The sequence below is a fragment of the Elephas maximus genome, chromosome 7, assembly GCF_024166365.1.
Source record: "Elephas maximus indicus isolate mEleMax1 chromosome 7, mEleMax1 primary haplotype, whole genome shotgun sequence".
Lineage (NCBI taxonomy): Eukaryota > Metazoa > Chordata > Mammalia > Proboscidea > Elephantidae > Elephas > Elephas maximus.
Window position 1 is genome coordinate 26,852,497 of NC_064825.1, and position 144,179 is coordinate 26,996,675.

At 40.6% G+C, this 144,179-nt stretch overlaps 1 protein-coding gene across 1 annotated transcript; it reads right to left on the reverse strand.

Moving 5' to 3' along the window:
* Positions 1-4,577: 4,577 nt before the first annotated feature.
* Positions 4,578-112,647, reverse strand: HEPHL1 (hephaestin like 1). The gene is made up of 20 exons (XM_049889508.1): positions 112,481-112,647; positions 95,027-95,271; positions 63,645-63,857; positions 62,600-62,779; positions 59,263-59,517; positions 53,232-53,400; positions 50,783-50,922; positions 50,323-50,454; positions 47,646-47,857; positions 42,566-42,716; positions 41,036-41,248; positions 37,105-37,318; positions 32,530-32,669; positions 29,304-29,444; positions 24,084-24,190; positions 21,748-21,970; positions 19,406-19,545; positions 6,132-6,294; positions 5,616-5,687; positions 4,578-5,351 (listed from the first exon to the last, which is right to left on the reverse strand). Exons 1-20 carry the CDS (start codon positions 112,645-112,647, stop codon positions 5,149-5,151), a joined length of 3,480 nt encoding a protein of 1,159 aa, XP_049745465.1. The 3' UTR covers positions 4,578-5,148.
* Between the last annotated feature and the right edge of the window lie 31,532 nt (positions 112,648-144,179).

The window sequence follows — 144,179 nt, forward strand, 5'->3', positions numbered from 1 at the left end:
ATTAGCAGGGCTCCGGTCCTTGCTTCTCCTTACCCGGCCTACTCAAGTGGAGCCTAGGCCCAAGGCCCGGCAGAGGAATGTCTCTGGGTGGGTAGATGCTGGGGGGTGCTGGGAGCTGATTCTGAGCCACTTACAGGAAGTGGCTGATGATAAATAAGTGGCAACATTTGATCAGACATGAAGGCTCCTTGGAGCCTTGGTAGCATAGTGGTTAAGAGCTCAGCTGCTAACCAAAAGGTTGGCAGTTTGAATCCACCAGCTGCTTCTTGAAAACCCTATAGGGCAGTTCTACTCTGTCCTGTAGGGTCACCATGAGTTGGAATTGACTCAGCAGCAATGGGTTTGGTTTTCTGGCATTGAGGGCTCCTTGGGGCTGAGCTGGGCTGCCTTCTCTGCTCCTTGTAGAGGGGATTGGGGCTAGTGCATTGCAGCACCCTGGCCTTTTGTCCCAGCACACATCCAAGGGCCTACCCAGCTCTCCACGTGCGTGTCTCACAGGACATAGAACTCATAATAGCCAGGACTGCAATCCTCACCTTCCTTTCAAACCTCAGCTCCAGTTCTTCCCCTGCTCATTAGACGCACCCTTTCTCACTAAGACCCTGGGTTCAACCCCTGGATCTGTCACTTACTTGTGGAACCAAGGATTTGTCACTGGAAATCTCTGAGCCTCGATTTCCTCATTTGCCAAATAGAAATGACACTACCTCCCTCACATCAGGTTGTCCTGAGGAATAAATGTGATGTCCACAGTGCCTGGCACATTGTAAGCACTCAGTATTTGATAGCTGACATTATAAACCTCAGGAGTTTAAGGTATCAATGACAGCGTATGTGACATTGCTTTTTTAAAAGAACTTTATTTTTTAAACCAGTTTTAGATTCACAGAAAAATTGGACAGATAGTACAGGGAGCCCCCATATACCCTACACCCAGTTTCTTCTATTATTAACATCTTACATTAGTGTGGTGCATTTGCTACAGTTAATGAACCCATATTAATACATTATTGTTAATTAAAGACCATAGGTCAGCAGTTCGAATCCACCTGCCACTCCTTAGAAACCCTATGGGGCAGTTCTACCCTGTCCTATAGGGTCACTATGAGTTGACTTACCAGAAACAGGTATTTTTAGTTTATTCGTATTTCCTTAGTTTTTACCTAACGTCTTTTTCTGTTCCAGGATACCACGTTACATTTAGTCATCGCGTTTCCTTAGGCTCCTCTTAGCTGTGCCAGTTTCTCAGCTATTTCTTGTTTTTGATAACATTTGTTTTTTAAAAAAATCATTATAAGGTGCATTTCGGTATTAAATAAGACCTCCTCCTCCCAAGTGCTCCCCGCCTCTGCCCCAGTGTCATTTGTCAGAAGGACAAAGCAGCTGTGGGCTTCACAGCTACACTCTCAGAACTCTGTTTTGCTTGTCTCAGATCCTTGGCATTTGAATATGAGATTTCTTGCAACACAAAATAATAGTCAATCGAGTGTGGCCCCAGAAGCCCTACTAGACTTTCTCTTCTGTTTACATTTTCATTCATTCATCTGAGAAATATTTGCTGAGTAACTATCATGTATCTGCAGTATGACCCATGCTGAGGATGCAGCAGTGAGCCAAAGAGGTCAGGAATCCTTGCTTTCTAGGAGCTTAAATTCCAGTGCAAGCAAGAGACAAAACTCAAGGTAACAGATAAAATGTCCTGTGACAAGTGCTACAAAAGAAACCAATGGAGATAGGAAATGACAGAGGGACCCACTTTAGACAGGGCAGTCTCGGGGAGTTTATGTCTGAACTAGGAAAAGGTATGGGGCAAAGGATGGGGGACTGAAGGACAGCGTGCCAGGTGCAGAAAGCTGCATGTGCAAAGGCCCTGCAGCAAGAAAGAACTAGCTGGGCATACCCACACCTAAACCATTGCCATAGCGACCCTATAGGACAGAGTAGAACTGCCCCCATAAGGTTCTCAAGGAGTAGCTGGTAGATTCGAACTGCCAGCCTTTTGGTTGGCAACCGAGCTGTTAACCTCTGCACCACCACAGGCTCTGTGCATAGGAACTGATAAAAAACTGACAAGAGCCTGAGATGAAGTTGGAGACATGGGTATGGGCCAAATCAGGCTGGGCCTATAGACCAAAATAAGGAGTTTTTATGTTATTCAAAGTGAAATGGAAAGACATTAAAGGATATTAAGCTGGGAAATGATGTGGTCAGATGTGCGTATTTAAGAAAGCATTGTTTCTGCTGCGTGGGTAGTGGTTGGAACAGACAGGAGTGACAGTGGGGAACCTGGGGGACTGCTGCAGGGATCCTGCTGGCAAGATTTGTGAGTCTGAAGCTCAAAGTCAGGGTCAGAGACACAAGTTTTTAATTTATTGGCATAAAGATAGGTTTCAAATCTGTGAGGACAGGTGAAACAACTGATGGAGAGGGCTGTAACAATTTACCATGAACTCGGCAGCACATATTTATTCTCTTAAAGTTCTGGAGGTCAGAAGTCTGAAATCAGCTTTACTGGGTCAAAATCAAGGTGGTGGCAGGACCATGCTCCCTCCAGAAGCTCTAGGGAAGAATTCACTTCCTTGTCTTCTCCACCTTCTAGAACTGCATTCCTTGGCTTGCGGTCCCTTCCTCCATCTTTAAAGCCAACAGCATAGAATCTTGCTTCCGTTGTCACATTGCATCTTCCATCTGTAGTCAAGTCTCCCTCTGCTTCCCTCTTATAAGACACTCAAAGGAGTGAGGCAGAGAACAAAAGACTGTGGTACGCTTGGGGAAACAATGTTTGAGGAGACATATTGTTTGTAAAGATATATTGTTTTGTTTCATTTCCTCTAACAAGTATAACTGGGGTACTTGCTAAATATCTGAAAGATAATTCATTTATCAACCCCGACCTCTCTGGATTAGTGATAGATAATCTTAAATGATTAGCCAGTGAAAACTCTATAGATCACAATAGAACAGTATCTAACATAGTGCTGGAATATGAGGCCCCTAGGTTGGAAGACACTCAAAATACACAGTGGCTGCCAACAACGGACTCAAGTTAGCCAGCAGTTGTGAGGATGGTGCAGGACCAGGCAGCGTTTGATTCTGTTGTACATGGAGTAGCCATGAGCTCTGACTCGATGCCAGCTAACAACAACAACAAATCCGGAGTGAAAGAAATCACATCAACAGCCATCTTATAATATGTGAAACTTTATTAAATAGAGAAATCGTGCAAACTACTTTCTGGTTTTGTTTTCCATTTAAAAAAATAAACTAAGTGAAAAGGAAAAAACCGAACAACTAAACAATTAATGGTCTTACTTTAATAAATAAGGCATATAACGTAATTACTAGTATGTAATTATACAGCCTACATGGGTATGAAAACTGCCTAGCACCTACTACAAAATCACGTTGCTAGTGGTTAGCAGGCTGGATTTCAAAACCCTTTGGGTTTCCTGTTTGATATGACATTCAAGCAAAGTACGAACAGAACTAATAGCATTCACATACTATTCTATATGATAAAAAAAAAAATTTTTTTTTTTTTAATATGATAAGCTTCTATCAAATTACCCTTTTCCCCTTACCAAGATGAAGATGAAAAACAGTGAGAGATCCCTCCACCAGAGTATTTATTAGGTCCTACTTGTTCACCTGGACATTCAAATGGCCCACTGCGAAGGGACAGATGAACCGACATTGCTCATCTGCCCTTGCAGGGGATTTCTTGCCCTGAGCTAAGGGCAATTTCTCAGTCTGGTAATAAACAATGTTGCTTTTATCAGTCTTACACCTAAGCTTTAGGCAGCTGTTCAGAGAGTGCCGATTGCCTGGTAGAGGGCTGAGTTTAATTATTCCACATTTTATTTTGGCATTTGAGCCTGGAAAAGTTTAAGGCTTATCTACAACGCTGATTCCATGGTCCAAAAATTGCCACGCAGGAATCTCTTTTTCAAGCCATCCCTCCTCCCTATGCCTTTCTTTTTCTTTTCTCCAATCAAAGGCCATGTCTTTCATAAAGAAGCATAAAATCTAGGATTCCATGAGAGCCCGCTCCTCAGTCAGCGGCACTGATGAATTTCTCCCAGCGTGTCTCATGTACTGAGACCGTTTTTATTTCACAGGAGATGGAAACTTGGGAAGATGCACCTAACCGAATGGAAAACCAGGCTCAAGGTTCAAGCCTGGACTCTCCTCCTGCAAAGCTTCCCTCTCCCTCAGAAGCTCCCACTAAAGTTTCAGAGAAGTCCCTGACTCTCGGGGAGAATCGAGCCTGTGAGTTCACAGATCCCAACGCTCCCAGATTCTGAGATAGAAATACAAATTCTCAAGTCGATTTTTGAAAATACAGACATAGCTACAGAAACATACTGTAAAAACAGATAACATGAAGTGAGTTGTAAACATTCAAGCATCACTACAGGTTTGTATAAAAACAGCAGCAATTTTTAAAAAATGCTTAAAAAAATTTTAAATGCCTTTTGTAACGAACAGTGTACAGGCTATTGACATAAAAGGGGGAAAGGCCAGGAAGGCTGGTTAAAGCCTCAAAAATTCATTTAGTCAAATTCTATCAGCAGATATTGACTTAGACATTTGCATGAGCTCCCTCTAGGGTCGCTACCAGTCAGAATCGACTCAAAGGCAATGGGTTCCTCAGAAAGTTCTTTTTCCCTGAAACAACTATAGGAAGCAGCTTTACGTAACAGTGTTGTAAAATTAGGACCCTTCCAGTTAGATGGCTGAGGCACAAGGCACTATAAATATTTCTAGAAGTGGTCCACCTGGAAACTTTATGGCTAGCAAAGGAAACAGTGTCTAATCTAAAGATTATGAAAAATGGAAAATTAAGGTCTCTTTCAGAGGGTGCCCCCACTTCAGTGAACTCATTCAGAGAATAGACTTAAGAGTTGCCATTTCTCAGTCAATTCTCCTTTTTCTGTATTTTATACCTGAGGATTATTCACAGCCCATTTTCAGAAATAAATAAAAGCAAATTGCATTGGATTATGTTCAGAGGATCAGACACCCAATCCCTGACACAGTGACAACCTTCCTTGGTGAACATTGCTGTGGTCCAGCTTCCCTGTTGGCTGCCATCAGCCATCCCGCCGTGGAACATCACCCCTTCCTGTCTGAGGAAGACCAGAAGATTCACAGAGCATCCGTGGGGAGAGCACAGGACTGGACTACCCGGTACTCCATCTGCTTCCTCACAGAGCGGAGTCTGAGGGAGAGAACCACCGTCGCTATCACCAGGACAAGTCCGATGATAAAAAGGATGACCAAGGCTGCCTTGGCTCCTCTGGGACCCAGGTTCTTGCCAAAGAAATAGAGCTTCTCCTTACTGGGTCCTTCTGTGAAAAAGAAAAGCAAGTGTGGGGTGATAAAAACATCTGGAAATGGATAGTGGTGATGGTCACACAGCATGGTGAATGTAATCAATATCATTGAATTGTACACTTAAAAATGGTTAAAGTGGCAAATGTTTTGTTACATGTACTTTACCACAATAAAATTTTAAAGAAAGAAAGAAAAGTGAGGTAACGGGCATCTACCTTCCCCTGAGGAGTGAAATATTTAGGCATTTACATTCAACATGAGTAAGAGGGTATCATTACCATCAGAGGGCACGGTGACTGGATGAGATGCTTCTTCAGAAGGAGACTTGGTAGAATAAGGAATCCTGTTGTCTGGACACAGAAGACAAGTTGATTGTTTAATAAACAGCAGAGTACATTATTTTCATGATGTGAGTTGTTTCAGGAGTTACTCCATTTTACCAGTGAGGACCTATCCCACCATTACATGCAAGTCTTCCTTGGATTCTCATGGTTTTGCTTCATACCAGCATACATGCTGTTCCTACCCCACCCACCTTTCAAGCTTCTGCTCATCTGTTAAGATCCAGCTGAAGCATCATGGCCTCTGTGAAGCCTTGGCTACCATTGAACTCTGTACTCTGCACTCTATAATGCTACAGGTCATTCTTTTTATGGCTACATATTTACACATCTCTCTTTCTTACTTGACTCTGAGTTCCTTGGGGGCTATGTGCGGGATTTTCTCAGGCCTCCTGTATTCAGGGTCTACAGGAAGACATCACTACAGCCGGCATCAAAGACGGACAACAGTACCTATGTTCCGGAGGACGGTGTAGGTTGTCTCCATGCCAGCATGGATGTGGTCAGACACATGACAGTGTAGCAGCCATGTTCCTGGGTGATCGGCAAACAGTTCAATGGTTTGGAATGTCCCGGGAAAGAGATCATACACATCTTCTCGGTAAGATTTATCTGTCTACAGAAAGTTAAAAAAAAAAAACAAAAACATAGCCTAGGACTTTCTGTGCTCGGCCACAGAAAGCAGAAAAAAAGGAGCAAAATAAAACCATAGCAAGCGAAGGAGGAGTCCCTGGGTGGTGCAAATGTTTAATGCCCTCAGCTGCTAACCAAAAGGTTGGAGGTTTGAGTAAACCCAGAAGTGCCTCCAAAGAAAGGCCTGGCAATCTACTTCCAAAAAGTCAGCCATTGAAAACCCTGTGGAGCACAATTCTACTCTGACATATACGGGGTTGCCATGAGTTGAAAGCAACTTGGTGGCGACTTTTTTTAAAATAGAAGGAAAGAAATAATAAAGAACACAAATCAATACAATCAAGAATAGAAAAAATAGAAATAAATCGATGAAACCAAAAGTTGGTTCTTTCGCCAGCTCAATAAAATTCATAAACCTTGTGGTAATCAGCCTGCATGATCACCCCCAATGATTCTTGCCTCCTCATATTCATAACCTTTGCAGGCCCCTCCTATATTGCATGAGAGTTGGTCTATATGGCTAAGACCACCGCTTCTGTCTTAGGCCCTCTCACTCTACTTGGGTCACTTATTCTGGGGATAACCAGCTCCCATGTTATACACACATGCAAGGAGCTGAAGCCTCGAATCAACAGCCATGTGAGTGAGCTGGGAAGTAGATCCTCCAGCCCCAGTTAAATCTCTGATGGCCGTAGCCACAGCTGACATCTTTATTGCGGCCTCATGAGAAATGCTGAATCAGAATCACCCAGCTACACTACTGCCAGATTCCTGACTCAGGGAAACCATGAAATAATAAATGTGGGGTGTTTTAGTTCACTATGTTTTTAGATTTTTGTTTGTTTGTTTGTTTCCTTGTTTTTTTTTTTTTTTATCATGCTTAAAGTGAAAGTTTACAAATCAAGTCAGTCTCTCACACAAAAGTTTATATACACCTTGCTATATATTCCTAATTGCTAGACAGCATGCTCCTTCCCTCCACTCTCTTTTCATGCCCATTAGGCCAGCTTCTGACCCCGTCTGCCCTCTCATCTCCCCTCCAGATAGGAGATGCCAACATGGTCTCATGCATCTACTTGATCCAAGAAACCCATTCTTCACCAGTATCATTTTCTATCCCATTGTCGAGTCCAATCCCTGTCTGAAGAGTTGGCTTTGGGAATGGTCCCTGTCTTGGGCTAACAGAAGGTCCGGGGACCATGACCACCGAGGTCCTTCTAGTCTCAGTCAGACCATTAAGTTTGGCCTTTTTACGAGAATTTAGGGTCTGCATCCCGCTGCTCTCCTGCTCTCTCAGGGGTTCTCTGTTCTGTTCCCTGTCAGGGCAGTATTCAGTTGTAGTTGAGTGCCATCTAGTTCTTCTGGTCTCCGGATGATGTAGTCTCTGGTTTATGTGGCCATTTCTGTCTCTTGGGCTCGTAATTAACTCGTGTCTGTGGTGTTTTTCATTCTCCTTTGCTCCAGGTAGGATGAGACCAATTGAAGCATCTTAGATGGCTGCTTGCTAGCGTTTAAGACCCCAGACATCACTCTCCAAAGTGAGATGCAGAATGTTTTCTTAATGGATTATATTATGTCAATTGACTCAGATGTCCCCTGAAACAGTGGTCCCAAAACCCCTGCCCCTGCTATTCAGTTTATTCAGGAAACTGCTTTTGGTTTAGTCCAGTTGTGCTGACCTCGCCTGTATTGAGTATTGTCTTTCCCTTCACCTAAAATAGTTCTTATCTACTATCTAATTAGTGAATACCCCTCTCCATACCTCCCTCCCCCCTCTCGTAACCATCAAAGAATATTTTCTTCTCTGTTTAAACTATTTCTCCAGTTCTTAGAATAGCGGTCTTATACAATATTTGTCCTTTTGCAACTGACCAATTTCACTCAGCATAATACCTTCCAGATTCCTTCATGTTATGAAATGTATCACAGATTCATCACCGTTCTTAATGATGTGTAGTATTCCATTGTGTGAATATACCATAATTTATTCACACATTCATCTGTCGGTGGGCACCTTGGTTGCTTCTATCTTTTTGCTATTATAAACAGTGCTGCAATGAACATGGGTGTGCATATATCTGTTTGTGTAACGGCTCTTATTTCTGTAGGATATATTCCAAGGAGAGGGATTGCTGGATCGTATGGTAGTTCTATTTCTAGCTTTTTAAGGAGTTAAAAATCGATTTCCAAAGTGGTTGTACCATTTTACACTCCTACCAGCAGTGTATAAAGTGTTCCAGTCTCTCCACAACCTCTCCAACATTTATTCTTTTTTGTGTTTTTTGGATTAATACCAGCCTTGTTGGAGTGAGATGGAATCTCATTGTAGTTTTGATTTGCATTTCTCTAATGGCTAATGATTGTGGGCATTTCCTCATGTATATGTTAGCTATCTGAACGTCTTCTTTAGTGAAGTGCCTGTTCTTTTGCCCATTTTTTAATTGGATTAGTTGTCTTTTTGTGGTTGAGTTTTTGCAGTATCATGTAGATTTTAGAGATCAGGCGCTGAACAGAAACATCATAGCTAAAAACGTTTTCCCAGTCTGTAGGTGGTCTTTTTACTCTTTTGGTGAAGTCTTTGGTTGAGCATAGGTGTTTGATTTTTAGGAGGCCCCAGTTATCTAGTTTCTCTACTGCATTGTTAGTAATGTTTTGTATACTATTTATGCCATGTATTAGGGCTTCTAACGTTGTCCCTATTTTTTCTTCCATGATCTTTATCATTTTAGATTTTATATTTAGGTCTTTGATCCATTTTGAGCTCATTTTTGTGCATGGAGTGAGGTATGGGTCTTGTTTCATTTTTTTGCAGATGGATATCCAGTTATGCCAGCACCATTTGTTTAAAAGGCTGTCTTTTTCCCATTCAACTGACTTTGGGCCTTTGTCAAATATCAACTGCTCATATGTGGATGGATTCTCAATTCTGTTCCATTGGTCTATGTATCTGTTATTGTACCACTACCAGGCTGCTTTGACTACTGTGGCTGTATAATAGGTTCTAAAATCAGGTAGAGTAATGCCTCCCACTTTCTTCTTCTTTTTCAGTAATGCTTTACTGATCCACGGCCTCTTTCCCTTCTGTATGAAGATGGTGATTTGTCTCTCCATCTCATTAAAAAATGTCATTAGAATTTGGATCAGAATTGCATTGTATCTATAGATCGCTTTTGGTAGAATAGGCAATGTTAAGTATTCCTATCCATGAGCAAGGAATGTTTTTCCACTTATGTAGGTCTCTTTGGGTTTCTTGCAGTAGCGTTTTGGAGTTTTCTTTGTATAGGTCTTTTGCATCTCTGGTAAGATTTATTCCCAAGTACTTTATCTTCCTGGGGGCTACTGTAAATGGTATTGATTTGGTGATTTCCTCTTTGATGTTCTTTTTTGTTGGTGTAGAGGAATCCAACTGATTTTTGTATGTTTATCTTGTATCCTGATGCTCTGCTGAACTCTTCTATTAGTTTCAGTAGTTTTCTTGAGGATTCCTTCGGGTTTTCTGGGTATAAGATCATGTCATCTGCAACAAGAGATACTTTTACTTCCTTCTCGCCAATCTGGATGCCCTTTATTTCTTTTTCTTGCCTAATTGCTCTGGCTAGCACCTCCAGCACAATGTTGAATAAGAGTGGTAATAAAGGGCATCCTTGTCTGGTTCCTGATCTCAAGGGGAATGCTTTCAGACTCTCTCCATTTAGAATGATGTTGGCTATTGACTTTGTATAAATGCCCTTCATTATGTTGAGGAATTTTCCTTCTATTCCTATTTTGCTGAGAGTTTTTATCATGAATGGTTGTTGAACTTTGTCAAATGCTTTTTCTGTATCAATTGATAAAATCATGTGATTTTGTCTTTTGTTTTATTTATATGATGGATTACATTAATTGTTTTTCTAGTCTTGAACCATCCCTGTATACCTAGTATGAATCCCACTTGGTCATGGTGAATTATTTTTTTGATACGTTGTTGAATTCTATTGGCTAGAATTTTGGTGAAGATTTTTTCATCTAAGTTCATGAGGGATATGGGTCTGTAATTTTCTTTTTCTGTGGTGTCTTGTCCTGCTTTAGGTACCAGGGATACTCTGGCTTCATGGAATGAATTTGGGAGTATTCCGTCCTCTTCTATGCTCTGAAATATCTTTAGTAGTAGTGGTATTACTTCTTCTCTGAAAGTTTGGTAGAACTCTGCAGTGAAGCTGTCAGGGCCAGGGGTTTTTTTTGTTGGAAGTTTTTTTGATTACCTTTTCAATCTCTTCTTTTGTTATGGGTCTATTTAGTTGTTCTACCTCTGGACGGATCATGTTTTTTAATCCACCCTGCCACTCCTGTCTCTTTATTGGTGCATTTAGTCCATTTACATCAGCATAACTATGGATAGGTATGAATTTAGTGTTGTCATTTTGATGTCTTTTTTGTGTGTTGTTGACAGTTTCTTTTTCCCACTTAATCTTCTGTGCTGAGTAGTTTTTCTTTATATATCGTCCTTTCCTCATATTCGTTGTTGTTGATTTTATTCCTGCTGCGTCTATTTTTTTCTTGTATTTTATTTTGATGTGTAGGATAGTTTGTCTCCTTTGTGGTTACCTTAATATTTACCCCTATTTTTCTAAGGTTGAATCTAACTTTTATTTCTTTGTATTGCCTTGTCTTCCTCTCCGTATGAAAGATCTATGACTACATTTCTTAGTTTCTCTTTATTGTTTTGATATTGTCTTCTTTTACATAATGACATCGCTGTTTCTCTGTTTTGAGGTTTTTTTTTTAATCTTGATTTATTTTTATGATTTCCCTGTCTGGGTTGACATCTGATTGCACTGTCCAGTGTTCTAGTCTCAGGTTGATACCTGATATTATTGATTTTCTAACTAAGGAACTCCCATTAGTATTTCTTGTAGTTTTGGTTTGGTTTTTATAAATTCCCTAAACTTCTGTTTATCTGGAAATGTCCTAATTTCACCGTCATATGTGAGAGATATTTTGCTGGATATATGATTCTTGGTTGGCAATTTTTTTCCTTCAATGCTTTATACAAGTTATCCCGTTGCCTTCTTGCCTGCGTGGTTTCTGCCAAGTGGTCTGAGCTTATTCTTATTGACTCTCCTTTGTAGGTGACTTTTCATTTATCCCTAGCTGCTCTTAAAATTCTCTCTTTATCTTTGGTTTTGGCAAGTTTGATTATAATATATCTTGGAGACTTTCTTTTTAAAATCTACCTTATGTGGAGTTTGATGAGCATCTTGGATAGATATCTTCTCATCTTTGACGATATCAGGGAAGTTTTCTGCCCCCAAGTCTTAAAGAATTCTCTCTGTATTTTCTGTTATTCCTCTCTGTTCTGGTACTCCGATCACTCATAGGTTATTTCTCTTGATAGAGTCCCACATGATTCTTAAGGTTTCTTCATTTTTTTAAATTATTTTATGTATTTTTCTTAAAATACATTGGTGCCAAGTGCTTTATCTTCAAGTTCACCAATTCTGCCTTCCAGTTGCTCAATTCTGCTCCTCTGACTTTCTAGTGAGTTGTCTAATTCTGTAATTTTATTCTTGATCTTCTGAATTTCGGATTGCTGTCTCTCTATGGATTTTTGCAGCTTATTAAATTTTTTATTATGCTCTTCAATAACCTTTTTCACTTCTTCAACTACTTTATCTGTGTGTTCCTTGGCTTGTTCTGCATATGCCTGATCTCCTGAACTGGTTTTAGATTTTTAATACACTTTTTTTTATAATAATTTTTATTGAGCTGTAAGTGAACATTTACAAATCAAGTCAGTCTGTCACATATAAGCTTATATACACCTTACTCCATACTCCCACTTACTCTCCCCCGAATGAGTCAGCCCTTCCAGTCTCTCCTTTCGTGACAATTTTGCCAGTTTCTAACCCTCTCTACCCTCCTATCTCCCCTCCAGACAGGAGATGCCAACACAGTCTCAAGTGTCCACCTGATACAAGTAGCTCACTCTTCATCAGCATCTCTCTCCTACCCATTGTCCAGTCCCTTCCATGTCTGATGAGTTGTCTTCGGGAATGGTTCCTCTCCTGGGCCAACAGATGGTTTGAGGACCATGACTGCCGGTATTCCTCTAGTCTCAGTCAGACCATTAAGTCTGGTCTTTTTATGAGAATTTGGGGTCTGCATCCCACTGATCTCCTGCTCCCTCAGGGGTTCTCTGTTGTGTTCCCTGTCAGGGCAGTCATCGGTTGTGGCCGGGCACCACCTAGTTCTTCTGGTCTCAGGATGATGTAGATCTCTGGTTCATGTGGCCCTTTCTGTCTCTTGGGCTCATACTTATCGTGTGACCTTGGTGTTCTTCATTCTCCTTTGGTCCAGGTGGGTTAAGACCAACTGATGCATCTTAGATGGCCGCTTGTTAGCATTTAAGACCCCAGACGCCACATTTCAAAGTGGGATGCAGAATGTTTTCATAATAGAATTATTTTGCCAATTGACTTAGAAGTCCCCTTAAGCCATAGTCCCCAAACCCCCGCCCTTGCTCTGCTGACCTTTGAAGCATTAAGTTTATCCCAGAAACTTCTTTGCTTTTGGTCCAGTCCAGTTGAGCTGACCTTCCCTGTATTGAGTATTGTCCTTCCCTTCACCTAAAGTAGTTCTTATCTACTAACTAATCAGTAAATAACCCTCTCCCACCCTCTCTCCCTCCCCCCCTCGTAACCACAAAAGTATGTGTTCTTCTCCGTTTTTTCTATTTCTCCAGATCTTATAATAGTGGTCTTATACAATATTTGTACTTTTGCCTCTGACTAATTTCGCTTAGCATTATGCCTTCCAGGTTCCTCCATGTTATGAAATGTTTCACAGATTCGTCACTGTTCTTTATCGATGCATAGTATTCCATTGTGTGAATATACCACAATTTATTTAACCATTCATCCATTGATGGACACCTTGGTTGCTTCCAGCTTTTTGCTATTGTAAACAGTGCTGCAATAAACATGGGTGTGCATATATCTGTCCGTGTGAAGGCTCTTATTTCTCTAGGGTATATTCTGAGGAGTGGGATTTCTGGGTTGTATGGTAGTTCTATTTCTAACTGTTTAAGATAACGCCAGATAGATTTCCAAAGTGGTTGTACCATTTTACATTCCCACCAGTAGTGTATAAGAGTTCCAAACTCTCCACAGCCTCTCCAACATTTATTATTTTGTGTTTTTTGGATTAATGCCAGCCTTGTTGGAGTGAGATGGAATCTCATCGTAGTTTTAATTTGCATTTCTCTAATGGCTAATGATCGAGAGCATTTTCTCATGTATCTGTTAGCTGCCTGAATATCTTCTTTAGTGAAGTGTGTGTTCATATCCTTTGCCCACTTCTTGATTGGGTTGTTTGTCTTTTTGTGGTTGAGTTTTAACAGAATCATATAGATTTTAGAGATCAGGCGCTGGTCGGAGACGTCATAGCTGAAATTTTTTTCCCAATCTGTAGGTGGTCTTTTTACTCTTTTGGTGAAGTCTTTGGATGAGCACAGGTGTTTGATTTTTAGGGGATCCCAGTTATCTGGTTTCTCTTCGTCATTTTTGGTAATGTTTTGTATTCTGTTTATGCCTTGTATTAGGGCTCCTAAGGTTGTCCCTATTTTTTCTTCCATGATCTTTATTGTTTTAGTCTTTATGTTTAGGTCTTTGATCCACTTGGAGTTAGTTTTTGTGCATGGTGTGAGGTATGGGTCCTGTTTCATTTTTTTGCAAATGGATATCCAGTTATGCCAGCACCATTTGTTAAAAAGACTATCTTTTCCCCAATTAACTGACACTGGTCCTTTGTTAAATATCAGCGGCTCATATATGGATGGATTTATATCTGGGTTCTCAATTCTGTGCCATTGGTCTATGTGCCTATTGTTGTACCAGTACCAGGCTGTTTTGACTACTGTGGCTGTATAACATGTTCTAAAATCAGGTAGAGTGAGGCCTCCCACTTTCTTCTTCTTTTTCAGTAATGCTTTACTTATCCGAGGCTTCTTTCCCTTCCATATGAATTTGGTGATTTGTTTCTCCATCACATTAAAAAATGTCATTGGAATTTGGATCGGAAGTGCATTGTATGTATAGACGGCTTTTGGTAGAATAGACATTTTTACTATGTTAAGTCTTTCTATCCATGAGCAAGGTATGTTTTTCCACTTAAGTAGGTCCTTTTTAGTTTCTTGTAGTAGTACTTTGTAGTTTTCTCTATATAGGTCTTTTACATCTTTGGTAAGATTTATTCCTAAGTATTTTACCTTCTTGGGGGCTACTGTGAATGGTATTGATTTGGTTATTTCCTCTTCGATGTTCTTTTTGTTGGTGTAGAGAAATCCAAGTGATTTTTGTATGTTTATCTTATAACCTGAGACTCTGCCAAACTCTTAGTTTCAGTAGTTTTCTGGAGGATTCCTTAGGGTTTTCTGTGTATAAGATCATGTCATCTGCAAATAGACATAATTTTACTTCCTCCTTGCCAATCCGGATGCCCTTTATTTCTTTGTCAGGCCTAATTGCTCTGGCTAGGACCTTTAGCACAATGTCGAATAAGAGCAGTGATAAAGGGCATCCTTGTCTGGTTCCCGTTCTCAAGGGAAATGCTTTCAGGTTCTCTCCATTTAGAGTGATGCTGGCTGTTGGCTTTGTATAGATGCCCTTTATTATGTTGAGGAATTTTCCTTCAATTCCTACTTTGGTGAGAGTTTTTATCATAGATGGGTGTTGGACTTTGTCAAATGCCTATTCTGTATCAATTGATAAGATCATGTGGTTTTTTTCTTTTGTTTTATTTATGTGGTGGATTACATTAATGGTTTTTCTAATATTAAACCAGTCTTGCATACCTGATATAAATCCCACTTGGTCGTGGTGGATTATTTTTTTGATATGTTGTTGAATTCTATTGGCTAGAATTTTGTTGAGGATTTTTGCATCTATGTTCATGAGGGATATAGGCCTGTAATTTTCTTTTTTTGTGATGTCTTTACCTGGTTTTGGTATCAGGGAGATGGTGGCTTCATAGAATGAGTTAGGTAGTATTCCGTCATTTTCTATGCTTTGAAATACCTTTAGTAGTAGTGGTGTTAACTCTTCTCTGAAAGTTTGGTAGAACTCTGCGGTAAAGCCATCCAGGCCAGGGTTTTTTTTGTTGGCAGTTTTTTGATTACCGTTTCAATCTCTTTTTTTGTTATGGGTCTATTTAGTTGTTCTATTTCTGATTGTGTTAGTTTAGGTAGGTAGTGTTTTTCCAGGAATTCATCCATTTCTTCTAGGTTTGCAAACTTGTTAGAGTACAATTTTTGGTAATAATCTGATATGATTCTTTTAATTTCAGTTGGGTCTGTTGTGATGTGGCCCTTCTCGTTTCTTATTCGGGTTATTTGTTTCCTTTCCTGTATTTCTTTAGTCAGTCTAGCCAATGGTTTATCAATTTTGTTAATTTTTTCAAAGAACCAGCTTTTGTCTTTGTTAATTCTTTCAATTGTTTTTCTGTTCTCTAATTCATTTAGTTCAGCTCTAATTTTTATTATTTGTTTTCTTCTGGTAACTGATGGATTCTTTTGTTGCTCATTTTCTATTTGTTCAAGATCTAGGGACAGTTCTCTGATTTTGGTTCTTTCTTCTTTTTGTATGTGTGCATTTATCGATATAAATTGGCCTCTGAGCACTGCTTTTGCTGTGTCCCAGAGGTTTTGATAGGAAGTATTTTCATTCTCCTTGCATTCTATGAATTTCCTTATTCCCTCCTTAATGTCTTCTATAACCCAGTCTTTTTTCAGGAGGGTATTGTTCAGTTTCCAAGTATTTGATTTCTTTTCCCTAATTTTTCTCTTATTGATTTCCACTTTTATGGCCTTGTGGTCTGAGAAGATGCTTTGTAGTATTTCGATGTTTTGGATTCTGCAAAGGTTTGTTTTATGACCTAATATGTGGTCTATTCTAGAGAATGTTCCATGTGCACTAGAAAAAAAAGTATACTTTGCAGCAGTTGGGTGGAGAGTTTTGTGTAAGTCAATGATGTCAAGTTGGTTGATTGTAGTAATTAGGTCTTCCGTGTCTCTATTGAGCTTCTTACTGGATGTCCTGTCCTTCTCCGAAAGTGGTGTGTTGAAGTCTCCTACTATAATTGTGGAGGTGTCTATCTCACTTTTCAGTTCTGTTAAAATTTGTTTTATGTATCTTGCAGCCCTTTCATTGGGTGCATAAATATTTAATATGGTTATATCTTCCTGGTCAATTGTCCCTTTTATCATTATGTAGTGTCCTTCTTTATCCTTTGTGGTGGATTTAACTTTAAAGTCTATTTTGTCAGAAATTAATATTGCTACTCCTGCTCTTTTTTGCTTATTGTTTGCTTGATATATTTTTTTCCATTCTTTGAGTTTTAGTTTGTTTGTGTCTCTAAGTCTAAGGTGTGTCTCTTGTAGGCAGCATATAGACGGATCGTGTTTCTTTACCCAGTCTGAGACTCTCTGTCTCTTTATTGGTGCATTTAGTCCATTTACATTCAGCGTAATTATAGATAAGGATGTGTTTAGTGTTGTCATTTTGATACCTTTTTATGTGTGTTGTTGACAATTTCATTTTTCCACTTACTTCTTTGTGCTGAGACGTTTTTCTTTGTAAATTGTGTTCCTCATTTTCATAGTATTTGACTTTATGTTTGCTGAGTCGTTACATTTTTCTTGGTTTTTATTTTGAGTTATGGAGTTGTTATACCTCTTTGTGGTTACCTTAATATTTACCCCTATTTTTCTAAGTAAAAACCTAACTTGTATTGTTCTATATCGCCCTGTATCACTCTCCATATGGCAGTTCTATGCCACCTGTGTTTAGTCCCTCTTTTTGATTATTGTGATCTTTTACATATTGACTTCAATGATTCCCTGTTACGAGCTTTTTTTTTTTTTTAATTAATCTTAATTTGTTTTTGTGATTTCCCTATTTGAGTTGATATCAGGATGCTCTGTTTTGTGACCTTGTGTTGTGCTGGTATCTGATATTATTGGTTTTCTGACCAAAGAATTTCCTTTAGTATTTCTTGTAGCTTTGGTTTGGTTTTTGCAAATTCTCTAAGGTTGTGTTTATCTGTAAATGTCTTAATTTCACCTTCATATTTCAGAGAGAGTTTTGCTGGATATATGATCCTTGGCTGGCAGTTTTTCTCCTCAGTGCTCTGTATATGTCATCCCATTGCCTTCTTGCCTGCATGGTTTCTGCTGAGTAGTCTGAACTTATTCTTATTGATTCTCCATTGTAGGAGACCTTTCTTTTCTCCCTGGCTGCTTTTAAAATTTTCTCTTTATCTTTGGTTTTGTCAAGTTTGATGGTAATATGTCTTGGTGATTTTCTTTTTGGATCAATCTTAAATGGGGTTCGATGAGCATCTTGGATAGATATCCTTTTGTCTTTCACGATGTCAGGGAAGTTTTCTATCAACAGATCTTCAACTATTCTCTCTGTGTTTTCTGTTATCCCTCCCTGTTCTGGGACTCCATTCACACGCCAGTTATTCTTATTGATAGAGTCCCACATGATTCTTAGGGTTTCTTCATTTTTTTTAATTCTTTTATATGATTTTTTTTCAGCTATATTGGTGTTAATTCCCTGGTCCTCCAGATTTCCCACTCTGCATTCTAATTGCTCAAGTCTGCTCCTCTGACTTCCTATTGGATTGTCTAATTCTGTAATTTTATTGTTAATCTTTTGGATTTCTGAATGCTGTCTCTCTATTGATTCTTGCAACTGATTAATTTTTCCACTATGTTCTTGAATAATGTTTTTGAGCTCTTCAATTGCTTTATCAGTGTGTTCCTTGGCTTTTTCTGTAGATTGCCTTATTTCATTTCTGAGGTCATCCCTGATGTCTTGAAGCATTCTGTAAATTAGTTTTTTATTTTCTGTATCTGGCAATTCCAGGATTGTATCTTCATTTGGGAAAGATTTTGATTCTTTAGTTTGGGGAGTTGTAGAAGCAGTCATGGTCTGCTTCTTTATTAGATTTTTAATACACTTTTAAAATGTAGGTTGAAAAAGCCAAATTCTGAAATACAGCATAGCCATTTGCAACATGAAACTCTGTAACCATTATAGGCTAGTACTTAGTATCCTCAACTGATATTGAATAAATATACAGAAGGAAGAGGTTATTAGAGGTTTTATGAAAGTTGCTGTTTATTCCTTTATATGTAGAAAAGGATCTATACACAGATTAGATACGATCATTCTTTTTTATTCTCCTTCTTTGCAGACGGCACTGAGAACTTGAGAAGACAGATGTTCTTACCCCTGGAAATTCTGATCCAGTGGGTCTGGGGTAGGGCCTGGCAAACTGTGTCTTAGCTAGCTCTCCAGTGACTCTACTGTGCAGCCAGCACCACCCATATGGTTCAGCTTGATGCTGAGAGACAGAAGGTCACACATGGTCCAGCCTAGATTACTAGGACAAGGGTCAAGATAAAGTTTGGGGCCTATGCCAGGGCTAGAAGTATGTCCTTTACTGGGCAAGGCTATTCTGTTAGCTAATCACACAGAAAAGAGAACGAGAAAGGGAAAGGAAAAACAGAAAGGAAAAGGAACCAAATACTATGAGTGCTTTTAGGAAGCACTGAGTTTCTGTTTATGGTGATAGAAAGTCTGACAATGGATATTGGTAGTGGTTGCACAGCATGATTGATGTAATTGTTGTCACTGAACTGTACACATAAAAAATGTTGAACTTGCAAATGTTTTGTTGTTTGTATTTTTACAGCAATAAACAAAAAGTCCACAAATACTATGGGTGCTTTCATCTACAATATTAATGGTATAAACCAGGGTGGTCAGGATCATCCCCATCTAACTGATGAGAAAACTCTCATCTGAAAGTCAGAGAGTTTTTATAAGCACAATAAAATACATATAAAGAAATGAGTCAGAATCAACTCGACAGCAATGGGTTTTTGAGTATCATGGGAAGGGTATAATTACATCATCCTGTTCCGTTCTCTAAAATGAACCACCACCCCTCACAAGCATTATGGCCAAGTAACCTTCTTATTTCATGGTGAAATTACATTAAATGGATTAGTTCAAAAAATCTTCCTCCAAACATTTCCTTGTACTTACTTTTAAAAGAAAGCTCTCAGCATGATAATGGATGGTATGTATGTCCACTTCACTTCCAATTCCTAACAAATACCAGTTTGTCATTGAATCTTCATTCATTATGAGCCCATGGAGATTCCCAAATATCTTCCCATTAATAGCTAGGAAGGTTAAAAAGAAAAAAAAAAAAAAAAAGCCTTTGATTAGTGAAGAGACACATATTACTTAATCTGGTTTTAGAAATGATCCAAGAAGATCTTTAGGTTACCAATATTTTCATCAGCCTGATAAACACGTAACAATCTCACTCACATTTACCAGTGCCGCCACCATTCTAGGTCCAAAATTCAGATTACTAAGAAATCCTTATTCAAAGAGAACCAGAAAAGAGAAACGGTATTTTAGTTTTTAACAGTACATCTTGGGTGGCTGTGATTGTTTGTTTGCTCCACATATTCTCTTTAGGGAATGGATTACAAACTCATTTGTGAGGTAGCCAGATTTATATTATTCTACAGATAAGCAGACTAAAGCACACAAAAAAATCAAGTTTCTGTAAATCAAAACTGAATGAATCAGAAGCTATTTCTTTAGTAGCTCACTTCCTGAGTGCTAGTTTGGGGCAAAAGGAGCCCTGGTGGCACAGTTAAGTACTCGGCTACTAACTGAAAGGTTGGTGGTAAAACCCACTATCGGCTCCATGGGAGAAAAGACCTGGCAACCTGCTCCTGTAGAGATTACAGCCTGGGAAACCCTATGAGGCAGTTCTACTCTGTCCTACACGGTCTCTATGAGTTGGAATTTACTTGACAGCACAAAACAAGAAGAAGTTTGGAGCAAGTTCCTAAAAAAAAAAAATTTTTTTTTTTTTTTTTCTGACTGAATTCCAAAGGAAGAAATGCTTTACATGGGCTGAATCCATTAACATAACAATGTTTACTAAATGTTTATTAAAAATAGAGCATGCTAAACTTTCAGGAGAGGGAAGCAAATTTGGTAGGGGAAAGAGTAGCTGAATTGGAATCAGCCTACTCTAATCTAAGCATTTAACTGGCTTTGAGACCGGGCAAGGCCTATCTTCTTGAATACTCTTGGTCAAAAAGAGTTCTTGGTGAAAAGAACCAATGGAACACAACTACCAGATTCCCCGCCAGATTGAGTCCAGCACAACTAGATGATGCCCAGCTACCACCACCGACTGCTCTGACAGGGATCACAATAGAGGGCCCCAGACAGAGCTGGAGAAAAATGTAGAACAAAATTCTAACTCACAAATAAAGACCAGACTTACTGGTCTGACAGACACTGGAGAAACCCTGATAGTATGGCCCCCGATATCCTTTTAACTCAATACTGAAGTCACTTCTGAAGTTCTCCCTTCAGCCAAAGATTAGACAGAAGCATAAAACAAACAATAATGCACGTAGCTCAACCATGTATGTGAGACTAAATGGTCACACCAGCCCAGGGGCAAGGACAAGAAGTCAGGAGGGGACAGGAAAGCTGGATGAATGGAAATGGGGAACCCAAGGTCAAGAAGGGGAGAGTGTTGACATGTCACTGGGTTGGCAACCAATGTCACAAAACAATATGTGTATTAATTGTTTAATGAGAAACAAACTAATTTGCTCTGTAAACCTTCACCTAAAAAAAAAAAAAAACAACTGTTGCAGTCGAGAGATTCTGACTCATTGCAACCCTATAAGACAGAGTAGAACTGCCCCACAGAGTTTCCAAGGAGCACCTGGTGGATTCGAACTGCTGACCTTTTGGTTAGCAGCCATAGCACTTAACCACCACCATGCCACCAGCACACACACACACAAAAAAGGAGCTCTTGGTGAGAAAGTGTGGATGTGTCAATTTGAACGTATTATTTCCACCGGAAAAAAAATTATACAGAATTAAATAAATCAAACAAAACCAAATCCACTGCCGTCATCTCGTTTCCAACTCGAAGTGACCCTAAAGGGTTTCCAGGGCTATAAATCTTTACAGAAGCGGACTGCCACATCTTTCTCCCACGAAGCAGCTGGTGGGTTTGAACTGCCAATCTTTTGGTTAGCAGCCGACCACTTCATACCACTGCACCACCAGGGCTCCTTTCAGGGATGAAGGTCCCTAGACAGTTGGACCAAACCTCAACGACTTTGCTGCCAGCCAACGATTGGCTAGGCTTCCTCACTCTGAAGGAGAATTTTAGAGGACTTTCTTCAGTCCAAGTGCCCCTGGGTATGGGAAAAGGCTTAGAGAAGGAGGCTGGGGGCCTCCTACAATTATAGGAATTTGCATGAGCTTGTTTTTTTAATATATTTTTTTGGTTTATCTCCACAATGGTCTTCTTTTTTAAACTCCTGATATACCATGCATTTTGTTGCTCTCCTCAAAATCATCGGTGTGTTTAAAATCTCGTGGATCTTTATTGAGATATTTCTTAATATTGTCATCCAGATACCAGGATTCATTCTCATTAAATACCAAAAACAAGAGAGCAAATTCATAATCAACATCTCTTCTTCTTCCCTTTTCATTCAACACTCCTTCTCTGCATGTAATCAGAGGACCCATCAAACCACTATATGTGTCCTGAAAGAAAAACAAATTGAATTAGAAGAGCCTTCAAATACTTTAATAATATAAATCAAGTGCTTGTAGGGCAGTCATTGTAAAAAGACTATTGGCCATGAAAATAGGTACAAAGAAGCCCTGGAGAATCAAGGAGCTCTTTATGAAAATTTAGGAAAGTACCTAAAAATTTACTACAGGGTAACACTTTGAGAGTCCCTCAGGAATTACTGAGTCTCCAGAACCTTGCCTCGTGTCTAGTAGATAGATAGTCCTCAATCAATACTTGTTGAATAAATGAATGCTTATTTCTATTCTATTTTACTGTTTGCTTTTCAAGTGAGACTATATAGTTTTATACAGATGCTTATACTCCACTTTCTACAGGTAAAAGTGGACGTAGTGATTACTAAATGCTATGGGACCATGGATGATCTCCTAGTCAAGTCATTCAGCCCCAAGCTCTCTTTTGAAGGAAAACACCTGCATTTCCAACTGCCTACTTAGATGTTCTACCTGGATGTGTTTCCTGCAGCAATGCAATCTACTAAGCATGTCTAAAATGGAATTTATTTTCTCAGACCGCTTCCTCTTCCTAAATTCTCTATTTCTTTTAATAGCACTATAATATTCCCTGTCATTTAGGTTGGAAAACTTGATTTTTAATGTTTAATTCTTTTTTCTTCCCACCTTTTCCATCCAGTTTTCTGTCAAATCTTCCTTCCACTCTCTCCCTCCTCTTCATAATGCCTCTCCATTCTGTGACTTCCTTTCCATTCCATCTGCCCTCATCCTAGTGAGGGATCTCAATGCCTCACCCTGGTCTAGAAATTGACTCCTCACTATCTCTGGCTCACCCCACCTCCAGCCCAACCTGCTGACCATCATTAGATTAATCTCATCACTCCCATATCTAGAAGTCTCCTGTGATTTTCATTGCCTACCGAATAATGTACAAACTTTTGACAGGTCTTTAAATCCCTCCATGTACTTCCCAAAGAACTTTTCTAGTTTAAGCTCCCCCACTGCTCTTGTTTTGTACCCTATATGACAGCCAAAGGGACTCTCAACTTTTCCCAAACACAACTTTTACTTTCATATCTTCCACTTTGCTCATAATACTGTCTTTTCCAAGACTGTCTTCCAGTGCCTCCTATACTATCTTGGATATCCCACTGTGTCCATGGTACTCAACCAGCTCCAGAATTGCATTATAGTTATGGGTTGAACATGTATTATTTGTAATCCTTACAGTACTTGGTAGGGTCATTTGCATATAACAAGTGCACAATAAATATTTGTTAGGATATACAAATGAATAAACAAAAATAAATGTGGTTTCCCATAATTACAATATGTAAAGTTTTTTGAGTTTATTTCATCAAGTGTCTTGTATGTCTAATTCCTGAATACGCACTATCCAGTCCAACTCAAGGACATTAACACAAGCTATCTATTATATTAAAAAAAGGTTAAGATAATCCTTCACTTTTTTATAATGGGCAATGCTTACATTTTATATCAGATAAGACTTTAGTTTGGACTTTAGTTTATAATGTATAATTAAAGACTGTAGTTGTTTTACGTACACATATCTGACTCAAATTAGTATTGAATCTTTGCCTTTTATTTCCAAGTGAAGTTAGCCTATTCATCATTCAGCTAGCTTTGTGGCTTCAATTACTATGGTTGGAGTCTGCTTTTTTTCCCCTGAGCCCTGGTAGCCATGGTAATATCTTTAAAATTAATAGATTTTACACATCCAAAATCACGGTATAAATTATACTAGAAGATATTTTTATTTTGTTATCTATTTACGTATCATTTTTGCTTCAAATTACTTTGTAAATTCTAAGTTTGGTAATTGAAACCTTGGGGTTTTGATTTGTTCCCCCCATACTTTAAACCAAGGGTTAGCAAACTTTCTGTAAAGGGCCAGATAGTAAATATTTTCAACTCTGCAACTACTCAACTCATGAATGGGGATGGCTGGATTTGGCTGGTGAGCTGTGGTCGAGACCACTGCTTTCAATCATTACCTGTCTTAGTAGATACCCACTCGAGTTGTGATGAATTCAACTGTCAACTTAAAGCCATATTACTTTAAGTATTTTAATAGTTCTTTCCACCTTACCTTCACAAAGTTTACTGTTGAATAGTAAACCCATGGAATACAGTTTGGGTCAGAGGGCCCAGGGCCTGACCTTTTAGGGATATTCCATTGGTAAGTTTTTATTTCTCCTGAAATAAATGAGAGGAAATAGAAAGAAATTACTAGTGTTACTTCTGTTCCAGATGATTTACCTGGAAAAGTACAAGCTGGTCTTTACATGTTCTGGTCAACGCTTATTGCTGGTGAGAATTCCCCATTCATTAGAAATGTCGCTATTAAACACGTCTTGATTTTATACAGCTTCAAAATGGCAGATTTTTTCATTTCAGACCTCATTTTTCCCTCTGTTGTTGTTGTCAGGTGTGGTTGAGTGGATTTCCACTCAGAGCGACCACACAAAACATAGTAGAACCAGCCCGTAAGGGTTTCTAGGCTGTAATCTTTACAAGAGCAGATGGCCAGGTCTTCTCCCATGGCTTGCTGTTTTCTATTATCAGCTGACATGTATTCAGGAAATGAGGTCTTATTTTATTTATATCTCACTGTTTTCTTCTCCAAATTTCATTTCTCCCTCTCCAGAGTTGTCCTTGAGCACACAGGTTTTAATCACCATGGCTCTTAATGTTGGCTTCTTATTGGAATCACTGGGGGAGCTTTGTAAAGCCTCACTGTTCAGGCCTCGCACTAGGCTAATTAAATCAGTGTACTTGAGGTCTCGGTCCCAGACATCAGTATTGTTTTAAAGCTTCTTAAGTGATTCTAATGCACAGGCAAGTAAGATCCAGCAGGAATCAGAGAGGAACAAAGAGGCCTAGTTCCAAATCTCAGCCCTAAAACCCATCGCTGTTAAGTCAGTTCCAACTCATAGCGACCCTGTACAGCAGAGTAGAACTGCCCCATAGGGTTTCCAAGGAGCAGCTGATGGATTAGAATCGCCGACCTTTTGGTTAGCAGCTGAGCACTTAACTACTGTGCCACCAGGGCCCCAATCTCAGCTCTACTACTTCCTAATTATCCAGCATTTGACTTTTAGTTTCCACACTTGTAAAGTGGGTGAGTCATTCTACGATGAAATGAAATAATGAAATTGAAGTACCTGGGATAGTGCCTCACATAAAAGGCAGTTAGTAAAAGTTATATATACTAAAAACAAACGTATTGGCTTCCCCACAGGCAAATGCCATGTCTATGCATCTCCGTGGCTCACACGCAGACTTGCACAGAGGAGGTATTAGCACATCCATACAAATTAGCAAGCTAGCCACACTGTGAAAGTCCCATATAAAAACCACACATAAATAATTACCTCACTTTAAACTACGTGTCCCATTTCCACCCTTATCAGGACAAACAACCTACAGCTGAATATGTGCTGCACAAAATAAAGGAAAAGTTCTGCTTATATGTAACTTTGCTCCATTTCTGTTGCATTAGTGGGCTAGCGATACAACTTTAGCTCTATTTCCATTAAGTTTCATTAAAGCCCCTATGTTCTCTTAATCAAAAGAGAAACAGCTGATACTGAGCTGCCCAAATGCACGGGTCTACAGGGGTAGTTTTTTTTTTTTTTTAGTAACAGCTTTATTGAGATATAATTCACACAGCATACAATGCACCCATTTAAACAGTACAATTCAGTGGTTTTCGATATGTTCATAAATGTGCAACCATCACCATAGTCATATTTAGAACATTTTCATCAGCTCAAGAAGAAATTCCTTACCCTTTAGCTATAACCTTCCTACTTCCCAATCCTTCCGTGTCACGCACTCCAGTGGCACCACTGGGGGGGTGGTGTCAGAGGGGGTGACACCAAAATGACCCCAGGGTCCAGGGTGGCAGCAAGTGGGCTGGGCTGGGGCCACTTGGGAAGAGGCCGCCAAGGCAGTGGCATCACTAGGGTTGGTGTCACCCGTCATCCAGGGCGGGACCTTGTCACCACCCTGTGTCACCCACCAGTCACTAGGGTTGGTGTTACCCAGTGTGGCAATTTATCACTTGCCTATCACTCGCCAATCAATAGGGCTGGTGTCACGCAGTCGGTATACTTGTCACGACCACCCTGGTGGTGGCGGTGGTCGGACTGTGGGTGGCCAGGCTGCGGTGCCTGCTGTTGGCCAATGGGAGAGGGGAGGAGCTGCTGGGAGCCCCCCCAGTGGGTGGGGCCAGGAGGGGCAGGGGCAGGCTATGGCTCCACACTTGGCCTTGCGACGGGGTGGGGCAGGGCTGGGCTGCTCCTCCCACCAGGGGGAGTTCACCGACTGGCCCTCCCACCCCCAGATGGGAAGGGTGTGACACCATGAGTTACCACACTGGGTGACACCAGCCCTAGTGATGCCACTAATGCATCCCTAAGCAACCACTAATCTATTATCTATCTCTGTAGATTTCCCTGCTCTGGATATTTTACGTAAATGGTACAGGGGTGGAAACCCTGGTGGCGTAGTGGTTAAGAGCTATGGCTGCTAACCAAAAGGTCGACAGTTCAAATCCACCAGGCACTCCTTGGAAACCATATAGGGCAGTTCTACTCTGTCCTATAGGGTCGCTATGAGTCGGAATCCACTCATCAGCAACGGGTTTGGTTTTTGTTTTTTTTTTGGTACGGGGTAGTGTTTTTGACGTTGGGCAATCCATTGAATACCCCAGCAGCAAACACAATTATGAAGGTAAAGAAGATACTCAGTAAACGTTTGTTGAGTGATTTAATACAAAAAAGAAGATAATTGATGGGGGCAACTGTGACTCGAGTTTGCTGTCCTTATACATGCCCACATAACCTTTCTTCTTCGACTTGCTTGGACCTCCTATCCAAAGTTAGTTTCTTGCTCCTACCCTCAATCCCTGGGCATTTCCAAACCTTGCAGCCTTGTCAAGAACCCCTGGGTTCTAGAAAGAAAAAATGCTTCTTAGCCACATTCTAGTCCATTCGAATTCTTCCCTTTCCACAGGGCCCTCCAATCAAGGGCTCTCAGAGGGCCAGTCAACACTGAGGGGATGTGTCCCTTGCCAAACCTCACCATCAGGGCACAGCAGCCTGTGAGTGAGGTCACCCCAGCGTGCCCACAGCCCTACCAGAGCCCCCACTGATCCCTGACTGGCGGCACCTTTCATCCCCTTCTGGAGTTGCTTTCCAGCCATCACAAATGATTAACGTTATTTAACAGCTTTTTCTCTCTTTTAACCCAGTTTTTAAAAACCATTTTCTTTTCCATCAAAGCAAGACACAGCCATTATAGAAAATCTAGAAAGTATGAAAAATGTGAAGTACAAAAGAGTATCGCCCTAAGTGCCACCCAAAATACCACCCAAAGATAAAACCAGTATCAACAATTTGGCTTATTTCCCTTCTAGCTTTATCTTCTCCACTTGTATTTTGTTTAACTTGATACCGTGAGTCTTTGACCTATCATGAAACCTTCTTATATATCATTTAATGGCTGAATAACATTCCATTGTAAGGATATTCCAAATTTTTTTTACCTAATTATTTCCCTATAAATGGCCATTTGGATGTTCCTGAGAGTTTTCTTGAAACAGCATAGACTTCTGATACAGGGGCAAAGGGTGGTGTGAGAAGTTAGAAAAGTGTTCAGCGAAGATTTTCCTTCCCTGAAGCTACCCTTGTGCAGGTACCTTGCTAACTTTTTCTAGTGATGCGTTAGACTGTTTTCTTCTCTTCCTTTTATGGATCTTTAAATTCTTTAAGCTTACAGGACCTTTACTGTAATTACTATAGTAGTAACTATCAAAATGCTATTGTATACATAAGAGATAAAATGAAATATAACTCCCTTGTAATTATACCTATAATTGTTATCAGTTTCATAACTGGAGGCCACAGTGGTTCCTGACATTTATTACAGCCACACCTCAACTGTGCAAATGTTATGTTTTAAACTTCTTGAGGGGAATGAATAGTTAAGAACTCAGGTTCTGGAGTCAAAACAAACTTGGGTTCCACCATAACTAACATATGAGCTGATGTATTGTTATTAGTTGTTGTTGAGTCAGGTCTGACTCATGATGACTCTACGTACAACAGAATGAAACATTGCCTGGCCCTGCACCATCTTCGTGATGCTTGGTATGTTCAATTCCACTGTTGTGGCCACTGTGTATTTTGAGTGCCTTCCAACTTAGGGGGCTCATCTTCCAGCATTATACTGAATAATATTCTGTTGTGATACTTAGGGTTTCCACTGGCTAATTCTTGGAAGTAGATCGTCATGCCTTTCTTCCTAGTCTGTCTTAGTCTGGAAGCTCCACTGAAACCTGTCCATTATGGATGACCCTGCTGGTATTTTAAATACCACTGGCATAGCTTCCAGCATCATAATAATATGCAAGCCACCACAGTAAGACAAACTGACCTAGGAAGTTTGGGGGTGGATGACCTAGTGAGAAGTAAGTTATTTACCCATCTCTGCCCGAATGTAGTCATCTGTTAAATGGATCTAACAATACCATATCTCATCAATTATAGAATGCACACTTTTTCACATTTTAATATATCTGAAATCAGAATATATCTTTCTATCAGTAGTATATCAAGATTTAATTGGCAGCATATTTTTCTTTTTTTAGTATCAGACAAAATAATGGCATATATTATAATCAATATATATTGTGTGTGTGTGTGTGTGTGTATACATATACAAAATCAAAAGGTCCCTGGATGGTGTAAGCAGTTTCCACTCAAGTACTAACCTAAAGGTTGACAGTTCAAACCCACCCAGCATCTCCATGGAAGAAAGCCCTGGCAATCTGCTTCTATAAAGATTACAGTCAAGAAAATCCTATGGAGCAGCTCTACTCTTCAAACATGGGGTCATTATGAGTCGGAATCAATTCGACAGCAGCGAGTTATTATTGTCAATGGTGTCAGATTTGATTAAATATGTTAGTGTATTCTTCGCTTGGTGGTTATAAGGATAACTGAGATTTTTTTTTTAATGTAAAGCACAGCACATGGCACAAGGCTAACACTCAATATGTTAGCTATTGTTATGTAATTTTTTTTTTTTATTGTTATGTCTCACTACCATCTGAGGTCCCTAACACAGCTTTCGAATGCCATAAACACTTGGCCATTGGATGAATGGTCATCTCATATTGGGAGTGACTAGGTGACAGCTTTGACATGGACATTACAATAAACTCTCCAAGGCATCTCAGAGATCAGAAAAGTTGAGTCTGGTGTCCTTATCAGGAATAGAGCAGACCTCTGGTGTACCTTACCTGGTTTTGTGATGGGCACTTGGAATCGCTTCCCACTATCCATGTCCTCCACACCGTGGGCTGAGATAGAGTAGGGCCGGTTGGCTTTGTTCTTAAATACAATCAGGACGGAGTCACCCACCTCTGCATGAATCATTGGGCCTAGAGGCAAAACACAGGTCCGTGTGCGTTATCACCATTCTTCTCAAACATTATGTAATGTAAATGTACTTCACAAAATAAAATAAAGGTTATCTTCTTCTTCAGTGAACTTCCTGTAGAGGGCAATACTATGTAGTATTTAATGTCATGTAGAGGTTGGCAGCTGGACCATCTGGTTCACATCCTGCCTCTTTCACTTATTACAGGGGCCTTGGGAAGTCACATACCCTGTCTGAGTCTCAATTTCCTCATCTGTAAAATGGGTTTAGTAGTAGTACTTTTCTCAGGGGGTTATGTTAAGGAATAAATAAGGTAATGTATGTAATGTGTTTAATTCAGGGCATTGAAACACAGTAAGTCTTCCATAAGTGCTTAAATTTTTACCACTGCTGAGAAAAATCTCCAGGCAAAGCCATATCCACAGACGTGGCAACTTTCATTTGTAATCCTCCTGTGTGTAACCTTTGGTAAGTCTGAAATGGCTCGTTATCTTGTAAATAGATATAATAATAATGAAGGTCCATTGAAATAGTGTGTACGAAAGGGATTTGAAAGTGTGAAATAAAAACTATTTCTGTGTTGGTTTATGGTTAATACAGTGATTTCAATTCATGCATAACACTGTTTCTCAGTATTTGGACACCTTGAGGACGCATGCGTTCTTCAGTGGCTTCTCACGTGTTTGCGTTTCTGTTAGAAGCAACCAGGCTGCATGTACCCTTGGGGCAGGGGAGGGCCCGTGCACACGTGTCTGTGGAATTCCATGCCCAGCCACAAGCCCCACGCTGACAGAGCTTCATTCTCATGATGGTCTTCATTGGATACCACTAACAGAAAGGACGGTAAAGACTCATTTTGGAAGGATATCATCAGACCTAATCCTTACGTTTCTCTCTTAGGCATTTGTTGTATTCTACATTCATCCCAGTTGCCATCAAGTCAAACCCGACTCATGGTGACCCCATGTGTGTCAGAGTAGAACTGCTGCGTAGGGTTTTCAATGACTGATTTTTTGGAAATAGATTGCCAGGCCTGTCTTTGTAGGTGCTTCTGGTTCGGTTTCAGCCGGTAGTTGAGCGCTTAACTGTGCCCCGAGTCAGAATTGAATCAATGGCAACTAACAACAATAACATTATAATCTTTGAAGAAAATATTTAGCATCAATCATGAAGTTTTGGAAAAGCACTCATTTTTTAAATGATGAAGCAAGAAAAGAAAATTCTATTCATGATTCTAACAGTAAATTTGGGTAGAGTTACAGATAGATGCATGAGTGTGCCTATATTAAAATGATTATCTATATATTCACTATCAGTTAAACTGTTCCAGTAGGAGTGAATGCCTTCTGATTTACAGGATGATAGGTTGTGGGGAACAGTAAGAACCAAGATGTGCCTGTGTCGTGCCCTGTGAACAACTTCACAAGCCCAGTCTCTCCCTGAGCTGCTGAAAATGAATGGATAGGTCTCACGCTTCCTCGGGTCTAGAGCTGTTGGGCTTGCCTCTGATGAAGACATTCTGTCTGTGTCATTTTACTGAGCAGACCCAGACCAGGGGTCTTACAGGAGCAGCTCAGCCCTTCAGAGCTCTGATGACACTCACACACACGCACACACACAGACACAGACATGCATGCACACACGCGCACAGACACACACATGCACGCACACGGCTCCAGTGTGAATGAATGTTCCCATTTGGTCTGCCTCATTTGCTGAGACAAACAAGCTCGGGGGCCAGCGTTAACAGGCAGTAGAGATTTGGGGGAGGGTGGATGCGGCATTAAGTAATTTATCAAGTAAGAGGTGCCTTATTTTAATATTAAGAAGCACTGTGTAAAGTCATAAAGTTTATATGCTACCTTGTGCATTTAAAAGTGGGAAAGAGTTTCAAAAAGTCATCTAGATTAGCCCTCTGCCTTAAGATAGTATCTTCATAAAGGTCTGATGCTTCCCAGGTGAAGAAAAGTGAAGATGGAAAACAGGAAGAGGTTTATCTGGTCCCAGGTAAGGCAGCTCAGGGCATCAGACAACCCACAGGCTGTATGTAGACAGGTCCCGCAGGTTCTGAGAAGGCCATGAGTTGGGGCCTCCAGAACTGAAGCCAGGCCTTTGGCCCTTGGCATCCCTCTCATGTAAGGAGTTTCTTTTTCTTCGTAATTATTTTTATAGCATGTTGCCATGGCAGTGTGCATGGGTCATTCAGGACCTAGAAGAAATTATCCAGACACTCTGCCTGCCATTCTGAGGCATCAAAGTGTTTCAAATTAAAATTTCCTGGCTCAGCTGAGATATGTGGGGATTAGCTATTGAATGCTGGGAAAGGACCTTGAGAATAACAGATACGAGTTAGGCTGCTTTGATGATATTGATTCCTGTCTCTACACAACCTGGTAGTCTTAATTATGACTCTTATTTGGTCTGAGAAGTCCCTGGGTGGTGCACATGGTTAATATGCTCAGCTGCTAACCAAAAGTTTGGAGGTTCGGGGCCACCCAGAGGCACCTCGGAAGAAAGCCCTAGATACCTACTTCTAAAAAAATCAGCCATTATCTCCTGTCTGGAGGGGAGTTGAGAGGGCAGAGGGGTCCAGAAGCTGGCCGAATGGACGCAAAAAATAGAGAGTGGGGGGAAGGAGTGTGCTGCCTCATTAGAGGGAGAGCAATTAGAAGTATACGAAAAAAAAAGAAATTTTTTTTTGAAGTATATAGCAAGGTGTATATAAATTTTTGTATGAGAGACTGACTTGATTTGTAAACTATCACTTAAAGCACAATAAAAACTAATCAAAAAAATAAAAGGTTATGAGTTTTCAAAAAAAAAAAAAAAACAACAGCCATTGACAGCCTTATGGAGTGCATTTCTGCTCTGACAAACATGGGGTCGCCATGAGTCAGAGCCCACCCACTGGCAACTGGTGCTTAATAAGAGCTGAACACACAGCATGCTCCCAGGTAATGAAGAGCAGAAAGATGTCTCACTGGGGTGAATGCACCCAAGCTACTTGGTTCCTCCCGCCCCTTCTCAGGCCTAATTCTAACAGGACATGTGTGTGGGTGTGCAGGCGGCTAAAATCTGTGCCATACCCAGGAGCTCTAAGTGCTGCTCTCGCGGCGACCGGGCTTTGATCTCCACAAATTCTCCATTGGTATATTCCCTGTAAACCACCTTCTTGTACTGAGAGCCAATCCAGTTTTCAGTGTGGTTCATAAATATATCTCCATGTCTGCAAATTGGAAACATGAGAAATTAGTTAGAAGGTACAAAAGCTGAAAGCGTGCTGAATGATTCAGGGGTACTCCAGAGAGCTTTCACTTTCCAGAGCTTCCCAAACCTAGCTGTGATCAGGATCTCATTGGGGTGCTGAACTTTTTGCACCAGACTCTCTGGGAGTGGGGTCAGGAGGCTGCATTTTAAAGATTCTCTGGCGGGATTCTGATGTGGGCAGCCCAGCTTGGCTCAGGACCCACCCTTCGGAATTCCTGCTCTAAAACCCCTGCTGGGTGCTGAATGGAGCCAGCCTTAGTTATAGACCCTAAAGGGTCCCGTGAGATTGTGCTTCTCCTCTTGGGACTAACATGCGTGCGCACACACACACACACGCAGACACCCTTCATCACCTGAAGTCCTCCAGATTTCACGTGTACCATTCTGTACCTTGTTACCTTCCCACTCTGAAAGTGTTCAAGAAAGCCTGTGAGTTGTGCATTGTGCACAGACCTAGGTACAAACACGCATAGATATATGAACACGGATATTTAATCTGTCTCCAAGTCTCATCAATTTTATCTCCTAAGTATAATGTCTTACTTTCCTTCCATTTCCCTCCATTAAACTGCCTGCCCTCTAATCTCAGCCACCTACATCACTTACCTGTATTACCTGGAATTGTTCCTAACCATCTTCCCTTCCACCTATACTCTTCCCTTCCATCTATTCTCCACGCTGCAGGCAGAGTGATCCTAAGTATTCAATCAAGTTGGTCCTTATGGAAAGCCCCTTTATGGCTTCCCACAGCCAAACTCCTAACTTTGGGTCTAAAGCCCCTTCATTATCTGCCTCTGCTGATCTCTCTACCCTCATTTCTCACCACTGGTCTCCTGCACACAGTACATTCGGATCATTCTAAACTTTGGCTCTCTTGAATACCATGTGCTCTCCCTCACCTTCAGTCCTTCACAGATGCTGTTCCCTTGCCCAGAATGCTCTTCCCTCCTCTTCAACTGGCCTACGCTTCCTGTCTCAGCTTAAAGACTACTTCCTCTGCAAAGCCTTCCCTGACCACCTACCTCTCCCCACCCTCTTTCCTGACCTCCTACCTCTCCCTGCCCTTCCCCCAGACATAGCTGTATGCAACTTCTGCTGCCCTGTGCATCCCCTGTCATAGTGCTCACCACATTGAATATACTTGTTCTAATGCCTTCCCCACGGACCACTTTGCACAATGGCTAGCACATAAAACGTGCATATGCCTTCTACCCTAGACTGTATGGTTTCCAGGGAAGAGAGGTTTCCTTCTGCTTTTATTTTCCAGGAGTACTAGTAACACAGACCCTGGAGCCATGCTCTACAGTCTTCCAGCTTTCCTCCTCTGCTGAACACAGTGATGAAAATGCACCTACCACACAGGACCGCCATGAGAACTGAATGAGTAATTTCTGCAAAGCCCTCTGTCAGCCACGTATTAGCATTCTATAAGTACTTGCTTTAAATCATCTCCCTAGGATGCCATGTGAGACACTGGGCACAAGCTGATTGAATCAGTCACATATGTTGGGATGGTCACGACAGATTAAAAAAAAAAAAACAAACCAACTGCTGTTGAGTCGATTCCGACTCATAGTGACCTTATGTGTAACAGGGTATAACTGTGCTCTATAGGGTTTTCTTGGCTATAATCTTTAGGGAAGCAGATTGCCAGGCCTTTCTTCCACAGCACCGCAAACCATTTGCACCACTCCAGGGCCTCATATCAGATAAGGATTGTAAAACCCCTAGCAAAATGCCTGGTGCACACTGGGCGCTCAGTAGGTGGTGGTTATTATCATGAATCCAGGGTGGTTAAATTATAGGAACATCAGGCTGCAACTAGGAATACATCTTTATTTTTCTACAGCAACTTAATTTTTGTTTTCAAATTCCATCCCATTGTACAAAGTCCTGCCTGGCCCTGTGTGGACGGACCTCTGTGTTGCCTCTGAGACCCTGAGGCTTCCCTGTGTGTTTGTAGGAAGTCTTAGAGAATATTTCTAGGTCCCAAAGGTGGGGCAGAGGGTCCGTACTGACCAGGACAATAATTCTCAGGGATAACCCGTGCTGAGGAAAAAAAAATTTTTTTTTAGGTGGCTTGAAAACCAGATGCACTGCCATGCCATGGCCTTGGGGAGAAGGCAGAGGCATAGCAGCGGGGCTACAGAGCCGGCATTTATCCCTGGGCTCCGATATACTGAGGTTCTGCAAACATGCCATTGGGAGACCTGGAATTTCAACTCTGCACTAAGTTTTTATCTATAAGAATGTGTTCTACCTTGTACATGTGAACTTGCCTGGTTTCACACTTTTTATTTTGAGGCAATATTCAGAGTGATGAGGGGCAGATGGGGACTGCAGCACATTCCATGCCCCCCCACCCCCATTTCTTCTTCCGGCACCATCTGCTTCTCTCTGTCACCAGGAGAAAGTGTCCCAGAAGACTGAAGCTAGAGTTTCCTGCCAGCCCCGAGGGATGAGGCCTAAAACACAAACTGAGTTTCAAGGAACTAATTAAGGCTACGTTTCTTACACACTAGTATCCGTGGACTAATATTGTACACACCGCAACATTATGCGATAATTTTTTCAGTTATAACAGCTCTTTCATTTTTTTTAATGAAATAATCATTTTAGAAAAGGCCAAATGAGTATCAATTTTCCACCATACTCGCTTTATGCCAGCAAGCAATAGTTTGGCAGGAGAGGGGTGTCTGGTTTAACAAATGGCTTAGTGAATAATCGAATGAATTTTAAATCATCCTGTCCTGGGAATCTCTGGGTGGTGCACATGTTTAATGCACTCAGTTGCTAACCAAAAGGTTAGTATTCAAATTCACCCAGAGGTGCCTCTGAAAAAAATCAGCCATTGAAAACTCCGTGGAGCACAGTTCTACTCTGACACACCTGAGGTTGCCACGAGTTGGAATCGACTTGACGGCAAATGGTGGTGGTATTGGAGGTAAATCTTTTCAAAATGAAAAGTATGTATTTTTTTGTTGCTGTTGTTTATCCATAAGGTGGCACTGTTATACTGTCTTTTCCAGAGTCTGAACTCCCAAACCAGCAAGAAAGAAAACAAGAGTGTTAGTATAAGGATCATTTTGTGGCTACGTAGAAGAGTTTGTGTGTGGCATAGCCATAGAGGATTAGTATAAGGTGGGAACAGGCGAGTTGCAGAGAAGTATAGGGGAGGGGAAGGCTGGAAGAGGAGGAAGGAATAAAGAACAAACAAGAACCTGGTGCAGGAATGCAATGTGGTATTAAATAAAAAAAAAAAAAAAACTGAACCAGTTGCCTTTGAGTGGATTCTGACTCACAATGACCCTATAGGGCAGAGTAGAACTGCCCCATAGAGTTTCCAAGGAGCGCCTGGTGGATTCCAACTGTCAACCTTTTGGTTAGCAGCCATAGCTCTTAACCCCTACGCCACCAGGGTTTCCAGTGTGGTATTAGTGTGGTAAAAAGCACGGGCTTGTTGTCCAAAAGATCCACGTTCAATTACAACTCTGCCACTGACTAGCTGGACTTTAACTCTCTGCACCCGAGTTTCCTCATCTGCATATCAGGCCAATAATTCCTAGGCAGCCAGTTGTTGTAACTGGGGGTACTAACTTCTGGGGAGAGGGTCTTTAGGTCTGTGTCTGACAGATGTCTCTATTCCCTTCTTCCTCCTTAGTTTAACTTTGCCCTAACCTGGGGGCCTTGGTTGCCCAGTAGTCTCAGGCTTAGAGCAGGTAGGGGACCAATGCTCACAAAAGCACTTGGGACTTGAACATTGCCCTGATTCTGCCGGCATGTAGTACTGCCTGACAGCACTTTCAAGGAAGGCTCAATCTTGCAAACTTTCTGGGTACAGGGCCTAGTAGAGAGGGCCGCTCTTCCTAACCCAGCTTGGGGGTCTCTCCCAAGTCAATGGCGTCCTACTCCTCCTTGGTTGTCCCCCTCCACCCCATCTGGATGAGGCCTGTATCTCATCTCAGTTCCCCTTCCTCAAGGTCTTCGGCCTCCAGTAGCCCATCCTCTCATCCCAGGTCTGTTCATAATCCTTGTCTCCCTCTGAACCCTTTTGTCTCCCAGTCCCACACTCACTGTGAGACCCACCTTTCCCTGGACCTTTTCACACTATGCATTCACTCACAGGCACATTCATCAGATAGCCACACAGTACACTCAGCCACCACAGGAGAAAGTATCCAGGGCCTACAGGGGAATGCCCTAAAAATGACTTCAGACTCCCTTTCCGGTATAGAGATGGGCAGCTTCCCTAACTTTGGGTGCTAATAAGTAGAAATCTGCCTGCCGGAATTGTGCAGACCACACCAGGGCATTTTGAGGTTTCCACGTTTGCTAAATGCCTACAGAATATATCCAATCCCACCCAAGAGACTTGGCGGCTTCGCCTGTGGTACCTTTCCCCTCTTGCGTCCTCGTGCTGCTTTTCGAACTCCCAGTTTTTGTTAGGGGCATAATCCCATTCTACCTCTTCAGCAGCGATGTAAAAGGTTCTTAGCATCCTGTACGGCTGCTCAGAAGGGTCCTTGTTGTCACAGCTCTTGACTTCATAGATCTGATGCATGCCTCTCATCAAGTGGTGCATGGTGGAACACACCACTCTGAAAATGCCTGAAAGAGAAGCGGCCTGGCATCGTGCAGGGCTCGATGCTTTTTGGGTTGTTTTTGGCAAACCTATATGCTTCATTCCAAAATAAATAACCAGTAAGGTAGATTTTTTTTTAATAACAATTTTATAGTATTTTTTAATCAGACCCCAAAAGGAAGAAATTACTTTGAACGTTCTTCCAAAAAAATAAAATACATTCTGAAATTCATTTGTAATGGAAAAATAAATTTCAAAATGTTGTTAATGAGAAATGACTTCTCTCACCAAAGGGCATAATATTGTATGATCCCACTTGCATGAAACAGGCAAATGCATAGAGACCAAAAGAGCCCTGGTGGCACAGTGGCTAAGCGCTCGGCTGCTAACCAAAAGGTTGATGATTCAAACCCACCAGCTGCTCCATGGGAAAAGATGTGGCAGTCTGCTTCCATAAAGATTACAGCCTTAGAAAACCTATGGGGCAGTTCTACTCTGTCCCATAGGGTCACAGTGAGAAGGAATTGACTCGATGACAACTGGTATAGGAGACTGTCTTAGTTATCTAGTGCTGCTATAACAGAAATACCACAACAGGATGGTTTTAACAAAGAGAAGTTTGTTCTCTCACAGTCCAGTAGACTAGAAATCCGAATTCAGGGTGTCAGCTCCAGGGTAAGGCTTTCGCTCTCTGTCAGCTCTGGAGGAAGGTCCTTGTGATGCATCAGTCTTCCCTTGGTCTGGGAGCATCTCAGCGCAGGAACCTCAGGTCCAAAGGACACCCTCTGCTCTCGGCACTGCTTTCTTGGTGGTATGGCACTGCTTTCTTGGTGGTACGAGGTTCCCAACTCTCTGCTTGCTTCCCTTTCCTTTTATCTCTTGAGAGATAAAAGGTGGTACAGGCCACACCCCAGGGAAACTCCCTTTATATTGGATCAAGGATGTGACTTGGTAAGGGTGTTACAATTTCACCCTAATCCTCTTTAACATAAACTTACAATCACAAAATGGAGGACAACCACAGAATACTGGGAATCATGGCCTAACCAAGTTGATATATACATTTTTGGATGGACATAATTCAATCCATGACAGAGACCAAAGCTTATTAGTGGTTACCAGGGATGGGAAGGAGGGGGAAGGGGGAAGAGTCATTACTTAGGTGGAACTGAGTTTCTGTTAATGGTGCTGGAATAATTTGTAAAAAGACAATGGTAATGGTTACACAATATGATAAATGAAATCAATGTTACTGGATAATACATGTAAAGATTGAATTGGCAAATGTTTTGTTCTATGTATTTTTATCACTCCATCTATCTATCTGTCTGTCTATCTACCTATATCTTTTCTGAGACTTCCCAGTTAGACACACCTATTGTAAGATAGTCATTCTTGTAAAATCACTGATACACATGACTATCTTAGCCCAGCCTAGTTTAAAAAGGAACTTATTACCGGGAAGATTAATATTCTAGACAGAGTTCAAATAAGGCCACCATTTCTGAAGTCGTATATCTTTCCCTAAAGGATTTCATAAATTTTAAAGTACAACACACATGTAAGGTCTTATTATTTTTAAAGCCAAATGTATTACTTCATTAAGCTTTTGAGCAAAAGATGCTCTTATTCCCAGTGGTGGATCTACCTTATGCCAGATGAAAAGAGAAAAGAAACCAACCAGCTAGTAGATTTGTCTACATATTACCAACCCTCAAGTCTGACTGCGAATTATGTAAATTTTAACTGAATGCATTGGCATCAGGTAGATATATCCTAACTGAATTCACCATTGAATCATACAAAACAAAATTATTGGCAGGTGTTAACTCTCAATGAAATTATTGGATCAATAAGGCTACTGTTCCTCTAGTAGGGAGTCCCTGAGCGGTGCATATGATTAATACGCTTGTCTGATACCTAAAAGATTAAGATTAGAGTCTACCCAGAGGCTCTTGGGAAGAAAGGCCTGGTGATCTACGTCCAAAAAACCAGCCACTGAAAACCCCAAGATGCAAATTCTACTTGGACATACATGGGGTCACCATGAGCCGGAGTCAACTCAACAGCGAGTGGTTACCCTACTAGATTGTTCTCACAGGTGGGGGATCAGTACACCTCTCACTAACCAACCACAAAGCACAGAGGTAGCTTCTCTATCACTTCACATGTTACTGTGCCGTCTAAACATTGCCAAGTTTCCCCTTCAGAACGAGTAACAACTGTTGACAGAGTGGGTGCCCAAGCGCTCCCGGGCACTGACAGGGACCCTCAGAAGGAGGGGTCCTGTGAAACCACAGAGGACTCTGCTGAAGGCAGACTTGGAAAGGGTTCCCTCTACAAATACTATTTTACCAGGGAGTCCATTATGTATGTATCCACCATGTTTCTTCAATAGCTGAGGCGTTACCTTCTCTGAGAACAAAGAGGATATGTTTGAGTTGTACCCTTCAATCTACTCTGCCTACTTTTGGGGTACTCTCTGTGCTTTAGAGATAAGGGGCAGGAATTGGTGAAATCACCAAGTTTGTAAGCACCCACAGATTTATGCTCACCACCAAAGGTAAACCAGAAAACATTATCATGAAACTCTTCAGAGTACATGAGTAATGATCAAGGCACTCAAATAAGTGGCCAAATCTCTAAAATTATTTCAGCCAGCTTTTTTTATGGTGGGTCTAGTGTTTAGTGCCCATTTCTAAGGATTAAAACTATTTAGCTGTTTTCCACTCCCCTCCCCTCTTTGAGCTTAAGAAATGTATTTAAAAAAAAAAAAAAAAAAAAACATTGTGCTCAGGACATCGTCTGTTTTGGGTGATTCATAATTGATCAATTATACTGATGTAGATGGACTGAACACTAAGGCAGCTTGCAAGGCACCCATCACAGAGCTCTCACGCTCAGCCAATTCTTAGGTAAAGATTTTGAAGCTCAAGCCTTGAATTCTTCAGTGACAAGGCTGAAAAGCACCTAAACTGCAGTTCCAGTTTGAAGCAACAAAGTAGAACGTCCATTAGTGAAAGACTCTTGGGTAAGCAGGTTGGTCTCTTGTTAAGACTGGGAAACCATCGTCATGGCTCTTGCTCTCCTTGTCTTTCATGCAGTACTCGGCATATTCTGCCATGCGATGCTCTGTAGGTTTTATTTAAAATACCCTGATTGTCTCTAATAGAAGGGACCAGGTAGTACTTTACTGGGCCCTCCATGGACTCCAGTCCCAGTGCAGCTTGCCCTCCGGGAAAACCAAGGGTGCCCAGCAGTATGAAAGGAGAGAATTCCGAAGCCCCCGAATGACTCAAAAAGAGTCCACTATCCATTTCTAGAGAAGAGAGACCAGGTCACATCCATAACCTGCAAGCACCCACTGGGCTGTCCATACTTGGGAGATGCTTCAAAACAGCAACTAGAATGACGGTGGTGCTCAAACAGAGAATATCCTCTTCCTTGGAACTGAACTGTTCACAGATATAAATCAAGGGCATCCTCTAAGGATTTGTGTGGCAAGGCAGTTAGAAGCCTCCCATTCTGCTCTGTGTATGTTATTGTAGATGTTTCTCTTCTGTCCTTTACACTATGTATTTCAAGTGAAATCGTTAGAATGCTCTGATTTTAATCAAGATGATATCTCTTTCCACACCTGTCTGAACTGCCCAAATCCTACCAATTTTTTCTGGGGGAGAACTCTAAGAGGTTGTATCCCAAGGTAGGAGTTTGGTCACCTGTGCAGGACCCCCCAAGCTTACCTGCACGGTCTGGCTGCATAAATACCGTTGCAGAGGTGTGGGGGAATAGGGCCAGGGTGTCACGGTGAGTCCCTTGGAGGTGGATGGTGTTCCCTTGGAAATAAACTCCATGCATGTCGGTATCGGTGCCCATTCCAATCATATGCCAGGAGACTCGATCCTTTTTGCACATGGTTAGGCCTGGCTGGTTGCCATACATATAGCCATTAATAGCTAAGTGAAAGGAAAAACAGGGCCTACTTTAATTATGCTCACATACTGAAAACACATCATCTTGGTGAAAGATAGGGGTGTATGTGCGGTATATGGGGAGAGTGCAATTGCGTAAACTATTTACAGAAGATCCTTGTTATCAGATAGTAAATGGTACTGGGGAAAAGATACACAGCGAGTCCATTTAAAATTGTTTTTATTACTGTTAGGTCCTGTTTAGTCAGTTCCAACTCACAGGGACCCTATGACCAACAGAACAAAACACTGCCTGGTCTTGCGCCATCCTCAGAAACATTGTTGTGTTTGGGCCCATTGTCGTAGCCACTGTGTCAATCCATCGACTCTATGTTGAGGAGGCAGATCTTCCCCAGTGGTATTCTGAGTACCTTCCAACCTGAGGGGCTCATCTTCTAGCACTATATACCAGACAGTGTTCTGCTGCTATTCATGAGGTTTTCACTGGCCAATTTTTTTAGAAGTGGATCGCCAGGTCCTTCTTCCTAGTATTTCTCAGTCTGGAAGCTCCACTGAAACCTGTCCACCATGGGTGACCCTGCTGGTATTTGAAATACCGGTGGCATAGCTTCCAGCATCTCAGCAACACATAAGCCCCCACAGTACGACAAACTGACAGGCGAGTGGTGGATTTAAAATGGACACCAAAAACTATCATGAATAATGAAAATATACTAAAATTATGAATATAGTCTACTTATCAGTACTAAATCTAAGAATCAATCAGGAATACATCAGGTTGTTTCCGGTCATAATTTTTCTGAGTTAGTCACCACCATTGACAAGGTGGTTTGCTATTGCAACAACTGATACAAGACAGGGAGCAAGAATTAAGTAATTCCTCCCAAGTAAAGACCTGGGATCGGAGTGGCTAGTATTTCACAAATTACCACTTCAGGCAGTCACCCATACTACTTGATAAGAGATATATTGCTCCATAATGATTATCTCCAATTATCACCGAGTGTTACCAGACTTAATGATGTTAATGTGAACCCAAGGGAGGGTATTTTGTCCATTTTCTACATTTCGATGTAATGTGATCTTTGTAAGCTCAAACTTTATGTTGCTTCATCTCAGACTGAAAAAGTGTATTAGAAGTATTAGTTAAGCTTCACAGTATCTCTGGGAGATAGGGACGTTTCACCATACCTTGTGAAGCTGAAGCCGTGAAGTAACTTACTACTCACGATCAAGAATAATACCCAAGAAACAAAATTTAAGATATTTGTAACATTTCCCAAATATTTTCACTTCACATGCAATTAAGTCTTTCTTTTAGAGGAGGGTAGTTTTTCATACCATGCATTCGGTTGGATTTCACAAACTCTTTGTCCTCTTTGTCAACACTGAAATGATGCCAGATAAACTTCTGAATGTTTTCATCAAGATACCAGCTCAGATTCTCATCAAAGACTGTGAACAGGAGGTAAAATTCCTTGTCTATTCCTTTCTAAAGGAAGAAAGAAATGAATACATAAAACGTAGAGCTTGCAGGAATTCTTAGCATTGCTTCGTTCTCAGAATTAACACAAAATGGGTTAGGATCATCACCATGTCGGTTTGTAAAGAGCATGATTCCGATGAATACATTCCACACCCAGGAAATTCATCTTTCTTAGAATATCCTTCCCCTCCCCACGTGACTTCCTCAGAGGAACTAAGACCCTGCTCAGTACTTCCTCATTTTTGGTATGCCTATTGTCAGGAGGTCATCATTGTCTTATTCTCCTTACCATGTCCTACGTGGTCTGGCCTGGCCCCCGTCTCTCTCTCTGACTCCATCTCCTTGTGCTCACCTCAGCTCACTCCAGCCACCTTTGCTTTCCCACCAACACACCAACCTCACCCTTGCCTCAGGACATTTTCATGTGCCGTTCCCACTGCCCAGAAGGCTCTCCACCTAGGTCTCGAGTGGCTCATTCCTTTACTTCATTCAGTTCTCTGTATAAATGTCACCTCCTCAAAGAGACCTTCCCCAACCACTGCCTCTAAAAGAGCTGTACACCCTCCATTCTGCCCCAAAACTCACTCTCTTTCCTTTACCCCGCTTTACTTTTCTTCATTGTACTTACCTCCATCTGAAATCATATTTTATTTATTAACTTCTATTTTTACAGGAAACCCTGGTGGTATAGTGGTTAAGAGCTATGGCTGCTAACCAACAAACAGGCCGGCAGTTGGAATCCACCAGGCACTCCTTGGAAACCATATGGGGCAGTTCTACTCTGTCCTATAAGGTCGCTATGAGTTGGAATTGACACGACGGCAATGAGTTTTTTTGGTTTTGGAGTTTTACTATTTTTCTCTCACTGCAGTGTAGGCTTCATGAGGGTAGAGACATTTTGTGTTCCTCTCTACATCCCCAGCTCCGAGAATAATGCCTGGCACTCAGTAAATGTTTGTGTGTGAAATAATGAATTTATATCAGTGATGAGACTTGGCTAAATTACGTCAATTTGAGTTGATGTTGGGGGGCCTATGGATTACTTCGCACTGTGCATATTCCTAACCAAGTTGCTTGAGCGTATCTGACCACAGAACACCCTGAATTGCTGAAAAAAGTTTTTTTCTCCAAACCTGAACCAGAGAGGTGACTATGTTCTGTTCCTCAGTGTCTTCCTACCTTGACTTGTGCTCTATTCTGATCCACCCTCTATTCTATCCCACTGCCTGCCCCAGAGGGATCCTCAGCAATGCCATCTAACCTCATCTCTCTCCTCCTCAAACTGGCCAATCAATTTAAACTCTCAATGATCCAGTCCCCGCCACCTACTCAGCCTCATCTCTTGACTCTTCCCTCCTGGTACACTGACTGAAGCAAGACCAAGTTCCTTGCGACTCTCTGAACTTGCTGTGTTCTGCATGCCTCTGTCCTTTGTGCATGTATCTCCTCAACCTTGACAGTCTGCCACCCTTTCTCCTTGCAAACCCCTTGAGTTACCTCTGTGATGCTTTCCTAGCTCCTCATCGAAGATGTGGGTACTCCTGTTGTACCTTATGTATGTTTACATTATTGCTTTATTACATGTTTTAAAAGCAGTGGTTTAAGATCATGAGCCATGGAAAGAAATATTTTCAAAATAAAATAGAAAAAATTGGAAAAAAATAAGGGATCTCTCTCTCTCTATATATATATATATATTTAAAAAGCTCATGGGCAATGGCAGCAGGCAGACCTAGGTTTTGACGCCTGGTCTGCTTACCTGTGGTGATACCTGGGCAAATAATTCACCCTCTCTAAACCCTAATTCTCTCATTTGCAAATGAGCATAATACTTGTTCCCACCTCATGTTTTTTGTGAGGATTAAATTAGATAATACAGTAAAGCACTCAACGTAACACCTGGCAAATATTAAGCACTCAGTTAATGTTAGCTGTTATTATGAGCCATGATTGCAATTGTCGATAGTGCAAGAATGAACCACAAAAGGAGGTGAGTTGGAGGATTTCATCACTTGAGGTATTTGGAGGATAACTGGGGAGATAAGTCTATGAGGATGGGAAACTAGTCCAGGAAAAGGATGGAAGGAAAGTGACAGGGCCCTACGACCTGTGCATGGAAACTTCTGGGAGCAGACCACTCCCCTGGAGTATCTAAGCAACAGGTGGTGTCCGTAGCACAGAGCTATTTTGTAAACAGCATCTAAGTCAGTATGTTCTAGATTCCCACAGCAGCAGGTAACTGGGAGGTCTGAGCCCTAAACCATCACACAACTGAGTGTTTAAATGTGGATAAGCTACGGTAAGAGAGTTTTGTGGATAAGATAAGTAAGTTTTGCAGATGAGATTGTCCTGGAATTTTCAGTGTCTATTTCCTTTTTTTTTTTTTTTTATTTCCAGGCAACACATTTAATGTTTGAGTTATGTGTAATACAGCATCTTCTGTTAGGTAAACTTCTTAATATAACCTTCGGGATAAGAGTTTTCACCTTGTATTTCATATACTTAACTATAAATAATTACTGAGTGCCAACGATGTACCAGGAATTGTTCTAGGAAATAAAGATAAGACAGACACGGTCCCTGCTCCATGGTACTTACATTCTCTTAGGAGGAAACATACTACACACCTAGAAAGGTGAATGGGAATGCAGCATAAGTGGGCAAGAGGGGGTGTGGTGAGAGATGATATAGGACAGGGCCAGCATGTAGAGTTCAGTCTGAGTATGCTAAGAATTCACTGGAGGGGTTTAAACAAAGAAGTGACTTGATCTTCTTTGCATTAAAAAAAAAAGTCTCAGGCTTGCTGCCCTGTAATGAAATAGATCATGTGGGGGAAGGGAGGACATGAAAGGCAGGCAACTAGATGCAACGTGTGGTCCTGGATTAAAGCCTACCCCAGAAAAAGGATGTTTTTCTTTTGTCATAAAGTATGTATTAAAGAGTATTAATGAGACAATTAGCAAAAATTTGAAAGGAACTGTAGTTTAGATAATAGTACCGTATCAAGGTTAGTTTCCTGACTTTGATCATTACATTGTGTTTGCGTCAGAGAGTATCCTTGTTTTTACGAAACACATACTGAAGAGACATCATGCCTGCAACTTAAACAGTGCAGGCGAAAGAAAAAAAAAAAAACAGAAAAAAGAAAGAGACTAATAAAGCAAATGAGGTTAAATATTTATACTCAGGGGATCTGGGTGAAAAATATGGGACTATTGGGAATTCTTTGTAGCTTTTTTTGTAACTTTTCCATAAGTCTGAAATTATTTCAAAATGAAAAGTTGAAGACAGATATGGTTGCGTAGGTGGATGAATGAATGGCTGGATGGATCAATAGATGATGGAGAAGAGAGGCAGTGAATTTAACAGAATGACTATTGCGGTAGGTCATGCATGTTAGAAAACAGCCGTATATCATCTGGCCTTATTCAATGACATCCATCCATTAACAACCGAGGAGAATTTACACTTACTTGAAAGAGATGTAAACACCTCTCTCTGTGTTCATCTCTCCATCTGCCTAGAAAGAGGCCCATGTTTTTACCTGTAGAGGGCCTGAACATGGTAGGTGTTTCGTAAGTATTTCTTGCCTTGAAAACAACTTTCCTTTTGGCCCAGTGGACTTCTTTCTCAATCAAATTCAAGATATGGGTGTCTCAGGTTAGTATTACTTTTTTAATGAATGTTGTTTAAGTAGATGGACCCTTAACAGTATAGGCTCAGGCAACTCCCACAGACTAGAAGATGTTCCTAGAAAACCTCAAAAATTACTATTAAGTGAATGGAACAGGGGCAAAATAAGAAATTCCTTGCAAAAGCTTTCCAGCAGTCAACCTCCTTGGCTCAAGTATTTCGCCTGAAGGCAGCAGGACAATGTATTGGAAAAAAGATAAAGTCGGATGCTCAAAGCCCTACATTCTCCTGCTGACTTTCACAACTTATTAGGTGTTTCCTGAGATACACATGAAGTCTTGGCACCTCAGTGTCCTCAGCTTTAAAGTAGGGGTAATCATTCTGCTTTGCCTTCTATAATCGTTATTTTGTCAAGTACAGCATAAATAGTCATTCTTATTACACATACTCTATTGGGGACCCAGTCAGAGGACCAGGAACACACTAGCCTCCAGTAGTCATTCCAGGCTTGGTCCTTTGTGCAAGGACATGAAGATACTGTGTGTTTTTTAAACCTAGAAATTCCTCTGAGCTCAGAGATGAGCCCAAATACTATTAAACACTATAAAATATACCACCTAAAGAAAATTTCTTGCTATTTATGATTGGTGAAGTCCAAATGGTTAAATAACTGGATTTTCCTCTTTTTATCAATGTGTTTAATGTCATATAGACATAGCTTTAATACACTAATCAGTGCATCTAGCCAAGCTGCCATGTTGAGACTTGCAAGAAATCATCCACATGGCTTTCTTATTCTTTTAGCGATAGTGATTATCTTCCAGTTTACAGTGCTCCTGAATTAGAGCTGTGGTTCTCAAGCTTGGCTGCACATTCAAATCCCCTGGGAAGTCTGACTTAATTGGTGTGGAGTGCCTGAATAAGACAATATTTTAAAAGTCCTCAGGCTGTTTAATGTGCAGGCAAGTTAGAGAAGCCTGTGTCCAAGAGGAAAGGATCCCAAGAAGCATTCCATGTAGATCTCGGAAGATTCCAGAATGAAAGCAATGCACAAGAAAGAGACCCACAGAATCCCAGTTACAACAAGCAGAAACTGGGTTCCCGGGTTGACATTTATAACTTGGAAATTCGGATCTTAAATTTACAACCACAACAACAAACCATTCTGTAGAAGTCAATTTCAAGAGGAAAGAGGAGAAATCGATGTTTGTAACTGACTCTTCATCACCACCTAATCTCTGGCCATATTACTGACCTTTCCCACACACAATCTTGAGAACTTGGTGACATCTGATGGCCTACCTGTGTTCCATCAGCATTAAGAACGCCCTTCTTACAGACCAGCAGAGGCCCTACGAGGCCAGAGCTGGTATCCTTGATTGCCTCAACTGCTGAGAAGTAAAGATAGGTCAGACACGGGGGGTCAGCAGCTGTTGGGCTTACGCTTTCAGGCACCGTCCACCTATATGTGAAGGTTTCACCTGGCTTCACATGCGCCCCTGGTTTCAGAAACCCTAAGGAGGTAAATGAAACAATTACTCAAAGCAACAGCTAAGAACATTAAAGTTGTCAGACTAGGTCACCAGCTCTGATGATGATATATTTTGGATAAGGACAGTTGTTCTCTCTTATGTATCCTACCAGAGGCCACTGCCACGGTCTACTGTTTTATAAGAAGCTGAAATAAAAGGATTATCTTCTTCTTAGATTGCATACTATTTTTTACTCAAATATCAGGTTTGCCAAATACTAAAATATATTGCCAATTCAACAATTAAAGGTAAATACATAAAATACTATTGAGTGCCTTCTATGTGGAATATATGTTGCTTGGCCCTATAGAGGATTCCCAAAAAACTTCAGCAAGAACCCTATCTTTAAAGGGTTTGCAATCTAGGTGGGTGAACTAGGAAACAACCCGAATAACTACAAGCTGAAACCCACTGTCGCTGGGTCAGTTCTGACTCAGAATGACCCCATAGGGTTTCCAAGGCTGTAAATCTCAATGGAAGCAGACTGCCACATCTTTCTCCAAAGGAGCCACTGGTGGTTTTGAACCACAAACCTTTTGGTTAGCAGTTGATCACTTTAATCATTGTGCCTCCAGGGCTCCTAACTACAAGATAGAGGAGGTAAATGAATGACAAGGATTAAAAGGTGGCAAATGACAATCCAGGATGCAAACTCAGGTCTGCCTAATTCCAAAGTCTGCACTTAACCCCCACACTATATCACTGAATGAACACATTGAATCTCCCCTACTGGACTGAGGTCAGGGATTATTTCTACATCTCATCTGGTGCTTAGCAAAAAGGTGTTCAGTAAGTTTGTTGAGTTGAAAAATAGCAAAAACAGTTAAGGGGACTTCTAAGTCAATTGGCAAAATAATTCTATTATGAAAACATTCTGCATCCCACTTTGAAATGTGGCGTCTGGGGTCTTAAATGCTAACAAGCGGCCATCTAAGATGCATCAATCGGTCTCAACCCACCTGGATCAAAGGAGAATGAAGAACACCAAGGTCACACGATAACTAAGAGCCCAAGAGACAGAAAGGGCCACGTGAACCAGAGACTTACATCATCCTGAGACCAGAAGAACTAAATGGTGCCCGGCCATAACCGATGACTGCCCTGACAGGGAGCACAACTGAGAACCCCTGAGGGAGCAGGAGATCAGTGGGATGCAGACCCCAAATTCTCATAAAAAGACCAGACTTAATGGTCTGACTGAGACTAGAGGAATCCCGGCAGTCATGGTCCCCAAGCCTTCTGTTGGCCCAGGACAGGAACCATTCCCGAAGACAACTCATCAGACATGGAAGGGACTGGACAATGGGTAGGAGAGAGATGCTGATGAAGAGTGAGCTACTTGTATCAGGTGGACACTTGAGACTGTGTTGGCATCTCCTGTCTGGAGGGGAGATAGGAGGGTAGAGAGGGTTAGAAACTGGCAAAATTGTCACGAAAGGAGAGACTGGAAGGGCTGACTCATTAGGGGGAGAGTAAGTGGGAGTATGGAGTAAGGTGTATATAAGCTTATATGTGACAGACTGACTTGATATGTAAACGTTCACTTAAAGTTCAATAAAAATTACTTGAAAAAAAAGAAAAAGCAAACATTTTGGATGTTACTGGTGTTCTTTCTGCGCACACACACACAAAAGTCATTCTCAGCATTTTGATCTATGGCATGAAAGAGAGCAGGTACAGGGGAAGTTGTGCAGCAAGGTACAGATTGGGGAAAGGGAATTCTACCTCCATTCCTTCCTTCTCTGTCCCCTCACCATCAAGACACAACCTGCTCTGGACTAGGCCTGGACTCACACTTGGGTATGAGGAAGTATCCCTGGCAGCCAGGATGTCTTTAGCAGTGAGGTGGGAAGGGTACCAAGAAGACCAGACGTTTCCCAGGAGGAGTATCATGAATGGAAATATAATTCCTGCTGCCACTGAGATAAAGTCACCTTTCTTACATGCAGAGCCTACGCTAACTACTCTGTGGTGGAGGGAAGCCATATATTTGTTCTGAATAAATCTTTATTGATAGATATGGAAAAAAAGACTATATTTAAAATTTTGGTGTTAAAAAACATTGGTAATCAGATTCCTCCTCAGCCTTCACCCACAGACTCTCATGCAACCTTCAGGAGAAATGTTCTCCATCTTAGAGGAGTGGAAGTGACGGTAAAAGTAGCTAATTTTGAGATTTACTACATTATTGGGAGAGGGAAAGGAATTTTCCTTTCCTGTGGGCCAGACCCTGTCCCGAATTCTCTCCATCTCTCCCCAAAGCCCTGTGAGCTGGTTATTATTATCTGCATTTGATAAGAATAAGGTTCAGAAGGTTTAAATAATTGCCTAAACTCACAGAGCTGGTAAGTGAAGAAACCAGAATTTGAGTCAGGTCTGTCTCATTCTAAGTCCTCTGCTCACTCATCAGTATCCTGTTTCCTTCCCACACCCAGGCTGAGACTTACCATCTATGTTTGGGGCTGCATCCGCTGCTTTGTCATAGATCACACCATGGGGCAAAATGCTGTACACCCTGTCTGCTTTGTTTGCAAAGGTCACTAACAGGGTATCACCCACCTCTGCCTTGATGACCGGGCCTAAAAAAAAAAAAGAGAAGAGGATGATAAGACACAGAAAGGAGTGAAAAGGAGCAGGAGAAGAAGATCATTCTACGTAGAGGTATATAACCCAAAAAAAAACAAACTGATTGCTGTCGAGTTGATTCCAACTCATAGTGACCCTATAGGACAGGGTAGAACTGCCCCATAGAGTTTCCAAGGAGTGTCTGGTGGATTTGAACTGCTGACCCTTTGGTTAGCAGCCATAGCACTTAACCACTATGCCACCAGGGTTTCCTGGGTAGATGTACATACCCAGCTAAAATATCTCCCCTGATTCAGAACATGAGAAATGGTTTTACAGTACCAAGAATTCCAAGATGGTCTTTTGCCTCAGAGAGTTTCTTTCTTCGTGTAAAAGTTGCATCAATATACTCGACATAGTGAACCTTCCAATATTTTCCTCCTATTCTGCTGTCCCCTTGTGTGAAGTAGGGTTCAGAGTCACTGCAGAAAGACATGGGAAGCAGACTGAGAATACTTCTTCACATATCCACTAATTGCCTTAATTGTGGAGCTTCATTTCATGATCTTTAACCCACTCACCCACCTATCCTCCCAAAAAGACTGCACAGGCTTCAAGCAAGTACTCAGGAAGAGTCAGCCAGCCTGAAAAGTCTTCAAAAGCTGAATGATGCCCAAGCTCATTTCTCTCTTAGCTATTGTATTTTCTTCCCCAGAGGTCCAACACCCGAAGAAGACACAGGTAAACTCCTTACTTAACAATATTGGAGTCCCAGAATGGTGTCCTACAAAGTAACAAAGGGCTAACTGGTTTCTTTGCAGAATAAACATCCCTGTATCTCTTGCTTATGTCAATATGAATAGTCTCTGCATTTAGTAAGCTCTTTGATATTTGGCGTGTTTGAGGAATGGAGTGTCTAGTTAATCAAATAGTTTAATTAATGAGCGTTATCCTGTAAGTTATATATGTGAAATTTCCAAGTTGTGAAAAACAATAATATAAATTCTAATACTGTCTCTATATGATCTTATTTCTGTCAATAGTAACATCACTCTCCCAGTCACACAGACATAGAACTGTCTTTGTTTTTTATTTCTGCTTCTCCCTCTTATCTTGCTCATCCTTACTTTGTAACTTTCTTTTGCATCCTTCCATCTTTTCTTTTCCTTTTGTTTTCCCACTGCCACACCCTAGTTGTACCACCTTGTGTTTGAACCATTATTTGACCCTCCTTCTCTATCTCGACAGCACTGGGGTGGGGGGGTTCTCTATCTCACACTGAGTCATGCTTTTTTTTTTTTTCCTCAGCAAACAAGTACTACAAGATTAATCTTCTCAAAAGGTGATTTTCATTGTCATTAACTTGCTCCAAAATCTTCGCTTGCTTCCAGCTGCCAATCAGATAAAGTGCAAATTCCTTAGTATAGGATTAAAGGACTTCTGCAATCAGTATCCAATTAACTTTATTCCAATTCTCTTCCTATTGTTCTACACAAACGCCTATTCCCTTACGAAAATCCTCCGCTCCAGTCATTCAGATCTAATCGCCCTCCCCTACACAACAGATGCACTGCATTACTTCCTGCATCTAAAATCCTCCTCCCTTCACAATTCACTTACATAGACATAAATTCTATCATCCTTCGAGACCCTGCTTAAATTCCACTTCCTCTATAAAGTCTTCTCTGGTTATCTTATCTCACTCTGAATGCCTGGGGAACTCCCTGGCTGAGCCACTGGTAGAAAAATGAATGAATGAATGTATGAAATTCACAGTGAAACAAACAAAGGGTTTCTAATCATTCAACACAACAAGAATTTTTTAAACATTCCCCCATGTATAAAAAGGACAATAAGATAATAGCAATGATTCCTGGTATGGCACTGTACTTTTTTTTAATGCTTTCATAGATATCATCGCCTCTGATTCCTTCATCACAAGTCACAAGAGTCTACACCCACTTAATGCATTGTTAGATTTAATTTGACAAACGCTATATGCTGGGTTAGAAACCCTGGTGCATAGTGGTTAAGTGCTACAGCTGCTAACCAAAAGATCGGCAGTTCAAATCCACCTGGTGCTCCTTGGGAACTTTATGGGGCAGTTCTACTCTGTCCTATAGGGTCACTATGAGTCAGAATCAACTCGACAGCAATGGGTAGTGGATAATGTGCTATGGGATCAGAGAAAGAAAATGATTACTTACGACTCATGGGGCCATTAGAGGTTTCATTTAAGAGGTGACATGGGGATCAAGCTTTAAAGGATAAATGGCATTTTACTGGACAGGGAGGGAAAGAACATTCTGGGTAGAGTGGGCATAATTTACATCAGGATGCCCTTGAACAACAAAAAAAGGGTGACCTTCCTTGGCCAGTTCACCTTCATTGAAAGAGAGTTCTGATTTACTCTCTCGTCCAGACTGTCTGCTCCATATGTACAAAGGCCTCATCTTATTTTCTGTCAGCTTAGATTTCCCATGGCATTTAGCACTGTAGTTTTCACATTACAGGTGCCCAAGAAATGTTAGCCTAATGAATAAATGAATGAATTAATTAATCTAGTCCTTTGATTTAGCCAGCATGTCATGAAGGAATAAATACTCTGACAACTCTCAGTGGTACTTATACTACGGGGCTAAGAACTGCCTAAGTGATGTCATTATGAAACCCATGAAGCATGTACCCATCACAGCAGTACCTAGAATACAAATGAGGTCACAAGGAAAAGCCTACCAGATGCCTCTCTTACAGGAAGCTTAAAAACACCAGCTAAGAGTAGACCGCTTACCTGCCAGAGGCATTTAGGGGAAGGCCACTGAATTTGTTGTAGCCTTGAGGACCATAATCCCAAAGAATTTTTTCAGCAGCAACAAAGTAGTGCCTCTGTTGACCCTTCATCTTTGGGTGGGAGAAAACGCTGTTGCAGGTACCAACATTGTATTGCCCCAGCATACCAGCTGCAGAACATGGGAAAGCCATAAATGAAGATATAAATGCTCACAAAAGGAAGACATTATACAGGAAAACACTGGTAGATTTGACTTCATGAATGTGTAAAATTTTTGTACAGAATGTGTAAAACTTTTGTATAGAAAACAGGACCATAAACAAAGTTAAAGTAAAGGATAAATGACAAGGTGGAGAAGGGAGAAGCATTTGTAACACATCTGACAAAGAGATTAATGTATAAATCATTCTTAAAAACAAGGGGGAAAAAATGTAAATCTCTCAATAGAAAATGGGCAAGAAAACAAATGTCCAAATCCATTTCCATCAAGTCAATTCCAACTTATAGTGACCCTATAGGACGGCACTGGGTTTTTGGGTTGGGACAGAGTAGAACTACCCCACAGGGTTTCCAAGCAGCAGCTGGTGGATTAGAACTACTGAACTTTTGGTTACCAGTCATAGCTCTTAACAACCGTGCCATCAGGGCTCCACTGTGAAAAATCATAACCAACATCATGGAACAATTTGTATAAAAATTGTTAAATGGGAACCTAATTTGCCGTGTAAACTTTTACCTAACACACAATAAACTGTTTTTTAAAGGGTTTACAAAATAAATACAATTGGGCCATAAAAAATGAAAAAAGCTTAATTAAAATGACATTGTTGCTTACTTGGGGCCCTGGTAGTGCAGTGATTTTAAGAGCTCCGCTGCTAACAAAAAGGTTAGCAGTTCGAATCCACCAGGCACTCCTTGGAAACGCTTGGGGCAGTTCTACTCTGTCCTACAGGGTCGCTATGAGTCAGAATCGATAGCAATGGATTTGGTTTGGTTGCTCACTTATCAGATTGGTAAAGATTAGAAAGACCGATCACTCCCAGTGTTGGTAGACGAATCGGGAAAGGGCATGCTCATACACTGTGGATGGAAGACTAACAATTTCTAAGGGAGGATTTGGCAATATATGTCAAAAGCTTTTAAAGAAAAAATCAAATTCTTTGAACCAGGAGTTCCAAATCTAGAACTTTTCCTAAGGAAATGTTCAGACAAAAATGCAAAAATATCCTTTTTTTAAAGTTTTTTTTTTTGTTCTTTAGATGAAGGTTTACAGAGCAAATTAGTTTCTCATTAAACAATTAATACACATATTGTTTTGTGATATTGGTTGCCAACCCCACAACATGCCAACACTCTCCCCTTCTCAACCTTGGGTTCCCCATTACCAGCTTTTCTGTCCCCTCTTGCCGTCTTATCCTTGCCCCTGGGCTGGTGTGCACATTTAGCCTTGTTTTGTTTTATGGGCCTGTCTAATCTTTGGCTGAAGGGTGAACCCCAGGAGTGACATCATTATTGAGTTATAAGGGTGTCCAGGAGCCATAGTCTTGGGGTTTCTCCAGTCTCTGTCAGACCAGTAAGTCTGGTCTTTTTTCTTTCTGGGAGTTAGAATTTTGTCCTACATTTTCCTCCACCTCTGTCTGGGACCCTCTATTGTGATCCCTGTCAGAGCAGTCGGTGCTGGTATCCAGGCACGATCTAGTTGTGCTAGACTCAGTTTGGTGGATGCTGTGGTAGTTGTGGTCCATTAGTCCTTTGGATTAATCTTTCCCTTGTGTCTTGGTTTTCTTCATTCTCCCTTGCTTTAGGTGGGGTGAAACCAGTGAAGTATCTTAGGTGGCCCCTCATGAGCTTTTAAGACCCCAGATGCTACTCACCAAAGTAGAATGTAGAACATTTTCTTTATAACCTTTGTTATGCCAATTGAGCTAGATGTTTCCCAAGACTATGGTTCCCACAGCCCTCAGCCCAGCAGTTGGTCCCTCAGGGAGTTTAGATGTGTCTATGGAGCTTCCATGACCTTGCCTTGTACAGGCTGTACTGGCCTCCCCAGTATTGTGTACTGTCTTACCCTTCACCAAAGCTACCGCTTATCTATTGTCTATTTAGTGTTTTTGCCTATCTTTGTCAGATTTGTCGTAATCAAAAAATTTTTTCCAGTCTGTAGGTTCTCTTTTTACTCTTTTGGCAAATGGTCTTTTGATGAGCATAAGTGTTTAATTTTTAGAAGATACCAGTTACCTAGCTTATCTTCTGGAGTTTGTGTATTGTTAGTTATGGTTTGTATCCTGTTAATGCTGTGTATTAGGGCCTCTAGTGTTGACCCTTTTTTTCTTCTATCATCTTTATAGTTTTTGGTTTTATATTTAGGTCTTTGATCAATTTTGAATTAGCTTTTGTGTATGGTGTGAGGTATGGGTCCTGTTTCATTTTTTTGCAGATGGACATCCAGTTCTGCCGGCACCATTTGTGAAAAAAGACTGTCTTATCCCCATTTGATGGACTTTGGGCCTTTGTCAATGACCAGGTGACCATAGGTGGATGGATTTATATCTGGGTTCTCAATTCTCTTCAATTGGTCAATGTGTCTGTCATTGTACCAGTACCAGGCTGTTTTGACTACTGCAGCTGTATAGTAGGCTCTGAGGTCAGGTAGTGCGAGTCCTCCTACTTTATTCTTCTTCTTACAATAGTGCTTTACTTATCCGGGGCTTCCTCCCTTTCCATATAAAGTTAATGATTAGTTTTTCCATCTCTTTAAAGAATGCTGTTGGTATTTGGATCAGAATTACATTGTATTTGTAGATTGCTTTAGGTAGAATCGACATTTTTACAAGGTTAAGTCTACCTACTCATGAGTGTGGTATGTTTTTCCTTTTATGTAGGTCTCTTTTGGTTTCTTGCAGTAGTTTTTTGTAGTTTTCTTTGTATAGGTCTTTTACATCTCTGCTTAGATTTATTCCTATGTATTTTATTATTTTAGGGGCTATTATAAATGGTATTGTTTTCCTCATTTCCTTTTCGTCCTTCTCTTTACTGTCGTATAGGAATTCAACTGATTTTTGTATGTTTATCTTGTATCCTGCTAATCTGCTGAATCTTTCTATTAGTTCCACTAGTTTTTTCATGGAGTCTTTCAGGTTTTCTATGTACGGTACAATATCATCTGCAAATAGGGACAGTTTTGCTTCTTCCTTCCCAATTTGGATGCCCTATATTTATTTTTCTTACCTTATTTGCTCTAGCTAGGACTTGCAGCACAATGTTAAACAGAAGTGGTGATGAAGGGCATCCTTGTCTTAACTTTTGTTCTCAAGGGGAATGTTTTCAGCCTCTCTCCATTAAGAATGATGTTGGCTTTTGGTTTTGTACAGATGCCCTTTATTATGTTGAGGAATTTTCCTTCTATACCTATTTTATTGAGAGTTTTTATCAAGAATTGGTGTTGGACTTTGTCAAATGCCTTTTCTGCGTTGATTGAGATGATCATGTGATTCTTTTATTCATGTGATGGATTATGTTGATTGATTTTCTAATGTTGAACCATCCTTGCATACCTGGTATGAATCCTACTTGGCTGTGGTATATTATTTCTTTGATATGATGCTGAATTCTATAGTCTAGAATCCAAAAATATCTTCAAATTGATGTTCATCAAAGATGTTAATGACAGCAAAAAAGGAAAATACAAGCGTTCAGCAGTACAGTGCTGATTAAGTAATTTGTAATCTCCTTATAATGGACACAGGATGCATTAAAAATGAAATAAATGTAGATTCACTGACATGGAAATATATCTGTAATATCTTAAGTGGGAAAAAGCAAGCTAAAAAAATTCATAGTCTGATTTCAATTTATCAATGACATGTTCATTTATAACCAAAAAAACACTTGCCATTGAGTCTATTGCAACTCATGGCAACCCCTCGTGTGTCAGGGTAGAATTGTGCACCACAGGGTTTTCAATGGCTGATTTTCCGGAAGTAGATTGCCAGGCCTTTCTTCCAAAGCACCTCTAGGTGGATTTGAACCTCCAGCCTTTTGGTTAGCAGCTGAGTGCCTTAGCCATTCATACCACCCAGGGGTCCCATGCATTTACATATAAAAGTATACAGGAGATTTTCACCAAAATGTGAAGTCAGAATCTGTGGATGGGATTACTGGTTTTTAAGAGTGACTATGTAGTTTCTAATCTTTTTACAACATTTTTTTCCCCCTGAGAGTAAGAACAATTTAGAATTTGGGGAATACTGTGTTTCACTGAATGTATAAACACCAGCTTATGTCCACGACTACTGGCCAAGCTTAAGAGTCTTTTAGTCTCAAATGACTGCTAATGCCTTGATTTTAAAATTACAGTTTCTTCCCAGAGTTAATAGTATGAGACCCTTTAAGAATAGAAGCCTTTTTCTTATTAATCTTCTTCTTCCCAAAACAGTGTCTGGTACATACTAACTGATCAACAAATGTTTAGTGAGTTGAATTCAATTGGAATAATTCAGCTGACTAATGCTAAGATGAGCTGTTCAGAACAAGAATCTAAGGAGCCCTGAATAGTTGAATCCCTGTACCTCTTAGTGTCTGTGTGTAGTCAGTTTCCAAATTTAATCAGCCTTTTTTTTTTTTTTTGTCTCTACACCATTGACACATTTTTTTCTATTCTTATTTTCACTATCTCAGGCCAGACTCTTTATATGTCAATGTCATAACTCTAATCTTGTCAATGCTTCTTACCTAGCATCTCTGGGCAGAATCTCCCCATCAAGTCCTTTCTGCATACAGATATCACATTTAGCTTCCAAATTGCTACTCTGATTGTGCCACTAGTGTGCCTAAGGAGCTATAAGGACTCACGATTGCCTTCCAGACAGAGTATCAACTCTTTAGCCTTCAAAGCCCCTCCCAATGACACCCTATCTGCTTTTCTAGGCTTCTCTCTAATCGTTCCTATGCCATAAACCTAAATCTAGTTGCTGTTGAGACAATTCGAACTCATGGCAACCCCACGAGTGTCACAGTTGAACTGTGCTCCATAGGGTATTCAATAGCTGATTTTTTGGAAGTAGACTGCCAGGGCTTTCTTCCAAGGTACCTCTGGGTGAACTCGAACTGCCAACCTTTCATTTGGCAGCCGAGCGTGTTAACCTTTTGCACTACCCAGGGATTCCACCATGAATCTTATGGTCCAGCGAAGTAAAGACGTATTCTATTTGGTCCCAAGGAACCAAGACTAAGTCATTCAATGGGCATTTCATTCAGTAAATGTTTATCATGCCCCTACCATGAGTTAGGGGCAAACTCAATGGCAGCTAGCAACAACAACAACCATAACCCATCAAGTGAGCTATAGGTCAATGAATTTTTCCTCAAGATAAGGAAGAACTTTCTAATTGAGCAATCTGGAGATGAAATGAGATGCTTGAATTATTTGAGAGATGTTCAACAGGGAATTCAAGAATTATGGGGGATTAGTCCGGACTATCTATAAAGTCTTTCCAATGCTAAAAACGTATGATTCTATTTACAGTTGCTCAGATAGAACATGTGTTTCTTCCTGTTCAAGTTGCTTCTTCTGTCTGGAAAGCTGGCCTTCCTTTCTCCATCTATTTAATGTCTACCCGTATTTCAAGACTCACACTAGGAGCCAGCTCCTTCAAAAAGACTCTCTCAGAGAAGTGCGTATAGCACCCAAAGAGTATTTATCTCAATCTGCCTCAAATTTGACACTTTTTGTGAGTGTCTATGTCTAACTATTAGATTGTAGGTTCCTTGATGGTCTTATAATTTCTTTCCCCCTGCTTGTTCATGGGGAAGTGACCAATAAGTATCAGTTAATGGGATGCTAGGTAAGTGAGCATTGTACATTTTCCTATATATTTAAAAAGTATTTATAAGTCCCCCAGCCAAGAAGGTACCACTGAATGAACACTATTTATTGTAACATTCTACAAAAAAAACAAAAAAACAAAAACCCAGTGCCGTCGAGTCGATTTCGACTCATAGTGTCTCTAAATCTGCTCTTTTTAAAAGTTACCTTGTAAGTGGTCACTGACTTGGCAGGTTATCATCCACTTCCCAGGATTCTCAACTATCATTTCCGTGGTCAGGAAGGTGGCTGGGAACAGGTTGACAACATCAGTTCGGTGCCCTCTGCTGATGAAGGTATTACCATAGAAATAGATGGAATGGATGTCTATCTCACTCCCCATTCCAAAGAGGTGCCAGGACACAGATTCACCAACACACATTTCAGGCTCTGGGAAGTTTCCAAAGAGGTATCCGTTGAGGGCTGAAAAACAGAAACACACTGGTGCAAGAGACTCCCCTGTGGAGGTGAGCAGGACCAGAGCTGTTGGCAATAAATACACAAACACAGCTGGCAAGTCTGCTCAGATCGTTGATTTTAAGATATACATGCAGAAATGCATGGCCCCTTTTAAAAAAAAATATTGTCCTGGGAAGGAAGGAAGAGTCCTATTGGCCTTTTCAAAAGAAAAGCACTCAGTAAGAGTGACAATCAGCACACAAAGCACCAACAGCCTCCAGAGCTCTATGTGAACTCAACAAGGAGGTCAGGAGTAAATGGCACGCTGCTCAGACTCCCAGGATGGCTCCATCACTTCAATGCAATCCTTCATTGCCGTATCTGCCTTCCTCACCAACCTCTGCATTCCTTGGGGCTAGAAACCCTGTCTTACTCATTTTACAGCTATTAGGACCTAGCAGAAAAGCTGGCAGGTGGTAGGTACTTAATTTAAGTGACAAAATCATGCAGCAAGGTGGTAAGGAAGTGAACTGATTACAAAGGACTTATGAGGCATGCATGTATTTTGTGACTTTAAAAGCAGGGGAGAAAAACAGTTTGTACTAGATCTTGCTGGGGCAGAATCTTATTGATTGAGCTTATGCCATAAGTCCAGGACCTAATACATTTGAATCATCTAAATGGCAGTCGCAAAAATACAGACAAAAATTTGATTTGGGGTTTTAAAAAGTCATAATGTTATCTCTCAAATTCAAAACTGAGTCAAAAAGCAATTGCTACTAAGATAATAATGACTTAGGCAGCACAATTAATTCTAAATCATTTCAATAAATTTAAAACCATATTTAAATACATTAATAAATTATGTATTGATCGAACATCTTCTATAGACTAGCTTTTTAAAAGTTAATTTATTTTCTATACTTGTTTGGTCTCCGTTGTCAGTCTGAAGAAGAACTGATTGTTTGCAAACACCTACTTCTCCATACAGACTTTTCTTTTTTTAAGGTAGCCTATATTTACTTGAAGGAGCCCTGGTGGTGGTGCAATGGTTAAGTGCTAGGCTGCTAACTGAAAGGGTGGTGGTTCAAACCCACCCAGCAGCTCCATGGGAGAAAAGACCTGATGATCTGCTACTATAAAGATTACAGCCTAGAAAACTCTATGGGATAGTTCTACTCCATCACTTGGGGTTGCTATTAGTCAGAAAAAACTTGATGGCACTCAACAATAACAGCATCTTTACTTAGCAATTCATTCTTTTCTATTGGAGATTTTCACTCTAAAAGAGAGAGTAAGGAATTATGTGGGCATCTGAGCCTGAAACCATCACAATTAGTACTTTTCAGGAATATTTGAGATCATAACTCCCATTTTATAAAGAACAGGGATAAAACTTAAGCAGTCACAGTAATGATTTGAATTTAGGTCTTTTTTTTTTTCTCCATCTTCCATTTTGATTCCTGCCTCTCTCCCTTCTGATCTTCCTCCCTCCTTTACTTCCTTCCCTCATAAAATATTTTCTAAGCACCCACTACACACACACACAAAAAAAACAGAAATTTTACTGGAAGAAAAAGAGAGGGTATGTGGTACAATGGAAATAGTCAGTGTACTGAGAATCATGCCTTGATACTGGCACTAATTATCACTTTGACCTTAGGCAAGTCACTGATTGTCTCTTGACCTCAGTTTCCTCATCTGTAAAATGGGGGAGGTTGGATAGTGTTCAGCTCCTTTCCTCTCTCTTATGATTTTACGACTACATTGAAGGCTACTTCCATTAGGTTGATTCTGAGAGACAGTCAAGCAAAAGATGGAGGAGATTTGTCAATAAAGGAAATCGGGTGTTTACGTTGAAGATTTCCTTTATGTTCGCTAGAACTCTCTAGGAAAAGAGTGGAGCAAGACCACCAAATAATCTCTATACCATAAAATTCTTCATTAAGCCTCTGCTCCCCAAAACTGGGATGGGGTAGGTGTTCTGTCTCAGCTGACGGGATAACAATGGAAATCCACTACTTTGGATGAGTACCGGGCTCTTTGTTGATTTAAAGAATGGCTGGGAAACCTAACAACTTCACAAGTATATATTTAAAGCCCATTTGTAGCATAACTCTTGACATTGAGCAGTCACTCAGAAAATGGTTACTAGATAAAGCAACAGGTGGCAAAACACAGGATTTAAATTTTTTTTTTTTTTTTAATTTTGGTGAAAGTATACACAGCCAAACATACGCCATTTCAAAAATTTCTACATGTATAATTCAGTGGCATTGGTTACATTATTCAAGTTTTGCTAGCATTTTCTCTTTTCCACATTATTTTACCACCATTCTCTTAAACTCACTGCCTCCTAAGCTTCCCATCCAATCTTTCAAGTTGCCATTGTCAATTTGATCTCACACAGATAATTCTTTAAAAGAGCACAATGCTCAAAGCAGATGTACTTTACTAATTAAAATAAGTTTTTTTTTTTTTTTTTTTTGGTTCAAAGAAGACTGCATGAGATAGTTTTGGTTTCAGGTTTAAAGTTTAGAGATTATCTCAGAGCAGTAGTTTTGGGGGTTCGTCCAGCCTCAATGGCTCCAGAAAGTCTGAATTCCATTGACAATTTGAAATTCCGTCCCACATTTCTCTCCCTTTTGACCAGAATTCTTCTACAGAATCTTTGATCAAAACATTCAGTAATGGTAGCCAGGCACCATCCAGTTCTTCTGATCTCATGGCAGAGGAGGCAGTTTAAAACACAGGATTATTATACGGTGATGATTTGGTTCTCTTGTCTCCTTTCTATCAATCTAAACCCACCCATCCTCTGGGCTCACCACACATCCTGATTATAAAATTAATTCCTCCATTTTCTGTTACACAATTTTGTCCATATTTCATACCCAATTAACACTTACCTATTGCCTTGCCCCTTCTCATATTGTTTTAGGCTTCAACATTTGTCACATCTTATACCATTTTCTAACTATTCTTGTCACTAAGTTATAAACCTTTGAAAACTAGGTTCAATATTTCTGTGTTTTTTGCATCCTTGTAGTACCAGATACACAGAAAGGCACTAGTATGTATTTGTTAAAATGTGGGAGACACTTACCGTGCATTTTGTTACTCCTCTGGAAAACAGCATCTTCTTTGTCAACTGAATCAGGGTCAGTGCAGAAATGTCTGATATTTTCATCGAGGTACCAGCTTTGGTTCTCATCCACCAGAGTGAACATTATAATAAACTCTCGGTCCACATCAGTCCTTGTCCCTGAATATTTATTCAGGACACCTAGCAGCCACATTCAAAAAAGTAGAGGAAAAAGTTCAAGATGAATTAAATCAAGATGATGAGTTTTTGCTTCCTGCCAATGGTATCAGATAAGTTTGAAGTTTTTCGAAGACCTACATAAAGGTGACTTGGCATCCCTGGTGGTACAAGCAGTTAACACAGTTGGCTGCTTACCAAATGGTTAGAGGTTTGAGTTCACCCAGATGGGCCTAGGAAGAAAGGCCTGGAGCTCTATTTCCAAAACATCAGTCATTGAAAACCCTGTGGAGCACAGTTCTACTCTGACACACATGAGGCCACCAGAGTCAATCTGATAGCAACTGGCTTTTTTGGAACGCAAAAGCAACCAAGGGCTTTAATGGAAATGGTAGAACTTGGAAGAGAAAAGTCGTAAAACAGAAATCTTCCCAAATACAGACTTAGAAACCTGCCTATCCCTAAAGGAGGGAGACTTCACTGACAGAACACAGGTACAGTAAATCAATTAATAGAGAATAAAAAAGCAAGCCGATCATTTGGGTGAAATAATGAACCAAGAGCATCCCTGTTTTGTGACTAAATATTTTACTTTTCTATGTGTGGTATCAGTGAGGTATAAACAGCTTTGCACTATTTTTTTTAAAGCATATAAGTTTCAGAATTCTGTCATAATGCTTAGAAATCTGGATTAGTGCCTCTCCCTATGGTATTAGATTGATCTTCCATGTTAGAAGAATTTCCCTAAGTTTCAAGAAAGTTTGGAAGAGGAGGTACACTCTACGTGTAGCAAGAGAGGTAGGTGAAACAAGAGCTAAATCTTATATATACTACAACACACCAGAAGGTTATCTGAGAACAGGCTCCTGGGGGTGGAGGGTCTCTTTACCTTTCTTACACACCAGCAGAGGGCCAATTAGCCCAGAGCAGATATCCTTGGGGGCGTCGATGTGTGAATGGTACACCCAGGTCAGACAGTTGGCATCTGCTGAAGTAGGTCCATATTCTTCTCTCACTGGCCAGACGTAGGTGTAGTTCTTGCCAGGAGGAACCACGTCATCATCCTTGTTCTTTCCAGACGTTCCATCTGGGTACAGGGCTCCTATAAAGACAACATAAAATATAGTTAAAACACAGAGATCACATGCAGTAGCAGAAAGGGCCGAAGCTTTGGAATCAAACACAACAAAATTGAAAGTTATTTACTATGAGACTTCAAACAAATTATATAAACTCTCAGCACTTTGGTTTTCTAACTGGAAACCTATCTACCCTGCAGGACGGGGAGAATAGACAAGGCAATGCGTATGGAGTGTCCAGCACAAAACCAGTTGCCATTGGGTCAATTCCAACTCATGGCGACCCTATGTGTTGTAGGGTAGACCTGTGCTCCATAGGGTTCTCAAGGCTGTGAACTTTCAGACACAGATCACCAGGCCTGTCTTCTGAGCCACCTCTGGGTGGATTTGAACCACCAGCCTTTCAGTTAGTAGTCAAGTAAGTGCTTAACCATTTGTGTCCCCCAGGGACTCCTGCACAGAACCCCATTACCCCATTCCTGTCCAGTCCATTCCAACTCATAGTGACCATATAGGATAGAGCAGAACTGCCCCATAGAGTTTCCAAGGGGTGCCTGGCGGATTTGAAATACCCACCTTTTGGTTAGCAGACGTAGCTCTTAACCACAATGCCACTAGGGTTCCCTGCACAGAACCAGGCACTTAATAATTGTTCATAACATAAAGTCTCCTGATAGGCCTCCTGTACCAATCAGGAAGATTTTAATTCACTTCACTTAACATTAACTCAAGAAGAGGAGGAGAAACAGCAGGAGAAACATAAACACTTCTTGGGCACTTATTATAGATTCAGCACTAGCACCTGTATGAGGTCTCTGCACTTTAAGAAGGATCTTTGTATCTTGCTTTAAACGATCTTACGGTTGTGCTGTGAAACAAGATACATATTATGAACACATGGACAACTAGTGACTAAAACAAGGTGGTATGCTGAGTGTAATTTTGGGTCACAATACATGGGATGCCCCAGAAGAGATCCGTATCATGTAAGATGGAGGGAGTAGGGACAAATGGGAAAAACATCTTCTGTTTTATCTGTTTTACTAAGAAGCCACAAGATTTTTCAACTGAGAAAAGCCCACTGTCATGGACTGAATTATGTCCTCCCAAAAACGTGTGTATTAACTTGGTTAGGCCACAATTCCCAGTATTCTGTGGTTGTCCTCCATTTTGTGATTGTAATTTTGTGTTAAAGAGGATTAGGGTGGGATTTTAACACCCTTATCAGGTCACGTCCCTGATCCAGTGTAAAGGGAGTCTCCCTGGGGTGTGGCCTGCACTAAGGAAAGCGAAGCTAGCAGAGAGTTGGGAACCTCACAGAGAGTTGGGGACCTCATACCACCAAGAAAGCAACATCGGGAGAAGAGCGCAGCTTTTGGACCTGAGGCTCCAGCGCTGAGATGCTCCCAGACCAAGGGAAGACTGATGCATCACAAGGACCTCCCTTCAGAGCCGACAGAGAGAGAAAGCCTTCCCCTGGAGCTGGCGCCCTGAATTCAGATTTCTAGCCTACTGGACTGTGAGAGAATAAACCTCTCTTTGTTAGAGCCATCCACTTGTGGTATTTCTGTTATAGCAGCGCTAGATGACTAAGGCACCCACTACTCAAATCAGTTTGAAAAAAAATCCCTTGGGTAGAAGACAAGAGATCCGTCCGTGCAAATTATAATTATTCAAAGCTTCATAATGAGGGTGGGATTTGAAGGGTGTTGAAGGACTAGGAGGGGCAAGGCTGGTAGTGAGAAAAAGGTTGGAAGTTGAAGGCAGAGAGAGATGGAAGTAGACAAATTCCAAGTTCATTCATTCAGCAAACATGCAAGCAAATGTGCTAGGCATTAGGAAGGCAACTCAAATAAGACAGCAAGAGTCAGTGTAGCCAAGGCAAGTTAATGAAAAGGTATAACTAAAAAAAAAAAAAAAAAATTACCATTTTAACTAACAAATTCTACCATGAAGACATAATTTGATTTTTGAAGAAGGATACAGGAAGAAAACAACACCCAAGCCCCTACTATGTGCCAAGTACAGTGGATACTTTATATATATTATCTCACTTATTCTTCAAAGCATCTCTTAAAATAGGTATTAATATCCACTTGTTAGATTAAGTTAGCACTGTTGGTATGTATGTGACAGAGCCTGATTTGAGTCCATTTGTGTCTGACTCAGCACTACATCATGATATCTACCCCCAAATAATTGGGAAAATAGTGTATGGACCATTTTCATGTATTTACTTATTCACTTAACTTTCCTTTACATACTTATTGTTTTTATTCTAAAAGGAATATGAAGAGACTTCATCTCACCCCGACATTACTGGCACTAATCAAAAAAAACAGAAAATAACAAACATTGGAGAGATTACGGGAAGATTAAAACACTTCCATACTGCTGGTGCAAATGTAAAATAGTATAACCACCATGGAAAATGATATGGCACCTCCTTAAAAAGCTAGAAATACCATAAGATCCAGCAATCCCACTACTAGGAATATATCCTAGAGAAATAAGAGCTGTCACATGGATAGACATATGCACACCTATGTTCACTGCAGTATTATTCACAATAGCAAAAAGATGGAAACAACCTGAGTGCCCATCAACAGATGAAGAGCTAAACAAATTATGGTACACACACACAATGGAATACCATGCAATGATGAAGAACGATGATGAATCTGTGAAACATCTGACAACATGGATGAATCTGGAGAGGATTATGCTGAGTGAAATAACTCAATCACAAAAAGACAAATACTGTATGAGACAACTATTATAAAAAGTCAAGAATAGGTTTACACACAGAAAAAAACAATCTTTGATGGTTGTGAAGTTGGGGAGAGGAAAATCACTAACTAGATAACAGGTAAATGTTAACTTTGGTGAAGGGTAAGACAACATACAACTGTAGGGAAAATCAGCACAACTTGACCATGACAAAATCATAGAAACTTCCCAGACACATCTAAACACCTTGAGGGACCAAGTTACTGGGGCTGAGTGCTGGGGACCATGGTTTCAGGGAACATCTAGGTCAATTGACATAACATAGTTCATAAAAGAAAATGTTCTACATCCTACTTTGGAGAGTAGCATCTGGGGCCTTAAAAGCCTGTGAGCAGCCATCTAACATATATCTATTGATCCGGAGCAAAGGAGAATGAAGAAAACCAAAGGCACAAAGGAAACGTTAGTCCAAAAGTATAATAGACCACATGAACCACAGCGTCTACCATGTAGCCCAGAAGAACTACATGGTGCCTGGCTACCACTGTTGACTGCTCTGACAGGGGTCACAGTAGAGGATCTGGGAAAGAGCGGGAGAAAAATGTAGAACAAATTTCAAATCCAAACACAAAAAAGACCAGACTTACTGGTCTGACATAGACTGAAGGAACCCCCAAGGTTATGGCCCCTGGACACCCTGCTAACCCAGAGCTGAAGCCACTCCTGAAGTCCACCTTTCAGCCAAAGATTAGACAGGTATATAAAACAAACAGTTTAACACATGTGAGGAACATGCTTCTTAGTTCAATCAAGTATACGAGACTGAATGGGCAACACCTGCCCAAAAGCAAAGACAAGAAAGCAGGAAGGGACAGAAAAACTAGATGAATGGACATGGAGAACCCAGGATGAAAGGGGAATGGGGGAGAGGGCTGACACAGGGCAGGGATTACAACCAATGTCACAAAATAATTTGTGTATAAATTTTTGAATGGGAAACTTATTTGTGTTGTAAACTTTCACCTAAAGCATAATAAAATAAAATAAATTAAAACAAAAGGAATATGAATCATTTTATAAATTAAACTCATATGCCACATAATACTTGAAAGATGGAGAACAAAGCTTATATAGAGGAAGTAGGAGACCAATCTAACAAGCTAGATCCTTTCAGTATTAAGTGTAGCTCTGAATTTCCTGAATGTCAATTGAAAAGGAAAAATATATAAGGTTATATTGTTTCTTTGTCCTGTAAAAGGAAGCTTACTAGTTCTTTAAGAGAGCTGAACTTTTATTCTGCTACTAAATTCTAAGAGAATATTTTCAAGAAAATCATTATATACAAATTATGGAGTAATGAATTATGTCTTCAATGTTTTCAAAAATGATCTCCAAAAGATGTAAAAATATTCTTTGTTTTATTATTCCTTGAATTGTCTCTCAGTGGTATACTGATCAGTCTTTTAATAAAATCACTTTTCATGGGAGTTAAATTAATGTCGTTTACTGCTTTCTAATTTTATACATTGATCTAATGTTGTATTGTTGGGTGCAGAGTCGATTCTGACTCATAGCGACCCCATGTGACAGAGTAGAGCTGCCTCAGAGAGTTTTCTTGGCTGTAATCTTTACAGGGGCAGATCACCAGGTCTTTTTCTTATGGAGTGGTGGGGTAGGTTTGAACCACTAACCTTTGGGTTAGCAGTCAAGCACTTAACCATTGTGCTCCCAGGACTCCTTGATAGAGAACTAAAAGGTAGAAAAAATACAGAGTGCTACCCTCCAACCTTTAAATCCAAAAGAACATTTTTCTTTTTCATTTCTTGTATTACCCACACCTTTCAGCAGCACTGGATATTGCCAACTCCCTCCCTCCTCTTTAAAAAATTCTTGTCCATTGGCTCCTGTGACATCACACTGTCCTCTTTGGCCACTCTTTTTCAGTCACTTTGCCAACTCATTCTCCCCTAACTGCCATCCAGTGTTGGAGTTCCTGAACATACCATGTTAGCTCCATTCCTTCCATGCCCAGCGCTCTCTCCCTGGGTGACAGCATCCTTTCCCACAGTGTCACTGATCCTCTAACATTAGTGACTCCCAATTTTATCTCCAGCCTAGACCGCACCTCTGAGCTTTACACTGATACCCAACTGTCTACTTGATGTCTCCACCTAAATATCTCAAAGAGACCGAAAATACAACCTTTCCAAAGGAACATCCACTCTCCTCTTGAAGCCTGGTCCTCAGTTACTGCCTCCTCTCTCTGTGAAAGGCACCACCAGTATCAATGCCACCAGCCAGAAAAAAAGGGAGTATTCTATCATATTCCTTCCTTAATTCCTTACCTCCAAAGAAACCATAAGATCCTGTCCTTGCTTCTACTCAAATCTATCCATTTATGTCCATCTTCACTGTTTATAACTCCATCCAAACTACTATCATCTCTCAACTGGACCTTCTGCAGTAACCTTGAACTGGCTTCACTGCATCTATCACCTTTCTAATCCATTTTCCAAACCATAGCAAGGGTGATCTTTCAAATACCAAGTCTGATTATATTACTCTTTGCTTAATATCATTCTATGGCTTTCCATTAACTCCTTAGGATGAAAAGTAAATCTGGATTGCAAGATCCAGCATGTTCTGGCTCAAACAATCCTGAACTTCCTATGAGAAACTGGGTCAGGGTTCTAACAGGCAATCACACGATGACGGAGGCAGTAGAGCCAGTGTGAAGTTCACAGGCGCTGGAGTTAGAACGCCTGGAATCAAATCCTATCTCCATCACTTATTAACTATGTGATTTCGGCAATTTTCTTCTCTTCTATGAGTCTTAGCTTCTTATTTGTAAGATGATGATAATCATAATACCTACCTTATAGAGTCCTTGAGGCTTATATAATACCCATAAAGCATTTATCACCATGCCTGATATACAGTAAACATCCCATAAACCTGGTTATTATTTATTTATAGCATATGGCTAAGTTTTTAATCGTATGTATATATATGTATATAGGGTCACTATGAGCTGGAACCAACTTGACGGCACCTGACAACTATACACACACACACACACATATATGACTAGAAGAAGGGGTTTGAAAAAAATTTTGAGCAATGGTAACATTAACAATATCAGAATATTAAGAAACATTCATTCATTTGGTTGTATATATTCTAGGATATGTGTGCTTTAAAAAATTATAATGAAATGAACAGACATTTCACCAAAAAAGACATTCAAGCAGCTAAAATACACATGAGGAAATGCTCTCGATCACTAGCCATTAGAGAAATGCAAATCAAAACCACAGTGAGATACCATCTCACCCCGACACTACTGGCACAAATAAAAAAAAAATAGAAAATAACAAATGTTGGAGAGGCTATGGGGAGGCTAGAACTCTTATGCACTGCTGGTGGGTATGCAAAATGGTACAATTATTCTGGAAAATGATAAGGCACTTCCTTAGAAAGAAAGAAATCAAAATAACATATGATCCAGCAATCCTACTCCCAAAAATATATCCTAGAGAAATAAGAACCGTTACACGAATAGACATGCACACACCCATGTTCATTGCAGCACTGTTCACAATAGCAAAAAGATAGAAACAACCTAGGTGCCCATCAACAAATGAATGGATAAACAAACTATTGTACATACACACAGTGGAGTACTACGCAATGATAAAGAACAATGATGAATCCGCAAAGCATCTCAGAACATGGATGAATCTGGACGGCATTATGCTGAGTGAAATAAGTCAATCACAAAAGGACAAATATTGTATGAGACTACTACTGTACAAACTCATGAAAAGGTTTACACAAAAAAAGAAACCAACTTTGATGGTTATGAGGGAGGGGAGGGGTGAGGATGGAAAACCACTAAACAGATAATAGATACGTGATAACTTTGGTGAAGGGTAAGGCAATACACAATACTGGGGAAGCCAGCACAACGTGTACGAGGTAAGGTCATGGAAGCTCCATGGATACATCCAAACTCTATGAGGGACTGAATCACTGGGCTGAGGGCTGTGGAGACCATGGTCTTGGGGAACACCTAGCTCAAAACGTCTGAGGTCTTAAAAGCTTATAAGTGGGGGCAGGGCCAAGACGGAGGAGTAGTCAGATCCCCCAAAACAAGTGAATCTATTATATATGACAATCTAAGAGCCCTGAACATCAAAGGCAAAGCTGAGGAATCAGACTGAGTGGCAGAGGGAGTGAGAGACAGTTCAAAAGCAGCGAGGAGTTGCCAGGGCTGATCCAGCGGGAATCAGTACTCTGCAGGCCGGATTGGCTGCCATGCATGGTGAGGCAAGCAGTGGTGTTCAGGACGCATTTTCCACATCGGGAAAGACCAAGCAGTGAAGAGTTTACTCAAGTCTCTAGAACCAGTGAAAAGTGGTGCTACATCAGAAAAAGATAAGTACGTGAATCTAATCTATCGTGCAGATCAAAAAACACCCTGTTTGGGAATAAACTCTGTCTCATTTACCTACTCCCTCCCTGCCCTGCACTGGGTCCAGCTGGCTTCAGTGATTGCCGTTTCCCCTGGGCAAGAAGTAGGACCCATCACATGTCCTGGGCCATTTTCCCAGCCTTGGAGAAAGAACAAACTAACAAACACGAAAAAATAATCTGCCAGCTTCCCTAAGCCAGGAACTCAGGGCAGGCACAGCTTCTTTGCCTAGGCACAGGCATAAGGGGTCCATGGACTTTGAATGCCTTTCACCTATGCATAGACCTCGGTGGGCCCATTTCAGCAGCATAGGCCCTCATTAGCATAGTACAACAGGGTATATACCTGAAGCCTAACTTCATTGTATGAGCTATATGGTGGAGTGGTAGGTTCATGACATTAAGCAGGGTCCTCACCTATCCACATTAGGGGCCTGAGGACTGGTGGCTCCACCCATGCCACCTAGCCACCAGTGACAGGGCTCCAGGAATAAGTGGTGCCTCCCAGTCCTTACAGCCAACAGCACTGGATGCCCATAGTCTGGCTGCAAAACCTACTCACCTACACACACTAGGGAACAGGGTCACGCTTTCCTCCAGATACTCAGGGGCAGCCATCATCCCCCTGCCTTGCATAGCATGTGACCCCGTACTGCAGCCAGATACCTGTGCTTACGCCAATCACCCCTGCCTGTCTAGGACTGTAGGTGAGAGCCTACACCACACACTTGGTGACTGACTACCTGGACACCTAAGCTGAATCCATACAAGAAAACTAAGTAGACTCCTGGGCTCACATACCTAGTAGCAGATCTAACCACTTGGCAACAAGACATTAGATCTTCAAAGGCACCAATAATGAAACTAGTTCACATGAGTAGTCTATTTGGGCATATCAAAACAAAACAACACAAGAAGCTAGGACACAGTAAGCAAACACAAAAAACAAATAACCTATTGATGGCTTGGACACAATAGTAAATATCAAATCACATAAAGAAGCAGATGCTTCCAGTGGTCCCTCTTACAAGAAACAGAAAGACCCCCCAAAACAAGTGAATCTATTATATATGAAAATCTAGGAGCTTCAGCAAGCTCCCAAAGCAAAGATTCAAGGAATCTTCTGGAGGAAGAGGAATTCTTGGAATTACCAGAGTTACAGTACAAAAGATTAATAAAAAGGACTCTTCAAGAGATCAGGAGAGAAATCAGGCAAAACACAGAACAAGCAAAGGAACACACAGACAAAGCAATACAGGAACTTAAAAAACATTATAGAAAAGCACAATGACAAATTCAACAGGCTGCAAGAATCCACAGAGAAACAGCAAATAGAAATCCAGAAGATTATCAATAAAATATCAGAACTAGACAACTCAATAGAAAGTCACAGGAGCAGAACTGAGGCAATGGAAGTCAGAATTAGTGAGGCTGAAAATAAAGCAATTGACACCTACTTACTTGAGAAAAAATCAGATAAAAGAATTTTTTAAAAAATGAAGAAACCCTAAGAATTATGTGGGACTCTATTTCTATCAAGAGGAATAACCTAGGACTGACTGCAGTACCAGAACGGGGCGGGGTGGGGGGGGAGGGGATAACAAAAAATACAGAGAGAATTGTTGAAGATTTGTTGGCAGAAAACTTCCCTGATATTGTGGAAGTGAGAAGATATCTATCCAAGAAGCTCATCGAACCCCACACAAGGTAGAGCCTAGAAGAAAGTCACCAAGATGTATTATAATTGAACTTGCCAAAATCAAACATAAAGAGAGAATTTTAAGAGTGGCTAAGGATAAATGAAAAGTCATCTACAAAGGACAGTCAGTAAGACTAAGCTTGGACTACTCAGCAGAAACCACACAGGCAAGAAGGCAATGGGATGACATATAAAAAGTCTTGAAGGAAAAAAATTGCCACCCAAGAATTATATGTCCAGCAAAACTGTTTCTCAGATATGATGGAGAAATCAGAGCATTTCCAGAAAAATAGAATGTTAGGGGATTTTCAAAAACCAAACCAAAATTATAAGAAATAATAGAAAGTCCTCCAGTTAGAAAATCAATAACATCAGATAACAGCCCAAGACTAGAATGCAGGACAGAACAACCAGACATAAAACCCAGAGAGGGAAGTCACAAAAATAAATCAAAGCTAAAATGCTGAAAATAGAGAAAGAGACATCAATATGTATAAGATGACAACACTAAAACAAAAAAGAGGGACTAAAATATGTAGTCATAGGTCTTCCATATGGAGAGGAAGACAAGGCAATATAAAGAAATAAAAGATTGGTTTAAACATAGAAAAATAGGAGTAAATATTAAGGTAACCACAAAGGAAGCTAACAATCCTACACATCAAAATAAAAAACAAGAAAAACAGAAAGGCTCAGCATATACAAAATCAACAACAAAAAAGATTAAAAGAAAAACGACTCAGTACAGAAAATTAAGTGGAACAAAGAAACTGTCAAAAACACACATACACACAAAAAGACATCAAAATGACAGCACTAAACTGGTACATCAATAATTACACTAAATGTAAATGGACTAAATACACAAATGAAGAGAGAGTGGCAGAATGGATAAAAAACACAATCCGTCTATATGCTGCCTATAATAGACACACTTCAGACTTAAAGACATAAACAAACTAAAACACAATGGATGGGAAAAAAACATATCAAACAAACAACAATCAAAAAAGAGCAGGTGTGGCAATATTAATCTCTGACAAAATAGTCTTTAAAGTAAAATCAACCACAAAGGATAAAGAAGGACACTACACAATGATAAAAGAGTCAATACACCAGGAGGACAGAACCATAATAAATATTTAGGTACCCAACAATAACAGGGCTCCAAAATACATAAAACAAACTCTAACAGTGTTGGAAAGAGAGATACACAGCTCCACAACAATAGTAGGAGACTTCAACACATCACTTTTGGTGAAGGACAGAACATCCACAAAGAAGTTCAATAAAGACACGGAAGATCTAAACGCCACTATCAACCAACTTGATCTCGAAGACATATACAGAACACTCCAACCAACAGCAGCCAAGTATATTTTCTTTTCCAACACACATGGAACATGCTCCAGAATAGATCACATATTAGGCCATGAAGCAAGCCTTAACAGAATCCAAAGCATCGAAATATTACAAACCATCTTTTATGGCCATAAAACCATAAAAGTAGAAATCAATAACAGGAAAAGCAAGGAAAAAAAATCAAACACATGGAAACTGAACAACATCTTGCTCAAAAATTAATGAGTTATAGAAGAAACTAAGGACGGAATAAAGAAATTCACAGAATCAAATGAGAATGAAAACACATTCTAACAGAACCTTTGGGACACAACAAAAGCAGTGCTCAGAGATCAATTTTTGCACACATCCAAAAAGAAGAAAGGGTGAAAATCAAAACATTAGCCCTACAACTTGAACAAATAGAAAAAGGGCAGCAAAAGAAGCCCTTGGGAACCAGAAGAAAGCAAATAATAAAAATTAGAGCAGAATTAAATGAAATAGAAAACAAAAAAAAAAACAAGTCAAAGAGTTAACAAGACCAAAAGCTGGTTCTTTGAAAATATCAATAAAATTGATAGATCATTGGCCAAACTGACAAAAGAAAAACAGAATACGATGCAAATAACCCAAATAAGAAATGAAATGAGCGATATCACAAAAGATCCGACTGAAATTAAAAGAATCATAACAGAACACTATGAAAAATTGTATTTTTACAAATTTGAAAATCTAGAGGAAATCGACAAATTTCGAGAAACACACTACCTACCTAAAGTAACACGAACAGAGGTAAACCTAACAAACAGAGGTAGATCAACTAAATAAACCTATAACAAAAGAAGAGATTAAAAAAGTAATTTAAAAATTTCCAACAAAAAAAGAAGCCCTGGCCCTGACAGTTTCACTGGAGAATTCTACAAAACTTTCAGAGAAGAGTTAACACCACTACTACTAAAGGTACTTCAGAGCATAGAAAAGGATGGAATACTCCCAAATTCATTCTATGAAGCCAGCACAACCCTGATACCAAAATCAAGTAAAAAAAAAAAAGACAACACAAAAAAAAAATTACAGACCTGTATCCGTCATGAACTTAGATGCAAAAATCCTCAACAAAATTCTAGCCAATAGAATTCAACAACACATCAAAAAAATAATTCACCATGACCAAGTGGGTCTCATACCAGGTATGCAGGGATGGTTCAACATCAAAAAAACAATCAATTTAATCTATCGCATAAATAAAACAAAAGACAAGAACCACACGATCTTATCAATTGATGCAGAAAAGGCATTTGACAAAGTCCAACACGCATTCATGATAAAAACTCAGCAAAATAGGAAAAGAAGGAACATTCCTCAACATAATAAAGGGCATTTATGCAAAGCGAAGGGCCAAAATCATCCTAAATGGAGAGAGTCAGAAAGCATTCCCCTTAAGAACAAGAACCATACAATAATGCCCTTTATCACCACTCTTATTCAACATTGTGCTAGATGTCCTAGCCAGAGAAATTAGGCTAGAAAAAAATAAATAAAGGTTATCCAAATTGATAAGGAAGAAGTAAAAGTATATTTGTAGATGATATGATGTTATACACAGAAAGCCCCAAAGAATCCACAAGAAAACTACTGCAACTAATAGAAGAGTTCAGCAAAGTATCAGGATAAAAGATAAACACACAAAAACCAGTTGGAGTCCTCTACACCAACAAAGAGAACGTCTAAAAGGAAATCACCAAATCAATACAATTTACAATAGCTCCCAAGAAGATATAATACTTAGGAATATATGTAACCAGACACGTAAAAGATCTATACAAAGAAAACTACAAGACATCATTGCAAGAAACTAAAAGAGACCTACACAAGTGGAAAAATATACCTTGCTCATGGATAGAAAGACTTAACATTGTAAAAATGTCTATTCTACCAAAAGCGATCTATAGATACAATGCAATTCTGATCCAAATTCCAAAGACTTTTTTAATGAGATGGAGAAACAAATCACCAACTTCATATGGAGGGGAAAGAGGCCCCGGATAAGTAAAGCATTACTGAAAAAGAAGAACAAAGTGGGAGGCCTCACACTACCTGGTTTCAGAACCTATTATACCACCAGAGTAGACAAAATAGCCTGACCCTGGTACAACAACAGACACATAGAACAACGGAACAGAATTGAGAATCCAGGCAGAAATTCATCCACCTATGAGCAGCTGATATTTGACAAATGCCCCAAATCTGTTAATTGAGGAAAAGACAGTCTCTTTAACAAATGTTGCTAGCATAACTGAATATCCATCTGCAAAAAATGAAACAAGACCCATACCTTACAGCTTGCACAAAAACTAACTGAAAACGGATCTGAAACCTAAATTTAAAATCTAAAATGATAAAGATCATGGAAGAAAAAATAGGGACAATGCTAGGGGCCCTAATACATGGCATAAACAGTATACAAAACACTACTAACAATGCACAAACACCAGATAACTAGATAACTGGGAGCTCCTAAAAATCAAACACTTATACTTATCAAAAGGCTTCACCAGAAGAGTAAAAAGACAACCTACGGGCTGGGAAAAAATTTTTGGCTGCAACAAACCTGATCAGTGTCTAATCTCTAAAATCTACAAGATACTTCCAAAACTCAACAACAAAAAAACAAGTAACCCAATTAAAAAATGGCCAAAGGATATGAATAGACACTTCACCAAAGAAGGCACTCAGGTGGCTAACAGACACTTGAGGAAATGCTCACGATCATTAGCTATTAGAAAAATGCAAATTAAAACTACATTGAAATACCATCTCACCCCAACAAGGCTAGCATTAACCCAAAAAACACAAAATAATAAATGTTGGAGAGGTTTTGGAGAGACCAGAACACTTATACACTGCTGGTGGGAATGTAAAATTGTACAACCACTTTGGAAATCGATTCGGCCACTTCCTTAAAAAGCTAGAAATAGAATACCATAAGATCCAGCAACCCCACTCCTTGGAATATATCCTAGAGAAATAGGAGCCTTCACACGATTATATATATGCACACCCATGTTTATTACATCACTGTTCACAATAGCAAAAAGATGGAAACTACCTAGGTGCCCATCAATGGATAAATGGTTAAATAAATTATGGTATATTCACACAATGGAATACTGCACAACGATAAAGAACAACAATGAATCTGCAAAACATCTCATAACATGGATGAATCTGGAAGGCATTATGCTGAGTGAAATTGTCAGCCGCAAAAGGACAAATATTGTATGAGACCAATATTATAAGAACTCAAGAAAAGGCTTAAACACAGAAGAAAACATTCTTTGATGGTTATGAGGGTGGGGAGGGTGGGAAAGAGGTATTCACTAACTAGATAGTAGTAGTTAGGTGAAGGGACGGACAACACACGATACAGGGGAAGTCAGCACAACTGGACTAAACCAAAAGCTAAGAAGTTTTCTGAATACAATCAAACACTTCAAGGGACAGAGTAGCAGGGGTCCCCATGGTTTCAGGGGGCAGCTAGGTCAATTGGCATAACAAAATTTATTAAGAAAATGTTCTGCATCCCACTTTGGTGAGTGGTGTCTAGGGTCTTAAAAGCCAGTGAGCGGCCATCTAGGTTGCATCAATTGGTCCCAACCCACCTGGAGCAAAGGATAATGAAAAACACAAAAGACACAAGGTAAATATGAGCCCAAGAAACAAAAGGGCCACAAAAACCAGAAACTCCATCTGCCTGAAACCGGAAGAACTAGATGGTGTCCGCTACCACCAATGACCGCCCTGACAGGGAACAAAACAGAGAGTTCCTGATGGAGCTGGAGAAAAGTGGGATGCAGACCTCAAATTCTAGTAAAAAGATCAGACTTAATGGTCTGACTGAGACTGGAGGGACCCTGGAAGACATGGCCCCCAGACTCTCTTTTGGCCAAAACTGAAACCATTCCCGAAGCCAGCTCTTTAGCAAAAGTTTAGACAGGACTGTACTACATAAAATGATATTTGTGAAGAGAGTGCTTCTTAGCTCAAGTAGATACATGAGACTAAATGAGCAGCAGCTATCCGGAGGCAAGATGAGAAGACAAAAAGGGACAGGAGCTGGTTGAATGGACACGGGAAATCCAGAGTGGAAAGGAGGGGTGTGCTGTTACATTATAGTGAGGGCAACTAAGGTCACATAACAATGTGTGTATACATTTTTGTATGAGAAAATATCTGGAACTGTTAACTTTTGCTTAAAGTACAATTAAAAAAGAAAAAAAAAAACAGCTTATAAGCAGCCATCTAAGATACTCCACTGGTCTCACCTTGTCTGGAGCAAGGCAGGATGAGGAAAACCAAAGACACAGGCGATAAGATTAGTCCAAAGGGCTAATGGACCAAAACTACCTCAGCATCCGCCAGGCTGAGTCCAGCACAACTAGATGGTGCCCAGCAACCACCAACTACTGCTCTGACAGGGATAACAATAGAGGGTCCTGGACAGACCTGGAGAAAAATGTAGAACAAAATTCTAACTCACACACACACAAAAAAGACTTACTGGTCTGACAAGAGAGTGGAGAAACCCCAAGAGTATCGCCCTTGGACACGCTTATAGCTCAGTAATGATGTCACTCCTGAGGTTCACACTTCAGCCAAAGATTAGACAGGCCCATAAAACAAAACAAAGACTAAATGGGCACACCAGCCCAGGGGCAAGGACGAGAAGGCAGGAGGGAACAGGAAAGCTGGTGATTGGGAACCCAAGGTCGAGAAGGGAGAGTGTTGGCATGTCATGGGCTTGGTAAGCAACATCATAAAACAATACGTGTGCCAACTGTTTAATGAGAAGATAGTTTGTTCTGTAAACCTTCAACTAAAGTACAATTAAAAAAATTATCAGTTAAAAAAAAATCATGCCATTTTCACCTATCAAAACAGCACAATATTAAAGTTTGAGAATACCAAAGGTTGGTAAGGTCATGGCAGAAACAGGCTGCTGGCTCACAAACAAATGGTAGAAGTATAAAATAAGCAATTTTCTGAAAAATAATTTGGTAATTCCTATCTGAAACAATTTATTTGAATATAACCAGCAATTTCACATTTAAAAATTCACTCTAGAAATACACCCAAAAATGTTTGTCAAAATACATGAACTTGAATGTCCATTTTAGCATTGCTGGTAGTAACTCAAAACTAAAAGCAACCTAAGTAACCATCAATACTGAACAGACACATTCATACAATGAAATACCATACAACCATTTAAAAGTATACAATAATATAAGAAAATACGCAAAATAAAGTAAGAAGTTAATAAAAAAATTTTTTTTTAAATAAAAGAAAGTGCACAATAGCATTATAGTACAACCCTTTTTGTATAAATTAACAAAGATATACACACAAATGCTAACATACATATAGAAAAATTTCTGAGAAAAATTTACAAGAAATTGTTAAAGATGATTACGTATGATGTGACAGACAAGTCAAAGGAGCTTTTATTTTTCTTTTTATGCCTTCCTGTACTCATAGGAACTTCTAACTAGCTTTAATACTACTTTTTTTCCTTATTTTTTTATATTGAACTAATTTTAGAATCAGACTGTGGACATTTCTCCCTTCTTTATATTTTTGTATATTGGAAAAACCCAGTAAATTTTATTTTTAAAATAGTCTTAATTACATTTTACATGGTGATCAAGAAAGCATCAACTCATTTTATCATTAAATGAGATAATGTATTAAGAGCTCCACCACGTGTCTGTCAGTTTGTCGTACTGTGGTGGCTTGTGTGTTGCTGGAAGCCATGCCACCGGTATTTCAAATATCAGCAGGGTCACTCATGATAGACAGGTTTCAGTGGAGCTTCCAGACTAAGACAGACTAGGAAGAAGAAGAAAAAAAATATTGGCCAATGAAAACCTTATGAATAGCAGCGGAACATTGTCTGATATAGTTCTGGAAGATAAGCCCCTCAGGGTGGAAGGCACTCAAAATACGACTGGGGAAAAACTGCCTATTCAAAGTACAGTCAACTTTAATGACATGGATGGAGTTAAGCTTTTGGGACCTTCCTTTGCTGATGTGGTACAACTCAAAACGAGAAGAAGCAGCTACAAACATCCATTAATAATCAGAACATGGAATGTACGAAGTATGAAACTAAAAAAAATGGAAGTTGTCCAAAATGAAGCAGAATGCATAAAGATCAATATCTTAGGCATTGGTGAGTGGAAATGGGTTGGCATTGGCCATTTTGAATCAGAAAACCACATGGTCTACTATGCCAGGAATGACAAATTGAAAAGGAATAGTGTCACATTCATCATCAAAAAGAACATTTCAAGATCTATTCTAAAGTACAATACTTTCAGCAATAGGATAATTCCCAGACACCTATAAGGAAGATCAGTTACCATGACTATTATTCAAATTTATGCATCAACCACTAATGCCAAAGATGAGGAAATTAAATTTTTTTTCCAACTTCTGAAGTCTGAAATTGATGAAATATGCAATTCAGTTGCATTGATAATTACTGGTGATTGTAATGATAAAGCTGGAAACAAAGAAGTAGGGTTGGTAGTTGGAAAATATGGTCTTGGTGATAGAAATGACTCTGGAGAGCACATTTCAGCTATGCTGAAAGAAATAAAGAGTAGGACAATATAATTCAACAAATAGAGAATCTCAATAAGGATACAGAAATTATTTAAAAAATTGAAGTTTTGACATTGAAAAGTACAATAAATGAAACAAAGTATTCACTAGATGGACTCAACAAAACTTCAAGATCTGAAGAAAGAATGACTGAGCTTGAAGACAGATTGATATAATTTGTCCTATCTGAAGAAGAGAGGAAAAAAAAAAGGTTGAAGAAAATAAACAACTTCAGGGACATATGAGACAATATCAAGTGTACTAACGTATGTGTAATAAAAAACCCAGTGCCATAATAGAAGTAATAGAAGTCCACAAAAGGAGAAGAGAGAAAACTTTTGAAGAAATAATGGCTGAAAACTTTCCAAATTTGATAAAAAATAAAAATCTACACATCGAAGAAAGCTTAATGAACCACAAATAAGATAAGTACAAAAAGAACCAAATATAGACTTTCCATGACTGTTGAAAGAGAAAGACAAAGAGAAAATATTGAAACCAGAAAGAGAGAAATTACTTATCGTATACAGGGATGTATCAACATGATTAACAGTTAACTTCTCATTTTAAACATTGGAAGTGAGAAGACAGTAAGATGACATGCTCAAAGTGCTGGGAAGGAAAAAAAAAGTCAACCAAGAATGCTATATACCAGTAAAATATCCCTCAAAAATGAAGGCAAAATATAGACATTCTAGATAAAGACTGAGAGAACTTTTTGCTACCAGACTTTGCCTTAAATGGAATCCTAGCTACCATAACTGAATATTTTGATCAAAGATTCTACAAAAGAATCCTGATCAAAAGGGTGAAAATTCAGAACAGAATTTAAAATCCTCATGGACTGTAGACTTTCTGGAGCAATGGACTCTCGATGAACCCCTGAAACTATTGCCCTGAGATAATCTTGAAACCTTAAAACAAAAATATCCCCTGAAGTCTTAAAACCAAACAGTAGTTTAGCTGAGCTAGTAAAGAATGTCCCCATTGAGCATTGTGCTCTTTCAAAAGCTATCTATATGGGATCAAACTGACAACAGCAACTTGAATGATTAGATAGGAAGCTTAGGGGACAGTGAGTTTATATTAATGGGGAAGTAGCAACTCAGAAAAAGAGGGCGAGAATGGTTATACAACTTGAAGAATGTAATCAGTGTCACTAAATTGTACATGTAGAAATTCGAATTGGTATACGCTTTGCTCTGTATATTCTCAACAACAACAAAATGAATAATTTTTTTTGGAAAAAGAAACCCTAAAGGAAATGATACCAGAGAGTAATTTGAATTCACGGGAAGAAATAAAAATCACAAAAAAGGGAAATATGTGAGCTAATATAAAAGGTTGTATAAATGTATTTTTCTTTTGTTCTCTTAACTTCTTTAAAAGTCATAACTGAGTATAACATCATGTTGTTGGAGATAGATAGATGCAATACATATGACAGTAATAGCACAAAGGAGGGAAAGAGAATGGAGTTCTATTGGAGCAAAATTTTTATATTTTACCAGAATTAAGTTAGTAAAAATATAAACTATATTGTGATGAGTGAATACACATATTACAATCCTAGGCCAATGAATAACACAACTCAAAAAGACATAGTTTTAAAAAATCAACAGTAGAATTAAAATAGTACACTAAAAAACATTTTTAATGAAAAAGACAGTAAAGTAGGACCAGAGGAATAAAAATGGAAGAAAATATATAGAAAGCAAATAGAAAAATGACAAATGCAAATCAAGCCATATCAATAATTACATTAAATGTGAATGGTCTATACACCCTAATCAAAATGCAGAGATTGTAAATCTGGATCAAAAAACAAAACCCAACAATATGCTATCTATAACTTAGATTCAGAGACACACAAATAGGTTAAAAGTAGAAGAATGCAAATGGTAGCCATAAGAGAGTTGGACCTATATTAATAGCTGTATCAATAAGAGACAAAATAGATTTTTAATACGAGACAAAGGTGGATGTTTGACAACGCGAAAAGGGTTAATGTATCAGGAAGATATAACAATTATAAATGTATATCCAGAAAATATATGTACTAAAAACTGACATAAGAGAAAGGAGAAAGGGATAATTCCACAATAATAGTTGGAGAGTTCAATACCCCACTCTCAATAACTGATAGAAGAATTAGGCAGAAAATCAGCAAGGATATGGAAAACCTGAGCAATGCTATCTGCCAACTCGACCTAATAGACATCTACTGCGTTTTTATGCAAACAACTCACAATGTCTATGTTTGTTTGCCAACCTCACCCTTGTAAGCACACTATGCTAATTTTTTTTGCAACAACTTGTTGGCAAACAAACGTAGAAGGTGTGCGTTATTTGCACAAAAATACAGCATACAATATTCCACCCAATGACTGCAGAATGTACCTTTTTTACAAGACCACATGGAACATTCTCCAGGACAGACTATATATTAGGCATAAAAAACTCAATAAATTTAAAAGGACTGATATTATACAAAGCATATTCTCTAGTCACAATGGAATTAAATTAGAAACCAGCAACACAAAGAACTCTGGGAAGCCTCCAAATCTTTGGAAATAAAACAATACATATCTAAATAACCCATGAAATCACAAAGGAAGTTGCAAAATATTTTTTACTGAATAAAAATGAAGATACAACATATCAAAAAATGATAGGATGCAGCTAAAGTAGTGCTTAAAGGAAAATTTAAAATTTTAAACACCTATGTCAGAATAGATGAAAATCTCATATCGATAACCTAAGCTTCCACTTTAAGAAACTAGAAAAAGAAGAGGAAAACAAACCCAAAGAAAATAGAAAGAACAAATGATGATTAGAGCAGAAATCAATGAAATACAAAATAGAAAAATGATACAAAATAGATGAAACCAGAAACTGGTTCTTTGCAAAGATCAATACAATTGAGAAACCTTTATCTAGGCTGACCAAGAGAGAGGGCACAAGTTACCAAAATCAGAATTGAAAGAGGGGACTTCACTATTGATGTTATAAAAATGAAAAGAATCTTAAGGGAAAATTACAAGAATTTTATGCCACAATAGTAGACAACTTAGACGAAACTGACAAATTCCTAGAAAGACACAAATTTTAAAAACTGGCTAAAAAAATAATTAAATTGAAATAGACCTATAATAAGTAAAGAAATTGAATTAGTAATTTAAAACCCTCCGAAAAACCGAGACCCAGATGGTTTCATTCACATATCCTATCAAATATTAAAAGAAGAAATAATGACAATCCTTTACAAAATCTTTCAGAAAATAGAGGAGGGAATACTTCTTAATTCATTCCATGATGCAAGCATTACCAGACAAAAACATCACAAAAAAACTAAAAATCAGTATTCCTCAAGAACATAGACACAAAAAATTCTTAACAAAATACTAGCAAACAATACAGCAATATATATATATTTTAATTATATACCAGTATCAAATGAGATTTACCTCATGATCGCAAGGTTGGTTTAACATATAAAAATCAATTAATGTAATATGCCATATTAATAGAATAAAGGACAAAAACTACATGATCATTTCAATAAATGCAGAAAAGCACTTAAAAAAATTCAGGACCTATTAAGTTAAAAACTCTCAACAAATTAGGAATAAAACGGCTCTTCAAAAAAAAAATTTTTTTTTTCCCTCAATCTAATATAGTATCTAAGAAAATCTCACAGCTAACATCATGCTTAATGGTATGTTTATTCTTGTGTTGTAATTGTTACTGTTGTTAGGTGCCATCGAGTTGGTTCCGACTCGTAGCGACCCTATGTACATCAGAATGAAACATTGCCTGGTCCTGCGCCATTCTAACAATTGTTGTTATGCTTGAGCCCACTGTTGGAGCCACTGTGCCAGTCTAACTCATTGAGTGTCTTCCTCTTTTTCAATGACCCTATACTGGAAGCCCTGGAGACACGTAGTAGTTAAGAGCTATAGCTGCCAACCAAAAGGTTGGCAGTTTGAATCCACCAGGCACTCCTTGGGAACCCTATGGGGCAATTCTACTCTATCCCATAGGGTCACTATGAGTTGGAATCGACTCAATGGCAGCAGTTTTCTACTTTACAAAGCATGATGTCCTTTTCCGGGGACTGGTCCCTCCTGATAACATGTCTGAAGTACCTCAGAGGCAGTCTCACCATCTTCTCTTCCAATGAGCATTCTGAGTGTACTTCGTCCGAGACAGATTTCTTCATTCTTCTGGCAGTCCATGGTATATCTGATATTCTTCACCAACACCATAAATCAAAGATGCCAATTCTTCTTTGGTCTTCCTTATTCATTGTCCAGCTTTAGCATGCATATGAGGTGACTGAAAACACCACGGCTGGGGTCAACCAGGCTCACATTAGTTCTTAAAGTGTGCCTGACCCAAGCATGGTGTTTATACTCCTGACGTGTTATACCCTTGACATATTTGGGAAAGTGTATGTCTATCTGTTGCCTGTACACTGTCCATGCAATAAATACTTGAATTCCAAAACTCTTTAATGCTGCCTGGGGCTCCCAGGAACTAGGTATGATGGAGTCTCTTCCATATACTGATACGGATTTGGTCTTTTAATCATGTTTTTTCTTTTTTTTTTAACTGCTTTACTGTGATACAATTTACACACTATAAAATTTGCCAATTTTAACTGTACCATTAGAAAATTTTTACTAAGTTTATAGAGATTATATTGCACAGTCCAGTTTTAGAACATTTCTATCATCTGCTCCCAAAAGTTCCCTTGTGCCTGTTTACAGTTAATCCTCACTTAAACTCCCAGCCCTAAAAAACCACTGATCTATGATCTGTCTCTATAAACTTGTCTTTTCTGGACATGTGATATAAACAGAATCATACAATATAGGGTCTTTTGCATATGGCTTATTTTACTTAGCATAATGGTTTTGAAGTTCATCCATGTTGTAGCATATATCAGTAGCTCGTTCCTTTTTATTGCTAAACAGTATCCCACTGTAGGAATATCCCACTGTATGAATATACCACATTTCATTTATCCATTCACCAGCTGACAGACATTTGGATTGTTTTCACTGTTTGACTATTAAGGATAACGCTGCAATAAGCATTCACATATATGTCTTTGTGTGTACGTATGTTTTCATTTATCTTGAGTATAATTAGAGGAATAGAATTGACAAACTGTATGACAATTTTTGGTTTAATTTTTAGAAAACTGCCGAACTATCTTCCCACGTGGCTGCATAATTTTGCATTTCCACCAGCAATGTATGAAGACACCAGTTTCTCTATATGCTCATCAGAATTTGGTATTACAGTCATCCTTTTTGATTATAGTTATCCTAGTGGGTGTGTTGTGATATCTTGTGTGGTTTTAATTTGTGTAATTTAATTTGAATTTGCATTTCTCTGATGACTAATGGTGTAGAGAACCTTTTTATAACCTTATTAGTCATTTGTATATTTTCTTTGTTGAAATATCTATTCAAATCTTTTGCCAATTTTTAAATTGGGTTGTCTTATTACTGAGCTGCAAGAATAATAATAGATAAAAGTCCCGAACAATGGCCAAGATGGCAGAGTAGTCAGATGCTTCCGGTGATCCCTCTTACAACAAAGACCCAAAAAAACAAGTGGAACAATTATATATATATATGACAAGATAGGAGCCCTGAACATCAAAGGCAAAGAAAGGAAATCAGACTGAGTGGCAGGGAGAGGGAGAGACGATTCAGAAGTGGCAGGGAGTTGCTGGACCTGACTCTGCGGGAACTTGCGCCCCCTCAGGCATGATCCCCTGGAGCGATCACAGTGGGGCTGGCAGTAGCATTTGGGACGTGGTCTCCTCAGAGACAGACAGTGAACTGCACAGCCTACTTGCATGTCTGGAACCAGAGAAGAACACTGCTCTTGGCAAAAGCTAAGTACTTGCATTTATTTTACCACGCCCCCAGCCCCCAAGCTGACTTCAGTGGTTGTCGATTTCCCTGGGCCTGAGATAGGTCCTGCTGCATGCCCTGAGCCATCCTCCCAGGCTTGGAAAATGAATAAATTATCAACTGGGGGAAAAGATAATCTGTTAGCTCGACTAAGCTGGGGAGCTCAGGACAGAAGTGGCTCCTGTCCAGGCACAAATGATCCACAGACTTTGAATACATCTCACCCCTACATGGACCTTTGTGCAATGATTTCAGGAAAATAGGCCCTTGTTGGCAGACTGCAACGATGTATGTGCTTCAGATCTGGGATCAACAGTTGCAGCTGTGCAGCGGAGAGGTGGGTTTTTGACGTTTGACACCGCTTTGCCTATTAAACAGGATCTTCACCTACCCACATCAGGGGCCTGAGGATGGGTGGCTCCACCCATGTTACCTAGCCACCCATGACAAGGGTCCAAGGATAAGTGGTACCTCCCAATACTTACAACCAAAAGCATTGGGCACCCACAGTATGGCTACAGAAACCACCCACCTGTGTTCTCTAGGGAACAGGGATGCACTTTCCTCGCAGACATTCAAGGGACAGTTGTCAGCCCCCTGCCTTGTTCAGAGCATGACCCTCTGCTGCAGATACCTGTGCCCACACCAATCACCCTTGCCCTTCTAAGACCGTAGGACAGAGCCTGTACCACACACTTAATGACCAACTACCTGGCCACCTGAGTTGAATCCATAAAAGAAGAGTGAATGGACTCCTAGGCTCTTGCACCTGGTAACAGCTCTAGCCATTTGGCAACAGGACATTAGAGCTTCCAAGGTGAAAATAATCAAGCTAGCTCACTCAAGCAGCCTATGTGGGCATATCAAAACAAAACAAAGCAAGAAGCTAGGATACAGTAAGCAAACATAAAATAAATTAATGCAATAACTTATAGATGGCTCAGACACAACAGTCAATATCAAATCACATAAAGAAGCAGACCATGATCGCTTCAACAAGCTCTCAAAACAAAGAATCAAAGAATCTTCCAGATGAAGGTGTTTTCCTGGAATTACCAGATGTAGAAAATGAAAAATTAATATACAGAACTCTTCAACGGATCAGGAAGGAGATGAGGCAAAACATAGAACAAGCCAAGGAACACAAGGATAAAGCAGCTGAAGAAATTAAATAGATTATTCAAGAACATAATGAAAAATTTAACAGGCTACAAGAATCCATAGAGAGACAGCAATCAGAAAATTTGGAAGATTAATTAGACGATTCAATAGAAAAGCATAGGAGCAGAACTGAGGAAATGGAAGTCAGACTTAGTGAGACTGAAGATAAAACACTTGGTACCAATATATTCGAAGAAAAATCGGATGAAAGAATTTACAAAAATGAAGAAACCCTGAGAATCATGTGGGACTCTATCAAGAGAAATAACCTACGAGTGATTGGAGTACCAGAACAGAGAGGGATAACAGAAAATACAGAGAGAATTGTTGCAGATTTGTTGGCAAAAACTTCCCTGATATCGTGAAAGACGAGTAGATACCTACCCAAGATGCTCATCAAACCCCACATAAGGTAGATCTCAAAAGAAAGTCACCAAGACATATTGTAATCAAACTTATCAAAAACAAAGATAAAGAGAGAACTTTAAGAGCAGCTAGGGATAAACGAAAAGTCACTTACAAAGAAGAGTCAATAAGAATAAGCTCAGACTACTTGGCAGAAGGAAACCCTGGTGGCGTAGTGGTTAAGTGCTACAGCTGCTAATCAAAAGGTCAGCAGTTCAAATGCACCAGGTGCTCCTTGGAAATCCTGTGGGGCAGTTCTACTCGGTGCTAAAGGGTCACTATGAGTTGGAATCGACTCAACGGCAAGGGGTTTGGTTTTGGTTTTGACTCGGCAGAAACCATGCAGTCAAGAAGGCAATGAGATGACTTATATAAAGCACTGAAGAAAAAAAAATTGCCAGCCAAGAATCATATATCCAGCAAAACTGTCTCTCAAATATGATGGTGAAATCAGGACACTTTCAGAAAAATAGAAATTTAGGGAATTTGTAAAAACCAAACCAAAGCTACAAGAAACACTAAAGGGAGTCCTCTCGTTAGAAAATCGATAATATCAGATATCAACCCAAGACTAGAACACAGGACAGAGCAACCAGCTACCAACCCAGACAGGGAAATCACAAAGATAAATCAAGATTTTAAAAACGCTCAAAACAGGGAAACACTGATGTCATTATGTAAAAGATGACAACATTAAAGCAATAAAGAGGGATGAAAAAATGTAGTCATAGATCTTTCATAGGGAGAGAAAATCAAGGCGATATACAGAAATAAAAGTTAGTTTTAAACTTACAAAAATAGGGGTAAGTATTAAGGTAACCACAAAGGAGACTAACAATCCTACACATCAAAATAAAATACAAGAAAAACATAAAGACTCAGCAAAAACAAAGTCAACAACAACGAGTAAGATGAAAAGACAATATAAATAAATAAAATACTCATCATAAAAAATAAGAGGAAAAAAGACACTGATAGCAACACACACAAAAAAGACTTCAAATGACAGCACTAAACTCATGCCTATCCGTAATTATGCAGAATGTAAATGGACTAAATTCACCAATAAAGAGACAGGAATGGCAGAATGGATTAAAGAAGAAAAAAAAAAAAAAAAAAACATGATCTGTCTATATGCTGCCTACAAGAAACACACCTTAGACTTAAAGACACTTAAAAGCTAAAACTCAAAGGGTGTGAAAAAACATATCAACCAAACAACCATCAAAAAAGAGCAGGAGTGGTGATATTAATTTCAGACAAAATAGACTTTAAAGGTAAATCCAGCACAAAGAATCAGTAAGGACACTATATAATGATCAAAGGGACAATATATGAGGAGGATATAACCATATTTAATATTTACATACCCAATTACATGACTTCAAGATATATAAAACAAACTCAAATAGCATTGAAAAGTGAGATAGACAGCTCCACAGCAACAGTAGGAGACTTCAACACACCACCGTGGTGAAGGACAGAACATTCAGAAAGAAGCTTAATAAAGGCACAGAAGATCTAAATGCCACAATCAACCAACTTGACCTCATAGACGTATACATAAAACTCCACTCAACAGCAGTCAAGTACACTTTCTTTTCCAAAGCACACGGAACATTCCCTAAAATAGTCCACATATTAGGTCATAAAGCAAGCCTTAACAGAATCCAAAACATCAAAATATTACAAAGCATCTTCTCTGACCATAAGGCAATAAAAGTAGAAATCAATAACAGAAAATAGCAGGGAAAAGAAATCAAACACTTGGAAACCAAACAACAACCTGCTCAAAAAACGACTGGGTTATAGAAGAAATTAAGGATGGAATAAAGAAATTCATAGAATCCAATGAGAATAAAAACACATCCAACTGGAACCTTTGGGACACAGCTAAAGCAGTGCTCAGAGGTCAATTTACAGCAATAAATGCACACATACAAAAAGAAGAAAGGCCAAAATCAAAGAATTATTCCTATGACTAGAACAAATAGAAAGAGAGCAACAAAAGAAACCTTCAGGCACCAGAAGAAAGCAAATAATAAAAATTAGAGCAGAAATTAAATGAAATAGAGAACAGAAAAACAATTGAAAGAGTTAACAAGACCAGAAGCTGGTTCTTTGAAAAAATTAACAAAATTGACAAACCATTGTCCAAACTGACAAAACAAAAACAAGAGAGGAAGCAAATAACCTGAATAAGAAATGAGATGGGTGATATCACAACAGACCCAATGGAAATTAAAAGAATCATATCAGATTACTGTGAAAAATCGTACTCTAACAAATATGAAAACCTAGAAGAAATGGACGAATTTCAAGAAACACACTACCTACCCAAAGTAACACAAACAGAGGTAGAACAACTAAATAAACCCACAACAAAACAAGAGATTGAAAGGGTAACTAAAAGCTCCCAACAAAAAAAACAAAGCCCTGGCCCGGATGGCTTCATTGGAGAATTCTACCAACCTTTCAGAGAAGAGTTAACACCACTACTACTAAAGGTATTTCAGAGCATAGAGAAGGATGGAATACTCCCAAACTCATTCTATGAAGCCAGCACAACCCTGATACCAAAACTTATCAATTGATGCAGAAAAGGCATTTGACAAAGTCCAACACCCATTCATGATAAAAACTCTCAGCAAAATAGGAATAGAAGGAAAATTCCTCAACATGATAAAGGGCATTTATACAAAGCCAACAGCCAACATCATCCTAAATGGAGAGAGTCTGAAAGCATTCCCTTTGAAATAGGGAACCAGACAAGGGTGCCTTTTATCATCACTCTTATTCAACATTGTGCTGGAGTGCTAGCCCGGGCAATTAGGCTAGATAAAGAAATAAAGGGCATCCGGATTGATAAGAAAGAAGTAAAAGCATCTCTATTTGTAGATGACATGATCTTACACACAGAAAACCCTAAAGAATACTACTGAAACTGATAGAAGAGTTCAGCAGAGCATCAGGATACAAGATAAACATACAAAAATCAGTTAGACTCCTCTACACCAACAAAGGGAACCTTGAAGAGGAAACCGCCAAATCAATACCATTTACAGTAGGCCCCAAGAAGATAAAATACTTAGAAATAAATCTAACCAGAGGCATAAAAGACCTATACAAAGGAAACCACAAGACACTGCTGCAAGAAACCAAAAGAGACCTACATAAGTGGAAAAACACACCTTGCTCACGGACAGGAAAACAGCATTGTAAAAATGTCTATTCTACCAAAAGCAATCTATAGATGCAATGCAATTCCGATCCAAATTCCAAAGACATTTTTTAATGAGATGGAGAAACAAATCACCAACTTCATATGGAAGGGAAAGAGGCCCCAGATAAGTAAAGCATTACTGAAAAAGAACAAAATGGGAGGCATCACACTACCTGATTGTAGAGCCTATATACCGCCAGAGTAGTCAAAACACCCTGGTACTGGTTCAACAACACATACATAGATCAATGGAACAGAATTGAGAATCCAGACATAAATCCATTCACGTGTGAACAGCTGATATTTGAGAAAGTCTCAAAGTCAGTTAAATGGGGATAAGACAGTCTCTTTTACAAATGGTGCCAACATAACTGGATATTCATCTGCAAAAAAATGAAACAAGACCCATACTTCACAAAAACAAACTCAAAATGGATCAAAGACCTAAATATAAAATCTAAAATGATAAAGATCATGGAAGAAAAAGTAGGGACTATGCTAGGAGCCCTAATACATGGCATAAACAGTATACGAAACATTACTAACAGTGCACAAACACCAGAAGAGAAACTAGATAACTGCGAACTCCTAAAAATGAAACGCCTATGCTCATCCAAAGACTTCACCAAAAGAGTAAAAAGATTACCTATAGACTGGGGAAAGGTTTTTAGCTATGACATTTCTGGTCAGCCTGTGAACTCTAAAACCTGCTTGACACTGCAAAAACTCAACAACAAAAAGACAAAAAACCCAATTAAAAAGCGGGCAGCGGATATGAATAGACACTTCACCAAAGAAGACATTCAGGCAGCTAACAGATACACGAGGAAATGCTCACGATCATTAGCCATTAGAGAAATGCAAATCAAAACTACAATGAGATTCCACCTCACTACAACAAGGCTGGCATTAATCCAAAAAACACAAAATAATAAATGTTGGAAAAGTTGTAGAGAGACTGGAACACTTCTACACTGCTGGTGGGAATGTAAAATGGTACAACCACTTTGGAAATCGATTCAGCGCTTCCTTAAAAAGCTAGAAATAGAACTACCATATAATCCAGCTATCCCACTCCTTGAAATACATCCTGGAGAAATAAGAACTTTTACACAGATATATGCACACCCATGCTCACTGCAGCACTATTTACAATAGCAAAAAGATGGAAGCAACCAAAGTGCCCATCAATGGATGAATGGATAAACAAATTATGGCATATTCACACAGTGGAATACTATGCATTAATAAAGAATAATGATGAATCTGTGAAACCTTTCATTACATGGAGGAATCTGGAAGGCATTATGCTGAGTGAAATTAGTTGCAAAAGGACCAATATTGTATGAGACGACTATTATAAGAACTCAAGAAACAGTTTAAACGTAGGAGACAATATTATTTGATGGTTACAAGGATTGGGAGGGAGGGAGGGAGGTAGATGGGTATTCACTAATTAGATAGTAGACAAGGACTATTTTAGGTACAGGGAAAGACAACACGCAATACAGGAGAGCTCAGCACAACTGGACTGAATCAAAAGTGAAGAAGTTTCCTGAATACAACCGAATGCTTGAAAGGCCAGAGTAGCAGGGGTGGAGGTCTAGGGACCATGGTTTCAGTGGACATATAGGTCAGATGGCATAACAAAATCTATTAAGAAAACATTCTGCACCCCACTTTGGAGAGTGGCGTCTGGGGTCTTAAATGCTAGCAAGCGGCCATCTAAGATGCATCAACTGGTCTCAACCCACTTGGAGCAAAGGAGAATGAAGAACACCAAAGACACAAGGTAATTATGAGCCCAAGGGACAGAAAAGGCCACACAAATGAAAGACTACATCAACCTGAGACCAGAAGAACTGGATGGTGCCCGCCTACAACCGATGACTGCGCTGACAGGGAACACAACAAAGAATACCTGAAGGAGCAGGAAAGCAGTGGGATGTAGACCTCAAATTCTCCTGAAAAGACCAGACTTAATGGTCTGACTGAGACTAGAAGGACCCCAGAGGTCAAGGTGCCCAGACCTTCTGTTAGCCCAAGACTGGAATCATTCCCAAATCCAACTCTGACTGGATTATAAGATAGAAAATGATACTGGGGAGAATTGAGCTTCTTGGCTCAAGTAGACACATGAGACTATGTGGGCAGCTCCTGTCTGGAGGGTAGATGAGAAGGCAAAGGGGGACAGAAGCTGGCTGAATGGACACAGAGAATAGACGGTGGAGAGAAGGAGTGTGCCGTCTCATTAGGGAAAGGGCAACAGGTAGTACACAGTAAGGTGTATATAAATTTTTGTATGAGAGACTGACTTGATTTGTAAACTTCCACTTAAAGCACTATAAAAATAAAGAGTAATAGTAGATAAAAGTCCTTTATCGGATGTAAGATTTGCAAATATTTTCTCCCAGTCAGTGCTTTGTCTTTTCATTTTCTTAGCAGTGTCTTTCCAAGTGCAAAAGTTGTTAATTTTGATGAAGTCAGATTTATTAATTTTTTCTTTTATGTGCTTTTGATGTTATATCTAAAAAATTTCTGCCTAACCCGAAGTCATCAAGGTTTTCTCTTCTTTTTTTCTAGGACATTTATAGTTTTAACTCTTAAATTTACATCTATGATCCATTTGAATCAAGTTTTGTATATGATGTGAAGTAAGGATCTAAATTCATTATTTTTGGCAGGTGGATATAAAATTGTTGGAAAAAAAAAACTATCCTTTCCCCCACTGAATTGTTTTGGCACCTTTTTAAAAAATCAGTGATCAAAAACATAAGGGTTTGTTTCATGGCTCTCAATTCTGTTCTATTGATCTACATGCTTATCCTTGAAACAATGCCACACTGTCTTGATTATTGTGGATTTATAGTAAGCTTTGAAATTGAGAAAGATTAAGTCTTCCAACTTTGTTCTTCAGTGAAAAAAAAATGGGTACCCTAGGACTTTTGTATTTCCTTACAAATATTAGAATCAGTTTGTTAATTTCTACAAAAAAAGCCTGCTGGGATTTTGATACGGATTGCATTGAGATTATCAATCAATTGGGGGAAATTTTCCAGCCGTATTTTAAAGATGAGCTACCACCTTGACTGTATTGAGTCTTTCAATCCATGAGCATGGAATTTAAATCTTCTTTAATTTCTCTAAACAACATTTTACAGTTTTTATTGTATAAAATTTGCATTTTTTGTTGCTGTTGTTGTTAATTTTGTCTTTCTCACACACGGGGCTGCCATGAGTCGGAGTCAACTGGTCATCAACTGGTTTTTATCACCAGTCATCGTGACAGCTGTGGTGGTGGGTGAGCCTATCTCAGGGTAAACTGGCCTGTCTTTGGTGTTATCCTTTGTGAAGAGTGAGAAAGGGGGAGGGAATAAAATAACAGAAAGATAAAGAAGAAAAAGGGTACAAGAAACAGGGTGACAGGAAGAGAAGGAGACAAGGAGAAGACAAGTAAACTTTTGCAATCATTGTTCTCTTAGAATCCCTTTTACTGTAACTGACAGTCACCCTGCTTATAAAATAGAGACAAGACTCCAACAACATAGGTCTGATATTTACCTTCTGAATCCTTGTCGTAGAAAACACCATGTGGATGCAAAGAGTAAGACCGGGAAGCAAAGTTCTTTAAATGAACGACAATCACATCACCCACTTCAGCCCTCAAGATGGGGCCCAGGAATCCAAGCCAGGAGGGTTTGGAGATCTCCGTGGAATAGGTCTCATCTGTGTACTGTCTGTAAACGGCCTTTTTGTAAATACTGCCTATCCTTTTGGGCCCTCTTTCCAGAAAAAAGGTTGCAAGTCTAAAAATAAAAGGAAAAATATGCTATAATCAGTATTAAAAGAGAAACCTGAATAGTTTACTGTATCAGTTCATAAAGTACTATCATGTCTGATATCTCCTTTGGTCTTCACCAATAGCCTGTAAACTCTGTAGGGCTGGTAGGATTATCTTCAATTTACTATGGTGGAAACTGAGGCTCAGAGAGTTAGGTGACAAGTCGAAAGGCACAAATAGTATTCACAACCTAACTTTAAAAAAAAAAAAAGCTGTACGGTCACACTACCATTTGTCCCTTTGCATTCAACACATCCTCCTTCAAGTTTTCATTTAATAAACAGTTATTTTGCATTTACTTCAGTCCCAGCACTTTACTAGGTGCTGTGGAGGAACACAAAAGAGTTCGTGGTCTAAAAATGAAAAAAGTAAAGTAACCATACAAAGTATTAAATGTCAATGTAATAGTTCAGAGAAAGGAAAGGTTGCTGTTGATTGAAGAGATTAAAAAAAATACTCATGAAAAACACTGGAGTTAACATAACATGGAGGAATCTGGAAGGCATTATGCTGAGTGAAATTAGTCAGTCACAAAATGACAAATATTGTATGAGACCACTATTATAAGAACTCAAGAAATAGTTTAAACACAGAAGAAAATATTATTTGATGGTTACAAGGGTGGGGAAGGAGGGAGAGAGGAGGGTATTCACAAATTAGACAGTATACAAGAACTATTTTAGGTGAAGGGAAAGACAACACACAATTCAGGAGAGGTCACTACAACTGGACTAAATCAAAAGCAAAGAAGTTTCCTGAATACAACCAAATGCTTCGAAGGCCACAGAAGCAGGGATGGAGGTCTGGGAACCATGGTTTCAGGGGACATCTAGGTCAACTGGCGTAACAAAATGTATTAAGAAAACATTCTGCATCCCACTTTGGTGAGTGGCATCGGGGGTTTTAAATGCTAGAAAGCGGCCATCTCAGATGCATCAACTGGTCTCAACCTACCTGGAGCAAAGGAGAATGAAGAACACCAAAGATACAAGGTAAATATGAGCCCAAGAGATAGAAAGGGCCACATAAACCAGAGACTCCATCATCCTGAGACCAGAAGAACTAGATGGTGCTTGGCTACCACCAATGACTGCCCTGAGAGGGAACACAACAGAGAATCCCTGATGGAACAGGAGAACAGTGGGATGCAGACCTCAAATTCTCATAAATAGACCAGACTTAATAGTCTGACTGAGAGTAGAGGAACCCTGGAGGGCATGGTCCCCGGACCTTCTGTTAGCCCAAGACTGGAAATATTCCCAAAACCAACTCTTCAGACAGGGATTGGACTGAACTATAAGACAGAAGACGATACTGGTGAGGAGTGAGCATCTTGGCTCAAGTAGACACTTGAGAATATGTGTGCAGCTCCTGACTGGAGGTGAGATGCGAAGGCAGAGGGGGACAGGAGCTTGTTGGATGGACACGGGGAATACAGGGTGGAAAGGGGGAATGTGCTGTCACATTAGGGGGAGAGCAACTAGGAGTACATAGCAAGGTATATATAAGTTTTTGTATGAAAGTTTGACTTGATTTGTAAACTTTCACTTAAAGCACAATTAAAAAAAAAATACAAGAGCTAAGAAGAAATAGGATTGGGTAACAAAAGGGAAAAGGTAGGATACTCTAAGCAGGGAAAGCATGAGCACCGAGGAAGAAGATATGCTCATAGTATGGGGGGAAAGCATGTCTTGGGCACAGGGCTGGGAAGGTGAGGGGCATGTCAGAACTAGGAGCAGATTGATAATGAACTTGAAGTCCAAAGAATTTAGAATTTATCTTGGAAGCACTGAGGACTTGCTGAGGGTTTTCAAAAAGTGAGTGACATGATAATCAGTGTCCTGGGACCATTATTATGGCAGTAGAGTCCCTGGGCGGTGCAAACGGTTAAAGCACTCGGCTGATTACCAAAAGGTCGGAGGTTCAAGTCCACCCAGGAGTGACACAGAAGAAATACCTGGAGGTCTATTTCTGAAAAAAATCAGCTATGGAAAACTACAGAGCACGGTTCTGCTCTGACACACATGGGATTGCCATGAGTCAGACGCCACTCAGTGGCTAACGGTTGACTGTGGCACTGATGTGCATGTTTTAGAGGTGTCAAGCAAAGAGGAGGGCCAAGAGAAGGGGCAGGGAGACTGTTAGGAGGCCATTACAGTATTTCCAGGGAGGAAGGGATGGTGCAATAGAAAGAAAAGATGGGTGTGAAAAAGAATTCCGAGATTTGATGTGGCCACATGACTTCCTGGGCCCCCAGGATGAAGGGAGACTCAGTCCCTGAGGCCTAGGAGTTGAGATAATAGCAGCACTGCTGACACCACTGCAGAGACGGCCATACCATCTTCTCCTGGGGAGGGGAAGCCCCTTCCCCATTCTCAGTCTATGTACTTAGTGCTGGGCTCCAATCCAAGCTCCCACCCCAGAAGTACTGGCTTCTGCTTGAACAAAAGCTCTACCACTTCTGGGTGCAGCTATCCCAACACAGCTGTGTCTCTCAGGGGCAAGGGACCAAGTGTCACTCTGGCACACACTCTTGCATGCATGCATTCATTCCCTTGGAGTCCCTCTACAAGCATTAATTGCACGTGGCCCTGTACTCAGTACTGAGGTTACAGAGCAAAAAGACAAAGTCCCTGCCTTGAGGGAGCTCCCAGTCTAGAAGGGAAGGCTATAGAAACACAGATTATGTTCTGGGGCATCTAATCTGGAGTAGAAGACAGGTCAGAGAAGGCTTCGTAGAGGAACCAACCAACCAGTTGCTGTTGAGTTGACTCTGACTTATGTCGACCCCACATTTGTCAGGGTAGAACTGTGCTCCATAAGGCTTTCAATGGCTGATTTTTCAGAAGCAGGTCACCTGGCATTTCTTCCAAGGTACCTTTTGGTGCACTTGAACTGCCAGCCTTTCGGTTAGCAGCCAAGCATGTTAACAGTCTGTACCACCCAGGGACTCTTTCCTGGAAGAAGCAATGCTGAAATGGGGCCTCAAAGAACAAAGAGGAGTTACCTAAGGAAAGAAGATGGAAAAGTCTTGTGTGGTCAACATTTTGGAGTTGGAGCAACTCAGTACTACACACCATTCTTTCAGTCTAACAGCACATCTTCCTCATTTTCATTCTATGTGCATTAGATGCGGTTCCACCCCCAGCTTCAGATGGAGCATGTGACTCTGTCTAATCCATCAGCACACCAAGTTCCCCTCACACAACGTTGGCAGAGGAGGGTTTGTGATTCAGGTCTGACCAATCGGTGTGATTCCTACATCCACCAGACCACTCCAGACCACAGTGATGAGCTTAGGGATAACGAAGAGTGGCTGGTTGGTTCAATCAGAAGGAATCTAGGGGCTTGGGAAGGATCTCTTTCTTGTGCATTTGGAGCTGGGGAAGTGAGTCTGGAGCTTCTGGCAATAAGGATACCCCCAGGGGAGAATCTGTCTGAGAGCCGAGCTAACACAGAGGAAGTGGAGTTAGGAGGAGCTTATAGAGTAAGCCTCACCTGATGGTCCACCCCTGGACTTTTGAATTATGTAACTCAGTAAATTCCTTCTTGGTTTAAGCCCACTTCAAACTGGGTATTCATGACTTACAGCTCAAAGTGTCCTGACTGGTGCAGCATTTTTAGAAAAGGAAGCTTAAAAGATGCATATGTGACCCACAGTAAACTACAAATGGTCTAGGGTGAATTGAGCCTGAGATGCCAGTTGGGGAGATGTAAGACTTTGGGCAAGAAAATATGAACCCAGATCAGGAAAGACCTTGTAGGCTATGTCAAGGAGCTGAAAGCTGTGGAGAGCATGCTTCCTCCTTTCCAGCTTCCTTATGGCCAGAACACAAATATGGTAGTGAGCCATCTTGGATAATGCAGATGAGGCAACAACTTATGGGAGGCAGAGCAACAAGATGGGAAGAAGCTGTGTCTATGCACCAGACTGTTACTTAAGAGAAAAAATAAATCTCTATCTTGTTTGTTGCTGTTGTTAGGTGTGGTCAAGTTGGTTCTGACTCATAGCGACCCTATGTACAACAGAACAAAACACTGCCTGGTCCTGCTTCATCCTCACAATCTTTGCCATGTTTGAGCCCACTGCTGCAGCCACTGTGTCAATTCATCTCGTTGAGAATCTTCTTTTTTTTTCAATGATCGTCTACCTTACGAAACACGATGTCCTTCTCCAGGGACTAGTCCCTCCTGATAACATGTGCAAAGTACATGAGACGAAGTCTTGCCACCCTTGCTTCTAAGGAGCATTCTGGATGTACTTCTTCCAGGATAGATTTGTTCATTCTTCTGGCAGTCCATGGTATATTCAATATCCTTCTTCAACAGAGCTGCTATTGTGTTGGCCTCTGTTACAGCAGCCAAATCTATGTCTTAACTAATACACTTAGTCTCTACACTCTCAATTTGTCATGTGATCGCTGGAGCTGAGACACCTTGGTGTCATTTATCATCAAAAAATAGTAACCGATATGTGGGTGCCATATGTCACATGTTGAAGAGAATCATTCACAAAGAACCCAGTCCCTCTCCAGGAAACTTCCATTCAAAGGCAGTGGTTGACAAAGTCTTTCTGTAAAGGGCCAAACAGTAAATATCTTAGGCTTTCTGGGACAGTCTCTGTTGTTCAGCTCTGCTGCTGTAACACAAAATCAGCCATAGGCAAGATGTAAGTGAATGTGTTTGTGTTCCAATAAAACTTTATTTAAAAAATAGGTAGCAGGCTGGATTTGGTCCATGGGCTGTAGATTGCAAACTCCTGTTCTAAGTGATAAAAAGACCAAGATCAGATGCTATTACACGGAAAATTACAAACTGTTGAGTATTTGATTTCAACTCTCCTTTCTCCATCTTATCCATTCATTATTATGGATTTAGCCATATATTATACTTATTTTCATCTGCTTTAAGTTAAAATACACATACATTTTTAGCTTTTTCAAATGTCACGATTAGTCATTTTAACATCTACAGTGTTTCACTGAATTAATGTCCTATAACTTAAACCTCCTACTGTGAGAACTGAAGTTGCTGTTTGCTTCTCTGATCTCTTAAATATCGTTATTTTATTTTCTACTCTAATCAACTCCTACCTGCTTTCATCACCCATATGACTTCTGTTTTTCCCTTTCCCATTTATTATACTTTCTATTCCCTTTAATCTACTTTCAATACCTCAATCATTCTTATAATTCATTCAAGAAACGTACTAAGTATCTATCACGGGTTATTCAGGACTTCCCTTTTCTACCGTTCTGCAACCTCCCCAAACTTTTCTGATTTTTTTTTTTCTCTTTCCCAATTCTTCCCACCAGAAGCCTATCCCAGCCTTTCCTGAAAGGGTATGAATCAATGTTTGTAATAGGCTAAGTAGACAGCCCACTCTGGGCCAAAATGAACAATTCATGCAGTTCTGTCCATTGCAGGTCCACAGTGAAGTCAGCATAATTCTAGGAAGGTTAGACCACTTGAATCTAGAACATTCTAGAAGATCATCTATGACATGGCAGGGATGGGCCTAACCAGAGAAAGGCTGCTACCCCAGGAATCATAGGGCCAGCCCTTCCAGAGGCAGAAAGCCCTCTCTCCCCACAGCTAGAGGACTCGTTTTCCAATCTGGATAATGAATCAACAAGACAAGAATCCTGTTGTAATGGTCACAGAGAATTACAATGATTTTGATAGCAAAACCTGCTGTTGTGTCTCGTCAAGCCCATTCTGACTCATAGCGACCGCATATGACAGAGTAGAACTGCCCCATAGGGTTTTTTGGGCTGTAATCTTTACAGGAGCAGATTGCCACATCTTTCTCCCATGCAGCTGCTGGGTGGGTTCGAATCACCAACCTTTCAGATAGCAGCCAAGCTGTTAACCATTGCACCACCAGGGCATCTGAATAGACCTAAATATTCCTCAATTAGTGACGGGGTAAATTATGGCATGTTCACATCACATAGCCATAAAAAAGAATAACGTTGTTATACCGGTGTGATTACCAAGATACTAAATGAAAAAAAGCAAACTGCAGAACAGCAATGTAAAGTATGATCTGATTTGTCTTTTTTTAACTGATGTACATATATGTATGTACAACAAAAAAAAAACAACAAAAACATCTGAAAAGTGGCAAGAGCAACCACTAAAGTGGAACCTCTGGACAATGGCGCTGAGGTCCCAGGGAGTGAGAAGGTGAGTGGTTTGCTTTTACTCATCCTCCTTTCTACCATGGGAGTGTTTTACTCTGTACCTACATATCCACGTTGACAGTAAAAACAAGCTCATATTTTATTTAGAAAAGAGACCCTAGGCTGTTTGGCTACCAAAGGGCTGAAGTTCTCTTGTGTGCCTTCTACCTTTAGAAGCAAAGGTACCACCATAAAGCCATGCCCACACCCTGGGGTACATTCTTCTCCACAGAGGGGACTGGCATCCTAAGCGGGGAGCACAGCACCTGTCCACAGAGTTGGAGGGAAAAGAATGCTGGCTCAGCCTTGGGCTTGACAAGTGCGTCCTCCAAGGCACTGGGACTAAGGTCTTGAGCCCTCTAAGGAACTGGAAGTAAGGTCTGGAGCCCTTCCAGACTTACTCTGTGCTCTCTGCCTCTGTGTATCCACTAAGCCTACACATTATGCATTAGTAACAGTAGAACAGAAGCTCCAGTCCTTATGAGTTGTAGAAAAGGCAATTTTTGCCCAAGAAATAAAGCAAGGGAATAACTTCAAGGGAGCATCCAAAGGAAGCAACCTCTGATTTGATTTAAGTAGAGTGTGTTCATCAGAATGCAGGGTTGGTGAGCTGTGTGTTGTTATAGTGTAGCCTTATGACGTCCCCATTGAGAGGGACTACCCCTTGGGGACCTCCACAACCTACATTCTAACATTTTGACTCAAGCTGGGGAGATGTCTATTTCCTCACATGAAGGAATCCAGTTGGGTTGGGAAGTTTCACGTTAACAACTGCTTTATAGACAAAATGTGGGTTCACAATGCCCAAGCTGCCAAGACCTGAGGGCAGTCCTATGAAGGGAGAAACCTTCCAAAAGCAGGCAAGATTAAAACCATTGCCAGAACAAACCCCACTGTGGGAATTATGTAATAGTGCAGAGGGAGACTTCCGGGTAGATTCTGGGGAGTTCCCAGCTCACAGGTAGTGTGATCACCTCATCTCACCAGCACCCCCCAACAGGATCTGGATCTTTTAGTGGGATTTTTCCCATTCCTCATCATTGAACCATTGGTGAACACCCACTATGTATGGAACATTAAGCTGGAAATGGTGGCTGAGATGTATTCATCTCATTCCTGACATGAAAGACACTTACCACCTGATTAGGAAGACAAACCACCACCCATCTGTCAGTTTGTCACATCATAGTGGCTTTTGTGATGCTGTGATGATGGAAGCTATGCCACCAGTATTTCAAATACCGGCAAGGTCACCGTGGTGGAGAGATTTCAGCGGAGCTTCTGAAACAGGCTGCTCGGCCATATTTTGAACAGTACCTGAGCCAATTTTTTTCCTTCTTTCTTCTTTCTCTCCTTTCCCATCCCTAGTCCATCCCTGCCTCCAAGTAAGATCCTGATGTTAACTCCCCAAATGGTTAAGAGTTAACCAATGTTTCCTCTAAGACTGTGGAAAACAAGTGATATTGATCTAAGCCTGTCAAATAAGACGAAGGATGGCGCCAGCTACCCCCTGAGTTGATGGGATAATGGCAGGAAAAGATCCACATGTTTGAGTTGCGACCACCAAAACCAGACAGAAGAAAGAGAGCGCACATTCCATAAGACCCTAAAACTTATGGCCCCTTTCCCTTAAAAACCTGAACCCATCGGTAGTCTGGGGAGACAGACAACTTTAGGAGGAGATCATTCCCCTCTGTCTCCATATACCGGTGTATCTAATAAAGCTCTTGCTACCCACCTCACGCCTGTCTCAAGAATTGGCTATTTGCGGCAGGCAGCTCTAACTCACGAAATTGCGGTAACACTTCCAGACTCAGACAGATTAGGAAGAAAGGCCTGGCAATCTACTTCTGAAAATGAGCCAACAAAAATCTTTTGGATCACAAGACAACACTGTCTAAATCCATAGCTTTGGCCATGTCATCCGAAGGGATCAATAGCTGGAGGAAGCTATCATGTTTGGTGAAGAGGGCCAGAGAGAGCAAGGAAGACCCTAAGACCCTCAGTGAGATGTATTGGCACGATAGCCTCAACTGTGGGCTTGAACGTGCTGGCAATTGTAAGGACTTCTTGTATGTAACGTAGCCATGAGTTGGCAGCTATCTATCTATCGAGACAAAAAATATGTATTGGAGAATAAATAGTAGCTCACCACTTTACATGTTAAGTACCAATTAAATAGTGAAGACCCTGATTGTTGGAGGGTTCTGTTAGCTATAACAGAGAAGATAGAACCCCAGCGAATGGGAAGGAAACCAGTAACGATGGGCTGCAAAGTAACACCAGCAAAAAGTGTGGTCAGAGCTAACGTGTGAGATCATTATAGTCACAATACTGACAACCAACATTGAGAACAGATTTGAGAGGAGACACTGCTCACTGAGGAGAAACAGGACTGGATTGGGACAAGTGCCACTTGGCAAAAAGAAGGGTGGAGATGGTAATCATTACACATTGCAACTCAGTATAGCCACACCCTCCCTAATTAGATTAATAATTTTTTAAAACCTTCCAGACTATGAGCTGCTACACACATTCTCTTACCCTGGTTTCCCAGCACCACCTTGGTTTTAAGTTCTTCTTTCTCTCACTTCATTTCCACAGAAGCTCCTTGGAACACACATGACAACTCATGGCGACCCTACGTGTGTCAAAGTAGAGCTGCGCTCCACAGGTTTTTGAGTGGCTGATTTTTTGGAAGTAGATTTCCACCTTTTCTGAGGTGCCTGTGGGTAGACTTAAGCCTCTAACCTGTCAGTCAGCAGTTATGCATGTCAACTGTACCACCCAGGGACAGATCACACATTAAAAAAAAAAACCAAAAAACCTGCTGCCAATGAGTCAATTTCAACTCATAATGACTATATAGCACAGAGCAGAACTGCCCCACAGGGTTTCCAAGGAGTGGCTGGTGGATTTGGTTAGCAGCCTGAGCTCTTTTGGTTAGCAGCCTGAGCTCTTAACCATGGAATCCACACAGTAAAGGGGAAAGAGGATGAGCTTGAATCTCAGTTCCCCCACTTCCTGGCTATGAGATCTTGGGGAAGTAACTTAACCTCTCTGAACCCCAGGTTCCTCAGCTGTAAATCACTGACCATGATAGGGCTATTGTGAGGATTAAAGGAAATAAAGAGTGGAAACCCACACACAGCATCTGGGATAGTGCGTGCTCAATCATTTCTGGCAAAACTCTAATCAGAAAAGAGGAATATACAGCTATTTGAGGAAGTCTTTTCCACAGAGCTCTTGCTTTCCAGAGATCTCCTTGAGACAGAAGAGTTACAATAATGGCTAGCATTTATTGAGGGCTAACGAAGTGCCAGGCAGCATATCTGTGCATTGAGAGGTCCCATGTCATTTGAGTCTCCCAATACCCTCTGTGCTAGGTTGATAGTGGCTCCCAGCAACATGTCTACATCCTAGTCCCCAGAACCTCTGAGGCTTTGGGAAGAGTGCCTTTGCAGATGTGACTAGATTAAGGATTTTGAGATGAGAAGATGATCCTGGATTATCTGGATGGGGTATAAATGCCAGCAAAAATGTCCTTATAAGACAGAGGCAAAAGGATATTAGATGCACATAGAAGAGAAGGCCATGTGAAGACAGAGGCAGAGATTGGATTGATGCATCCACAAGCCAAGGAATGTTGGCAGCCACCAGACGCTAGAAGAGGCAAGGGACAGATTCTCTTCCTTAGAGCCTCCAGATGGAGTGTGGCCCTACACCTTCATTTCAGATTGGTGGCCTCCAGAACTGTGAGAGAATAAATTTCTGTTTTTTAAGCCACCCAGTTCTTGTTAATTTGTTGCAGCAACCACAGGAAACTAATATACCCCTGAAGCAAGTACTATCATTGCCTCCATTTTACTGATGAGAAAACTAAGGCAAAGAGAGATACAATTTCTTGCTGAGAAAGTAGAGCAAGAATTGTAAGCTTGTCAGTTGATGCCAGGTCCTACACTTCACCAGCAAGCCAGGCTGCCTTGGCATCCCTGGTAACCTGCTGCTGGGCTACACTCAGCTGGTGTAACCCTCCCTGTGCCTCCTGGTCACCCTGACCAAGGAAGGTTTTTGAATAGAAGAGCCATGCACATAAAGCCAGTGCCTGGAACATTGCACGGGCTGAATTAGCTATTATATTGTCTGTGAGGTCTCAGATCCCACTAACCAGGCTTTGTGGCTCCACTATACAAAGATGGGAAAAAGGATGAAGGGGACTAAGAGCATGCTTGTGAATGATGGACAAGAAGGAAGAACTGAGATAGGAGAGGGTGGCAGGGACGGCCAGCTGCTTTCCAGTATTCATGCCTCCTTTCTTCCTTAGTAATAGAATTCTGATTTTATTCAGGCAGAAAAGCATGTAGCTAAAACTCCCTTTGTGGCTAGGGGTATTCCATGAGATATGAGTGGAATTGGTTGGGTGGGATTTCCATAGTGACCCTTTAAAGGGGCTAATACCGCAGGAATCATGCTCCTTCTGTTTCCTCTTCTCCTTTTTCCTTCCTGGAACATAAAGCTGACAGCTGACGTTCCAGCAGCCATCTTGTAACCATGACCATCCTTGACAAGGGAAGCTACATGCTAAGGATGGTGGACCAAAAAGACTGACAGTCCCTGAGACCCTACCATACTATTTCTACTGCCCATCAGGATTTCTTTTACAAGAGAATACAAAACCCTGATTTGTTTAAGCCAATGTATTTTGGTCTCTGCTGGCCATCCAAAAAACAAAGGCAATCTGTAATTGACATGGGGAATATCAGAAGCTCCAAAAGACTCACATGGCATCAGGCCCAACACATGATTTTTGATGCTGATAAGATAGAAATTGAGATTTGAAAGTCACCATCCATCTAAATCAAGCCCTGATGAGACGATATCCTTCCCTTTATTTCAAAGCTTACAAAAGCCCCTCACTTCCCCCTACCTGCTTCCTCACAGTTCAGCCTTCTTTCAGATAGTCACGTGGGTCTCCCCTTCATTCCCATCCTAGGACCTGCTCCTAGGAGTACTCAACCCTCTGCCATCAACAGTAATGTGGTTAGGTAAACACCCTCTACCAGACCCTACAAATTTGGGGTTTGAGCAGTGGTTAACCTCACCAACAGCCAATAGCGGTTCTGCCCATGAGTTAGCACCTGTGAGAAACCCTGCATCTCACTGGGAAGAAAAGGCCTGTATGTCTGTTGGTTGTCTAATGAAGTCTACGGTAAGAATTGTGACTTTAAAGAAGGTAATCCCACTCTGGTTCCATTAAAGCCCAGGCTTTACCACCAAAGCACAGTCACACCTTAATTAAGTTCTTTATGAGCCTGAGCAGGACTGGCATTAATGGATCAAAATGCTGACACCACCCCCCGGCAAATCAAAGGAGCTCGGTGTCCCCATTAAACCCAGCAAGAAGGAGAAGGAAAAGGAGGGGGAGAAAAAGGAAGAGAATGAGAATACTCATCTGGAGAAAATATTTCTGTATAGAGTATAACTCCTAAGCCCTGTACTTTCTAGGAAATATTAGTGCTTACGGTCTCAATTATATTTTCTAACCGTATTTATCAAACAAAGGTACCAAGTTGGACAGCTACATTGTACCATCTGATTGAAGTCAAGTCTCAGTGATATGATTTCAACCATTTATTTTCTTTCTCATCCTGTAAATCAGATCTATTAAGCTCTTGGCATGGTCTAATATTGGCTCCCAAACTTTTTTACATTACTGAATCTTTGGCACCCACCCTCTTATTCAGCTAATTTTTGCCCATTCTCCTGTTCAATGATAAAACAACCAAAAAAACTGAACTGGCAAAGTCATTCGTTTTTGCCCTAATGATTCCAAGCGCCCAGTCCTATGCTGAGTTCTCCATGTGATGCTGTCACTGAAGAAGCTCCGTGTAGGGGAGAGGATTATTAGATATATGCTGGACCTTTCTCTCTACCACCATGGAGCTTACACTCCAGCTGCAGAGAACAGCAATGCAAGGAGAAGAAAATGCTGGGGCCAAGTGCATGGCAGAGACACCAAATTCTCTGAAGTGTAGGAAGGGAAAATATCAGAATAAGCCAGGGTTACAGAGAAAGGCTTCATGTATGCATGAAATAAGGAATTGGAGATAGTTCTTGAAGGACAGAAGAAAACAAATGGGTGAAGAGAAATACAGAATACTTCAAACATTGTCACATATTTCTACTATCAGTCTCAGGTGTTCTCTAATTCCAGTTCCTAAGATGGAACATTTATAAATCATTTAGGTCTTTTCATTCACTGTTGCAAACATCTTCCTATAACTGGCAAGTCAGGTAAGATGTTTTTCATTCTGTTTCAAGAATTATTTCTGACACCTTAGAAGTCCACTTTTTAAGTAATTTTAGGAATTATATTTCAACTCCCTTGTTACACAGACTAAGAAATTGATATTCAGATTATGTAACACGTTCAAGGTCACATAGCAAGTTGCGGACAAAGTAAGAACTAGAATCCAGGTCTCCTGATTCCTCTTCCACTATTTCCATTCATAGTGGAACATTAGTCAGCTGGTTGTCTTAGGCCTCTACATATTAGGCATGTCTCTAAGTCTGAATATCCTGAACAGCAGACCACCCTCAGAAATGCAGTCTACTCATCCTGCGGAGCTGTGTAAGAGGGTATGATTTTGTCGCCAAGATAACCTGTCCTGCCCATGGGAAAATGGCAGAATGCAGAGTATACATGCTGTACTCCATAGATATAACAAGATCACTATCTGTGATGTGTGTCCTGTGGTCTCCAAGCAAGGGTCAGCAACCCACCATAACCGTGCCATCTTAAGGCACTTGCCTTGAGCCACTCCCTGCCTCAACCATTAGTCCCTTGCTGACATGGATGCTGATAAAAGTCAATATTCACTGCATGCTCACCGAGGGTCCCCTTTCAAGAGTCAGGAGTCAGCCCTGCTCAAACTCTGCCTCACTGCATACCAGAAGGAAACATCTGGGCACTTTGGCATTCCATGTAGGACACAGTAGCATGCCAGCTGCTTCTAAAGGAGTTCTCTCATATGGAACCACAGAATTTGTTAAACCACCTCACTCTAAGGCTGATGCCAAAATAATTGTTTTAGTCATGCCTATTTCCCCTTTCTCTTTTTCACCTTAACTATTTTCATACATTTATTGTACATTCCTCAAAGCACCAACTTCGGGCTGAAATGACCTGTAGAGAACCCCTAAGTTCTTCCTGTCCTGTGGGAACATTCTAGTATCTGAGGTACTTTGGGATTTTGAACAAACCTAGGTAACCAGTTTGGTCACTGACTAGCAGTCTCTCGAGGGGGAGTGACAAGTGAGACTAAGCCTAGCTTTAGTAAGTACTGGGACTTTCTAGAAAGCTTTTATTACTGGAATCCTTGACTAAATTAAACAGAAAAGATCACCCTTCCAAGAAACAGGTTGCATGGTGAAAAGAAATATGAGCTTAGGAAGCAAAGAGACATGAGTTTGGTGCCGGCTCTGCCATTTACTTTGTAAATTCTGGCAAGTACTTAACCTCAGAGCCTCAGCTTCTCATTTGTAAAATGTGAATAATAACATCGGCAAGAAGTGATGTATTAAAAGTCGCTACCAGAATCCCTGGAATCCCTGGGTCAGAACAAGTGCTCGCAGACAGCTACCCAGACACAGGCATTTCAGAAGAAAGATAGAATTTCTGTGCTTTTTACTCAACCATATGGAAAGCATTCCATTGTTATATTTAACTTAAAGACTATATTCACGACACTCAATGAACATTCTTGTGTCCAACAGCCGCAAATGCCAACCATTTCCTACTGAGCTCTCTTCAAGGGCAGCAGAGCTCTGGTTTTAGGAAACGTTACTGGCAATTAGTGTAGCCTTTCAATCCCATGTGCATTTGTCATGGTAAAGACTACAATCACCAATGGTCGGCAAACATCTGATTCAAAGGGGTCAAGAGCTTTTTTTTTTTTTTTTAACTTTTATTAAGCTTCAAGTGAACGTTCACAAATCCAATCAGTCTGTCACATATAAGTTTACATACATCTCACTCCCTACTCCCACTTGCTCTCCCCTTCTTGAGTCAGCCCTTTCAGTCTCTCCTTTCGTGACAATTTTGCCGGCTTCCCTCTCTCTCTATCCTCCCATCCCCCCTCCAGACAAGAGTTGCCAACACAATCTCAAGCGTCCACCTGATATAATTAGCTCACTCTTCATCAGCGTCTCTCTCCCACCCGCTGACCAGTCCCTTTCATGTCTGATGAGTTGTCTTCGGGGTTGGTTCCTGTCTTGTGCCAATAGAAGGTCTGGGGACCATGGCCGCCAGGATTCCTCTAGTCTCAGTCAGACCATTAAGTTTGGTCTTTTTATGAGAATTTGGGGTCTGTATCCCACTGATCTCCTGCTCCCTCAGGGGTCCTCTGCTGTGCTCCCTGTCAGGGCAGTCATCGATTGTGGCCGGGCACCAACTAGTTCTTCTGGTCTCAGGATGATGTAGGTCTCTGGTTCATGTGGCCCTTTCTGTCTCTTGGGCTCTTAGTTATCGTGTGACCTTGGTGTTCTTCATTTTCCTTTGCTCCAGGTGGGTTGAGACCAATTGATGCATCTTAGATGGCCGCTTGTTCGCATTTAAGACCCCAGACGCCACATTTCAAAGTGGGATGCAGAATGATTTCAAAATAGAATTATTTTGCCAATTGACTTAGAAGTCCCCACAAACCATGTTCCCCAGACCCCCGCCCTTGCTCCGCTGACCTTTGAAGCATTCATTTTATCCCAGAAACTTCTTTGCTTTTGGTCCAGTCCAATACAGCTGACCTTCCATGTATTGAATGTTGTCTTTCCCTTCACCTAAAGCATTTCTTATCTACTGATTAATCAATAAAAAACCCTCTCCCACCCTCCCTCCCTCCCCCCCTCGTAACCACAAACGTATGTGTTCTTCTCAGGTTTACTATTACTCAAGATCTTATAATAGTGGTCTTATACAATATTTGTCCTTTTGCCTCTGACTAATTTCGCTCAGCATAATGCCTTCCAGGTTCCTCCATGTTATGAAATGTTTCACAGATTTGTCACTGTTCTTTATTGATGCATAGTATTTCATTGTGTGAATATACCACAATTTATTTACCCATTCATCTGTTGATGGACACCTTGGTTGCTTCCAACTTTTTGCAATTGTAAACAGAGCTGCAATAAACATGGGTGTGCATATATCTGTTTGTATGAAGGCTCTTGTATCTCTAGGGTATATTCCCAGGAGTGGGATTTCGGGGTTGTATGGTAGTTCTATTTCTAACTGTTTAAGATAACGCCAGATAGATTTCCAAAGTGGTTGTACCATTTGACATTCCCACCAGCAGTGTATAAGAGTTCCAATCTCTCCGCAGCCTCTCCAACATTTATTATTTTGTGTTTTTTGGATTAATGCCAGCCTTGCTGGTGTTAGATGGAATCTCATCGTAGTTTTAATTTGCATTTCTCTAATGGCTAATGATCGTGAGCATTTTCTCATGTATCTGTTGGCTGCCTGAATATCTTCTTTAGTGAAATGTGTGTTCATATCCTTTGCCCACTTTTTGACTGGGTTGTTTGTCTTTTTGTGGTTGAGTTTTGACAGAATCATGTAGATTTTAGAGATCAGGCGCTGGCCGGAGATGTCATAGCTGAAAATTCTTTCCCAGTCTGTAGGTGGTCTTTTTACTCTTTTGGTGAAGTCTTTAGATGAGCATAGGTGTTTGATTTTTAGGAGCTCCCAGTTATCGGGTTTTCAAGAGCTTTTTTTTAAAGGAACAGCCCTTGTGGACATTAAATTTCCTGGTATAAAACTAAGCTTAGGCAACAATCCTTCTTGGTAGTCTGGCTGGCATGAGCATCATCCATCCCTCTTTAGTAAGTGACACATGATTATGCCAACTTTGTGTTCTTAGAGCTGGTAGAAAACCTGAAAACCATGCGTCCAAGCCAACTGAATCTTTGATCTTTCCCAGAAAGCAGGGGGACCTGGCTTTTGAAGTTTTATTTGCAAACCCTGCTCTGTTCCTGAATCTTGGCAGCTAATCTCATCTTTAGGAAATGGAATTTGGATGTTAAATGCAATGAGATCTGCCTATCAGAAAAGAAGCACACGCCCAAACATCCATCAGAGGTTGACAAAACATGTTGAAAGGTGTTCTAAGAAACATAAAGTTGAAAATATGCATGAAAGTTTCTGGAACTAGGAGGTGACTTCCTTTAGAAGGAGCTCTAGGGAACAAATAAGATTTAAGACATCAGATCCTAGAGGGAGGACAGCAAGGACTATCTTCTGGGGAGACGAAAAAAAATAGGGACATAGAACACTCCAGTACAATCTCACCCAACTGTGCCATGGATTCTAGGAATTGACCTCAGAATGAATGAGTCAGGGCTTGAACAAGCCTCTCACACCAGTGAAATTGCCATTTCTAAGGAAATGCAAAGAAATTCTCAAAATACCAGCCAAATCTATTGTAACTTCCCCTTTTAAAAAAAAAAAAAAAAAAAATTACAAGACCAAAAATATCTGCCTATACTATACTTGTCTCCAGTTATGACATTTTTTGTGTGTGTTTATACCAGTGAAGACTTCTTGACAATTCTCAAGTTTTCATCCCAAATGTTATCATTTTTGTTGTTTCTTTTTTTAGTTAAAAAAAAGAGTCCAGAATTCCTTGTAAGTTACTAGTGTGGCGCCTAGTGAAAAGTTGCTTTTTATAAAGTGAACCGTTGTCCAAAATACCTGTTTGTGCATATGGTTCTTTACAGACAAGGTCCCTAGCCTCAATGAATAGATGGAACTAAAATTATTTCTCTCAAATTATAGACCCACCCATACTAGGGCTCTCCAGGCAAAAGCAAACCCCCTCCTGTTGGTCTAGACCAACTCACACCCATTACGACCACCCATGAGATACAACCTTCCCCACGCAGAGTCAAAAGGAGTCAAACCCAGGAGTCTGTGGGGACTCCAAATTCACTCACTTGTCTTCGGCGAAGCTTTTCCCAGTAATAACGTTCTTCCCTTGGGGTACATAATTCCAGTATTCTTCCACAATCCCAATATGGTATGTTCTGGTAACTGTGCCAACCAGCCCAGACAGACCCAGGAATGTGAGAAGGATGCAGCCAGCCTGCTGCTCCCGAGGCATTTGTATATGTAACTCAGGCAGCAACCTGCAGAGGAGACAACCCTGCCTGTCCCTCCCTGTCGCTCAGACCTAGTTATAAATAAGGAATGGATAAGCCCCAGCTCCTCCTCCCAGGTAGCTTGGGGTTGGGACACAGGCTGACGACTTGTGTAAGCACAGCAAGCACAATGGAGGAGTTGCTATGATGACAAAATTTTGCCTGTCATTCAAGAAACGTGATCTGGCTTATTTATTCACTGCCCAAGCTAAACCGGCCTGTTTGTGTAAATTTTGGTGCACTTTGTCTTTGCCAGGATGGCAGTGTAACAACTTGGGCTGATGGGTATCCTCTGTTCTTCCTGTCTTTTTCTCCACACCTATTACGGGAACATTAAAATTTGGAAACTGGGCTGGCCTGAATGGAGCATCAGGAAATACCCCATCTCTGTCACCTTTGTCAGGAAGTCAGGGGGTGATGCAACTTGTTTTTATGAGGCTACATGAAACAATCAACTCACATCGTAAAGTTTGTAACAACATTATAAAGCCCCACTAATTCTCCATTTGAGCATGCACCATGTCCCCCAAATTCTCTCCATTAAACGCCACCAATAAACATAAAGAGTTGACTGCCCAGTTTAGCCAAAATTTTAGAGGCCACCAGCCTACTTAATCCCCCTAAAAAGAGGTGCTTTTTTCAGGATGAATGAAAATGGCAAGGGAGGAGTACCCTTCAGGCACATGAAGACAAAATTCAGTAGCAGGTCTTTGATTCAAAAAGGTGGGAGTGTCTATTCTCCTGTGTGCTTGAAACTATGACCTAGAATCTCAGTATTGAAAAGGATTAGATCGAATCTTGAAAGACAGCCAATCTGATCCCCATGTAGAGCTGCTCTTGAGGAAGTAGCCATGGAATGAAGGAAACAGCGTCTTGGGCTTCGGGGTTGGACAGACCTGGGTTTGAACCTAAGTCCTGCCACTTAATAACTTAGTGGCAATGAGGAATCACAACCTCCCTGAGTCCGTGTCTGTAAAACAGGGATGGAGGGATTGTTAAGAGGCTAAAAAAAAGATGTCTGTGTCTGACTGAGACTAGAAGGACCCCAGAGGTCATGGTCCCCAGACTTTCTGTTAGCCCAAGACATGAACCATTTCCAAAGCCAACTCTTCAGACAGGGATTGGACTGGACTGTAAGATAGAAAATGATACTGGTGAGGAGTGAGCTTCTTGGATCAAGTAGACACAGAGGCTATGTGGGCAGCTCCTGTCTGGAGGGGAAATGAGAAGGCAGAGGGGGACAGAAGCTAGTCAAATGGACATGGAAATATGGGGTAGAGAGAAGGAATGTACTGTCTCTTTAGGGGGAGAGCAAACAGGAGTATATAGCAAGATGTATATAAATTTTTGTATGAGAGACTGACTTGATTTATAAACTTTAACTTAAAGCACAATAAAAATTAAAACAAAAAAATGCCTGCAATGTTTACCATGACACCCCACATGGAGTAGGTGCTCAATATGCATTAAAGTCCTTCTATCACCACCTAGGAAAGGCTGCTTTAGCCTGTATATTAACAGACTTGCATTTTCCCCTACATCTTTCTGCTTTCTTTCCACTACTCTTTCCCAAAATCCCATCTGCCATGCCTCCTACCAGCCTCAAATAAGAGAGTTCTTCCTCTTTAAACTGTAGATAACTCTATAGGTGTGCCATAGATTGGGTTTTGATTTAACATCCATCTTAATAAAATACATACTGAGTACCCTGTTTCACAGCCAGCCTTTTAACATCTTTGATTTATTGATCTTTTTTTTCTAACGTCAAAGACATTTGTAGGATAACTGCCACAGCACGGTCCCTGTGCATCAAATCTACTTTTCAATATGTATTTGGAAGCTTTGTATGGGTTTGGCAACAGCTGCTGTTGGGTGAACCTGGGAGTATGGCTTCAAAAGAAGTAGGGCTTTAGGAGTTCTTGGAATTTGGAAATATCCCAGACCAAATAGTTTTTAGTCTATACCCTCAGAGGAGTGGGCTATTTTAAACCTAACAAGCTTGATACAGTATCTAAAGCTTCCACCAAAATTTTTTAGATAGGAGAAACAAAGGGTATAAATCATAAAGACACCAAAAACACAAAAAAGTTAACCTTCCTACCCAGGACACTGACTTCATCTAATGTAAAGTCTAGAAAAGGCATCACCTAATTTCTGATTCAAAACTAGGCCTGCAGGGAAGACAGACCAGGTCAAGAGTACCAGAGGAGCTGTAGCAGACAAGATCAATGCATTCGATCTGTTCACAGCCAAGAACTTGTGTACTGAGGGGCAAACAATTCTGTGAAACAGTTTACTAAAAGCAATGAAATAGTGTTCCTGGAAAGCTCTCTTCAATTCTTCCTTACTCTAAGGCAATAAAGGTACTACTTAAAGAGCATCTGAATTCCCTAAGAGCTAAAGAAAAGAAAGTGATAAAAGTGAATAGCGTTCAGAGGGAGGTGGGGAGGAACGAATAGGTGGAGCACAGGACATTTTAGAGGCAGTGAAACTCTTGTGCATGATACTGTAATGGTGGATACAGGACACTGTGCATTTGTCAAAACTGATAAAACTGTTTAAGAGTAAGAGTGAACTCTAATATAAACTGTGAGCCTTAGTTAATCATGATGCATCAATATTGGTTCATCAACTGTAACAAAAGTACCACACTAAGGTAAAATGATACAATGAGTGGGAGAACAAGTATAGGGAAACTCTCTGTACTTTCTCTACAATTTTTCTGTAAACTTAAAACTGCTGTTAAAATTGAGTGTCTTTTAAAAAATGAATGAAGTGCTCCTATAACATTCATTTCTGAAAACCCACAGTTAAATACATGTGATTGACAAGGTCTAAAATTTGATAAGGAAGCCTATGAGTAATAAAATCTATGAGTAATAATGTTAATAAAGACTTTCAACTCACTTGGACACTATTACTAAATAGTGTAGTATTTGTTATGACACTGTTCAGACATAAACTCAAAATTTGTCAAGCACCAACTGTGTGAGATGCACAGGCCTAGAGATTCACTCCATTATTTCCTCAATACACTCACCAGGCTCTGAGATACAGTAAACTCAGTATCATGCATTGATAGAAGAGAAAGGCAATCCTGGATCAAATCATATTTCTCCAAAATATTGTATAGGATATTCAAATAATAAAACTCGCAGTAGAAGAAGCTATTTCAGATAAATGATATTTTAGCTGGCCTTAGCTCTCCAAAATACTGTGTAAACTCACTGCTGTTGAGTCGATTCCAACTCATAGTGGCCCTATAGGACAGAGTAGAACTGCCCCATAAGGTTTCTAAGGAGCTGCTGGTGGATTTGAACTGCCAACCTTTTGGTTGGCAGCCAAGCACTTTTATTTATTTATTTTTTTTATTGTGCTTTAAGTGAAAGTTTACAAATCAAGTCAGTATCTCATACAAAATCTTATACACACCTTGCTATGTACTCCTACTTGCTGTTCCCCTAATGAGACACACACTCCTTCTCTCCACCCTGTATTCCCCACGTCCATTCAGCCAGCTTCTGTCCCCCTCTGCCTTCTCATTTCCCCTCCAGACAGGAGCTGCCCACATAGTCTCATGTGTCCACTTGAGCCAAGAAGCTCACTCCTCATCGGTATCATTTTCTACCAGTCCAATCCCTGTCTGAGGAGTCAGCAGCCAAGCTCTTAACCATTGTACCACCAGGGCCCCAAAATATTATATTAAAAAAATATTATATAGGATACTCAAATAATAAAACTTTCAGTGAAAGAAGCCAATTTAGATAAATAATATTTTAGCTGGCTTTAGCTGAGGCATTGTTTTAAATGTGAGTTACAAAATTGGCTGTACCATTCTAGGGACGTCTTGTATTTTTTGAGATATACATTAAATATTCCTTAAAGACTCTCTGTATCCCAAAACCTGACTCCCATCAGTTCAGCCCTCTTACTGCCCTGGTTCAGAAGATCACAGCTTTCCAACCTCATTGAGTGCTCAGTCCTTTGACTCTACTTAATTATTTCTCACCGGAACCTACAGCTTCCTAACCGTCCTCACTGGGGCCAGAGCCATCTTCCCAAATGCAGACAGGACTAGGCCTCTCTACTGCTTAAGATCCTCCAGTGGCTCCTCGTGGATAAGGGCTGATGACCTTGACTTAACTTTCAAGGCTGGTCCTGATCTGACTCTTAGAGACTGGGGACTTCTCCTTAACTTGCAGTCCACACTCTGGTCATCACCATGGCAGCTAACCTGCCCTTCATCTGTGTGCCCATCAGCACTTATCACCTGGCCCAGTAATCACCTGTCTCTTTGTCTGCCCTCCCATACAAACCCTCAAAATAGGCTTCCAAGGGCAGAGACAGGGCTTGTTCATCCCAGTGACTCTAGTGTATGACATCTAGTTGTTGTTGTTTGGTTCCATCGAGATGGTTCTGACTCATAGCAACCCTATGTACAACAGAACAAAACACTACCTGGTCCCACACCATTCTCACAATCATTGCTGCATTTCAGCCCATTGTTGCAGCCACTGTGTGTGTCAATACATCTCATTGAGTGTCTTCCTCTTTTTCGCTGACCCTCTACCAAGCATGATGTGCTTCTCAAGGGACTGGTCCCTCCTGATAACATGTCCAAAGTATGTGAGATGAAGTCTCGCCATCCTTGTTTCCAAGGAGCACTTTGGCTGTACTTCTTCCACGACAGATTTATTCGTTCTTCTGGCAGTCCACGGTGTATTCAATATTCTTCGCCATAATTCAAAGGCATCAATTCTCCTTCAGTCTTCTTTATTCATTGTCCAGATTTTGCATGTACATGAGGCAATTGAAAACACCATGGCTTGGGTCAGGCACACCTTAGTCCTTAAAGTGACATCTTTTAAGTGGTCTTTTTCAAGTAGATTTGCCCAATGCAATATGTCATTCGATTTCTTGACTGCTGCTTCCATGGGTGTCAATTGTGGATCCAAGTAAAATGAAATCTTTGACAACTTCAGTATTTTCTCTGCTTACTGGCCCAGTTGTGAGAATTTTTGTTTTCTTTATCTTGAGGCATAATCTACACTGAAGGCTGCAGTATTTAATCTTCATCAGTAAGTGCTTCAAGTCCTCTTATTCACCAAGCGAGGTTGTGTCACCTGCATATTGCAGGTTGCTAATGAGTGTTCCTCTAATCCTGATGTCTCCTGTTCTTCATATAGTCCAGCCTCTAGGATTACTCGCTCAGCATGCAGATTCAATAAGAATGGTGAAAGGATACAGCCAATGCACACTTTTCCTGATTTTAAACCACACAGTATCCCCTCGTTCTGTTCAAATGATTGCCTTAGTCTATGTACATGTTCCACATGAGTACAACTATTTTGAAATTCCCATTCTTCATAATGTTATCCATAATTTGTTATGATCCACACAGTCAAATGCTTTTGCATAGTCAATAAAACACAGGTAAACATCTTTCTGGTATTCTCTGCTTTCAGCCAAGATCCATCTGACATCAGCAATGATATCCCTCTTTCCATGTCTTCGTCCAAAGCAGGCTTGAATTTCTGGCAGTTCCCTGTCAATATACTGCTGCTACTATTTTTGAATGATCTTCAGCAAAATTTTACTTGTGTGTGATATTCATGATATTGTTTGATCATTTTCACATTCTTTTGGATCACCTTTCTTTGGAATGGGCACAAATATGGATCTCTTCCAATTGGTTATCCAGGTCAGTCTTTCAAATTTCTTGGAATAGGTGAGTGAGTACTTCCAGTGTTGCATATGTCTGTTGAACATCTCACTTGGTACCCCATCAATTCCTGGAGCCTCGGTTTTCATCAATGCCTTCAGTGCACCTTAGACTTTTTCCTTCAGTACCATTGGTTCTTGATCATATGCTAACCTCCTGAAATGGCTGAACAGCGACTAATTCTTTTTGATACAACGATTCTGTGTCCTCTTTTGATGCTTACTCTGTCGTTCACTATCTTGCCTGTAGAATCCTTCAAAATTGCAACTGAACGTTTGATTTTTTTCTTCAATTCTTTCAGCTTGAGAAATGGTGAGTGTGTTCTTCCCTTTTGGTTTTCTATCTCCAGGTCTTTGCACATTTCTTTGTCTTCTCGAGCTGCCCTTTTAAATTTTTTTTTCAGCTCTTTCACTTCATCTTTTCTTCCATTTGCTTTAGCTACCCTATGTTCAAGAGCAAGTTTCGGCCATCCACTTTGGTTTTTTCTTTCTTTCTTGTCTTTTCAACAACGTTTTGCTTTTGTCATGTATGATGTCCTTGACGTCATCCCACAACTCGTCTGATCTGCAGTCATTACTGTTGAACGTATCAAATCTATTCTTTGTATGGTCATCAAATTCAGGTGGGATATACTCCAGGTAATTTTTGATTCTCTCAGACTTGTTTAATTTTCTTCAGCCTCACCTTGAACTTTCATATGAGCAAGTAAATGTCTGTTCCGCAGTCAGCCACTGGCCTAGCACTGACTGATAATGGTAAAAAAAAAAAAAAAAAAAAAAAAAATTTTTTTTTTGATGATGTAGACACCTGTTAAATGTTGAATAATGCATAACTGGATGAACAAATACGTATACATATCAAGTGCATGTTATGTAGCAGATTGTGCCCTAAGCCCTTCACATGCGTTTTCTCATTTAATTATTACAACAACCCTATCATGTGAGGAAACTGAGGTGTGGTATACCTTAGTGCCATACAGCTGGTAAACTGTGGAGTTCTGTGTGCCAGTGTTCATACCCAGTCCTTCCAGAACAAGGAAAAGGGGGGTAGCAAAGACCATGTGTGTCTGCTTCACGCTACTGAGTAGGGCCCACTCTCTCTTAAGAAATAGGGGCCAGGGCTGCTCAAGTACCACTTGTGCATTGGGGAAGGATCCCAAGATGTCCCCTCCAGTCTAGCCCATGCACCTATGACAGTTCCAGAGGAACCCTAATCATTACAGAGCCTTGAAAACACCCAAACATACTATTCTATTTCATGCCTCCATTTTATGTCCTGAACTTCCACGTGTCCCCTCCTCTACTAGATTCCTTCTTATCCTCCCAGAGCCTCCTTGCTTGACCTCCTCTCTTGCTTGACCTTCCTTGGTTTCTGCAAGGCACCACACCCTCTCTCCCATCTCTCCAGCAGAGTTAATCACTCCCTTCTCTTTGATTCCTCTGTACTTCTATATTGTACATTGTATATATATTATTTGTGGCCTTACACATGGGTCTCCCTTACTAGACTGTAAATTCCTTGAGAACAGCGTCTGACCAGCCCTCAAGACCTCCCTCCCTACTATGCCTGAGGACTCAAGCTTTTATTAAAAGAATCTGCAGCTCAGAAACTCCTGCCGCCTCCACTTCCCATCCTCTGGTTCCTCAATTCCTGGACTCTTGATTCTACTGAGAGCCTCGCCTCCTGCTCAGCCTCTTTGGACTGATCACTGGCATGGGATAAGGTTTTAGACTTATATGCCCTCCCCATTCCCAAGCCTACGTTTCACATATGCCTCAGCTCCAAGCCCTGAGGTCTGAGAGCCAGTCCTGCCTCACTTTCATGCCCGAGTCTGGTGCTCCAGGTTGCTCCTTGTCTGGATTGGGAGATTTAGAAGGTATCTTGGTCTGTATCTTTGGTGGTTAGCAAAGAACCAGGCATCCAGTAGACAGTGAGGAAAGGGCAATGTTAACCATTGTAGCATTAACAATATGTTTTATATGTACATTACCTTCTACTAATTGCAACCATAATACCCTGTGAGGTAGGCATTATTATCCTTATTTTGCAGATGGAAAAAATAAGGTTCAGGGAAGTTAATAATTTACCCAAGATCACATAGCTAGGAAATGGCAGATCCAAGATTCGACCCCAGGTCTGTCTGGCTCCAAAGCCTACACTGTAGACCACCATAGTCAGTAAGCATTAGTGCAATGGGACTAAACTGAAATTGTGAACACCAAGTCAGGAAACTCCTTCAAGGCAGGAAGTGTTAACATTATACAAGAAGTTTCCTCAAACATAAACATGACCGACCGAAGAATTTCAAAGGACCAGAATGTAGAATGTACATGAGCAAACACTCCATTCATTTCAATAATTTGAAAATATTTACTGAGTATCTACCTTGTGCCAGACACTGTTCTAAGCAACTGGGCCTGACACAGACATACCCCCTGCCCTCAAAGACCTTATATTCTAGTGAAGGAAACATTGGAAACAATAAACAAAGTTTAAAATATTAAATACTGTGATGAGTGCAGAGAAGTTCAAGTCAAGCCGAATGTAAGTGGTAGGGGGAGAGCCTCAGACCTTGCTCAGGAGGTGCCTGAGGTGCTTGGGAGGTGACCCAGCAGCTCACTTATATTCCTTGGGGTGGAAGGGAGCATTTTGAAGCCCCATCCCTAGAAGCCCCACTCACTGCCATCATCAAGAAAATCCAGGGCAGGCCTGAGGGACACTGTCTGTGAGGAAAGCTAAAGGGCTACATGTCTGCCCAGTGTGAACTTCTACTTTCAGGCATTCATTTGTCCCCCACTGGAGAAGCACCTGCTGATACCTCACATCCCGCATGCCTAGGCAAACCCTTGTACCTGACATGCAAGAGAGCCCACATTGTTGTTAGTTGTCATGGAGTCTGCTCTGCAACCCCACGTACAACAGAATGAAACACTGCCTGATTCTGTGCCCTCTTCATGATTATTGGAATGCTCAAGTCCATTGTTGTGACCACTGGGTATTTTGAGTGCCTTCCAACCTAGGGGACTCATCTTCCAACACTATATCGGACAATGCTCTGTTATTATCAACAGGGTTTTCATTAACTAATTTTCAGAAGTAGATCATCAGGCTTTTCCTCCTAATCTGTCTTAGTCTGGAAGCTCTGTTGAAACCTGTCCACCATGGGTGACCCTGCTGGTATTTGAAATACCAGTGGCATAGCTTTCAGCATTAGCAACATGCAAGCCACCACAGTATGACAAACTGACAGAGGGTGGTGGATTCAATCTACGGTGTGGTAAAAAGAGGAACAGAGAAAATTGCCTCCTTTCAGCCCCTCCTCAAACTCCTCCTTCTTCCCCACCTCCACACAAACCAAAGGAGCCTGGGGAGGTGATTTAAGCCCCCAATGCCTCTTTGATGTGTGGGCCTTGATGGGTTCCGGCAAGCCCACCCCTAGTGGGTACATGAGGGTAAGGGAGATGTCTGTATAAACAATCAGAGTGTCAGCACCATTTTGGCAGCCCAATCTTACACAATCCCACAAAAGAAACACCATACCCACCAACAGGAGTAATCTTCCCGCCAGGCTATCCCCTTGGAACCACAACTGACTTGGGACAGCCCCATAAGGACAAGGGGCAGAGCTCCTACGGTCATCTGGTTGACCCCATGCATAAGACAGAGAGTTGGAGAGCTCCCCAAAGAGGAGAAATGGGTACTGGGAACCAAGACCTAGGTAGGTTCACGTCTGGGCTCATAAATGGCACAGGAGGGCCCAGGGAGTCCCAGACACCAGAAGGAAATTATCTTCAAGGAAAGCACTCCAAAACGAGAGATAACTCTGAGGGCTGGGGCTTTGGGCAGGGGCCCTACTGCCCAGGTCTAAGAACAGTATTGGGTTCAGGTATCTACCTCTGCTCCCAAATCTAGTGTTTGGGGGAGGAGGGGCAGCACAATCTGGTGACTGTGACCTGGACATGGTATTTTACCAGATCATCTCCTTGGCGATACCACTGTACCCTTTAGGGTGGTACTCCGCCTTTCTCATTCAAAAAGAAACCAGATTAAAGAGCAACAAAGATCCCAGAGACCCACTCCCTGCCTCTTTCCATGACTGAATGGTCTAGCATTCATTCATTCCTCCATAGAACAGGGATTTCCCTTCACTGTCTCCTTCACATCCTAACTGTGCCCTGCTATGCTCCACACTCAAACCCCATAGCCAGCTGGGTTGTAACATGAGTACACGGCATGTGGTTATAACCTCTGCTAAACCCAGTAACCAAAAGCCCTGAAGACTCCCTATGTGTTCATAGTTCAGAAACAACAAAGAAGGTAACAGTCTGACAACTACCTGAGTAGTCAGTAAAAGTCAGACTCCACTGTAATGGAATTTCCAGAATTCTTCTGATAGACCTAGAATTTTTATCCAATACTCTTTTAAACCAGGTGGGTCCTTGCTGAGCCTCGAGGCTCATTTTGTAATACTCCTGGTTGTAATAGCATTGACTTGTACCTAGTGGAGAAAGCTCCATTTCCATTTGTCGTTAGTGACCAGAGAAGAAGTAAGATTTACAGAGTACTCTCTTTTCTAAGGCCTCGGGTTTCAGAGTCATGTCTATGTAAAGATATTTGGCAAAAAAGACCCTATCTAGGGTCGCCCCAGACTCTAGAGCCCCCCATCTTAGGAGACTGAAGAGTCCCTCTCTCCCTTCCCCCACCCTTCTGTTTTTCTTCCAGTAACAGCTCAATAAGGCTGTTCTGAGGATGCCCCCGGTGATGCGGGCCTGTGGAATGCAGGGGAGCCAGGGACTACGAAAGGGGTTCATAAACTTCCCAGCTTGTCTTCTGGGAAGGTGCCAGGCTGTTTACCCAACACTTCTAAAAAATCCCACCTGATGAGCAGAGCTCTTCAGAAAGCACTGTCATATGGCATCAAAGATGCTGGCTAAACTGCAGCACATTTCTGGGTATTTTTTTATGGCTGTAGGAGTAAGCCTGTTAGATAGAAGAGCCCTGACTCCTGGTAGGGGCTGCCCTAACCGAGACTTTCCTGCACATAATGTTAAGGGTTGAATTGTGTCCCCCGAGAATGTGTGTCAACTTGGCTAGGCCATGATTCCCAGTATTGTGTAGTTGTTGACCTCCATTTTGTGATGTGATGTAATTATCCTATGTGTTGTAAATCCTAACCTCTATGAAGTTAATGACGCAGAATTAAAAGCAATTATGTTAATGAGGCAGGACACAATCTACAGGATTAGGTTGTATCTTGAGTCAATCTCTTTTGAGATATTAAAGACAGAAGCCAGCAGAGAGGAGAGGGAACTCAATACAACCAAGCTCCTGGACTAGAGGAAGGCATAACAAAGACCTTCCCCCAGAGCCAACAGAGAGAGAAAGACTTCCTCTGGAGCTGGAGCCCTGAATTTAGACATCTAGCTTCCTAAACTATGAGAGAATAAATTTCTGTTTGTTAAAGCCATCCACTTGTGGTATTTCTGTTATAGCAACACTAGATAACTGCGACACATAGGTTCCCAGGAGAAATATATTCTTTTGACGATCGAAGTACCTCACCATTCTGCACAGAAGGGCTTTACAGGTAGGGGTTCAGCTCCCAGATTTGGGCAAGTAGATGCTTGTGGCACAGCCAAGGCTTCCTGCCCTGGCCTAATTATTGATGCCCAAATTCCCCAGAGCTTCATTCCTTTGGCTGAAGACTAACCAAACCACCAATTTGGTCAGTGGTTTGCACCCACCAGCTGCTCTGCAGGCTTGAGACTAACCCTGTAAAAAATACAAATATCTCATGGTATTGGCCTCACTGGTTGAAACTGCCTTCAGTAACTGAGTTTATTAGCTCCTTTGCCATGAAGAGGTTTAGATGGGGAGAGGAAAGAGAAGGACCATGAGGTGCCTGGTCTTCCAGGAAGAGGCACCTGTAAGGTGTTGCTTCAAATCAAAAGGAACTCAAGCAACTGTCTGGTTCAAAAATCCCAACTCACAGCCCACAGGCCAAATCCATCTCATATGCCTGTTTTGTTAGTCTAGAGTAGAAGACTACTAGTGTCAAATAAAATATTTGAATTTTATTTCCTTTAAGTAGGATATGTGTTCTCCAGTTCTTCATAGATCCCACCATTCTGCACTGTCTTGCATCTGTCTGCTTCACCTGTTCAGGATACCTGGCTTGCAAGTATATGCGTTTGTGAGCCCTCAATTCTAGTTCAATTTCCAATCCAATGCAAAAGTCTCTTTGACAACATCATGCATTATATATTCATTCATTTTTTCATGCATTCATTAAAAAAATATGTATTGAGCAGGCTCATAAACTAATAAAATTTTAGAGCAGGAAGAGTCCTAGAGATGGTCTATTCTTACCACTTCCTTTCACAGGTTATAGAACTGAGGTCTGCAGCACCACAAAGCTGCTTAGAGGCAGAGCTGTGTCTAGTGAGAAACCAGGTTGCCAGGCTTGGCTATCTCACTTGAGACTGTCAAACATGCCTTTGAAATCCAAATACACTACGACCATGACCTAATGTAGCCAGCTCAGTAATTCTCAAAGTGAAGTCTGGGGGCTCCTGGGATTCTGAAGACCCTTTCAGGGAATCTAAAAGGTTAAAATTATATTCATAATGATACAGTGAAACCTACGAGAGCTGGAACTCTATGGGACTGCCATGTTTTTCTGGGTCTGCCAAGTTTTCCACCTTTAATAGGGTGCAGAAATACCATTTTTCTAGTGGTCTCTACTAGTGGAAAATATTCAAGTTTTCCTTCTCTGACAGGTTTCCACCTTACACAGGTTCTGGCTTTTGTGGGTTGTATGAAAGTATTATTTGCCTTTGTCACTTTTGTTCTCTCACTGGTGTACACTGAAGTTTCCAGAGGTACATGATGTGTGATATCACAACAGATTGAAGGCAGAAGCAGATGTGAGAATACAATTCTTTTCTATTAAGCCTTTCATTGAAGGGGTTTGCAAAAACGTAAAATTATACCACTCTTCTCCCTAAATATTTTTTTATCTGGAAAACATATTTATTATTTTAAACTACAATAAAACCTGTGAAAGATACAACCCTTGTAAGGTGGAAATCTGTCACAGAAGGAAAACTCAAATACTTTCCACTAAAAGGAGAGATAAAACAGTGGTAAGGCTATACCCTATCAAAGGTGGAAAATTTGTGAGACCCAAAGAAAACAAGACAGACTTGTCGAGTTCTGGCTCTCATAGATTTCACTGTATATGTTTTTTTATGTTAACATTTAATAGGTTTATTATTCTTTTAAAATGAATTAATGCACATTTTTCAAGTTTCTCGATTTTAATTTCTAATGTGGTAAACATCAGTAGATATAACCCACACAAACTAAAGCTCTTCAGGGTCTTCAATAATTTTGAAGAGTATAAAGAAGTCCTGAGTTCAAAAGTTTGACAACTGCTGATCTATTCTGATAAACCTAGCAAAAATAAATTATATTACTTGAATTTTTCCAACAAGCATATAGTCGTGTATAAGTTGTATAATTTTAAAAAAGTGAACGGGGCTCCTGTTTTTTCTTCCTAGAAAGAAATTCGAAAGTGGAGGCTTGGAGTGTGGCAGGCACCATGATTCCTTCATGCTAGGTGAGTGATCAGTGTGACTTGAGCTAATCCACCACCAAAGACTTGGGAGGAGTAGCCCTAGTCCAGTGGTTATCACAATGTGGTTATATTTCTGTTATCTGAATGTACATCTCTACCTCAAGCCTGCTCCTTCTATTTGTCTATCTTAGCAGTGGATACCACCATCTCCAGGGGCCTAGGCAGAAACCTGGGATTCCTCTTACACTCTCTCCTCTGACCTTCTGCCTCCTTCCCATTTCTTTCTCCTTTAACAGCTCTTGTATCTTTCTTCTTCTCTTCATCCTCACTGTGACAGCCCCTGGTTAAAATAGTCATTATCTCATGCCTTGAGATGGCCCTCACGTATCACTGGTCTCACGGCCTCTCTTGGCCCCTCCATGGTGGCTCCACTCTGCTCCGAGAGTAGCCTTTCTAATACACAAATCTGGTCATAATCGATCTGTCCCACTCAACCTTCTTCATGGCACACCTCATCCAAACTTGACCCTCAGTCATAGAGAGTTCTTTGTATGTCTCTAAGCCCACCATGCACAATGGGGCCTCCATGCTTTCAGCATGGGGTACGGAGTTCCCTTGGCCTTGAAGACACTTTCTTCCCACTTGTCCACCTGACAAACTCCATACTTTCAGGCTCAGTTCAAGTATTCTCTTCTTTTGAAGGAAATCTCAGCTCCCGGTAAGGGCAGGTACAGAGTTAAGCACCTAATAAAAAATGAGCGAATCCCTTATTTAAAAAAATAAATCTTTCTGCAGTATCTGTTCCCCCACAAATCCATCACCTTCTTGTACTGTGGGGGTTTGTGTGTTGCTGTGATGCTGGAAGCTACGCCACCAGTATTCAGTACCAGGTAGGGTCACCCATGCCAAAGAGGTTTCAGCTGAGCTACCAGACTAAGACAGACTAGGAAGAAGGACCCGGTGATCTACTTCTGAAAAGAATTAACCAGTGAAAACCTTATGAATGGCAGCGGAACATTGTCTGATATAGTGTCTGAAGATGAGTCTCTCTGCAACAATGGGCTCAAGCATAGCAACAATTTTAAGAATGGTGCAGGGTGGGGCAGTGCTTCAGTCTGTTGTGCATAGAGTCACTATGAGTCAGAACCAACTCTATGGCGCTTAACAACAACAACAACAGTGTCTGTTAAATTTCCCTGCCTTAGGAACTGTAGTGTGATGAATTTAACTGATAATTGCCTCCCGCACGGCCAGTGGTCATTGATCTGGACACCAGGCTTCACCGTATGCTCTGTAGGGTACCAACAGTGGCCAGGTTGAATTGTCACTGACTTCAGACTTGCTGTAGAAATTGTTTTTGCTCTCAATATAGCTTTAATATCAACTCATTTTCTTGCCTTTTGCTTATTTTTCCTTAAAGTGGAATCATAGGGTGAGGTTGAGAAAATATATTGATTTCTGGTTAATTGAAGTTCTGTTACTTTAAGGTAAATAATATAATATTTATAAAGCTTTTATCTAGTATAATAATGCACGAATATTATTCTCACTATTTTCTCATTAAAAATAGCACCTCTTTGTTATAGTAATCCTGTTAGGGTCATTCTTAGAGTGTTAAAGTGAAATAGGATAAATTGTCCATGGAGTCTTCAGCCAGATTAAAATAGCCTGTGATCCTTATTTCTGATTAATATAGTATATATAGAAAACTTTATAGCTTCCTTCATAGATCAGGGAAAATATACATCTAAAAAGGATATAAAGATTTGATAGAAATATATAAAGTTGTCATTTGGACCCTACTTTGAATGTAGTAAAATATGTAATAAAGAGGACAATCCATTGAAATAGCCCATGCCAAGCCCTGAAAGCAGGGTTCTTCACATGGCAGAGAACAATAAACGCTAGTTCTTCTCTCCTCTTCTACCATCAAGGTCAAATTCGACAAGACTAAGTCTAGAGTCTTCAGCATGTAAGGCCCCAGTGACCTGGACCCTGCCCACATCTCCTGCCACTGTTCCTCTGAAGCTTTATGTTCCAGCAACATAATCTGCCAGCAGTCCCTAGACAGGCCACTTCACGCTGCTCCCCATATCTTTGCCTTTACTCAAGCTATTCCTCTGCTGGGGATGCCCTTGCCCCACCTAAGAAAAAAAAAAAAACTGCTGACTAAATCCTTCTTGTCCTACCAGACTCAAAGCAGGTATCACCTTCTCTGGAAACACTTCCTGCTCTTTGCAGCTTGGGTTAGATGCCCTGTCTTGGAGCTCCCATGGAACCTTAGGCTTATCTCTATCACAGCCATAGGACCTTGGGCACATGACCTGGCCTCTCTTATCTCAGTTGCCTCATTTGTGAAATGGAATAATAATAGTATCAACCTCACAGTGTTAGTGGGATAATTATTTGAGATATATGTACAGTGCTTAGAACAGTGCCTGTCACGGATTAGTCACTCCCTCTGTGCTAGGTATAGCAGTTATTTTGGTAGCACTTACCACATTCAAGTAAACTCTGGTGGTGTAGTGGCTAAGTGCTATGGCTGCTTACCAAAAGGTTGGCAGTTCAAATCCGCCAGGTGCTCCTTGGAAGCTCTATGGGGCAGTTCTGCTCTGTCCTATGGGGTCGCTATGAGTCAGAACTGACTCGACAGCAATGGGTTTTTTGTCTGGTGCCACTTTCAAGGAGCCCTGGTGGCGCAGTGATTAAGAGCTCGGCTGCTAACCAAAAGGTCGGCAGTTTGAATCTACCAGCGCCTCCTGAGAAACCCTATGGGGCAGTTCTACTCTGTCCTATAATATCCGTGCCCTTCCTTATCTGTGTACATATGACTCTTTTTTCTCTGTCACCCAAGAACCCAGCAGATCTCCTGGTCATCAGTAACTGCTCTATAAACTGGACTACCCCCTTACATCACGCCTAATTCTGTTATTGTATGTACCAATGAACACACAACAGCTTATACCACAGTAGTAAGCAGAGAACAATATTCTACTACATTCTCATGTTTCACTTTACATCATCCATACCTTTGTCATTTTTAGTAGCTTTGTACATGTTTAACCACTTCCTTTAGTATTTTTATAATTGATTTTGCTATAGACATCTTTGGCATTTTTTAAGATTTGTTTCCTTAAGGTGGCAAGAAATTATTTGGTCAAAGCATGTAATCAACCACCTTTGCAGTCCTGGAGGGAGGTCACCAGACTGACATCCAGGGAGTCTGGGCTGATATACAATTTCTCATGAACCTAATTCTCTTCAGACTTGTCATTATCAGGTTGTATCATTAGTTTTGTTACTTTAATCAGGACATAACAGTACCACCAAGCTCTTTTTATTTACCTGTTTTTAATTACTAGCAAGGATGGACAAACCCTGGTGGTGTAGTGGTTAAGAGCTACGGCTGCTAACCAAAAGGTCAGCAGTTCGAATCTACCAGGCACTCCTTGGAAACTCTATGGGGCAGTTCTACTCTGTCCTATAGGGTTGCCATGAGTTGGAATCGACTTGACGGTAACGGGTTGGCAAGGATGGGCATTTTATGACATGATGAGATACCATGTTTTTTTCCTTCAGCTACAAAATATCATTCATTTTTTATTACATTTAAAGTGGAATCCAAATAACCTTATCTATTTCTATCAAACATTTATATTTTTTTAGATATAAATATTCTCCAATCTATTTCTTTTCTTTTGAATATGTACTTTACAACATTTTCTGTTACCACACACTTTTGTATGTGAACGATGCCCCTGGAGTTGTCCCACATGGTAGCCCTGATACTCAAGCTACCCCGTGCCAATCTTGAATAGTAATTGATTATGCTAATTTATTTACTTTGAGCTCTTTTTTGACAGGTTTTTGTAAAAACTGTTTATTTCTTGACTTTTTCTGTGTTTATTTTTTGACTTATTGAGAATATATTCTAGTGTATGGTTCTGGGTTCATTCTCTTCCTTACTGATATTCAGTTTCTTCAAAATGTTGATGGAATAGGAATTCTCCCCATTGTGATACTGTTTCTATCATGTCATAAAGCTCTTACACAATTTTGAATTTAATTTCTATTCTATTGCATTGAAGAATATTTTAAACCCCAAGTTATATGGCTTTGGTCACTGTTACTTTGGTTTTCAGTGGTTTTGATGTTTTTGTCCCATTTCATTGTGAAAGCAATGAGAACTGGAGGTTCAAGGAAACCTCACGTTGCTTCCCATTCTCAGGATTTGGATGGCTGTGATAGTATACAGCAGGGACCGGAAACTGCCTGTCCATCTGGCCAACACTGTTGTTTTGTTTGGCCCCTAAGGCTGCTTTTATTTGAGTTTATTTGGAATTTGAATGTCTTCAAGTGAGGCGTGCCTGCTCCAGTTCTCTGTAATCCCCACCAATTCCAGTCATTTTTACACGGGCCTACTTTCCTCATTTTTTTTAATTACCTGACACCTGGAGTCATCTGAGTTTGCAATTCCTGGTGGCACAAAGCACGCCTCAGTGTTTTTAATCGCAAAATAGGAATAATAATGTATCTCATCGAGAGGATTACATGAGACAACATGGACCTATTGCCCAATAGGAAAAGTCATTTACTTCAGCAAGGTTTTTGGGTTTTTTTGGCTTTGCCCACCTGCAGGGGCAATGATAACCTTGTGGTTCTCTGAGGGAAAGGAAGGGGTCTTGATAATCTTTGCACTCCCAGCCAATTGCACAATGCCCGGAACATAGCAGGGGTTCACTGAATATTAGCTGTGTTGAAATTACTGCTACCAGTAGCATAATCTCTACTTTCAAAAAAAAAAAAAAAAGTGGAGAAAGTAGAAGGCTAGGAATACAGATAGGTATATGCCAAGTACTCTAGAGTTAAGCTGTACAAGCTACATTTTAAAAGGGTGTACATTCCAGCTTGAAATTACCCCCAAACACATTCCTACGGCAGGTCCCTCGTCATTGGTCTCTTAGTTGCAGGGTCTACTGAATTGTCAGCTATGCCCACGATCATGCTAAATTCGTTGCTAGTTTAACTTGACCTCAATTAACAAAGACACTAAGTAATGGCTATTCAGCCTATATTCACCTACATTTGGTCTTCTTGGCCTCCAGTAGTCACCTCTGTCATTCAGAGGAGGAGAAGTACTCATTGTCAGATGAGGGTTTTAGTTGTAAAAATGCTCTGCTTTCTAAATTAGAGGGTGAGGAGACCTGGTGGCACAGCAGTTAAAGCGATCGACTGCTAACCAAAAAAGGTCAGCGGTTCAGAACCACCAGTGGCCGTGTGAAAGACAGGACAGGCTGCTTCAGTAATTTACAGCCTTGGAAACCCTATGGGGTCGCTATGAGTTGAAATTAACTCAACGGCGGTAGGGTCGGGCTAAATTATAGGTAGAGCCAGGCCACTGGAATAATAAGGGTTGGTTAAAATCTATTCATCTGTACTCATTCTGAAGGATGCCTAAAAAGCCAAGATTTTACCTCATAATCTGAGACAATGCTACTCAAAAAAATTTTTTTATTGTACTTTAGATGAAGGTTTACAGAACAAGCTAGTTTCTCATTAAACAGTACACATTGTTTTATGACATTGGTTAACAACGCCACTACATGTCAACACTCGCTCTTCTCAAACTTAAGTTCCCTATTACCAGCTTCCATAACCTTGCCTTGGGCAAGTTGTGCTGGCTTCCCCAGTATTGTGTACTGTCTTACCCTTCACCAAAGTTGCTACTTATCTATCTATTGTCTATTCAGTATTTTGCTACTCAAAATTTTTAGGCCAAACAAATAATACTTATTTAGAGATGCCTGAATTTTACCTAATGGAGAAAGCACTTTTGAAAGTTATAATATATTAGACTAACCCATTACTACCAGTCCTATTTATTAAAATACCGTGTTTTACGCAAATAACGCCCGCCTTCTACATTTGTTTTCCAGCTGCTCCCTCCATCCTCAGGTTTTTTTTTTTTTTTAATGTTAATTTGCATAGTGAGCTTACAAAATTACCTCAAGTGGGGAGCAGCAGTTGGCAAACAAACATAAAAGGAGTGCATTATTTCTGTAAAAATATGGTACTATAAAAACTGACAATAGACATTAGACAAGACTAAGAAATAAAATGTTTAATAATAAAGAATATCACCTTTGAGTAATGAGCTCCTTTAAGAAATGATCTATAAGACGAAATGGTCAAAAATTGTTCTAAAGCAAAGACGAGAAGATAAGGGGGCAGGGACACTGGAGTACCGGGAATGTTACGACCAGAATAGAATGAATGAGAATGATGACGCATTGTGAAAAATGTAACCAATATCACTGAATAATTTATGTAGAAATTGTTAAATGGGAACCTAATTTTCTACGTAAACTTTCACCTTAAACACAATAAAACATTATTTTAAAGAAAGAAATAACAGGTGTAAGATTTGAAAGGGAATAGTTAATCATCTTCTACATATAAGATGGCTAAGTGTTGCCGCTATCACTTTACTTAAACCCTGAGAGAGAAGAGGGATGAGCAGGCAAGGACAAGTCTCCATTTCTTGCATCAGAAAAGTAGTCAGGATATACTCAACAAGGATGCATACCTATGTTCACCAAAAGCCAAGTACAGGGATGTTCATCACAACACTGGAAAAATCCCAAATGCTCTTTACCTATGTTGTTCTTAGTTGACATCAAGTCAGCTCCGACCCATGGTGAATGGGTGAAATTAAGTTATAAAGAGATTTAAAATTCAGTAAATTTTGAAATAATAAATAAAATCAAACATAAAATAGAAGGTATTGAAGTTCAGCAATAAAGAAATTGAACCCAGGTGGAATGAACATATGTAAGAATCTAAGTGGGGGGAAAAGGATGAATCTGAGCAAGCATCGATTGAATGAAATAATAATAATAGGAGTAACTTGGGGATACATATATATTTTTACTATAGAACTAAAACATTAGTCAACAACAACATATGAAAAGGGAAGGAGGAATCAGAGTTAAAAGTTACTTAATGTTCTTGTATTGTTCAAGGGGTCAGAAGAGATATTGAAGAATTTACGTTCAGTAAATTTTTTTTTTTAAGCATATTAAAATTTTAAGGGTAACTGAAATAGAATTAGAAGGCTCAATAGAGGAGGTGAAAGTAATACAGAAAATTTGAGTAATAGGAGACAGGACAAGAGTAAAAAAAGAAAATCAGAATAGCATAAAAAATAGTAAGCACAAAGCAAAACTGTATGTAGCAATAATAAAATAAACACTAAAAGGTTAAACCTGACAGTTAAAAGAGAATCAGACTATTTAAGATTCAATGAAATATTATCAATTTTCAATAATTAGTTAAAACAAAAGAACTGCACGTATCCATGTGGATAAATGTAAAAAACAACATTACGTGGAAAGGAGTAAAATGATATTGCAAGATTATACCATTTATGCATATTTTTAAATACTCAAAGGTTTAATGTGCATTGTTTTTTGATAGAAAACATATACATATATAGTAAATGTATAAAAACAAGCATGGGGATAATCCACAAACACTTGGAGGTAGCAGTTACCTGTGGGAAGGGAAGGAAGGCGAACGAATGGGAAGTGGGTCTTTAGCTATTTCTCTATATTTGGTTCTTTAAAAACGTGTCTAAAACAAACATGGCAAACTATTAATGTCTATTTTATCTTGATAGAGGGTTAATAATGTCTGTTATTTTCTCTATGTTCGGAGTGCTTTCTGATTTAAAGGTAAAATACGTTTTAACAAAATCTTGTTACTAAGTGATGATGGCCTTCATAGTGGGGAATGAAACTGATCTGGAGCCAGATAGTCCAGAACCGGGTGCTAGTTTTGCAACCTGAGCTTCCATTTTCACATCTATAAAACGTACTAAGGACCCCTAAGAATCTCTCCAGCATTAAAAATACATAATTCCATAAAAACCAGAGGCCCAAGGGCATTGAGACACATTCCTTGAGCTGCTTGAAGTTGAAGCCCCCATTTATGAAAGATCAAGCGTTAGCTGTATCATATTTGTGGTGGATGGTAGGAAAGTCCCCTTGACAGATTCCTATTAATTGCATTATTAGAGTGAGAGATGTAAATCAAGTCAAGGTGGATGAAAAAGAAAAGGCCAGAGGCTAATAATTTAATCCTGGTCTTTATGTTGGAGCCTTGATCTGGTCCTGGGCAGTCTTCGGGGGGCTGGGCCAAGTCCCAGATCATCCCTAAACTGTTGCCTCTCCGGTCTCTTTAATATTGCATTTAATATTAATATCTATACATAGAAAATGTTAGTATTTTAATCCTCATTCTGTCTAGCTCCAGAATACAGGAACAGGGTAACTGCGGCGATTTTGACTCAAAATAAAGGAGAAACTTTCTAACAATTAAAATCATCTGAAAATGGAAAGGACAACCTGATAGTATGGTACAACCCCATCACTGGGTACGACCAAGAAAGAGCAGACTGCATCATCAGGGTTGCTACAGAGCAGGAGTTCTCAAACTTCAGTGTGTACCAGAATCACCTGGGAAGCCTGTTAAAGCACAGATGGCTGGGCTCCATCCCAGAGTCTGGGATTCAATAGGTCTGGGTGGGGCTTGAGAATTTCCATTTCTAACAAGCACCCATGTGATGTTGGTGCTGCTAATCCAGAGACTAGACTTTAAGAACCACTTAACAGAGAGCGACTGACATTGGGCTAAGCGTTGTGCTAGATAACTAAATAATTAGGGTCTCTTTTTTTTTTTTTTTCAGCTCCGAGAGTCTATGGACCTATGGAAGTCCCACAAAAGACAAACATCCAGGTTCCAAGAAGATTCATTTGCTCCAAAAATGGTATCCAATTTACTTTAGTTCAAAGAACCAAGTATTTATGGAACACCAATTACATTCCTAGCAGTATGCTATGTGCTGAAGGTACTTTAAATATAAATATATACAGAGAGAGAGCAAATGATCCCAGCTCTTAGAGACCATACAATTGAACTAGGAAAGCTAGCTCCTCTAATTGGTTGCTACCTAATTTTCACCTAACGAATATTTATTATGTTTCTACTATTCTTCAGTCTACGAGCTAGGCACAGGGGATACACCGGTGACAAAAAAAATGCAATCTAATCTAAGAAACACTTAACAAAGTTATAATCTCTCTAAACCTTAATTTATTCACATATAAAAGGGAAATGATACCTACTTCCCAGGATCACCGAGAATTAAATTAGATCATGTTTGTCAAAGCACTCACGACAGTGCCTAGTATTTGGTACAGATGATCAATAGACACTTATTTTGTCTGGGATGCTTCATATAGAAAGTAGGACTCGATCTGGTCCCTGAGACCTTAGGAAGCAAGTTCATGGCTATCATAACTCTGTGGAATGGGTGGGCAGGGTATTTTTCAAATACCCCTCACTGTGACCTGGTTCCTACGGCTATCAAAGTTTCCCCTTCTCTACTAATAGCGATAGAACTGAGTCCAGAGGGCCCTGAGAGAAGTTCTAAGAGCGATGTCATCACTGGGGCTTCCCCTTCCAAGGACTCTGAAAGGTGACCAGCTTAAAAGCAGCGGCCTGCAGAGTTTCTCAGCCTTAGACTATTAACACTTTGGGCTGGATGGTTTTCAGTAGGAAGGGCTATCCTGTGCACCGGAAGAGGTTTAGCAGCATCCTGGCCTCTATCCACTAAATGCTAGTTGTAACTGCCCCCTTACCCCCTCAGTGTGACATCTAAAAATGTCTCCAGACGTTGTCAAATATCCCTGTGGGGGAAAAAATCATCCCTGGTTGGGAATTGCTGGTGTAGAGGCACTCACATACATGTATAAAGTTTCCAAAAAACCAAAACCAGACCCCGTGCCATCGAGTCAATTCTGACTCATAGTGACCCTATAGGACAGGACTGCCCCATAGGGCCTCTAAGGTTGTAATCTTTACAGAAGCTGACTGCCACATCTTTCTCCTGCAGAGCAGCTGATGGGTTCAAACTGCCAACCTTTGGTTAGCAGTCAGCTCTTAATCACTGCGCCACCAGGGCTCCTTATTGTAAGTATGTCCCACGCAATATTTGATACATACTTATACTAAAAAATTATTCATTGTTTTTCTGAAATTCACATTTAACTGGGTGTGCTATATTTTATCTGACAACCCTGACAAGAGATGCTCAGGGTCTGAATTTAGGCACTGGGCAAAGAAAAGAAGAGGATTCCAGAGATATTTTAGGATTAAAACTGATAGGACTTAGTGATCAAATGCAATGACCAAGTGCCGAAGAGGGAAGGACTAAGAAGACCACTGAAGTTTCTGTTTTATAACGCAGAGGTGTCGCTGCTGGAGGCAGAGCCACAGCCGAACCATTTCATTCATTCATTTATTCAACTAGCCTGTATACTCTGCCTGGCCTTGTTGTAGGGACTTACACAATCTGCACCACCATCACCAGTTGTCATCAAGTCAACTCCAACTCTCCATAGATTCTTCAATGGCTAATTTTTCAGAAGTAGATTGCCAGGCCTTTCTTCCAAGGTGCCTCTGGGTAGACTCAAACCTCCAACCTTTCATTTAGCAGCCAAGTGGATTAATCCTTTGCACCACCTAGGGAGTCCAATAAGATCTCAGTGACTATATAAGAAGTTTGCAGCCTAATGGGGCCTATGGACAAGCAGTGAGACAGTTACAGTCGAGTGTGATAGTTCTATGACAGGGGACGTACCTGCTGCAGGTAGGGGAGGAACCCAGACACAGGAGTTGGGTTAATTTAGGAACCTGGAATACGGTAAGGGTTATCATCAGAGGATGACCTGAAAGAGATCTGGGGACAGTCCTGGTCTCCTTGACTGTGTCATCTAAATGGTCCTGCAAGCCGTGGGGGAATCTTACTTTATTGCTGCCTTCCAAGATCACTACGCTTCTGAGAAGGAACTTTAGAACTCCCAACCCCAGCAGAATCTGTTGTCAGCTGATTCAGATACAATCTTGCAAACTGGAATGACTGCTGTCTGCCCTGCTGCCTTCCTGGAACAATGATTTGAAAGATAAAAAATGAAATACATCGTTAGGGTTCTTTCTGGTCACAGCACTCCACGTGTGGCAGCCAGTGGGGCCTAGGAAATGGGCAGCTTCTAAATCGGGGTAATGCCTCAGCTTCGCTTCGCCGCTTGCCACACTGGCCCCCACTGCTGCCTCGTATACCCCGCGCATCCATAAATTATCACTTCATTAGGCACATCATAGCACCACTAAAATTATATCCCCAAAACGCTCCATTAAAGGACTTGGAATGAGTCGTGAAGATTAAAGAAAGCTGGTTTCTAAAACCCTGGCATTTCTTGAGAAATTCCCTGGGGCAACTTAGCAGGGAATTCAGTTGCCCTGTTAGTGGGCTGGGTTCCCTGTAACTTTCTGAGCCCAGAGACACAGCCTCTTCTCATCTACTTTTGCGTCTTCCCGCTGGGGAGGCAGGGTGGATTTCTTGTCAAGTTCGGTGAATATTTACAGGTGTCTGGGTGGTAAGTCTACCAAGACAAGGCGGTAGGGCGAGGCAACCTGAATATATGCTACACCTTGATTTCAATCGTGGGTATGTGATCTTCTAAGCGTGGGCAAGGGAAGCATGGGGCAGAGCAGGAGAACAGCAGGAAGTCTGAGCACAAGGGGCTGCGGAGTCCTCCCAGGGTCAGGGCAGGTTGTGTCTGGACAGGCAAGAACTGGATTAACTCATAAGTGGGTGAGGCCCAAGCAAGCAGAACTGTGAGCACTTAGAGGGAAGGGACAGCACATAATAATATGTTTGCTGTAAGTCTGAATGGATGAGTGAGTAAATGAATGAATTAGAGAGAGAGAGGGAGCAACTGACTTGATTATATCTTAGGGCAAGTATCAACTGGTTAATGAATTAGAAACACCAAGAAATCTTTCTCAAAATATAAAAGCCCATTAGTTGTTCTCCCCCAGCCCATGAGATTTGGAACACATGACAACAACCTAAATACGTCAACAGACAAATGGATAAACAAAATGTGGTACATACATACAATGGAATTTCACTCTGCTCTAAAGAGAAATCCATGCTACGACATGGATGAATCTTGAAGACATTATACGGAATGAAATATGTCAGACACAAAACAGCAAATATTGTATGATTCAACTTATAAGAAACTGGCAAATGTATAGAGACCAAAGTTTATTAGTGGTTGGTTACCAGAGGTGAAAGGGGAGTCTTAGCTTAGGGGGTACTGAGTTTCTGTTACTGGCAGTGGGATAATTTGGAAATGAATAGTGGTGATGGTAACACAACATGATGAATGTAACCAATGTCACTGAACTGCATATGTAAAAAATGTTGCAATGGCATATGTGCTGTTACATATTTTTTACCACAACAAAGAAAAATGAAAGCAAAAAAAAAAAAAAGACTTGTAACACACACTCATGCGCGCGCACATGCGCGCACACACACACGTCTGCCTCACCTCTACCCCATTCCCTGGGTTGAAAGTTACAGTTTTTAGCCATCTTCCCCATTCTTGTACACACCGTAGTATAAATGTTGTCCTGCATTGCCTGAGGAAGCCCAAGGCTAGGAAAGAACTGTCTTTGACTAATGAATTTTGCAGGTAACAAAGTCCTGCACATAGGTGGAGAATGTGGCTGCCCCAGCAGAAAAAGGCCCACTGCTGCATTCTACCTGGACAGAAGCCCTCACGCTTCAAGCAATTTATTGGGTTTTGTTAAAGCCTCCAGAAGCCCTCTTACATTACTATCTGAACCTCTTTTATGGTCTCCCCATAGTACTACATATGACACTTTTATCTGATTATCTAGTTGGCACCTTACTCCCTGGCAAGAGGAGAAAAGGTAGGAGGCCAACCTGGATTATAAGAAGGTACGGGCAGGCTGGTAGTGAAGAATTACCAGGGACTTAGGCTTTGGAGGGCCAGTCTAGGAGGGTATTAAGCTTTGGATTCAGGGAATTTGACCTGGTTTTATAGGTGAACAGGAACTTACATACAGGCAGAGAATGTAGAGAGGAATTAAAACCAGAGTTTGACTGTTTCAAAGATTGCCAAGGTTGGCCCATCACCCAAGGTCCAAATTTGACATCAAGAGACAGGCAGATTTAGTAAATGTACAGGCAGTCCCCGGGTTACAAAAGTCCAACTTACTTAAAACTCTTACCTGTCCTTTAATGTTACATAAATTTGCCCTCACTTTGAGACGACTAAACCAACCCCTACTCAAAACACATTCTTCATCGAAATCACCTTCACTTGCTGCACGTGCAGCTCTGAGCCTTTCCTTGCACTATAGTAAGGCTAAAAAAGAAGCCAGTTGACAAAGGAGTCTGGGAAATGTAGTTCCCTAAAAAAAAAAAAAAATTTTTTTTTTTTTTTTATGATGCAGAAAAGAGCCAGGGAAGGGCAGATGTTGGATCTGAGAGCAAACAGGTAATTGTCGGCACATTCTGTTGCCACAGCTGGTGTGACCATCCCTGATACATGCAGCATGCTTCTCAATGGCCCCCATGGAGCGCCCCTGGACTCAGTGGTGCCACCAAGTTAAGTTCTGACTTAGCTAAAATTTTTCAAAGACACACTCAGGAACGCATCTCATTTGTAATGCTGGGACTGCCAGTATACAATTTTGCAACAACAATAATAGCAACTAAAAAATATGTCTGTGCTTACATAGATAGATATGTGTATATATATATAAAAACCCAGTGCCGTCGATATAGGAAGGTACATATGAATATATGGATGTGCAAGTATAGGTATATGTATAGACATATGCATATACATGTTTAGGTGTGCTTCATATATAAAATAAAACACAGGGGGGCACAGTTATGGATATTACCTAGACATACCCAAACACCTCGCAGGGTTGGTTTACTCGGTTTGAGGGCTTAGGACCATATTTTTGTGGGGCAACTCAGTCAGTCAGCACAATACAGTTCATAAAGACAATGTTCTACATCCTAGTTTGATGAGTAGCATCTGGGATCTTAAAAGCTTGTGAGTGGCCATCTAAAATACAACTACTGGTCTCCACACATCCAGAGCAAAAGACAAAGAAGGAAACCAAAGGCTCAAAGAATAAACTAGCCTATGGGACTAATAGTCTGCAGGAGCAATGGCCTCACCTACCTTGAGACCAGAAGAACTAGATGGTGCCTGGCTACCACTACTGATCATTCTGACCAGGGATACAAAGATGGTCCTGGATAGAATGAAAGAAAAATGCAGAACAAAACTCAAATTCCTTAAAAAAGAAAAAAAAAAAAAAAAGGCCAGACTTACTGGACCAGTAGAGACTAGGGGAAACCCCGAGACTATTACCCTGGGATACCCTTTAAACTTGGAACTCAAACCACTCCTAGAGATCACCTTTCAGCCAAATGACAGATTGGCTCATAAAATAAATAGCATCACCCTTGAGTATTGTGCTTCTCTAAATAATCATCTAAATGAAAACAAATGGTAACATCTACCCTAGACCAAAGACGAAAAGGTAAGAGCGGACAGGGAAGCTAGATTAATGGAAACAGAACAACCAGAATGGAACAGTGAGAATGCTGACACATTGTGAAAAATGTAACCAATGTCACTGAGCAATATGTATATAAACTGTTAAATGAGAACCTAATTCACTGTGTAAACTTTCACCAAAAATACAATAAAATGTTTAAAAATAGAGAGAGATAGGTAGCTTCAAGTTACATACGCATATGGCCCAGGGCCCACACTAGCTTTTGAAGAGTTTGTCTGAGAACTGAGTAGGTATTCAGTGAGTTCCATCTCTGTGGACAATCTGAGCATTTCTGGGCCAGAGCATCCACTCTGTTTGAGTGAACTTGATTAGTTTGCCTTCTTTCCCTCCTTCCTCCCTTCCCTCTTTCTGTTGTTTGAAATACCCAGTGCATATTCCAGCTGTCCGATTTCTTAGTTGTCTAATGGGTGAAGCAGGATGAGCTCACTCCATGGGAGTCCAGGCAAGATTTTCTTTTTTTTTTTTTTTTTAGGAAACAGCTCAGCACATTCCACTCCCAAGATCCTACATAGAAAGCCTGCGATACCAGCTGAGCAAAGTCTTAACTTTATGAATTACCCTCGTGCTTCCCAAGCTTTAAAGTGCATACAAATCACCTGGGGATCTCATTTAATTGCAGGTTCTGATTCAGTAAAGCTGGGCTAGAACCTGAAACTTTGCATTTCTAATGAGCTCCCCGAAGTTGCTGATGCTGCCTATAGCTGGGATCCACTCTTTGAGCAGCAAGAAATGCACCACACTAAAGCACAAAACTCAGAACTCATTGCCGTCAAGTTGATTCCGACTGATAGTGACCCTATAGGACAGAGTAGAACTGCCCCACAGAATTCCCAAGGAGCTGCTGGTGGAATTGAACTACTGACTTTTTGGTTTGCAGCTAAGCTCTTAACCACTGTGCCACCAGGGCTCTACACTAAAGCATAGCGGAGCAAATTCATACCCTCAATGGCGGAGTGTATGAAAAGATATCCAGGTATCATCAGTCTACCGGTGGCTACTTCTAGGTACAAATCTCTGGGACCTTGGGAGGCAAGTTTTGGTCTGACTGGTTGATTCAGAACATATACTTAGAGACCTCATCCTTACCCCTAGAGAGCAGGCATCACCTTGCTCCAGGTTTCATTAAGTGTCTTTCAACTGGACTGTGTATGAATAAGGTAAGATGAGAAAGGTGAAAGGGAGAGATAGGAAATTGAGAACAAACTGTACATACATAGGTCAACTCTACAGGTAGTCTTCTCAGGTCCCCAAAGAGGTAGAGACTGACTAGCTGATCATGTAACCTGTTTCCTTTTCCTCCTGGGCACAAGCAAGACTACATTTCCCAGCCTCCCTTGACATTCTAGCCAATTGAATGTGGACAGAAGTGTAATGCACCAATTCCAGGAATGGTTGCTAAAAACCTCCCAAGTATGATTCTTGTGCTCTCCCCAATCTGCTGTCAGAGGACCCGAGAGAAGACTTCAAGGCCTTAGAGAAAGGTAGAGTCACAGGGAGAGGGACAATGGGCCTTGAATCATGTGGAAGGCCACCCAGTGAACACCTGATTGGACTTTAAATGCACAAAAAATAAATTTGTTTTGTTCTAAGCCCTTGAAACTTGGGGATTTATCTGTGTATCAGCCAGGTCCATCTACTGGGTAACAGAAACCATTCTAAATCTTTCAACAGGGAGAATTTAATATAAGGAGTTGGTTACATGGAGGTTGGAAGAGGTTAGAAACCAAACAAGGGATGATGAGGCAACCCTCTTATTAGCAACAGCAGGATTCCACTCATTCGCTAGGGCTGGCTGGACAACAGGAGAAGGTGGTATTACCAGCACTCATGCTGGAACTGACTGGAGCTAGAAACACAGAGCTGGGACCACAAAGTGAGCATCAGTTTTGTAGAAGCTGGGACTACAGAGGAGACAGTCACTGCCAGAAGTGCCACTCAAGGCAGAGGAAGAAAGGAAGAAGTTTCTTGGCTTCTGTTCTCCTCTATCGATGCTTCCTATTGGCCTTACCACCAGAAGCCAGCTGACAAAGGAGTCTGGGAAATGTAGTTCCCTATAATACAGAAAAGAGCCAGGGAAGGGCAGATGTTGGATCTGAGAGCAAACAGGCGATTGTCAGCACATTCTGTTGCCACAGCTGGTGTTACCATCCCTGATACATGCAGCATGCTTCTCAATGGCCCCCATGGAGCGCCCCTGGGCTCAGTGGTGCCACAAAGCTTGTCAAACCTTTGCTTCAATAGTCCCTCAATGCGCCTTTGCCTGGCCTTGTCCACTTACCATCATATTCCAAGAAAGGCAAACCTGTGGAATGTCTACACACCCTGAAGTCTCCAGAGTACAAGCCAAATATGACAATTGGCCACAAGTATGACAACTGCCAAGTGTAAAGAAAGCTCTAGCATCAGATTTACCACTTATTAAATCTGCTAGGTTCAACAAGTTATGTAAGCATTAATCTGTCCACCAGTAAGATGAGAATTAATAAGTACTCCCATTTATTGTGAAAATGAAGTGAGATTTTTATGAAAAGAACCGCGGCACAAGGTCTGATGCATACTCTATACTCAATATATGACAACTATTATTTTTATTCATTCATATACACACCCGTGCACACAGTGGTTATCATGTACCAAACTCTATCCATGGGTGGATGCTAAGAATAAAAGCATTGAACAAAAGACAAAAGCCCCAAATCTCCTGGAGCTTACTTTCTAGTGAATGTTAACATCCCTTTATTTCCCCCCCCATTAAAAAAAAAAAAAAATTGAGGTTTTCTAGTGGGTACTTTTCAGCCTTGAAATGTATCCTTTCTGCTGAAAAACCCAGTTCCACTCAAAATAAAGCATAACTCCCAACATTTATAATTGTCCAACATTAAAACCAACCTCAAAATCAAACCCATTGCCATTGAGTCAATTCTGACTCATAGCAACCCTATAGGACAGGGTAGAACTGCTCCATAGGGTTTCCAAGGCTGTAATCTTTATGTGGGCAAATTGCCACATCTTTCTCCTGAGGAGTGGCTGGTAAGTACTAACTGCCGACCTATTGGTTAGCAGCCGAGCACTTAAACACTGCACCACCAGGGCTCCTTGTCCAACATTGGGTATAAATTAATCCATGAGATTCATATAGCTGGACATAGATCACTTTAATGCAAATAACACTTGCCAAGACAGTTGTAGCAAGGATTCTTGAATCAGATAAGAAAGTGGCATCCAACGGCCTTGGGAATCCCTCCTATATTTATAACAAATATAAGCCACACTTGAAGCTCTTTAGGATTCTGTCTTGCCTACCATCGTATCCCCCACACGTAGCGTAGTACCTGGCATTTAACAGGCAGCTAGTAAATTTTTTTTTTTTTAGTAAATATATGTTAAATAAATGACTAGTGGTTCTATGACTCTTGGGCCTACCATTCTAGGACCTAGTAGATGAACTTTGTTATAGCACTTACTACACTGTGCTGTAATAATTTTATCTGTTGCCACCCACACTCATCTCTGCTCCTCAAGACTGCATCCAAGAAAGAGCCAAGACTCATGAATGCTTATTGGAGAAAGGGAGGGACAACATATGAACAAACGAATGAACTCTATGATCCACAACTTTATGATCTATGAAAATGTCACACATGAAGTTT

Bases quoted from the DNA above. Each gene is read 5' to 3' on its own strand.
- HEPHL1 (XM_049889508.1), bottom strand. From the start codon at position 112,647: ATGCCTCGGGAGCAGCAGGCTGGCTGCATCCTTCTCACATTCCTGGGT. The intron at 95,272-112,480 runs GTGAGTGAATTT...TTTTATTTTTAG, and splicing joins AAAAGCTTCGCCGAAGACAA to ACTTGCAACCTTTTTTCTGG. The intron at 42,717-47,645 runs GTAGGCCATCAG...TTCTTCCTTTAG, and splicing joins TTAATGCTGATGGAACACAG to AAAGGAATAGACAAGGAATT.